Source organism: Mytilus galloprovincialis, chromosome 1 (assembly GCF_965363235.1).
Source record: "Mytilus galloprovincialis chromosome 1, xbMytGall1.hap1.1, whole genome shotgun sequence".
Taxonomy (NCBI): domain Eukaryota; kingdom Metazoa; phylum Mollusca; class Bivalvia; order Mytilida; family Mytilidae; genus Mytilus; species Mytilus galloprovincialis.
In genome coordinates, this window is record NC_134838.1 from 76,538,364 (window position 1) to 76,652,869 (window position 114,506).

Genomic DNA, 114,506 nt, shown 5'->3' on the forward strand with positions numbered 1-114,506 from the left:
AATGAGTACAATTGAACGTCTGTGCGTTTTATCTTCTTATTATCGGATGGTTTTTAGATAAAGCATAAGTCATCGGCGCGCTTACGATTACGTTTAAATATGATTAAAAACCAAGACTTTTAATGATTGTATTTTAAATCCCGGCATGCAAAAATCAGGAGAAAACGTCACGACCTACAGGAAGTAGTTGATATTTTTTCATTAATTATTGAATTTCTCCTTTATTACTGCACATATAGCGATAAAACTTTGTGAATATATTATATTATGTCATAATGAACATATTTAAACCATAAGTAAAAAATCGTGAATTTTCCCTTTAATATTACATGGAAAACAAACCAAACATATTTTTATGAAAAAGTCCATTGGGGGATCCAGGGGGGGGGGGGGGGGTCTGGGAGTTGGAACCCCCCCTTTTTTGCCTTTTTAAGACGGCTGGAAACGTCCCTGAAGTCAATTTATTTACCTACAGAAAAATAGGAAAGAACGTCTTCTCTTTAGCATCTAGAAGTTATGGTATAATATTATTATAAACAACATTAATAATATAATACATGATTGAACATTGGTTATTTAATTATTTAACTGCTGTGACTCATTTTACAAAAAATGTTAAAAGAGAAACTACTCATTTTGAGTATAACTTAAAATCAATTTGCATCATTAGATGTTTTGTATATTACAACAATGTGTAATGATGATAATGATACTACTAGGTAACAATGGCTTATTTCTACATTTACTTAACAATTCTTACAAATATCTTATAACACCTTTAACCACCTTTTTTTTATGAAGATGCTGCAACACAAGATGATAATAGAAAATATCTTATCTCAAGTGATTTCTGAACTACATGTCTTGTGGAAAGTCAAATATTTTTTTTTTTAAATATGAATCCTATAAAACTGTTCATAAGAAATCAGTTGTGTTAAGAAATGATCTTAGATATGGAAGTGAAGTTATATGAACGACTTTCATTTTGGCATAAGTATCACATTACAAGTATGCAACCAGGAGATTTAGAAAACTTAACAAAAATTCCTGTTCATTCATATCTTGTTTCTGAAGCTCTACGTCAAATGACAAAAACTAAATGTAAAATATATCCACATATGTTCATTTCACTATGTAAAAGTTGCCAATTAATTACAACGATTATCACAGACATCTTCACAACATAAAGTTCCTAAAAGTCACATGGATATTGGACAGCTCAGTCCATGAGATTTTCAATATAATTGGTCCTTCTATATATTATCACATTGTCAATTCTATCATACATTTGAATCATTATAAATGAAAACTTGAGCTAGTTCATCATGTTCATAAGTTCTTTTCAGGAAATTGTCTGTTAACCGCAATCCTGAAATTGTCTGAAAATAGAAAATATTGGATACTTTATCATATGAAGTACCAAGAAAGATGACCATTTATGTTATCTTTTGTAAACCTTTGAAAGTAACATGCAAGTCAAATATTGTACTTTTATTTTTTATTGAAAATGTTTTATTTTTTTTCTAACCAGGAAGTGATTTGTCCAACTCCACAATTTAAAAACATTATACTAAAAATTTGTCTCATTAGAAAAGTTGCTTCTACAAAGCCATTTTAAGCAATAAATACAAAGCCATCATTCATAAAAGAAACTTCGAAATAAAAGCTAAACTTATATCTGTGCCAAATAAAATGATAAGTTCCTCTTTTTTTCTGTCACTGAGTTGCTGTTTCATTGATATATATACTTAACACCATATTTTATTTGGATACTTATTTCACCATTTCCCCCTTAAGATTTATCCAATGTACCTGTAGACCTGGAATGGTTGCTATGACATTTAATTTTAGGTCCATATTTTCATTAGGAGGTAACTTTCCCAGCTGTCTACCAGATATACCAACCCACACCACACCAGTACTCTGATTGTTCTGTAGTACTAATGTCAAATCCATTGTTCTCTCACTAAAAATACATAAATTATAATTAAAAATAAATTATGTGAATAACTAGCCCTAGGAACTTGTTTCACTTATCTTGTACATTTGTTATAAGGAAACTTTGCATATTGATTCAAGAAATCATGCAATTTCCAAAATGACTCCCCCCCCCCCCCCCAACACTGAGTTTAAAACAGTAATTTGATGGTCATGGATGTAAAAACACATGACACAGTTAAGAATGCTTATATGAAGTACCTTGCAAGGTATTCGTGTACCAAATCTAATTATCTGATTACACATAATAAGAAAGAAAATAAGAAAACTCAAAATCTTTACTTTTTTTCAAGTAGTCAATAAACTATGAAAATGTGGTCTAGGACAATGGGCATATGACATACAGAAACTTCATTACATAAAGCATCTATATACAAAGTATGAAGGTCTTCTTTCTACATTCTATATAATTTGCTTTAAGGAAGTCTCATAACGCTGCCTCCAACAGAACACTATTCCTATGTCAAGATTTTTACGACAGAAGTTGCAGGCCTGGTAATAAACAGACATGATAGAAGAAACAAAAGGTCAATTCAAGAGTTTTAGTTTAAGTTTGACCCTTACTGTGACACTGAAGATATGTTTGAGCATCATATATATTACCAGCAGTTTGTTATTCGACACACAACTTCAAATGTATTTTCTAACAATACTGTATCAGGAACCTTTTCAACTGTAACTCTTATATCACCGTAGCCTGGAGCCTAAAAAAAAGAAAATATTTCATCATTGATATACAAGTTCAGCCTAATGATTTATGTTGAAGACAAGACTAATATTTAGAGGCAACGATTACATGCATTTGCAGAATTACTGGCCGATGTCATATGATGTGAAATTTCAGGGATCTGGGTGGAAAAGTATGGGAGTTGATTACATAAATTAAGTATCTACCTTTTCCACCTCCTCGACTTTACTATACTGTATAAAGCCAGCACTGAACTTCTTCTAAGCAAGTCCATTTTTAAAGAATGGAAAATAATATTAACATTAAATTTAAAGTTACTTTTTTTAAGGAAGGCAAAATATAAAAGAACAGGTTCCTCTGCAAATCTCTTCCTGATAATCATTAAAACATCTTCCTTGTTAAAATTTAAAAGTTGACAAACGAAACAAAAATCTAGAAATTCAAAACATTCCAAATTGATAGCTTTGTTTATATTTATGCAAATATGTTTCAATATTAATTGCTCAAATAACATTTTTTTCTTATTAATAACCTGTTTCATTAATATAAATTCCACCAGATTACACAATAAGTTGATAAAAGATGGCATTACATAGATCAATCATTAAAAAAACATTTTTATGAGTTCGTTCTTTGTCCTATATTGGTTCCTGTTATAACTATTGGTTTTGTTCAAAAGGCATCCTTATCTCATTAAAGATTTTTTATGATATCTGTTCAATTATTGGAATTTTGCTTGTTATCAATCACAGTTCCTTTCTTCTGGAACAATCTCATAACTTCTCAAGGATAAAACTTGACATTCCCATGGTCTTAACAACAAGTATTGACCATAAATACTCAGAAAACAAATAATATCATTTTTGTATATCTAAATCACATTAGTTATACAGATTAATCAACAAATTTGACATTTTTTCTTTTTTTCAAGGCTTTTCCCAGGAGTTTATTATCTTTCTGAAACTTAATCAATGAGAATGTGTCCATAGTACATGTCTATGTCCAGTGGACTGTGAAAATGGAGTAAAGTCTCTTATTTGGCATTAAAATTAGAAAGATCATATCATAGAGAACATGTGAACTAAGTTTCAAATTAATTGGACTTTAACTTCATCAAAAACTACCTCGACCAAAAAAATTAACATGAAAACTTTAACATGAAGCAGGACAGACAGATGGACGAACAGACGCACAGAACAGAAAACCTAAGATAACATAATGCCCATAAATGGGACATAAAAATACTGCCGAAAGAATTTGGTTAGTCTTTTTCTTGAGGCCCAGACCAAATTTGGCTTCATTGTAAATACATTATTGCTTGCCCTTAATCTTACTCTTAAACATATTCTTATGCTGATCTTTACCAACCAATCCCTAAAATAGCCTAAACCCTAAACCTAAATATTATTGGAAGGTGTCTTTAGTCACATCAGTGCAATCAGGTCATAAACTATTATTTAACTTATATCCTTAACCCTTCATCAAAATATTAGTGTAAGATGCTGAGTCCTCTTCAGTAAAATAAGTAATAAACTGTTTTTAAAACTTATTTTCTAACTCTTAACCTAAATTTTAGCAAAAATTGCAAAGTCCAGTACAGTAAGGTTGTAAACTTTTTTACTTATATCCTAAACTATTACCTACATATTAGTGAAAGGTTGGAGTCCCCTTAACTAAATCAATGGAGAAAATGCCCATAGGACACAGACGATGCCCCTGTTTGCAAAAAAAGTTATAAAGACATAACTAGATAACTGTAAAAGAAACACACTTGATATGTGTTTTATCGTAATAATCATTATGTATAAGTTTCATAACATTTGGTTAAGGCACACTAACATAAGATAATGGATACGAAAAACCAAGCATTTTTTCAATTTATAAAGGGGCATAACTCGAGAACAGTAAAAGTGACGCCACCAAATTTGAACTTGATCTGTGTTTTATGGCATTTGCAATGTGTATAACTTCCATCATATTTGTTTGAAACAAACTAAAGTAATAGAATGGAAACATCAAAATTTCAGCAATTTTTCCATTTATAAAGGGGCATAACTCAGGAAAGATAAAAAAGAAACCACCCAAATTTGAACTTGATGTTTGTTTTGTTGTACGAATGTAATATTAGCTTTGTGTTTAAATTTATAACATTTGGTCAAGGGAAACTGAAGTAAGACATGTTAGAGAACAAAAACCAATTTCAGGACATAATGACAGATGGACAGAAAGGCAAGGGTAAACTAAATGCTTCCTCAGCTTTGACCTGGGCATTAAAGGTGTTGTAAAACCAATTTACCTATATCATTATCCCCTTCAGTACAATAAGGTAATAAACAGTTTTACTTAAATCTTAAACTCTTAACCAAAGTATTAGAGAAAAGTGCCCAGTCTTCTTCAGTACAAAAAGGTTGAAACTATTTTACTAATTTCATAAACTGTTATAACCTATACAGAAGCTGAAAATATCAATTCAGTAAAATAAGGTCAACATTTTTATTATATACTAAAATGCAATTATCTATACTGATATTTTGAGACCTACCACTCTCTGTAACTGACTAGTCTGTAATCTTCCTCTCTCTCCCATATTAGTTTTCCATACAATATCTAATTTACCAATATTTGTCACACCTTTTAGCACTTTCAGTTCTTTGATTACTTCTGGTTTAGGTGTCAGACAATATAAATACTGTCTGGTGTCCATGGCATTCAAATAATTTACTTTACCGAACACCATATCTGGTCTGAAATCATAAACACTAGTATAACACATCAGATAACTTGGGAATAAACTACTGAATGGTTTGCTAGAACAGAAGTGTCGACCACATTCAGTCCTTGTGGATTTAGACAGTACCTAATAACAATGAGATTTCTAAGGACATATCTATTACTGAAAGGAAATTTATCTGCTGGATGACAGTAAAACCCAGAAGCTATTTGTTAAATGAAAATCAGTAATAAAATGTGACAAATGATTCCCTTGCATGCTGGGAAATTTTTTCTTGTACTTTAATTTTACAGGATGATAATCAGACCATGTTCATTTTATCTTTTTTAGTTTTTGCTCAAAACTGCAAAAGGTTCTTATATTTTCACAAAACATATTTTAAAGGACAAAAATAAAACTTTCAGTTACGTTTAAGATTATCATGGGAAATTTAATTTATAATATGGTCCAGTCTTTTTATGAATTTAACAAGCAAACTTTTAGGCATAATGGAGAGACTAGAAGCAGGGGGGAGAGGGGGAGAAGGGGGGGGGGGTGTTTTAGATCATGAGGCTCTGACATTAATTGTCAAATTTTATCTGCATCTCAACTTTGATAATCTTTGCGGTATGTTCTTTGCTCATTGTTAATGGCCATACAGTGACCTTTTATTGTTAATTTCTGTGTTGGTAAAGATCTAGTGCATACAAATGCTAAAGCAGATACAACACAGAATGTATGAATGAACTATATTTTTTAGACCAGTCTGTTTCTCTGGGAACAAAACTAATTTCAAAGAATTTGCTGAAGATCTGTTTTACCATTGCACCATGTGAATGAACCAATTTAACCTAACCCTATCCCAGCAATTACTATTAGTCAATGAAAATAACAACAGCAACACAGAATCTTACAAGAAATATACAAACACATGTTACAGCTTCTAGATAAAGGTATCTAAATATGGCATACTAAATAACAGAACTTTGAAGTGAAGTCAGTGCTATGTCATAAAATTAATTATCATGACATAGTTATTAACACCCAACTAATTTGATAATTAGAAACACCCTACCATGAAAGAATTTTAATGCTTATTATATCAAAACTGCACTTGTTAGAAAATATGGCAAGTTCAAGGCAATAAGACTCTCCATAATTAGCCTTTTAGAAAATAAAACAATTATAAAAGAAATTCCTTTTTGACTGACCAATAAAAGTCTCTTTAATTATAACCAAAATAGTACTTATAGTATGTAAGAGAGACATTTGAGCAATAACCACAAAACAGGTGGTAACACTATGTACCACATTTTCTACTTTGTACTCAAAACCATCTCAAACAATATATCGTGTGATTTCTTTTGCTGATAGATCAACATATGCACTAACATAGAAGAGGGTATGAAAAGAACCTTGAATTAGAAAATAAAATATGTATTATACATTCACCAGGGATAAGTCAGTCAGACATCTGTACCTATATTTTTGAATTTGTCTTACCTATTGGCATAAGGACATCAAACTCAGCAAAATTTGCCCAAATTTGTAATTTTCAAATCTTATCATGAGCTTTACTCAAACATATATCATGCTTAAGTATGTACTCCTAAGAATCAGATATCATTTTAAATGAAACATCATATATTCAGTAAAATATGTGTGAAATAACAATATGCTATTGATAAGTTTTCAGGGGAGATAACCTAAAATATTATTCTTTTGAATAAAGACTTTTTGAAAGAAAAGTTATTATCTCCCCCATGGAAACTTCCTACAAACATGTATTGCAATTTTACACATATTTTACTGAATATGAAATGTTTTAATTCACATAATGTCTGATTCTTATAAATATAGAATACTTTTAGAAAGAAAAACTATATGAAAGCTTAGCTTGGACAATTTAATAGCAATTCAAAATAAACAGTTCCCCTTCAGCATGGAAATGAATATAATATAACTATACAAACTGATAAACTAATTTTGTCACAACATCGTTAAAGTGGAGTTAAAGTCTTATAGGATTGTAAGTATGTTTTATTTTATCACCTTGCACTTTCATGACTTGGCTGTGGTTTTCTACAGCAGTTGGTTCAAATTTCTGACCAGTTGAACAATTTGATTTTATAAAACAAATTGCAATTTAGTCAAAATTTTGAATGAGTTGCAATTGGTGGAGAGCAACACTAACAGTCAAGTCACTGTAACAACAATTTAAAGGACCTATTGTCTCAAGTTTTACTCTGCTGATCAGGTTGAATTGATTTTTATGTCTGAAAAAAAATAAAATTTGGGGAATAAATGACATACACTTCTTTTCCGTCCAATGTGTTGAGTTCCTCAGCATTATACTGTGCAGAAGGATCTAAGGTAACCCGCTCCATGTAGACTGGGTTTGGTGTTATATTCTGAATCTGAGCCTCTAAAAACACCTCATCAGACTGTCAAAATATAAAAAAATAGCAATTAAAATATTAAAATTCCTTATCAATTCTATGAGTTTAATTCTTACTTATATTATTATGTGCATATGTTGGTTTAATAGATAAGGTTTTACAAGAACACTGGTAATTTTTCTATGTTAAGGTACAGAAAATGGCTTGGCAGTGATTCTCTGCAATCTTATGCTTTTTTGATATTTGTTTTAAACTTATGTAAATCCTTCCAAATATTACGAGAGATTCCAATAACACAATTAACTATGTTTACTTGCAGATGTAATTCTATTCAAATTATACCAAAAGTATTTGAAAACATTGTTATTTGTTAAAGAAAACTTATGTGAAACATGTTCTGGTATCTCATCTTAGCTCTACCTACTTTTAATACAACATCCACCATCTTTTGTTAAGAAAGCTGACTACTGGCAAGAAAATAGTTGACCATATATATAGCCTCTGCTGTGAACATACTGACAGACAGCAATAGCTATTGCCCACCTTTTACAAGCTTTTTGTATCAACTTAAACCTTATTTTATCTACTGTATACGATAAAGCTAACATTCATAATGTTGTGCACAATGTTCCTAGTGGTTATTCCAAAGCAAACTTTGCTAAAAGCAATATATATTTTTTAATTTCCTACTGAAAAAACAATCTTTTAATTAACAATGCACTATTGTCTTCATCAAAAGATTGGGTGATGAAAATTGTAATACGATTATTTATTATACAGGAAATAATTTTAACCTTCTTGGAGCAAAGTCAATTATATTAAAACCCATTTAACACTATTTTACATTACAGAGACTAGATTTATAAACCATATCACAATATCCTTCCATAAAAAACTGCACTTGATGAGTATAACATATTTCTGTCAATTTTTTTGTCTATAGCTGTATAATAATCGATGAACAATGTGGGTTTTTTTCTTGCTTGGAAATAATTGGCACTTTTTTATTCCATCATTATGCAACCACAAAAATATTCGGTGTAGTAAAGACAGCGTTTCACATCACCAATTATCTTGCTTTGTTTTCTGGTATGTCGGATAATGAAACTAATTGGTAAATATTGATAAAGTACAAGACTACCTAATGACTTTAGTCTATAGAAAGATACAGAGCACAGTACATAGTGTCAGGTGCATAGAGGAAAACATAATATCAAATTGATCATATTAACCGCAAAGAATTTTAAGAATTCATTTCTAGAATTTAAACGCAAAGCATTATTTTGTATTCAATAGGCACACTGGCTATGTAAAGCACATTTTTCTGGTTATGAAAGCAACAATTAAGCTTTGCTATCAAAAATAGCTCTAAAATTTATAAATGAACCATGTGTTTCATTGGAGTTCCCTTAATCATATTTATTAGGCAAGTACAAAAAAGAAAAAACTGCTAACTGTTAACAATAACAATGGTGGTGATAATTTGATGTTTTTTTCTGTTACACTGCAAAAGATAAGCAGTTAGGGTGTTATAGAGCTTTGCAACCTGTTATTCAAATTACTGAAGGATCAGTCTTCTGTAATCCAGTTGTCAAAGTAATTGTGGAAAAATCATTTTGATAAACAACTATTATAAACAACAAAGACAATTTGCCATGATGAAACATCCATACCATAATGCAAATGCAAAATTGTCATCTCTTGACTTTTATTATATATTTTCTCCCTTCAATCTGTTAATTTTAAAATGAAATTCCAAAGATAGGTGAAAATCTCTGTTGAACTTTTAAAATCTCAGCAAAACGTTAAAAGGCCATGAACAGCAACTATCAGCAATTCTTGAAATCATTGATAAAAGTATACGTTCTTTATGGCAATATGTAAATTTATAAATTGATTTACTTTGTTTTTGTGAGGATATATCATTGCTGAACAACTGTTAAAAATTGTCAATAATACTTAAAACTACAGACATATTATGTAAAATATGACAGTCAAGTATATCACTAAAAGAACAATAATTAAGGAATAAATATTATCTAATAAACAAAATTTTGATAGAACAATCGTTTGGTCTAGACTAAAGCCGAACTTTGTCACCCAGTCACGAATTCAGATAACAACAGTCAAGAATTTATGTCAATTGAGATTATAAATCCCAGATGGTCTATAGTGCTGTAGTCTTAGCTATATACAACATACATAAATATAGATACATACATGCAAAATACCCATCACCCAACATCAGGTCACATATGTGTCAATAAACAATATATAAGTATTCCCATGTAATGACTTAATCATACAAACATGCTACTGGGTATGTTGGTTAGAGCATAATAATATATCACAAAGGACTGAGAGGAGAAATAGGGAAAGTAAATTGTGGAAATGATTTTTTTATTCTATTTTTTTGTTTCTGATCATTATATCATATGTAAGAATATGAGCAAAAATGGTATGAATTTGAACCCTTAAACTATCCTCTAGGAATAACTTTTGTTGTTTTAATATCTAAAAATCGACCTGTTGTTTTCATGTTCAATGCTATTATTGTTTAAAAAAATTGCCAATACTAATGTAAAAATATTTAATACACCAGTTGATTTTATGTTTAAAGAACCTGTTGTTTTAATGTTTAATGAACTTGTTGTAAAAGTTTAATGAATCTGTTTGAAAATGATAAATCAATCTGTAATAATGTGTAATGAAACTGTTGTTTCAATATTTACCAAACCTTATGTTTTAATGTTAGGAACTTGTTGTTTTAATATTATAGGACCCTATTATTTTAATCTATAATGAACCTGCTGTTCAAATGTTTAATAACCATTCTGTTTTACAGGTTTATGGACCCATTGTTTTAATGGACTAATAACTATATTGTTTCAATGTTAAATGGACCTGTTTTTTTTTTAATGTAGTATTAACTTGGAATTCTAAATGTTTTATAGGTTTTGCCTTAGTGTGGAATGGACTTTTTGTTTAAAAACTTTCAAATAAATTGACAAGATAGTAAATAAACTATTGCTATAAATAGTCCCAAAGACAAGAAAATATCTCTATTTTTACAGTTGATTCTATCTTTTGCAGTTGAAACAGGAGATATTTTAAGAAACTTCATCTATAGACTTGAAATTGCTTAACTTGTTTAGACCTCTTTATTTATAAATAAGGAGATGTGGTATGATTGTCAACAAGGCAGCTATCTACCAGATTTCAAAAATGACAAGCTGCATATATCAATTTTAACATGTATGTAAGTTTATTTCTTGGTATCAAATGCCTCTTTCTGCACTATGGTTTTATCATGGTTGCAAGTTTTTATTGATAGAGGAGACAACTTGAAAGCCTTATCCCACCATTAGCAGGGTTAAACTTTTACCTCATGTATGACGAGCGATTGATCAATGTAGATAAGCGACATAGACCACAAGGACCAGTATTACAACATGGTAATGTAAACAGTAATTCTAAATTTCTTTTTATGGATAAACAAGTTGAGATGAGGTCATTTACGGGGTAAAAAGGAGATAGGACATTGTGACTGTAGATTTTTGCATTGTGATGTAAAAAAATTCAATGAAATGTACAAATTGGAATGTTGTGTAAGGGAACAAAGAAATAGCAATAATTAACTAATGCTGGCCTAAAAAAGCCGGGGAAGATAAAAACTTGATAACCTGTGGAATCTTCAGCTGCTTTGGTAATCTAACGTTCTTCAAAATGTTATACAAATACCACACATGCAAGACAGGAGCTGTACCTTATAATGACCACTTATAACAATATATGTAGAATGACATTTATTTTCCATAACTTGTATTGCTGGGTTGATATTTTGTTAACATTTAATGCATGTCTTCTTGAAATATATAATTAGGATGTTTTGCCAATCAAAAGCTATAGGGATCTCAATTTCAGCAACTCATGTAAACTTTTGACTAGTTATAAGAAATACCCAAGGACTTCAGACTCTTTTCCAATATGTATGGCCTTCAACTAATATTTACCTAACAATTCATTATCATTGACCAATTGTGTACTTAGATGAATAAATCTGAAATTGCTTCATGAATAAACAAAAAGAAATGTTTCAATATTTGACATAACCACTCATCAAAAGATATAACCAATATTGTGAAATTTTATGGTAGACTGAACGTATGAAATTACTAGAAGAAATAAGATGATTCAAGGATCTAACATGCAATGAAAATAACCATGCTTTCATAACATCCTCATAGACATAAAAATACAAATATCTAACAAAGAAAATGCAACATTTATGATGATCAATATTTCGATTCAATTTCTGTTCAGCAATACGATTTTTTTATGTGGATGCCAAAAATAATATTACAGATGACTTGATATGTTGACTTTCTAAGAAGCGATCAGTTCTGTCTTATGAGTTTTGTTTAGAAACCAATAATTGGGAAGTTACGAAAACAGCTATATTTCACAGCTTTAGCCTATTAGTTTTTCTCTCTTGAGTAAAACACATCGAAATATTTAGATTTTTTTTTTAGTAATTTCAATTATCTCTGTATAAGAAATTAAAAACAAAGCACAATAAAATAATTTTTATAATTTCATTTCGTAAAATTTCCACCTTTTAGAAATTGATTGAAATTATTGATCATGGAATAATTTTTTGACATATCAACCAAAGCATACTGCACGACAATGACATTGCTTGTTAAAACTTACGACATAATCCTGCATTGGCAAACAAAACACAAAACAATAAACAAACACCTTCATTAGTAAACAAAAATTATTAATTCTATAGCATGCAAACAAACAAACCTGCATTTACATTAAAATTATTGGCTAAGAAAATCATACTAAAAATATCAAAATTCAAGCAAGACCATTCTTTAATCACATCCTTTCTCAGTTTGAACTTTTTAAGAGACAGCTTTTGTATTTAAAACTAACTGTACATTTTGTATGTTGTTTGCTATATTTGCTATAACAGTGTACATAGACATTTTGACATACCTTGAAACCTGTGTAAACCAACCTCAAAGAACACAAATTCATTTGATTTGTTTTGTAGAGAGAGCTCTTACAAATGGTCAAATAAAATCATCTATAGATAATTTCAAAATTGAAATTTAACTGCTGAAGTATTTGTATTGCAAAAAATTGTGATAGGATAGGTTTCAGAAAAATACTTTTTTTTGCATTTGCATTTGCATAGTTTTAAATTTTGGTACCATTAATTGTAGGTAAATAGAATTACCTGATTTTCACAATAATAAATCTCACAATTTTGATCTTGTTCTTGTCCAACAATAAAAATAAATGCATGAGCAAATGTCTGAATTCACAGTACCAGTAATCATTGCAGTGCTATTGTATCTGAACATGGACAGAGTAATTGCTAGAATTCACCAGAAATATAACCTGTCTGGCCCAAATCAATTATCTTGTTCCCATGAGGTTAATTTAAACTGGTCTCAAACATACAGTGCAACTTTAACTAATGTATAATAATAATAACATATGAACCTACTACCTGCATTCATAACCATAGCTACATTGCTACAGTACATGTCTACCACTCTTCTACTATATTACGTGCTAGAATGGGTCTAGGTCATTGGTTTAATATTACTCTCAGTTTAAAACACCACATTAGTGACATTAAGATATCACACGTCTTCAGCCAAATCATTTTGCTATTTATATAACTAGCAGTAAATTCCTGCAAAGCATGTGAAGTGCTCAGTATCTGAACAGTCTGGTAACTCAGACATGGTGACATTATGGTGAAAAATGTATTGCATGAGGTCATTAACTAAGGTACATGTACATTAGGCCAAGGGAAGGAAAATTTTTTAGACAGCCAAATCTAGTTGCTACACCTAACAGTTACTTCCTGCAAAGCATGTGCAGTTACAAGTATCTGTAGTCTAGTCCTAACTGCACAGACCAATCAGGGATAGTGACATTATGGTTAAAGTGTTTTGCATAAGTCCTTAATTGAAGTGGGGATGGAAGGAAAGTTTTAGACAATTAATAAGATTACCTTTTTCGACATGGTTTTATAATCATCTGCTACCTAGATAAATAAAATTTGGAGGGAAGATAAATTTTATAACCCTCTCCTCTTTTATGTGAAGCAGAAGTTGTATTATGATTACATTGTCCAAATATTGATACAGAAATAAAAGAACAGCTTTTCAATGTTCCCCAGAGATGCACATTTATTCTGTCCAAGGGCAAAAACTTTCCATTTAAAAAAAATCTTTTTTATAATAATCCTGCAGGAAATTTAAGCATCAGATTGCTTACAATAGAATTTTCCATTTACCTTTTATTATCAAAATTATATTAAAGTAGCACAAGTTGACCTTGCTCACATAAACATATAATTTCTAGAAATGAAGACCTTTGAATGCCTCTAATACTAATTTGCAATTTTAATTATATTCCAAGGGGACATTAAAATAAAATAATTTATTGGAACATATTTTGAAAGTTGTCATTGCTGATATAAACCTTTGATATACATTAAAAATTTTGCTAGAATTGTATGCGTGAGAACACTACAAGACTGGTAGGACACAGACAGGTGTACCAGGATGTGTATAAGATATAAAGGTGTAAGAGCTAACAGCTCCAACACTTATTCTTTTATCTCATAATTTCTTGAAGTCTCTCATTGCAACACACAGACTTAGTTAACAATACAAGTCGAAGAAGCAAGGAGTATGAAATGAAGTTTATTAACCAGGAAACTATATACAGATTGTTTTTGCAGGCATCAACCATTAATTTGTCCAGTAAATTTATTTGCCAATAAATCTTATACGGACTTGTATAATAGGGAGACTAACTGACACATTTCAATACTCTGTGACAAGTCTTAGTGCTACAACTGACAGCAACACTATATTTGTCCATATATGTTGTCTAAATATGAACGAATACAGGAGTCAAGTTCTAATGTTTATCTTAAGGATTGATCAAACATGAGAAATACTAAGAATTTTTCTAATGATGTATCTGATTTTTGTACAAATGCAAGCATAAAATAGGGGTTGCTTAATATGCTTGAATAAAACAGGACATTGAAAGCTATTAGGAACACATTTTAGCCGTAAAATCAATATTTGTATCAGTTAATATGTCAATTTTTATCTAAGCCTGTTAAAACTAAATGTTAAGTTATAACACATATTACACACACATTACCTCAGCATTATAAAACTTTGTTTTTACGTCTAATGGTTTCAGCACCTTAAAAAGAAAATTGTACAAAGTTTTTATCAAAGGTCATATATACAACTCTTTTACTGCAAACAGGGATGACTGCATTATATAGAATCAAAACATGTTGAATGCAGTTACAAAATAATTGAGAAAATAACTATACTATATCAAATATACATTTTAAAAATAAAAATCTGTTCTGGGAGAGCATGATGCAACTGTCCACAGATCACTAAGCCATTGTTTGTAGATTTGATGAAATTTTAATAAACAAAGTCTGTTTGGCATATATCAATTGGAGACCTTAAGATCCTGAATTGTTCAATTAGCGCACATTTACTTCTTAATTGCCAGATAAAGCCAACTTTTGAAAAGAGAACCTTCAGAATCAAGGACCATATTTTTCATCTGATCAGAACCAGGACCCAATGAAAATTTTTTTGTAGAGGATCTTCCATGCACCATTCCTGAAGGTTGAAATTGGTTAAGGAATATCAAACAAGAAGGCTTAATGCTATTTTCGACAGAGTTCAATGGGAACTATGAGCCATCAATGGTGCCATGTTTGCCACAAATTAAACATGTAAAAATAGTGTTTTGAAGAGGGCCTTTCAATCAATAATTAACTATATTCAAAACATTTCAGCATGTTGTTTTAGTTGAGATTTTATAAATTTGCCAATAGAAATAGAAGATAGTATCTGCATCAATGTTTATCATCTGCTTTGAACCAAATGAGTATAGAAGACCTATCTTGAATCATTCCTGCAAATCTGAGCTTAAATAGGGTGAGAGGTTAGATCATTAATTCTTTTTATAGTCATTAGAGTAAGGAAAGGGACATAATCCTAAATACAAACTAAATGTTTGAAATATCTTTGTATACAATTGTGTTGTTCTTATTGTCTTGTGTTATTGCGAACCCTATCTTAGTTTTCCATAGATTCACCTGCAAGTCACCTGTCCATTTAAACTTTTGTAAGTCCTATTGTCCCATCTAACAAATACAACAGGTATTGTTCTCTGTGTAGTTTATTCACTGGGACCTTTAAATTTCTTCTAGGAGAAATATATCACTCATTGATTAATTTACCTGACCAAAAAATTATCTTCTTTTTTATTGAAATACTTCTAATAACTCACATAAACTGTATGCAATATTGTATTTATTCAATATTATCATTAATGTATTTTCAATCTGTTCAATATAAAATCTGGTTTAATACTAAAAAGTTTATTTCAGACACATTTTTTAGTATTTTCCAATGAATTTACATGTTTTTGTTGTTGTTCATTTATACTTATGTTGATGAAGACCTTAATTTAAAAATAATAATATTCAATTTTTTATTTATCAAACACACAAAAATATTGAATATTTGATCAGAAATCAACTTTTAATTTTTGAATCAGTATTACAAATGTAATATTGAACACATTAAAAACGAGTTACTCCAGGTATCGAATAAATACAACACCACATGCAGTTTTGTGAGTCCTTACTTAGTATTGGTATAAGTATTTTTTCTTCATTGACAGTTCAATTTTTTACTCAGGTAGATTAATCAATGAGTGATATATTTCTCCTAGAAGAAATTTAAAGGTCTGAGTGAATAAACTACACAGAGAACAATACCTGTTGTATTTGTTAGATGGGACAATAGAACTGCCAAAAGTTTAAATGGACAGGTAACTTGCAGGTGAATCTATGGAAAACTAAGATAGGGTTCGCAATAAGAAAGGTTTATAGTTACATTCAAAGAAAACATAGATTTATTGTCTTCAATTGAAGATTACCTGGAATTTGAAGAACTTTCTGAAAGCCATTTTGTCACCAGTGTTAGTTGTGTAACTAACAGCACATACCAATCTGAAACATAAAAAAATCACACTGATCTGAAATTATAGTAATAAATGTAACAGATGAAATAATGTTTTATTCTTTGGGACTTTACTTGCAAAAAAACACCATCTTTTAACCATGACAAACCAGTGCTTAACCATGACAACCCAACTTTTAACTATGACAACCTAACTTTTAACCATGACAATCCATCTTTTAACCATGACAAACCAACTTTTAACCATGACAAACCAATTTTTAACCATGACAAACCAACTTTTAACCATGACGAATGACTAGACTATACAGAAGGCACTTTAATATAGAGAAATTGAACAGTTATAGATTAAAAGCATATCCAGACACAGTATTATGCTTTATATAAAAGGTTGGATTGATACAATAATTATATTCATGTGTAAAAAAAATTTTGTTCCTAATAACTTTAAAATGTAACACAAAATTTGTTTTGATTGCCTATGGATATGATTGATCACTTAATATTTACATATGAGTTCCAAGCTCTTTGACTTCGTGATGTATGACATCGTCTATACTGTGGTCTGGACCCAATTCACCTACTGGGTCTGAATTGGCACCTGATAACATCAATCTTTGTGAACTGGTCTGTAGGTCAACCTGAAAAATAGAATTTTCTTTACTTCTAACCTTTCTAACAATAATGAGTAGATTTAAAATCAAACATACTAGTATAACAGGATAATGGTTATAACATATGATTTAAGGTTAAATTTGTAATGTTGGCAAGATTTTGATATTAAAAGAAGGATAGATAAATATTCCTTTTTTATGATCAATAAAAAATAATGAGACCTATGGTTTAGAGATAAAGGATATTTTCATGAACTTCAGAAAAATGTCATAGCCAGTTATTCCAAATTAATTTCTAGCATAAGCAAAATTTTTATCAAATTTGTTGTTTTCCTAACATTTAGAAATATTGACTTGATGGTAGATCTTTTAGATTTTCTGTTATACTGTGAATTCATCTATTTTCGTTGGTACCAATTTTTCACAAAAACTAACATGTTCATTGCTATTTAATTTGTAATTCCTTAAACCTTATATTTGTTGGTTTACCTATTCCCATGAACGTTTGAAAATCCAAGAAAATTGGTATTCAACAAACAATAAAGAATCCACAGTATTCATTAATAATTTTTGTTGACTCTGGGCTGAGACTCTGGGTGATACATTTATTGTTAAAGATTGTTTGTTGAACTTTAAATGTTTTCATTTTTTGTGTTATTGCCATATATACATATCTCATTTTATTCAATTCAAACGTTGTAAAATAAGTAGGATATTCAAACTCATAAGTCAAAGACAAAAGTTATTAACATCTTCATCATTTTCATAGTTGTTCATCATATCACAATTCCTTATTTCATCTTAACAACCCAATGGCAATAAAATGAAGAAGAAAAAAACACAAAAATACAAACATGTCTACAAAACTGTAACTTCTGTTTTATTATACTTAATATATTGTATAATTTCTTTTGTATTTTATTACAAATATGTTATTTACAAATCGTATGATCTCCGCATGTTCCCTTTATGTTCTATTACTCATTCTGTTGTGACTTTATGTAACAATGATAGTACCTTGTTTGCTTTTAAAAGTGCATATAGTGCACTATGCAGACAAAATGAAATTGATTGCAGAATAATATCTCATCCTTTTTTTTCAGTTATGTCTGCTTAACCGAATTTTCAATAAATAGGTGACTTTATAATGTTCTTTTCTTGATAAGAAATATATATAAACTTCCTGATCAAGTTTTAAGGAGGCTTATTGCAATCATTTATGATGTTGTTTACAAAATAATCCTATACCACCTAATTAGTTTTGATATTCTAATAAAAAATTCTGTTTGACTGAACTTAACACATATAAAATCTTGCACTCACAAGCATCAATACCGCAAAAAAAACAATATTCCAAAAAAATTTTAAAATATTCAAATCCAAACTAAGTGCAATCTCTTCCTTTTTTTTCTCGAATGAAATTTTTTAGATTGTGGTCAAAATGAACTAAGTCTCAATTGAGTAGCTTTGACACACAGCTGATATGGTTCTGACCTCACAAAACAATCTTTTGTTAAACAAGTCTGTTTCTCTAATTTAGTGACTATTCATTGTAAAAAATATACTATTCATCAATCATATTTTGACAAGATCTCCATGTACCATATTTTAGACACACATTGTGAATCAAGTGCTGTTGATGGTTCATAACAAAACGGTACATTTGTAGCACAGGATGACCATGCTAACATCAAGATTTAATACCTTACCATCTTTTTAATGATTGAACATTTCTCTGTACCAATCTTTCAATATAAGCAGTTCATTTATATATTTCAGAGTTAAGTATGACCTCCATTACCACTAAACTAGTACACACATTTTTGTTTAGGGGCCAGCTGAAACAAGTCTCTGTGTGCAGAATTTTGACACTGTGTGGAAGACCCTTTGGTGGCCTTCAGCTGTTTTTTTTTCCGCTATTTGGTTGAGTTGTTGTCTCTTTGAAACATTTCCAATTTCCATTCTCAATTTTATGGTAAATATTTCTGATACCTAACCAATTCAGAGAACTCCAAGGTAAATTCAAAAAGAATAAACCATAAAAACTGACGAAGACTGAAGCCGTCACTGTATCAACTTATGGTATGCTTTGGAAACTATTTTATAATAAGAAATTGTTTCAGTAAGAATGTGGAAAATGTGTCCATGGGATACAGATGATGCCCCCACTTGCATATTAACTTTATAAAAAGACATTACTCTAGAAAAGTAAAGGTGACACTATCCAAAATATTATTTGATCTGAGTTCTATGGTAATAAGCATTGTGTATATGTTTCATCACATTTGGTGAAGTGAAATAATTGGAGATAACAGAAATGAAAATTCAGCAATTTTTCCATTTGTAAAGAGGCATCACTCTAGAATGATTAATTTTACGACAGCAAAATTCAAATTTAATATGCCCTTTGTGGTAATAAGCATAGTGTACAAGATTAATAACATTTGTTTGTGGAAAACTGAAGTTAAGAGAATGAAAAATAACTGGAGGCTCTAAAGAGCCTGTGTCGCTCACCTTGGTCTACGTGCATATTAAACAAAGGACACAGAAGGATTCATGACAAAATTGTGTTTTGGTGATGGTGATGTGTTTGTAGATAATACTTTACTAAACACTCTTACTGTTAACAATATATCTATCTATTATGCACTGTGCCCAGTAGTTAGAGAGAAAAATATTTTGTAAAAAATTACCCAAATTACTAAAATTTATAAAAAAATTGACTATAAAGGGCAATAACTCCTTAAGGGGTCAAATGACCATTTTGCTCATGTTGACTTATTTGTAGATCTTACTTTGCTGAACATTATTGCTGTTTTAAGTTTATCTCTATCTATAATAATATTCGAGATAATAACCAAAAATGGCAAAATTTCTTTAAAATTACCAATTCAGGGACAGCACCCAACAACCAGTTGTTCTGTTCATCTGAAAATTTCAGGACAGATAGATCTTGACTTGATAAACAGTTTTACTACATGTCAGATTTGCTCTAAATTCTTTGGTTTCAGAGTTGTAAGCCAAAATCTACATTTTACCCCTATGTTCTATTTTTAGCCATGGCGGCCATCTCGGTTGGCTCCACAAGTCATCGCACACATTTTTAAAACTAGATACCCCTATGATGATTGTGGCCAAGTTTGGTTAAATTTGGCCCAGTAGTTTCAGAGGAGAAGATTTTTGTAAAAGTTAACAGATGCCGCTGGATGACAGATGACAGACGACGGATGCCAAGTGAGCTAAAAATTCAGTATCTTTTCCATTAGTAAAGGAGCATAACTCCAGAAAGGTAAAATGTGATGCCACCTAAATTCAAACTTGATCTGTGTTTTGTGGTAATAAGCAATGTGTTCAAGTTTCATAAAATTTGGTTGAGGTAAATTTAAGAGAACAGGAACTTGTTGAGGGATGAATCTGAAAATGGATCACAGTATAGCTGACTAATAAAACCCTGAAACCAAATTTCAGAAACCTTATGATGTAGTTCCTGAAAAAGATGTAATGAAAAGTGTTCATGGGACAATTGGACATACTGATGGACGGAAGGACAGATGAATGGATGGAGGAACAGACAGAGTTAAAACAGTATACCACAACTTTTTAAAGCAGGAGGTATAAACAGAGAAGCATCAAAATCCAAATACCAAGTTATTTTCACAAGTGTAAATTTTGTGATTTGTATTGAATAAGGATACAAAATATTTTGGCAGTTATTATTTTTGCGGTTTAAAACTTTTATCATTACCTTTGTGCACTTTTAAATTGGCAGAATTTATTTTGGCTATTTTGTTCCATCCATGAAAATAAGTGAAAATTTACACCACACAAAAATAAAATTATAACCTGCTATACAGTAGTACTAGTACATAAAGACTGGTATGAATAGCTTTTGCTAAGCAGCATGATAGAAAATTAGTGTGGGAGGTAAACATCATTAATTTCGAATAAAGCATAATTTGATGTGCGTTGCCAATACACATTTATTAGACTCCTTCAAGGACACAAAACTTTACCCAAACAAAAGATGTATCACCTAAGAAAAAAAAGATAATTACGCCATAGAAAAAATATTTTAAAAACCCATTTTTCAAGATATCATAAATTGTGTATGTCTGTTAAGTGTCATTCTAACAACATCAAATTCTCATCACAGCAGTAGAAGTCCTTAAAATATAAGTTTTTAGGTTACTGGATAGATTATGAAATAGTTACACTAGTAATGATAGTAAAACAATGGTAGATGTTTTGTAGGGTAATTACTACAAGCGTATAACATTATGTTGAGGTTGTGGGAGTTGATGCAAGGATAATGAAAAGACAATATGGGGGAAGCATCTCTCTTATCATCTAAACACCACGGTTGCAATTCTGACAGATGAATTCATATTCCATCGTTAAAAAAAAATGCCTTGCAGGCGAACCAAAAAAACAGCGCAAAACCCAGTGCATTATCTCTTGATGACAAAAAAATGGTGTAATAATTGTACTCCGACTGTGTACACCTGATAATGTAAACCATCAAATACTTATCTTAGCTATTATCGTGTAATTATTGGGTTCGTAGACAAATAATGTCAGAGGTTATCAATTTGGTTCTTATGACAGAAAGGTACTTTTAATATGTGTATCTTCAGTCAATTCAACATACAGTTGATTGTGGTCAATGTTGGATACCAATTTAGCAGTCATGCACAATTTTTACGGATAACATTTAAAGCCGCTAGGCCCCACCAAATCTCATGTATTATAGTTTCATTTAATTTCCTGGAAACAATTTTTGAATAAGATGGATGGACAAATTAATGTATTAAATGAGGGTAATCTTTCCTGTTTTCAAGTATTTAAAAATTCTTGGCCTTTAAATTTTTGGGTTTGAGTGTTCCTGGTGAAGGTACATAAAGAAAAGCTCTTCTGATGGACAAAATTTGAACCTTTATAACCCCCCCCCCCCCTTCCCAGTGTTATTCTGATTTTCTAGCAGTTGGTTGATACAACTGCTGGGAACTGCTAGTTCCAAGGATATAAATAGCTCAGTAGTCATTGCTGGGAACTGCTAGTTCCAAGGATATCAATAGCTCAGTAGTCACTGCTGGGAACTGCTAGTTCCAAGGATATCAATAGCTCAGTAGTCAGTGCTATTGACTTTAGGAAGATTTGTTTTTTCGTTTTTGGTCCTTTTTTGTCATAGTTCCTTAGTTTTCTGATATTTAAACATCTGTGGCTTTCAAATATTTAGATTTGAGCATTCTTGATGAAGGTAGACCTAGAAAGCCCTACAGCCCTGCAGAATTTATAAACAGTAATTTTCATTTTCAACCAGGAAGGATGGTAAAATTCAATTCTTATAAATCCTTTTCCTTAATTTTTTCTACTCAAGTGGTCAAGGACTCTGAAATCCTGTATGATAAACAGAGAAGCAGAAACTACAAATTTTAAAGTCTAAGGTTTGACACTTAAAAGGATTGAAAGCTCGAGGCAAATGTGCTGTGACTTCTAGACCAACAAGGCCTTTCACTGGTTTTAGAATCATGATAGCACATAAACTTATAAGCATCTGACTTCTTGATCTTGAGGTAGATAATACCATGTTCCTTTGTCAAACTGATGCACAGACAGAGTATCTTTGAAGGATGTACTTAGGTGATCTAAGGTAAAATTAAATAAATCAAGAATTCATAATTGATACTTTAAGCTAGAAGAGTATTAGTTAAGGAGCAAATTAAGCAAATCAAAGCGCTGTAAGCGTTGAAGGCAGTTAACCAAAAACCAAGGTAACCGTAATTATGAAAACTGTGGTGATACGCCTGTTGTCCTCGGTGTTACTTAGGAATTAAGGGTATCAGGGGAACTAGCTGTCTACTGACGTATACTTTTCTCTACTCCATAGTTTGGTTATTGACGACAACGTTGTCGTTATTTTACAGGTATCTCACTTGAAATGTCCCAAGAATAACTGACTCTTGTATAAAGTTACATTTTTAATTCCATCTCAATTATTGAAATATCTTTTATAATTATTAATAGGTGTGTATAGTTTCAGCTTAGATTAACAACTGCCCACTCATAAGTATATCTTTCTCATTCCCACGATCGCAACTTTAACCTTTCAACTCTAACATGTGTTTTCATTCAATTCTCAATCCGATCTAGATCTTACCAACTTTACCCTAAAGTGCACTCGTCACATCACTCCCCTCTTTACAAAATTCGTTTCCACTCGAATTATCTATTTATGTTACGAAATCAATTATAGAACGAAAAATACAAAAATAAAAATAACAAATGAAGGAAGGAATGCACTTGAACTACATGTTCTAAATAATAATGAAATGTCAAAATGAACTTTAATTATTTTACAACTAAATTCTAATGCTATAAAATCTACGTGCGCAGAAAAAAAAATAACCAGTACTTATCAAATTAATCAAAGAACATACATAAATCACAATCTTATGTTTAAATACCATAAACGTATTACATGTGGATTAAAGAAATATGTCTAGATTAATAATTCTGATGTTGTTGTAAAAAAGATTATTTAAAATAAACAAAATGCGCAAATTACTATATACACAAAAATAAGAAAAAATAAGTAAAAAATTACACATTTTCTTTAAAATTTGTTATCAGGCTCTCAATCTGGAAAGGTAATTATCCTCAATCTTATCTTTAACCGCAATGACCAGAGTCAATAAACAGGTTAACAAATTATTAAGCGTCCCTAATATCCTTACAATGAATTTCCCATCAGCCGATTTTCTTGACTAATTAATTCTCAATGAAATTCTTCGCAATTTCTATACAGTATAACATTTTATTATCAACACGTGCGCCCTTCTAAAAATAGTTCAATCATTGAACTCTCGTTTTGACCTCTGTAAACATATGGTCTCTCTATAGGAAAAACAGTAAATTGATATAGGAGCTTTTTTATCAGAAATATGTGTTAAGAAATACATTATGATACAAATAAAAATAAAAAATACATGTTTTATAAAATGAAACAATGAAAAGAATATGTACATTTTACGGAATTTAGCGTCTGACAGATGGAATCTTATTGTGCATGTCTGTAACGTACTTTTGACATTCTAAATTCAAATCTCCAAAGTCTACCCACGAGTTGTCCTTTGAATCAAAACCAACCCATTTCACACGGTATTTCCATTTACCATTGGTTCTTTTCTTTCGTAATATTTTTTCGACGGAAAAAACAGCATTGTCGCTATTGCTATTTTGTGTACCATTGTCCTGGGATTGGGAAAGATTCGGTTGGACTTCCTCAGAAATAAAGTCTGCTGGTGTTTCGTCAACAGAAATTATGGCTGGTTCTACGGCATCTTCGTTTAAAGGTGGTGTTATATCGTAAGGTTCATTCGTCCATACGTAACCACGTTTAAGTCTATTTATATGAACTCTATTCTTCAGTAGTTTCCCGTCAGATTTTCGTCTCAACTTGACGTGTATTTCGGAAAGTTTTTGCGAAATATAATACGGACCAATCCAAGGTCTGTTTAATTTTCGTCCAATGTCACCTACATTGAAATTAGGATTGTCTATGTTTTTATTTGCCTTTTTTTAACATTTCAGCTTTACGGATTTCAATTAATTCTTTAGCGATTTTTCTAGCTATTTCAAGTTCTTCAAGTAAGGTGGTAACGTATTCCTGAGCTGTTTTGTTGACATCTAAGTTCGGTAAATTAGAATCAATTGGATTTTTCGGATGTCGGCCATACACTAAAAAGAATGGTGAATAGTCTGTTGTATCCACCGACGGTGCTGTATTATATGCGAATTGAATAAAAGGCAGAAAGTTATGCCAGTTCTTATTATCATCTAAATATTTTGATAACATGTCTTTTACGGATCGCATCATTCTTTCACTTTGACCATTGCATTGTGGGTGGTAACTTGTAGTATGAGTTTTTGTAATTTCAAACAGTTTGCAAGTTTCTCTAACAATGTTAGATAAATAGTTGGATCCTCTGTCGGAGTGTAAAAAACTTGGCGAACCATGACGACACAGTACATTTTCTATAAACGCTTTCGCTACTGTTGAAGCTCTTATATCAGATAAAGGTATAAATTCAACGTACTTTGTAAAATAGCAAATGAATACAAGCACATATTGATATTTGGACGGTCCACTAACGGGTAACGGTCCCATAATGTCAGTACTGACTCTTTCAAAAGGCATTGATGCTAAAGGCATGCTAGATAGCTGAGCTCGGACAGGATTTGAAGGTTGTTTACGCTCCGAACAAAGTTCACACGACTTTATCCAGTTTTCAATGTCGCTGTTCATTAATGGCCAAAAATAAAGACGTTGAGTCCTACGGATAGTTCTACTTATTCCTAAGTGACCAGAAAATAAACTATTGTGAGTTTCTGCTAAAATTGTTGGAACCATTTTTCGTGGAATTGCTAATTGAATGTTTGCATTTAAGTCTCTTTGTCCACGTTTTGATCGTTTATCAACGTGATATAAAATGTCATCATGTAAGAAATAAAATGGCTGCAGCACTAATACTTTTCGGTGTTTGTCCTTATCTTTAGGTAATCTACCGGTCTCTAAGTAGTCTATGATATCTTTATAGTTGTTATCCGCACGTTGTTCAGATTTTATTTCAGTCGTTGAGAATAAATTATCAGCATTAATATGAATGTCTCTGCACTGTTTCACTGATTGACAGGCAATTTTACGAACAGGTGGTGAAAATATCGGATTTGATGATTCTTTCGTATTTAACTGATGAGTCTCGTGTATTTGATATGAGGGTAATATGTTCAAAAGACTTTCGTTGTTGAGGTCATCATCCGGTGAATCAACATATGTACGTCTGCTTACTCCATCAGCATTGCCATGTGATGATCCAGGTCTATACACGATTTCAAAGTTATATGATTGTATGAGTGCTACCCATCGAGCAAATTTGCCTGTTGGTTCTTTAAGCGAAAGTAGCCATTTCAAAGCGGCATGATCCACGTAAGCCATAAAACTTGTAAATCGGAGATAACAATCAAATTTCTTTATAGCAAACACTAGTGCTAGACATTCCAGTTCGGTAATTCCATAGTTTTGTTCTTGTTTACTCAATGCACAACCAGCATAGCAAATAACTCTTTCTTGACCACTTTGTTCTTGACAGAGAACAGCACCTAACGCAAAAGAGCTAGCATCAGTGTAAACACGAAAAGGTCTATCATAGTCTGGATACGCCAAAATCGGTGGTGACGTCAAGGCGGATTTTAAATGTTCAAATGCACTGTCACATTCCTTTGACCATACAAATTCACAGTTTTTCTTAGTCAGTGCATAAAGCGGTGCAGCAATCTTTGCATAATTTTGAACAAATTTTCTATAATATCCTGATAAACCTAAGAAGGCACGTAGATCTTTAAGTTTACGTGGAACGGGATATTGAGTGATTGCGTCAATTTCTGACTTATCTGGCGCAATACCCTCGTTGCTAACTTTGTGTCCTAAATAATTTATCTCCCTTTGTGCAAATGAACATTTTTGGGGATGCAGTTTAAGTCAAGCATCTCGTAGTTTAACAAAAACGTCTCTCAAGTGTTCTATATGTTCATTAAAAGTTTTTGAAAACACTATTATGTCATCTAAATAGATCAAAAAAAATTTGAATGTCATTCCTCGTAATACGGTTTCCATTAATCTTTGAAACATTTGAGGGCTATTTTTCAGTCCCATTGGAAGACGTTTAAATTGAAAAAGACCTAAATGACATCTCCATGCTGTATATGGGCGAGACTTAGGACTAATCTGAGTCTGATAAAATCCACTACGGAGGTCCAAACAACTAAAGTATGAGGGTTGGGTGGCCCCCAAGCTTTCTAATGCATCGTCAGTAGTTAAAAGAGGATGAGCATCTTGTTCTGTTATGGAATTTATTTTTCTATAATCAACCACGAATCTATATTCGCTATTGTTCTTCTTAGCTACAAGTAGACATGGCGCTGCCCAAGGACTAGTACTTGGTTCTATAATATCTTGTTTTAACATATCCTCTATCATGTTTTCTAATATTTGTTTTTGTTTATTACCAATCTTGTACGGTCATTGTCTAATCGGTTGTTGGTCGCATGGCATGCTGATTTCATGTTGTAAAATATCGCAATTTCCTAACTTTCCACTGTTTACAAAAACATTAGAGTAACTTTCTAATAAATTTACCATCTGATCTCTCTCTTTATCGTTTAGGTCATGACCTATGTGTGAAAGCATCTCATTCATTACAGCGCCCTCATCTTCAATGGGCGTGTTTTGCACAGACGCAGACGTTTTTGATTCATTAACAACAAACACCTTATCTTTGTCCGATAAGCACACAAATTTCCCTACATTAGAATTCTTCTTAATTGTAATAGGCTTATCTGTTAAATTGCATAAACCATGTGCTACTGTCCCGTTTCTAACCTCAGAAAGTGATTTCGCAGCTAATAAGCTATGAGAAGCCAAAACAGGGGACTCTGTAGAAATACCTAAAATTAAATCAGGCAGAGGTGTGCCTTTAATTTTTGCAACAATTAACTTCTCGGACATGGGAGGTACAGTAACATCAGTTTGTGCAACTAACTGACGCCTAGGGTCAAAAGTAACCTTTCTATTTACAAAATCAATCACTGCTCCTTTACTTTTAAGAAAATCAATACCTAAAATAATGTTAGGTTCTAGACCAGGTACTAAATAAAATCTAACATGTGCATTCTCCTTCCCAACTACAATATTTACACTAATTACACCAATAATTTTTACCTTTTCATTATTGGCTATCAAAATAGAGTCTTTATCAGATCTATCAATGTTTACTCTCACACCAATATTTCTCAATTTGCCAATAAAAGAAGGATTTGCGACAGAAATATCTGCACCTGTATCTATCAATGCAAATGTATCATATTTATCAATAGAAATCTTAATATAATTGTTTATCAAAGAAGCAGCGTTTACTGTACACAAACTGTCACTTACTATTGGGCTTGGCGGGTCAATAAGTCCTTCCGGCCTAACAAGTCGCCCCGAATTGTTAGGCTTTCTTAGTTTCCTATATAATATTCTCGACACTCTCTTGCGTAATGTCCACGCTTGTGACAATTATAACACTCGATGTCTCTCTTTTTATCAAAACCAGATTTCTCTTGTATACTGTAACTGCGACAGTCTTTGGCAGAATGTCCTGTTTTTGTACACAGTTGACACTCTACCTTGTATTCACTTTTGTTTATTCTAGGGTTTGAAATCTGCATAGCGGATATAGTGTCTTTCAAATCTTTGATTGCCTTCTCCTGGTCAGAAAGTTTATTCAACACTGAGTTTGAAGCTCCATATTCGAAGGTGCTTGTTAGTCCGGCCATCGATTCTTGTGCCAATCTTGCAGACTGTACGGCATCTTTGAAGTATTTTGGGTCCCTTTGAATCACAAACACACGTAATGATCCAGGTAGTCCTCTGATGAATGCGGTTGTAGTCTCCCTGTCTGTTTTGCAAAAACGGCTACACCGTTTCTCAATGTCACTAATGTAGACTTCGAGTGATTCTGATGGAAGCATACATCGTTCATATAAATGTTGTTCAAGCATCCATGTTGGGTGTAGTCCACTAAAATGTTCTTTGAATTTTGTAAATAATGTATCACTGTTTCGTTTTACACTATTGGGCAGACCATTAAACCACGATAGTGCACCTCCTTCCAATTTTAGACGCATAGCACTTGCAATTTTTTCATTTTCCTTGTTCCATCCATGGAACGCAATCCATGCATCGAATTTATCGAGCCATAGGTTGGCATCTTCGGTTGGTAACCCGGCAAAACTATCTATAGAAAATCCCGGTGTAGATGATTTTGATCCATGTTGGAATGTTTTTGCCATGTGACTGATGTTTCAAAATTTTGAAATGTTCACTGTTTACGGTGGCTTGTGTTGGTGTTGTTTGACTAGCTGATTTTTCGGCTGAATTTTTGTCAGGTTCAGGCTGATTTTGGATAGTAACTTCACTTTCTGAATCGCTCATTTTTGAATGTTCAATGGTTCTGTTTCTCAACTGGTATGACATAACAAGTCCATTTTAACCGACAACCGGGTACCTCCACCATATGATACGCCTGTTGTCCTCGGTGTTACTTAGGAATTAAGGGTATCAGGGGAACTAGCTGTCTACTGACGTATACTTTTCTCTACTCCATAGTTTGGTTATTGACGACAACGTTGTCGTTATTTTACAGGTATCTCACTTGAAATGTCCCAAGAATAACTGACTCTTGTATAAAGTTACATTTTTAATTCCATCTCAATTATTGAAATATCTTTTATAATTATTAATAGGTGTGTATAGTTTCAGCTTAGATTAACAACTGCCCACTCATAAGTATATCTTTCTCATTCCCACGATCGCAACTTTAACCTTTCAACTCTAACATGTGTTTTCATTCAATTCTCACTCCCATCTAGATCTTACCAACTTTACCCTAAATTGCACTCGCCACAGTGGCAATGTTGCATCAAAATTAAACATTCATATATAGTTCATTCATGTTTATCTAATGATTTATTTTTTAAGGCAAATAATTTATATGTTATCCAGGTTTCAAAAGCAATGCATATATCAATGTATATTTTTTTATGGTGAGTCTGCAGTGGTACAAGTTCCCAATGATTGCAGTTGTTCTACTTGGTAGTTAACCTTGGTTTTATTTGACTGCTAGAAGTTCAATTTGACTTGGTATGAACATGTAATAGTATGAATGGACTGGTTTCCCTGGAAAGAAAACTGAGTTTGTGTTCTATAGTACAAAAGTTATGAGACACGAATCAGACAAATGTTCACTACAACAGGGATCAAAGGTGAGGTCTGACTGACCTGCCCATAGTAAATGTAAATGATTTGTTATTTTGTCCCATACATATGAATATATATAATTTAGGGGTGGGGATCTCAACGGTTTTCAAGTTCTCAAACAGGTAGGGGTAGGCAGAGGATTTAGGGGGGCAGGAGCCCTGTCCCCCCTTTTTGGGAAAAAAATTTGGTTGCTCATATAGATGGAATCACTGAAGCGTGACTGGAGCGGGCCCCTCTTAGGTCAGTTAGTGGGCCCCACTTATGAAAATTTCTGGATCCGCCTCTGGGGGTAGGGTGACCCTAGGGACTTCCCCTACATTTCATTTTATTTGTTATATTGTCTCATACATGAATATATATGGTTTAGGGGTGGGGATCTCATTGGTTTCCAAGTTCTCAAACAGGAGGGGTAGGGTGACCCCAGGGACCTCCTATATTTCATTTAATTAGTTATATTGACCCATACATGAATATATATTGTTTTGGTGTGGGAATCTCAACCCTTTCCAAGTTCTCAAACAGGAGGGTTGGGATGACCACAGGGACTTCCCCTATATTTCATTTGATTTGTTATATTGTCCCATACATGAGTATATATGGTTTAGGGATAAGGATCTTGACCATTTCCAAGTTCTCAAAAATGAGGGTGAACAGTGACCTCAGGGACTCCCCTATCTTTCATTTGAATTGTTATATTGTCCCGTACATGGATATATATGGTTAAGGGGTGGCGATCTCAATGGGTTTCAAATTCTCAAACAGGAGGGGGTGGGGTGACCTAAGGGACTCCCCCTATATTTCATCTGATTTGTTATATTGTCCCATACATGAATATATATGGTTTAGGGGTGGGGATCTCGACCATTTTTAAATTCTAAAACAGGAGTGGTGGGGTGACCCCTAGCGACTCTTCCTATATTCCATTTGATTTTTCATATTGTCACAAACATGAATATATATGGTTAAGGGGTGTGGATCTCGACTGTTTCCAAGTTCTCAAACAGGAGGGGGTGGGGTAACTCCCTATATTTCATTTTTTATTTATTATATTGTCCTATACTTGAATATATGCAGCGGCGATTCAGACGGGGGAGGGTTGCGGGCTTGCACCCCCCCCCCTTAAATTTGCAAAGCATGGGTTGTTCTCAGCTTAATAAAGAATATTCCGATAATTTTACCTCAATTTTTTTTAGCCTCGCTCTGCTCGGCGAAAATTTAAGTTTGCACCCCTCCTAACCTAAAATCCTGGATCTGCCCCTCATATGGTTAAGGGGTGGGGAGCTCGAATGTTTCCAAGTTATCAAACAGGAGGGGGTAGAGTGGCCCAAAGAATGCCACCTATATATCATATGATTTACTTACAATAAGGTATATATAATATAGTTGCATTATTTGTGAAAATAAAGAAAGAAACTTTCAGCTACTTTAATTGACCCTTCAAAATTGAGAAAAAACAAATAACCCCTCGAAATTGCAGTAATATGTTTACACTTTAAAAGCATCTCACATGCATTATCATCATTTATCATTTATAAAGAAAATTTAGACTGTGACCATGAACATGTATATTGTTAGATACACTGTTCCCAGCTGTCACGTTGTATTGGATTTTTAAATTAAAATTTGTCAAAAAGTAATTTTGAGTTTCTGAATAAAACATTTTTCTGCTTTTTCTTTCTTTTACATATACAAAAATATATCTTTTGGTTTACAATACTTGTGTTTATATTCATTTACCATGCATAGATGTATTTTTTCACCTGCTTGGATTTATTTTGTAAATGATTGCCAAACCCGGGAATTACCCTTATCCGCTTCCGGAATCGGATCCGATTTTGTAAAATTTTAAAATTGAGAATGGAAATGGGGAATGTGTCAAAGAGAAAACAACCCGACCAAATAAAAAACAACAGCAGAGGGTCACCAACAGGTCTTCAATGTAGCGAGAAATTCTCGCACCCGGAGGCGTCCTTCAGCTGGCCCCTAAACAAATATATACTAGTCCAGTGATAATGAACGCCATACTAATTTTTTTGTCTTCACGGTCGCCATTGTTATGTGTTTACAATGTTGCTTTTGTCAATCAGATACGATTTTACTCGAATTTATACAATATTTGTCGGCGATTTTCTGTATAAAGCTAGCGGTTGAACAAAATGAACATCGCCGTCATGAATAATAATGATAAAAATAAGTTTTTAGCTCGTTTAATTGGAGACTTTGGTGAACATGGTGAAAAGGTTTGCAAAGTAATTTCTTATTTTCTTTCAAATGGAAGGTGACTACGTCGGGCGTAGCTAGAAACCAACTATCCTAGTCGAAATTCCGCTTGCAAAAGGTCTCGGACCACCTCTAATTTGCACACCTGCCTCCATATTGAAAGCTACGAAAATTTCTTTTTCTAATTTGAAATTGCCGCCAACAGCATGAACAGTTGAACTTATTATATAATAGACTACTGACGTAGTTGTACTACGTATTGATGACAAACAATATTCCTACGACTTTTGTCATTTGGGAAATCTAAACTGCTTGTCTTAAGAGATTTTCGGCGATTAAATATTTCATACAATTGTTCTTTGACATCTTAGCTAAAAGCACAAGTCATAATGAACTACACAAGGATTCTTAATAAGCACTACTTCCTATGTGTAACTATAAAACTTGGATAAATCGACGATCATTTAAGGTTTTTCTGGTCATTTTTTTTGTAATCCAGAATAAAAAGTATTAAAAAAGTGTTCAATTAGTTATATATAACATAGTAGCAAGCTAGATAATAACAATGGCAAGTATTTCAGGATTTATTGGGTAGAACACAAATCTAGGGTGCTCGCATAATGCAGCTTAACTGCATAAAAATATTGATAGGTCATGTAGCTCCTTTTCGAGATATTTGATTTATGAGATATGGCGGGAAAAGGCTGACTCAGACTTTTACCTTATATTTGCGTTGGTATTATTTGGGTCTCAAATCAAAAGAAAGAAAATCAAGAATCTGCTTAAATTTTGTCAAATGACCTTTTATGAGCCATTAAGTCTTATGTTAAAAGATAAATAGGTGATATGAGGCAATATATTTTACCTTATATCGTATGGAAAACACCAAGGAGTCGGAACATTTGACACGTCCAAAACCTCACCTAAGTACATTCTTAAAAGAAGAGTAGTAAATTCCTTCAGGAGAGGTGCACTTTGACCTCTCATTCTGAAACTTAAGTGATTCTTGGTGTTAGGTTCTTGTATATCTTTTAAATGTCTTTATGTTAGATGTAATATTTCTTTATCCTGCCTTTCTGCTTAAAGGGGAATCTATTAAGGTTATTTCATTTAAATTAATGGTCATACAGTAAAGTATACCTACTTTTAGTACTATTTCTTTACATGTATGCATACTGTCATTGTGCACACTAATATAACTAGAAAATGTCTCTCCAAGAAAAATGTTCCTAAAATATACAAAAAAAAAAAAAAAATACACTTGAATATTAATATATGCAATAAAAATCAATTTATACCATTTAAATAGACAATATAGGAAGCTGTGACATTGTTTAACTAGCAATAGATTCACAGTGACCTTAGACTAGTAGTTCAAATAACTTTGTACTGATACACAAGCTTATTTTAGATTTCCAATACATTTTTAGAAGGATTTATATGTTCTTGTCCAGCATTTGAAAGTTCTACCCTAAGTTTCTTCTTTCTTTTAGTTATGCTGACAGTCTTCAAATTCTTTATTCAACTAAACACCCTATTCTTATAACCAGTATGCACTTTTTCTTATTTTAAGTCTGTACCAGTTAACTTAACCCTTTCCTCCATAATGATGCCTTTTGACGCCACCCCTTTTGTCCATAATGACACCTTTTGACGCCTGTGTAGTACCTTAGTTGAAACACTTTGACTACAAAATGTCTGCATTAGACTTAAAAAAAATTGTATCCAATATGAAAAGCAGGGGCGGATCCAGCCATTTTAAAAGGGGGGGGTCCTAACCCAGGACAAAGGGGGGGGGGGGGTGGTGGTGTTCAACTACATGTCCCCATTCAAATGCATTGATCGTCCAAAAAAAGGGGGGTTCCAACCCGCGGACCCCTTCCTCCTGAAAAGGATATGCATGAGAATATCTGACTTGAACTTCAATTGATGAAATATTGGTTTTCACAATGCATTAATACTTTAAACCTGATGATTTTTTTTTATTGAAAAAATCCTATGCGAATCAAGTATGTTAAAAAAAAATCCATGGAGGAAATGGTTTTAAGGGAGTTCTTTTACTTATTCATATTAAATTTAATCCACACAATCAGATTACAGCATATTTATTGTAATCCCTGCAACACTTGACAGGTTTCACTTTGAAGTTTAAGATTTCATAAAATGTTGGAAAAATTTGTATACACTTTTTTCTGTTTTAGGGAAAAACATATTTCAACATTGAGCAAATGCATATGAAAGCAAGTTAAGAGTACTTACCCAAAGTTTTGTGGCAAGGTTAGAAGGTCATCAAGACCAAAGTATGGAAGACCAATAGGTTTGGCTATATCTGTATCATTCAGTTTAGAAAACAACTGACCAGGCAAGTCCCTGTTGTCACTGATCAAAGGATGGAAGGCCATCAGGCCAGGCTTAGTCAGCCTCATGACTGAAAAGATAAAAAAAAGTTTCTATCATTACATGTCATTCAATGGTAAAATAATAAAGCTTGGCTTGGTTATGTCATACTTGAATACATATGGTGGATACTGCAATAGAAAACAAAGGATATGAGGTATCTATCTATCCATGACACAAAATCAGCACATAGACAGCAAATAAACACAAAAAGCAAAGGAACATAAGTGCTTTTATTGATATTCTTCATCTCAAAGTCACCAGGAGCAAAAAACTCTCACCTCACTGCAAGTTTCAGACGGTCCCTAGCTACAATTTGAGGTGAATCACTAGTCTTTGCAAACTGACAATTATGCTACAACTGTGAATTGGAGAACATAGCAATGGAGCAATATAAATAAAAGAAATCTGACAAAGAAATCAAATATGTAGTCTCATAATTAATGCTGCCTAAGAGGCCAACAATGTGTCATGAAACATAAAAAATAATCGGAAAATGAATTATACTGTGTGGTATATTGAAAGCAACCACTTCGATATTATAATATTTTCACATAAATTATAGAAAAGGTTCGCCCCCTCTACATGAAAATGTGATTTTATTGAATTTTACGAAATCATTTTTATTTCTAACATAGCTTCTCTCATGCATTTATACTAATGGTGTTCTGATATTTGAAATAGCTCTAATTGTAAAATTGATAAAGTATAGAAATAATTGTCCTTTATAAGATTCTTGATCAGAGAATTTTATTTTCCCTATTGGGATCTGGACACTGATAGGTAAGAAACTTTCTACAACTTTTAGCAGGTATTTTCTGTTTCAAGTAAACTGACAGACAGCAAATCATGTATTCCAGTTAGACCATGCAGATTATCTATTTGAACAAATTCCTCATTAATTATACTTTCCTTCCAAATTCAATTTATAGAGAGTGTCATTCAAATGACATGAAACTTTTCTACCCGGTATATAGTGTTTTAATATCAATATGATAAAGGAAACCACAAAATTGATATTTTTTAGAAGACCTTATCTCTTCATGAAAAAAGGGGGGGGGTCAAATATGCTAAGCACAGAAAAGGGACGAACCATTTCTACAAAATCTTAACAGAACTAGTTTATTAACATTTAGTAGTATTACTCTCTCATCCCACTTGACAATTTATCAACACACAAATGTATACAATATGTTTGTCTACAAGTGTGGTTACACACACTGTAATCAGTAATTGTAATGCAATACACTGATTAACAATAAAATTAACGTTTTACCTTTCAATTTGAGCTGTTTTCCACCAGACATTTTAAAGCCATCTACACATTCATTAGCATTAAAAAGCATGTCACATCTGTGACACAAGGGAAATCATACAATATACATGTATTTATTGTATATAATTTCCTGAATCATAATTACCACATTTACCCTAATCTTCACCAGACATAAGTACATGTTGTATTTATTTTATCCTTCTGTGTATTCCACTTGTTACAATAAAAGTGATTTGATGTTAAAATGTTAAAAAAAAGTTAATATTTATTATGAAGCTATAATTTATTTTAGACATTTTGTGGATTAAATTTCAATAAGCAAAAAACTTTTTAAGTGCTTGCATATGTGGTGATTTTGTCATCAATTGTATCAGCAAAATAAATGAAATAAAACTATTTTGAGTGAAAAACCATGTTGAAAGATTTTAGTATCCCATTGGATATATAATGATTTGAGACAAAAGGCCATGGCATGAATTATCCAGATTAACTATTAATATTAATAACTGTACAGAAATATTATAGAGATTGTTGGATAGTATTTTAATAAACAGTACATTTAGGAAATTAATCTATGCATAAATGTATTTAATAAATTTAGCTTTTAGTAAACTACTGATATTAATTTTAGATTGAATTATGAAACACTAAGGTTCATCACTGAAACAACCTTCTTTAACTACCAAGAGTCATGCATCTTCATATCAGGATTACAGAAATTATAACCAAGCGCTGCTGAGTGCCACAACTGCCAGACTTTCCTCAAATTTGACTTAGACTTATTACCAGGTTTGAATAACCATGAGCAACATAACAGTCCACATGTGGAGCAGGATCTGCCTACTCAGGAGCACATGAGATCACCACCATTTTCATCGGGGGGTTAATGTAACACAGATTTGAGTTTTCTAAGTTGTGTTTTGTATTCTATTGTTTGTCTTTTGGTTGTTTGGTTTTCTTTTTATTCAACGGGTATTGTCAATCCTTTTAATTTGATAAAAGTGTAATTGCCTCTTTTTGACCTTTAATTCACATTCATTCACTAGCAAAGGACTCGTAAATTATACAGGACTATCCTTAAGTTCAGTCGTCTTCACACTGAACCACTGGCCCTGTGGCAGCCCAGGCTTGTAAAATTGCTCTCAGGCCTGAAAATACCATCTCTACAGGACAACAGTGTCTAACTAAAATTTTCCAAAAGATTGAGTTCTAGACCTGTAGATTTCAAAGTTTATTTTGAAGACTGGTTCAGGATATCATTCTAGTGTTGTAAACAACACTTTAAGTATAGAAGTACTTAAAACTTTTAATTTTCCTCATTTCTGATCAGACAAAGATCAATTTCCAAAAAAGGCTACACAAAATTTGAAAGCAGTTTTGCCAAAACTTAAATTTACTAAATTGTAACCCAAGTTTAGGCAAAAATTTCTATGAAAAGTTAATTTCAGCAGCTAAACATCAGACAGTTCAAAATGCTCAAACTGAATTCAAACTATATCTAACCTGTTAAAGAAATGTTATCTCATCCATTTTTCGGTTCTCAAATTAAATAATTTGAAATGAATTAGAATAAGCCATGTGTCATCCTATCTGTTTTTAGCTATCTACCTTTTATTATCGTCTCTAATATCTAAAATGAGGAAAAATCATATTGATTTGAAATGTTATTAAAATAATCTATCTTGTTCAACTGTGTTTATGAATGTGTTACATCTACATTAACAGCGCTAATATCTGCTGAAATATTGTTGCAGTTTCAAACAATTTCACATTCATAAATAAATGATATTATGTTTTCAATCTCAATAATCTGTAAAATCCAAATTTAAGTGCACATCAAACAACAGACCATGTATAAATAATTTGTAGAATAAATTCAATACATAGTAAATTAAATTACATGAACTACCATTTAATTGATTTTTGGAAGTAAATACTGAGTTTTTATTTATGGTACTTATAAAATATATATAAAATAGGTTTGTCATTTATTGAATTTTACAAAAATTTAATTTTTATATAATATATGATTTAAAAAAAAAAGTAAAGCCAACTGCAACTGAAAAACATGTGTGTTATAGACATAATTTATGTAGAATGTGTGTGTTTGTGTGTAAGGAGCAGTGGATGATCCAGTCATTTTCATAAGTGGGGGTCAACTGACTGTCTAAGAGGTGGGACGCTACAGTCAAGAAAAGAGGGGTCTGACCCCCTGAAAAATGCCTCTGAGGAGGGGAGGGAAACACTCTCAAGGAAACACTAATTCTACCACCCTTAAACCTCATTTTCTGTGAAGAGCAAAGGTTGCGACAATCAGAAATTACACAATAAGAAAATCAACACAGTACAACAGGTTGCACATGACTTTTATCTACTGAACACTGTTATATAATATTCTGTCACAACACATCAATAATAAAGAAATATGACCTGCAACAACATGTTACAAGTTATTTAAAACAAAATTTTTTGGAAGGAATTTTAAAGAATTATAAATATAAATTGAAAAAATGCATTTTCTATGGATTTGATACATTTATAGATGTCATAAAGTCTTCAATTAAAGTATAACTGTCACATATTAAATTATACATATATATTTTTTTTATAATCAAAGGTAGTTTAAGCTCTACATACATACAAAATTTCATAAATATCTTGGGGAAAAAACATGTATCAATTTAATCAAACTGTATTTTTAGCAGCATTTATAATCAAGGAAACTCATTTCAAAAATTAATATTTCAATTAATTAAAAAATAGTAGTTATTTTTTGTTTCCTATTTTTCAATTTTATAGAATAATTCCATACTAAAGTATCTTACTAACCAATCAGTCAAAATTCTTGAATATTCTATCACCAAAAAAAATCTTTATTTTTTTCTCTTTTATGCTAGGTTAACATCTCAAAAGAAATAACATGACAGATTGATTTGTTTGTATGTTACCTCCATCAAGCCTGAAAGTCATATTCAAAAACCAATATTTGTTTACAGTAAAAGTCAACAAACTGTTGAACATTTGTTACATTGATGATAGATCTTTTGAAGCATACAATGGAACAATGCCAGTAATGAAAAGTCTTCTCAATAGTGACTTTAAGAAACACAATAAACTCCCACGAAAGTCAAGCTCATCAGTTTACAAAAATCAGACTGATTTCTGCTAGCATTAAAAGGTATAGATTGTATGCAAGGATCTGCAAGTAGTCGGGCAATTATGCTATAAAAAAAAAAAGACATTTGTGCCTACAATTATTCAATATTTTGTCTACCTGAACATACCCTTTCCTTTGTTATATGGGAATCTGTAGTGTCAAAAGGTTTTTTTAAACAAGGCATCAGTTGCCAGGATTTTTATGTCTCTTAGGAGAGGTTAGTTGGCGTCATGAGGCTATGACTTTCAGTGTCAAACCTTAATCTGAATATGGACTTTAATAACCTTAAACATGTTAAAAAAATGCATATGGAAATTTTTGGCTTATAAAAGTGGGAGGCAGGACCCCCTCTTTTGGCTAAAGATATTGTACCTGTTTTTTATGTATGTCATTTTGATTTCATGACTTTATTTGTATCATGGTAAAGACCATTTTCCCTTGAGAGACACCCACTTAAGTCCTGAAGTAGGACATTTCAGAACAAGTTTTCCCTTGAGAGACACCCACTTAAGTCCTGAAGTAGGACAATTCAGAACAAGTTTTGTAGCAGTGAAACTCTTTAGAATATTTCATAAATCCCAAGTCAGCAAAGTGGACATTAGTTTTGAAGTACAAATGCTAATGTATTCAAATATCAAGAAGACCCATTTCCCATTTGGAATGAATGTAAATTGAAGAAATGGACACAAATGGATGAATATGAAAACAGACCACAAGCCTGTATCTCAATCTATATATCATTAATACAATGGCCAATATTTTCATGGTTGTATATGAAGGTACTTATACAATTAATGTATAACAGTTGTTATGTGGTAGCAGTAAGGCACTAATGTACTAACTAATATTACAAAATGGATCATAATGAAAACCATGATGACAATTATGAAGAAAAGACACAACAGTTAATAGAATTATATATGAAAGAAGAGAGCGACATTATCATTAACCTTAATATCCTCATTCTGTGCCAATGTTTTCTTTAATCGAGGTTGCATAAAGTTATGAATGTCCTCCAAGTCTGTGCAAAATATTTGACCCGACTGACATGTGATTAGTTCATCTAAAATAGAGAAAGGAAATGGAGAATGTGTCAAAGAGACAACAACTAGACCAAAGAGCAGAAAACAGCCAAAGTTCACCAATGGGTCTTCAAAACACCGCATCCAGAGGTATGCTTCAGCTGGCCCCTAAACAAAAATGTGTACTAGGTCAGTGATAATGAATGTCAAACTGAACTCCGAAATATGTAAATTAACTAAAATTAAAAATTATACAAGACTAAAAAGGCCAGAGGCTTCTGACTTGGGACAGACACAAAAATGGTGGCGGGGTTAATGATATCTGTATGAATGTTTATCCTTTATTTTGTGGAAACTTCACTACCTAAATTAACTAAGATAGATACAAATTTCATATGATTCTGACATTCTTAGTTGAGAGCCTTATGAATTTAAGTTTTATGCCCAAATAAAACTCACAATTATTCGACACACATACATACATTTACTGGCATTACTTTTTCTGTCAGTTTTTACTTTTGTATTCATTAAAACATGTTTGTTTTACTGTATTGTGTTTAATTTTATCGCTTATCAATTTGTTCTTTCATGATAAAATTCTAATTTGCATCTTTTGCAGTTTTATTGGCATGTGTAAACCTTGCATACACTTTTTTTAATGTGAAGTGCTTGTGCATGTAATCTGTAAAATAAGCTTTCAGTCAAGGCTTTCAATTGACAATAAAGCTACTAAATTTAATAAAATATTATTTCCTATCATCTGATCAAAAGCTACCTCATAAGCTGTTTCAACATGAGAATGTATCATTCATGATACTTATGACCAAAAAAAAAAGAAACTTTAATGATACGAACATAAAGATGATCAATTTGATTTGACAATAGCAAAAGTTAATGAAATCGTAAAAAAAATTGTTTCCAAGTAGTCATGAGTCTTATTTGTTACAAAAATAGGAAAACTATCTGTGATGACTGTTTTTCAGCAAGTATCTCACAAGCTCATATATTGCTATATATATCTATTCCACCTTGCAATTTTCCCTAGTAAGGGCTAACACGAACTGTACAAGTAGATTATGACCAATCATGTACACTACACACGGAAACAAAAGCTTCCAACTGAAAAATCCCACTGACCTTTAAAATCATAAGGTATATGCTTTTTCTTATTGGAATAATTAAAATGGTAATTTTTGTCATAAACCTTCCATGTGAGGAAAAGGAGATATTGAATATATATGTAAATGAGACAAGAATGAAAATGACAACTCAAAAACAAAAAGGTCAGCATACAGTTTTGAACAATAGTCAAAGTGCTTATCCATGTTTAAAGCTCTAAATCATGATGCTGGTGGCTAGGAAAAAAAAATATTCCTAGCTGACAATGTGATCTACTTTTTCAAAATCAATGACAGAATGAACCTATATCAATAAATATGGTTATATAACATGACTGCAACTTTAATTTCATAAATTTTAAATGTCAATTGGTGTGTCTAAATACCACATGTCAAGCTCTAACATTTCCTGTGACTGAAAAAGATGTGAATGAATTCAAACAGAAACTATCAAAGAACTTAACCATTAACAACTTTAATAGTGTTATTTACATGCCAATTGTGTATCTATCTGTTTTCCTATAGTACTTAACCTGTTTCAAGTCAATGAGGTAATTTGTAATAAAAAAATCCATATAATTTTCCTTAGAAAAAAAACTATGTAAATATGTAATTAAAATCTGTGCTTCATAAAACTCTAAAATCAGGATTTTCATTTATGAGCACATTAGTCAATGAAGTTTTTTTTTACAACTAGATTAACATTCGAAAAGACACTACATGCATACAAACGATGCCATAAAAAACGAGGACATTCATGACTGGAAACAAGTGTTGGACAATAAATATAGAAAATTTGAATCTAAACTGCTCAAACATGTTGATAATCATAATAATATCTTAATGATATAAAAAGAAGATGTGGTATGATTGCTAATGAGACAACTCTTTACAAGAAACCAAATGACACAAAAATAAACCACTATAGGTCACTGTCAAGCCTCATCAATGAGCAAAGCACATACCGCATAGTCAGATATAAAAGGCCCCGAGATGACAAATGTAAAACAATTCAAAAGAGAAAACTAATGGCCTAATTAATTTACCCAAAAAATTAACCAAAACAAATATGTAACACAGCAACATATGACAATCATTGTAATTATAACATTTTGGTTTGTACAAAAAGTATGAAAGTGTCATCGATCAGTTAGTCATTATAAATAAAGAGTTTCGTTATCAACCCAAACAATCCCTCCATAAAAGCTCTTCAAAATCAATTTCAAAAATGTATAATGAAAATAGTCAAAAAAGAAATAATGTACATTAGAAAATTTGTTCTTTCTTTTAGAGAATACATTTTTCGGAAAAATTTTGGTATTTTTTTTGTACAAGGCCAATACAGCAAATATTTTGAACTGCAAAATCTGAATCTAAGGCAAAAACCACAAACCAAACCCCAAACAAATATATATCAGACATATGACAATGAAATGTCTTGGATACAGCTTGATAACCTGAAATATATTAGACAATTTTCAAAAGACAAAACCTGGACTTAGATGAACCCTTCGTTTTGGATCCAACAAGTGTAAAATAGTTATCAAGATGATTCATATATGCAAGATTGGTGCAATACTGTTTCACATATATTTGACAGGTTATAAAAATTAATTGTATATTAAAAAGACAGCAACCTGACGAAAAAAATACACTATAAAACTCCTAATATTATTGCTGACTCAGCTGTTTTGATTTGTTTCATATCTCAGTTGACAGCTACTAATAAGTAACAAATGCAATATTCTATGCATAAAAAATACCAAAATTGTTTGCTAGATTATTTAAGGCTATTATAGATCTTATTATGCATGACTTCATTGTTGTGAAGAAAAAATATATTGAATCTATGTGAGAATTTCTATTGTTCCTATCACAAAACCAGGCTAATAAAACAACTTCTTTTCAATATCACACTGACTGAATACAACAAGAAAATCTTGATATAGATTTAACATATATCAACCCTGTTTAACAAATTGATCGCATTTTTCCCTGTATAAGAAAGCTTAATAAACCGCACTATAAAAAACTAAAACAACAATTGATCGATTGTTAAATTTAGAAAGATCAAAGGTAAACGAAACTGGGAATAAAAAAAGATTTTTTTTTTACAAACATGTAAAAGAAAATTGCAAATTTTACAACTTATTATTTTTTTTATTTTTTTTTACCCCATAGTCACTCAATACTAAGTAGTTATTCAATATAATGAATTTGATACCAAAAAAAAAATAGATTGCATTGTTTCAAGCAAATAGCCTATATCAACAAATACAAATGGAAAACCAGAAACGTTTATTCAATTGCCTCAGCCTTCTGGGAAAACTGCTTCCTATTTTCATTTAAAGGTAATCAATTCATATTAAGATAATTCAAAGTTAATTGATTTAAATATAAAAGTCATCAGTTTAAACTATAGAATTTTATTTGATGAAGAATATAAACCTCTACGTGAAAGTTTTATCAATAGAACTTCATGTTTGGAAAATGGTAAAAATTCATTTAAATCGTTGAAAAGGAAACAATATTATTAGTAGTGACACAATCTATTTCAAAGGATAACTTCAGAATCCCTTGCGATTTGTTGACAGTAGTTATCTAAAAATGAGATTATTTGATGGTTAAGAATCGTAGGAAAGGTTCGGGTTAGGCTTCACTTCACATCAACGTAAGCTCTAATCAACATTGATCATGGATATTTACTCAAACATCATCCATTCTGATTTAATTAATTATCAGGGTCCCCCTACCATTTGTATGACTGAATGAAAGTATTTTTTCCGTGCCTGAAAAACTACGCCAGGTAAGAAATTTAGTGTTTGATGTAGATAGGGTTTAATGAGATATTGGACGAAATCAATGTTATAATCAAATGTAGTTTTATATACAAGAAAGATTGGATGTGATTAGCTTGGTGAGTATGATTACTTGCATCGATTTTTCATTTTCAAATATTATTGAATTATAAGAGGTCACTATATATACATCTCTTAATTTGTTTGATGGTAATGACTTTAATTGTTATAGCCACTGAAAACGTTTTAGAAGGTGTTTTGTATATACTTCGTGCACAGGTTGTTTTTACTGTTTATCATTTCTACTACTTGTTAAGTACGGACACTTTAGAGCGTGCTTCTTTGATAAAGTTAGAAAGACTTTACAAACGTCATACTATTACTTTTTTATCATATATATTTATTCATTTTATTTTTCTACAATAACATTTAGGTTTTCTTTAAACAAATACAATTTTGATTAAATAACGTGTAGATTTGTCAATGACATTATTCAAAGGGTAATAGCTTTTGTCGGGTTTCTATGAAATACTGTGAATTCATTAATTTTCATTAAGTTAGCAAATTTTGTGGATTGATGAAAAAATGGTCCAAGATATTTGATTTCTTGCTACAAACTACGAAAAATTTCTATCCTACAAAAAATAATGAATCCACAGTAGGCGAACCACATATGAACTTTTCTCCAAAATATCTTATTTCTTCTTGTTGTTTATTCTTTAGTTTTCTATGTTGTGTCATGTGTACTATTTTTAGTTTTTTTTTTTCATTTTTAGCCATGGCGTTGTCAGTTTATTTTAGATTTATGAGTTTGACTGTCCCTTTGGTATCTTTTGTCACTCTTTTCTTTATGTGCAAAATGTCCCAAGTCAGGAGCCTGAAGTTCAGTGGTCGTCATTGGTTTGTAACTGTTATATTTGTTTTTCCCAAATTGTTTTGATACAAATTAGGCTGTTAGTTTTCTCAATTGAATTGTTTCATATTTTTCATGTCAGGGCCTTTTAAAAATGACTATACAGTATGGGTTTTTCTCATTGTTGAAGGCTGTATGGTGGCCTATAATTGCTTACATCTACATGTACTTCTTTGAATTTTAGCGGATAGTTTTCTCATTTGCAATCATACTAAATCTTATTTCGTATTGTATTATGCAATTTTTTGTCCTGACAAAATAAAAAGTTTATGTACAACAAGTATTTTTTCATATTTAGATTCAGTTTGATGTATCTAAAGAACCTTGTAAATTGAAAAAAAATGCTATTCAAGGAGATTCTAATATAGTATACTCTTTATAGTATAATTCCAACAACAGATTTCAGGATATGAAACACTGCTCACAGTACTGGTACTAATATAGCAAAAATCAAATATCAAGCATTCTTTAGAGCATTAAAAGAACTTAAGATTACGCTTGACTAAAAACTGTCAATATATAAAGTAACATGTTTCCCTAGATTGACATTGTATCTAATTACAAATGTAGCTAATTATATGATATTAAGAGAAAAAAAAGTATCTCTAAGAATCACAATGCCAATATACCCTTCTTATATAATTATATCGCTCCCAAATCGCTCCCAAATCAATCGATCGATTGGATAATCTGCCAAACTTCTCATCCTAGTATATTTATGTTGTTTATCCCTGTAATAATGAGATAATTATGTATGATTTCTGCCAAGTATAAATCAATTAAATAATAATAAAGTAATATAGATAAGGTACTCTAGAGGGGAGGCCATATCTTAGGAGAAGGATACAGTAGATTGAGTGCTGTAATTATTGCAATGAGAGAAAACATCTGTATGTCTATGATGCACCATGCATACAGGTGTAGAGTACATTAGGATTTTTGTACAAGGTTATAGTTGTTTGTATCATACTCAAACCTAGCAACCTCTTTTATAATACAAGAAGTGTTAGAAATGGATTCATTAAAAACATAATTAAATAAGGTAAGGTCAACTTCAGGTTATGGTTGTAAATTTCTTAGTTTTTATTATATTGGAAGTAATTATTGATGCAATGATTCATATTTTTTTTCAACCAGAATTTTATTCCCCATCCGCTTTTGTATATTTCAAGACATTCTAGTTGACTTATTAGAACTGCTTCCATTTAATCTACAACTGTAATTACTTTTCTTATTTTACCATTCTATGCATTTGTAGATGAAAAATGCAAATTACTTTTAAATTGTGTTTTCAAATATTCAAGCCTAACTGCTCTTCTAGTTACTACAAATCTTATGCTTGAGAGCACTGATCTCTTTGAATGTCAAATAACTCTTTTACTCCTCTTTGAGGGGTCAATCAGTGGTCTGTTGCAAGGCAAAATATTTATATACCAATACACCATTTTTTTGTCTCCAGTCGCAGTCCAAATTTCCCCCTTTCTTTCCTTTCTTCCAACTTTAAAGAACCTATATTAATTGTTAATAATATGTCATGCTAAATATGCATGAAATAGTTGCCACTGGACATTAAGCAAGCAAGCAACAATCTATAATTCTTTTACAGAGAAATGTTCATTAAGTTGTAGCCTTTGATTCTAATTCAATTTGTAAGTCAACATATAATGATTTGATCTCTTATTCATGTGACATACTTGTTCTTCTCTCTCTCTACAAGCATAATTGATGAACAATTGAATACCCTAATTTCTTCACACTATTAGTTAACACATTTCACTTTACAACCAAGTTGGTATCAAATAATCTTAAATGTGTTTTATTTTGGAAATCATTATAAAATTCAATCTAATTCATTAAGGTAAGTGCAATTTCTCCAAGTCAAATCCTCAATGAGTGACTTATTTATTCTACTATGGGAACTTAATGATATTACATGTTACAGTGAGTGTCACATGAATTTTTTTCTCTGCAGATTCATGCACTATTCGTGTTTTACTTACCGAAAGCTACATTTTTTGTCCCTTTGCTTTTGGCCTAAAGTCAAGGACCAATATCCCTGAACTAAGAACTAATTTAATCAACCTTTGAATTTTTAGAAGAACAAATTACACACTAAAAAGAATACTTTAGCGCACAACAGTGTTTTAAGTTTTCAACTGTTCTATTTGTCCCCTTGTGGTTCTTCAGAATATTGATAACTTCGATGAAATTGCTATAAATCTTAAATACCACTTGATTTTTTTTTTATCTTGTCTAATTGTTATCTGTGCAGCTGAAGATCAGAATCATTACAGGTTTATTTGTTTATTTTGGTAAATATCTTATTGTAAAGTGTTTTATTTTCTGATTATGTAAACACAAGTATTCTCTTTTTTTCCTCTCTAGATTTGCTATATATGTTTCTAATAAACGTAAAATAAAATCATTAATAATCATTTGTGTTTACATCTAAAGAAACCAAACAATAAACGACTGAAAACAAAACAATTACATAATTAACAAATAAAACTTAAGACAATTTGCGTCTTCAACCCTTGTTCATAAGAATTTGTCCACTTTTAAACCCTTTTAAAATATTTGTATGTGTTATATGAGAAATGAAGAAAAAATTGCAGTTGATGAAAAATATGTGGATGAGTTGTTACATAAGCTACCCTTCATTGATGCTGATATGATTCTTTTAAAGTGGTAATCTGTAACTTGTTGAGAAGTTTGGGAGTTTTCTCAGAAATCTAAGAGTGATTTCCAATGTGCCAGTCTGCATACTATTGCACTGATCCTTTTAGTTCAGTACTTTTATACACATGGGATTATTATATCAGGGCAGGCAGAGGGGAGGGTGATGCAAACATTAACAAGAATGTGTATCAAATTAAGACACCATGTGACAAGGACCCAGTCATATCATTCTTATTTTAAGTGAACAATATAAAACCTGTTTTAAAACCTAATCTGGCATATATTCTTAACACTTCACATCCTACAGACAATTTGTTCTTATTTAAGTTCCAAAAAAATGGACCCACAACTTTAAACTACTGACTCGGATAAAGAACGGACAAATGGACAGACACACAGACAAAGAAAACATAATGGGCCTTTTTAATATAGACTGAATACATGTACATTTAAAGTCATAATCCCACCAAAGTGTTGACAGAAGTTTAAAAAAACAAAGCTCTTTTAAAGTACTTGAAATGTTGTAAAAGTACAAATACTTTTTTCCTGTACTAACATTGGTTCGGTTGAACTTCGCACATAAATTTTCAATACCCATTAATAAGGGGGATTGTGGTATATAATTAAATATTTCTATATTCAGTATCAGTCCAATTTAATCATGTAAATTCTGTAGATCATTCACCGATCGTGAGTCAACGGAGGTATTCCCAGGTTACAATTATCTTACTCCAATCCTTGCGTCAAACCATTAATTACATGACACTAATGTATATGTGTAATGGTTCTAAGTAGTAAAAGACAATCTCCATGTTAATCAACGGTTCAAAAAAGATAGGACTATAACTTTACAGTACACTACTGATATAAATTGGACAAACGGACGGACACACAGACAGAGAAATCATAATGGATCTCTTTCTATATAGATGAGACTGGACATATAAAGTTATTATCCCACCAAAAGTTTTTTCCGGAGCAAAAAACAAGGTTTTTAAGTACTTGAAAATGTTACAAAAGTACAAATACTTTTTTCGTGTACATTGGTTTAGGTTAGAACTTTGTACAAAATTTTCCAACACCCATTAAATGATTAATAAGGTATCAGTATCAGTCCAATTTGATCATGTAAATTCTATAAGATCATTCACCGATTATGAGTCGATTATGAGTCTACGGCTGTATTCCCAGGTTACAATTATCTTACTCCAATCCTTGGGTCATTGCGTTAATTACATGACACTAATGTGTATGTGTAAGGGTTCTAAGTAGTTAAAGACAATCTCCATGTAAATCAACGGAATATCAGATGTGACAGTACTAACTAGACGTTAGAATCATTCTAAATTACTTTTATGAAACAAACATTATCTCATAGCAAAGAAAGACCAATACTTGTCAACTATAATTTGTCACATGGCAAAATGTTTCATCACGAGACACTTCCAGTGTTTAATTATGTATTGATTCGAAAAAATATGAATAATCAATTCAAATAATTAAGTTTGTTGGAAGGGGGAAAATGTTGTCTTTCAAAGTTAGTAATAAAAACAATACTTTTTAATTTTAGTTTCTTGTGTATAATTCGGAGTTTAGTATGACGTCCATTATCACTGAACTAGTATACATATTTTTCAAGGGGCCAGCTGAAGGAAGCCTCCCGCTACATTGAAGACCCATTGGTGGCCTTCGGCTGTTGTCTGCTCTATGGTAGGGTTGTTGTCGCTTTGACACATTCCCCATTTCCTTTCTTAATTTTATTTATTATCAAAACGTAGCAATTCTTGGTGTTACATTTGGTTTGCCTTATGGTTATGAAAATTCTTGATAGCAAATACAAAAAAACAAAATATACAGAGACCAATTACTGTTGATTAATTAATTTCGTCAATACTAATTTTCGTTGATTGAGGAAAACTTACACTTTCGTGGATATTTGAAATTGTAGTTTTACTAAAATCTACTTATATTCTATGGATAATTTGCAATTTTTTGGACATTTGAATTTGTGGTTCCTGGTTAAACCATGAAATCCACGGAAATTGGTATCCAACTAATAATAGTTAATCCACAGTATGTGTGGAGAGAGTCCAAATGATGTAAATAATTAGATCATCATACATCCTTTACAAGAAAAAAAAAACCAACTGTATTCCCTTCCACTTAATGTCTGATTTACAATCCATTCATTTTATTTTTCATCAGTTGTGTTTTCAAAGAGAAATTTGATCAAAATGGTTAATAAATATTTCATAATTGAAACATATAATAAAATCCTAATCAGTCACAAATCTAAACATCAATTTTTTTTTATACTAGTAGTTTCTTTTGAAATGAAGAGGAGTACATGTATTCTGAAATTCTATTTTTGGCCTGTTTGATGTTTAAACAATAACAAAGTAAACAATTGATTTCATTAATGCATTTGATTAGTATAGCAAACATTTTACTTAAAGAGACTTATTTTAGGGATTTATCTGTAAATTAACATGATAGAGGAATTATTTCTTCACAAATTAGTAAATAATATTACTTAAAATGGACTCTATTACTGACAAATAAGATATCAAAAGTTACATTTGGTCTTTGTATACATGTATTATACTTCTGAAAGATTTCTTGATAATAAAATAATAAATAAACTGCTAATACATGTATATCAAAAATTAATGAGTAATCCAGACAGTTTTTTGCTTTCTGTTCAGTAGCAATTACAATTTTTGAGTGAAACATGTTCAGATTAGACTCACAATTTTACCTTTAACCATAAAAAAAAATAATTGTTACTCTGCCACATATATATATATCTTTTTTTTTGGTTTAGTACGGTCCAAATGGTTTTCTCTTTTGAATTGTTTCACATTTTGTCATACTGTACAGTAGCATTGGTTTTGCTCATTGTTGACGGCTGTGTGGTGACCTGTAGTTGTTTCCATCCTTGTTGGATAGTTGCACACAGCATCTCCTCTTCTTTTTATATGAGGGTCATATTTTATCAGCATGCCTTTTCTCTCTCCATCCCGCCAAATGCTAAGGTAGTCACACACAAATATATTCAGAGCAGTAAAATTGAATTTTAGAGAAAATTTCGTCATTTTTAGTCCCCCAAGGACGTTGAATAAGTTCATTTGTGAGTTCTTCCTATAGTAATTCATAGTGGGGACCACCTAGAAAATGTCTAAGCAATGTAAAAGATTAATTCTGAATTCTGAAGTATGTCCAATTTGCTTAATGGATTACAACAATGTAAGTAATTGATAATACCACAGAAAATTCTGTCTAATGGTGTGATGAAAACTGTCATTTTTTGGCAAAATGAAAAGCATATGAAATGTATCAATCCTGGATAAAAAAAATAAGTATATTTCTTTGATTATAACCAGCTGGCTTCTGTTTACACAGCCTTTGACATGCTAGTAGAAAAAAACAAATATTTGGCTTCTTTCTCATGCAGCTAATTACTAGATACATTTATATTTATGTTTGTCCCTAAACATTCAAAACAATATGGTAATAATTACCTCCCTTACCTTCTCATGACATGAAAAGAACTGTGGTAAGAAAAATCTGTTTGACTTTATATTAACCTTTCATTCCATTGTAAAACTATCAGATATATTCCTTCATAAAGTACATGTATTTCATACTGTACTTGAGGCGTGTTCTTTGCTACTGTATATTCTGTGAGATAAGTATATATTTTTTTATTATTCTCTGCCTTACAAAAAAAATCCTTTTCAAATTGTTTTCATACTTCTAGTTATTCTTTTATCTCTTATGGTAGACTTAATGATGGTTGCTAAAAGGTCAATTTCCCAAAATATGAAAACAAACAAAATAGTTTCGTGCATATTAACATGTGTTTCTAGATAATCTTCATGACATTATGCATTTCAGAATGTTGGATAAAAAGAATAGAAAGTAAGCATTAAGGTTAAATATTTTCTTTTGCAACAAGCCACTGACTGAACTCTTATTGTGAGTTGTTGCCAAACTTTTTGAACTTATGATATGACATTTTCTTATAACAAGACTTTTGTATTATGTATGATTCATAAATAGATATTAGTTGACATCATGAGATAGCAACAAAACAACATAACTTAACCAAAATAGATGTACACAATTAGTGCAAATATCAAACAATAACCTCTTATAATACCCCTGAGTCTGCAAAATCTTGAATGAATTGAAGGGAAAGAATGTGACTATCAAAATAAGAAGTGGTTTGATTGCCACTGAGACAACTCTCAACCATAGACCAAATGAAATAGAAGTTAACAAACTCTAGGTCACTGCACAGCCTTCAACAATGACCAAAACTTATACTGCTAAAAAAGCTATTAAAGGCCCCAAAATAACAAATGTAAAACAATTCAAACAATAAAATTACAGCACGATTTAGATACAAAACATGAAAAACATGTATGATGTAAACAGCAACTAACAACAACAACTGAATTACAGGCTTCTGATATTTGTAGAACCTCCAAGCACACTAGCAATATTATGATAAGTTGAGACATTATCAGCCTGGCAGATACAATGTTTTGATTCTGCTCAATACTGGACACAAACAGTGATCTTCAGTGTTTCATTTTCATATCATAATTTTTATTCTGGGTTGACATTTCACTGATAAAACCACTAATAGCCTGTTTTTATTCTTTACTTTATATTCAAAGCAATACTGAAGAAATCATTTAGCTTTTTACAAAAATTAAAAATCTATGAAATTTCAATCTGTTAATGCTAGCTGGCTGCTGTCATAATAGTGATAAAAGTCTTGTCAATGTATCAATATAGTGTGAATTGAGACTGGTATTCAATATTAAATCTGAGATTCTATTCAATATTAATGATGGATCAAAACTACCAATAACTATACTTTAATGAAACAATTTGGTCAACATGGAATTTCAATTAACATGGACTATAGATTTCAACATGATTAATTATACACAAAACTAATAGTGTAGAGGCTTGAAGCAGTAAACAAAGCAAACTTAGCTTAACTTTGTAAAAAAAATAATGCTTCGCTGTTACATGAGGGGTGTAAAAGAGGGTATCTGCACAGTAGAACGTGAAATAAAATTGCCATTTCACGATGAACGAACAATTAAAAATTTCTTGCACGTTGATCTTTTTACCGATTGCTGGAAACATGTGAATAACAAAGCTTTTTCACGGCTGCACATGAAATAAAAATGGCAAAACACTTTGCACGAAAGTAACCCTTTACCACCCTCGTTACATATTCCTCATTATATCAGGTGATGTATTGAGTAACTAGACTGTAGGTTACAGGCATACAATTTCACATGCAAAATGGATTAAAATCATTAAATGAGATGTTATAATAAATCTTTCATGGAAGACATGTGTCACCTGCAACATATATTTATTGAATGGCATATTTTATAAGTCCATGCTTTTAAGTTACCCCTGAAATCAAGGTGCTAAAAAAATCAAATAGAAGAGCCTGTGAATGTTTGGTTTGTTTCTATAGAAGCTGTGGAGGAGCTAAAGGCTATACATGCTTTCCCTTTAAGTTCACATTGCAAATATGCATAGCAATTGGAAACCTGGCAAAGACTAACTTAAGATAGGAGAAATCAAGACAACTGATTGTTGTTGGTGTTCAACATCACTTTTATAAGCACAAATGGTTATATCATGCAGGCCCTTTTTTATTGGTTGGCGAAGTTTGAGTACCTGGAGAGAACCTGTCAATCCTAGTCAATTAAGATTCAAGTCAAACGAACCTTATCACAAGTGGGATTTAAATTCACAACCTCTGCAGTGTTGACATTGCTATTGATTACTGCAGCCGATGCCACGGTGGGAAGTGCACAAATTCACTTTATGTAGAATAGTGAGTTCAAGTTTGGGTGGTTTCTATCAATTGCATTAGAAGAAGTTGCAGATGATTTTATTATACTAAATGACAATGAAGCAAGCAGGCAATACAGAAAATGCAAGACATTGACCTTGATGTGTAGGCGACAAATACTGAACTAATAGATGGTCAGAGTTTTATCACCTAAGAATTATTGACCCATATCTTGTTACAAATACTCAGGTTCTAAATTTACACAGGAATTCTTCTTTCTAGATTCAATTTCAATCAGTCAAGTGTAATATAAAAAAGGTTGGAAATGAAGATAAAAAGAAAAGCCTCTTTTCAACATAATGGCTATACTTAATATACTCATATCAATATATGAAAGGAATAAGAATGATGAAAACTTGTACGATTAAGTTTAAGTCATATTACAGTAAATAGATGACGTCAAAGATTTTTATAAGATTTTGTACAAGATTTCAGGTTGTGAAACCAAATATAGAAAAAAATCATTTATTTCTTTCAAAATTTTTTTTTTTTTTTACATCTCTTTCAAAAATAATAATATTTCAATGAATTGATTTTAGGAAGATGCATACTGTGAATTTATTTAGGATTTATCAGTTGGAAAACCAAAAATTCAAAAGTTCACAATGCTAAATTTTCCATAGGCTTCAATGCAGACTAAGGCAACACTGTGAAATCAAATATCCAGGAAAATACTATTTCAATACACATAAATTGGTAACATATATATAAAGTAAACTAATAAACAGTAATTAAATCATCATGCACAAATGATTAGTGAAAAAAGACCTATTAAAATGATCTTTAAATCATTATTTTACAATATCCAATCGACAGATTATTTTACAAAACATGATAAGTTTTTGTTAATTATAAAATAATCAATGGGTGTTTGATGTTATCAATATACAAATAAGTAGATGTCGTATAATTCTGTAATTGTGTTTGCAGTAAAAAAAACAACCATTGAAAATTACACCTCACAGCTTTAGAATGTTATGCCAAAAATTGGTAAGCAGGATACCATATGGAAATGCATTGAAGATGCATTAAAACCATAAGTATTGTAAATTTAGAAATTCTTGTGATGTTTTTTATTTATTTTGAAAATTCTATGGATCTTTTCAAATTTATATAGCATAAAAAAGACATGAATTGAAGTCACAACAAGTGTAACTGTGAGCTACTGCTCACTGATGATACCCCCGCTGCGAGTGGTTAATGTCAATAGTGTAAAAATATGTAAGTGTTAGGTAAACAGGAAGTTGTCAAGTGATGAATCTGAAAACACATCACACTATATAGCTGACTTATATAAACCCTGAAACCAAATTTCAGAAATCCTGGCATTGTAGTTCCTGAGAAAAATACGACGAAAATTTTCAACTTGGCCATCATGTGTAAAATGATACAAGTGTTCGGTAAACAGGAAGTTGTCGAGTGATGAATCTGAAAACACATCACACGATGTAGCTGACTTATATAAACCCTGAAACTAAATTTCAGAAATCCTGGCATTATAGTTCCTGAGAAAAATGCAACAAAATTTTCAACTTTGCCATCATGTGTAAAATGATACAAGTGTTCGGTAAACAGGAAGTTGTCGAGTGATGAATCTGAAAACGCATCACACGATATAGCTGAATTATATAAACCCTGAAACCAAATTTCAGAAATCCTGACATTATAGTTCCTGAAAAAAATGCAACGAAAATATTCAAGGGACGGACGGATTGACGGTACGACTGACAGACGGATGGACGGACAGACAGAGGTAAAACAGTATACCCCCACTTTTTCAAAGTCGGGGTATTCAAAGCGGTGGTATAATAACTTAAATATAGTAATTTTGTCTATTATGCAAAAATTTCTGAATTTTGGGTAAAAAAAACAAACAAAAAAAACCCCAGATCAGCAAAATGGATATTACCAAGATTTTAACAATCTCATGTATCCATTCCCTAGTATATGAAATCCTGATAACATGAATATCTCTGCTAAAGATGCTGTTCCTTAAGTGCTTCAACCTTGACATACTTGACTCTCAACATTCAATAATGTTTGAAATAAGTTTTACATTGACTCATGCAGGTTTCAATCAGATATCAGTAACCTGTTTCTTAAAATTGAATCAAATGAAAATTATTTAAAATTAACCAGATAACATTCTTTAAATTTTTTAAAAAAGAATTCCATTCATTTTGGGCTTAAATTAAAATATTGTTTGTTTGCAGTTTACCGACCGACCCTTGAAAATCCTCCCGACTGTGAAAATTTTATTGCTTTAAATTTGAAGAATTTTTTTTTAATACTTTTATTGACGCGATCCGGAACTTTGGGTTCTTTCCGGAAATTGATTTAAAGTCTGGGTCAATTACGCATTTCAAGTTCGGGTTTTCTTAGCTTCCCGTCAAGCGTTCATGTGACCATTTAATGATAAAGCACATGGAAATTGTTTACAGGTATCCATGAAGTCACGGAGGAGTACTTTACGCTGTCGTCTCGTGTCAATTTTAAGACAAATAACAAACAAAAAAGTTTATTAGTAAACTGTTTATACACATTCAGGCACATGTAATGTGTGATGATATCATTGACGATGATGCAGCGGATATTCATAACTGACACGATAACCATTCGGTCTCGAACAAATCGGGTACAGAATCTGTGGAGCCTAACTTTATTGAACCAATTTCAGTGGTTAAATAATTCGACAGCAGCTTGAAGTATGGCATATTTTCTACAAATCGTTGTGAAGACGACAAAGATGAAACCACTCCTCCGTGACTTAAATCTTCATGGATATCTGTAAACACGCCTGCACGGAGGAAGGGCTCATTTGAAATGTTAATGGATATAGATCATGCCAAATCAATAAGAAGCAACCCTAACTACACAAAGATGTAGAGAAAATGAATGGCTAGCTTGAAAAATAAATATACTCTCTCTATAGTAAATCTATCTTCGATTGCAATGAGTATGCTCCTTTAGGATAAGGGGGGCTGCCTCACTCATTGCAATTATTCTCTTTCTTACAATATTAAATATACCCAAACTGTGTGGCCTGTGTGAATTCAATTAAAACATGTCCTTAGGAGCTATGCTGCCAATTTTTTTTATGCATTAAAAACATTTCAGTACAGACCATTTACTTTTAATGGGGTGCTATGGATTTCACCCCAAACTTTAGATTTCTTTGGTTTTCATTAAAGCCTGGCAAAAATATAACCTTATCACATATAATTAAATATTGTTAGAAATATGAAAACAGTCGAATGTCTTAATACTTTTTTTTCAAGTTGCCTTTTTTTCAATTGAGGAAGATTCAATGGTTATTTTTTTTTTTTATTAAAAATACGCTCTTTAATACATTGTCTTATAAATCTTTAATATCTACATTTTTCTGATGAAAATACTCTACTCATGAAAACATTCTAGTCAAGAAGCATACATGTCTGAATATATTTCTTTAAAACAGTTCTAGTCATAATGACATTCCTTGTTTATAAGTGTTCCAGTATTTAATAATTATACCATATTTTATGTCATAAATTGGATAATGACACTATGTTAAAGTTTCAGAGTCAGTTTTGGTTAAAACGTTTTTTATCTGAAAATGCCTGTTCATTTGATGTTGGTTTTCAGCATGTCCAGTGTTTGTTGTTTTAAAATGGGTTTTTTTCTTCACAAGAAACTTGGTTTAGTGTAAAGTTTTCTGCTTGTTTAAACTGTATTTTGGCTGATAAAATAAAATATTGTTCCTACCTACCGACCCTTCAGTCTGAATGTACAGTCGGAAAACTGCAAACAAACATATTTTTAAGGTTGGCCTTGGCAAGACTTGCTTTTGAACCCCCTTCCTGAGTATGTCTATGCCTGTACGTTCAACAAAGAGAAAAAATAATTCAAAAGAAAAGTCTTTCTTAATTTTGATATAAAAAATTTCATGAGAAAGCAACATGCAGCTAACTTTCTGTTTGACCCATTTTGTTTTATCAAAACTTTGAGGGGCAACAGATTATGATGGTTATGTTCATTTTAATGCCTTTTAGAAAATCTAAATAATTTAGCAATAACATACTGTAGACACCTCGTGAAAATAGCAAAAGGCATTTTTTGATTTTGCATATTTTGATTTTGCATATGGATTTTGCATATGGATTTTGCATATGGATTTTGCATATTTTAATTATGCATACAGATTTTGCATATTCCAGACAATTCACTGTTTCTGAAGAAGATTTCATGTTTTCCTAATTAGTGATCATAAAACTTGATATTTTTGGGAATGTTCCTTTTACAAATTATTTTGAACTGACCCTCTAAAATGAGAACCACAAATTATTTGCAAAAGGAATTTTGAAGCTTGATGTTTCCTGTTAAAAAAAATTATCACTATCAGGAAACCATGATCTTAGAACTCTGACCTTGACTTTTAAAATGATATACTTTTCAAGTACAATAATTTATTTCTGTACATTTAACAAACAACTCTAAATTCTCAATTCAAGAATATGTTTACAAATATTTAAGGTAAACTAAGATGATTAGCCTTGTGTAATCCGAAATCTTTGGTGTAGTGGTTAGTGCATCGGACTACTAACACAAAGATTCCTGGTTCGATTCCCGTTCCGGGATGAAAATTTCAGGGACTGATTTTCGGCTCTCCCTTGACACCATTTGCGAGTATGGTCTTGAGGAAATGATGATAGTCTTTCGGAAGGGGACGATAAATGTGTTAAGAGAGAGCCATATCTCTTGCACGTTAAAGACACCCTCGTAGATTTCGAAAAAGAGCAGTCTAATGCCACTACAAGGCAGCACTTGAAACCGCAAAGTGGAAAGGGATTAATATAAGTTGCAAAACTTGTTTCCAATCCACTATAAATAAATATGTTTAAACTAATCAGAAATCTAAATCCTGGTTCAAGGGGAGAAAACTGCATTTACATTTTGATTGAAAAATGTAATGGGAGATCACTCTTTGGGGAAAACACTCCACAAGAGTCCTAGATCAATATACAGCAGATCTATTCACATTGGCCATTTGATACCTTTTTCTCTCATTTTATTCCAATATATTACATTTTTATCACGGAAATCCAGAACAACTTAGCCAATATCAATTACAAGCGAGGAAATATGCTTGGGAAAAAATCACTTAACAATCTCAAAAAGTAATTTCTGAGATTGAATCTTTTTATATCAATATATTACAGGTCACAGAAACAAAGATCGCAGCATCAAAGTGTTCCATTGATAGATACTGTTAATTACGAAAACACAGCAGAAATATTTATCCTTCTTCAATAAACCATGCAAAGTTTGATTGGAAAAGGCGAAAAACAAAGAAATATTTGGATATCAACTTTATTCTGGACATAACGAATGAATAACAGAATGGAATTTTAAAATAAATTCTGAAAATGCAGAAGGAATAGAAAATTGGAAAAGTATACGTCAACTACCTGTGATCAGTGAGAGATAAAAAAGATGAAAATTATGTATTATTGTTTAAGTTCTATAAATATCAATGTATATACTATTTTCTACAGAGAATAAACACCAAAGGAATCAAGTTACTATAATAGCCAATATGTAACTCTGGAGAATAGTAAAATAATGATATAGGATCATAAAACTAAAGCCATTTCATCATAAACCTATAATCACAGGAAACACATTGCCTGATTGTCTAATACCAGCAGATAGTCTGTGTGAACTGATTCAGAAAGGTTAATGGAACCGCGTGCAGGAAATATATAGATATATATGGATTAAGCTTGTATTTACGTAATCTACTATCGTCATAACATAACCAATATAAGATCAGCTTCAGAAATGTAACATCTATGAAATGCAAGGTACTACCTGAAAAATCAATGCTATAGTTTATCATCTGCTAGGATATAATTAATTTGTACATAATCAAAGACATTTAAACGTAATCGATTTTTTCGTGATTTTTATGTTCATTCCATTGATGAATTTAATACTGACACAAATTCTATGCAAAAATCAATAGCAGATTAAAGAAACACAGATTTTTATATAAATGGGATGTTTTGATATGCCCAAGATCTCAGGCATGCCTTACTTATTTCTTGCATCACACATTTTACTGGTGCTCGTCAATAAAATGAATGCCATGACCGTTACAGAGACCATTATTTCCATTGTTGATATTAAAACCGACTCGTACACTCCAACACAATCCTCTCTGACCAGAATAATCCACAGAAATTCAATCAATCCAAATACAACATTCCAGCCTTCTCCTTATTCCATTTTTTCCGATTTGAATGGAACGTTCCATTTTGACATCAGCCCACCTTCAATCAATGATTTGCTGGTAAATTCCAATCAGACTGTTAACTTCAGCTGCAATGTCGACCATCAATTTCCTAATGTGCTAAATGACAGTATTGGGAATAGGAATCTAATACTGAATAATGACCATCTAAATACCTCACTGCTTGTCACTGTCACATCGTCGGACCACAATGTGGCCAGTATTGTCTCCTATCGCATGGTACAGGGACGGAAACGACTCGTACGCACACCGATACTACAGGAAACAATATCTATGCAAGTAGAATTGAATAATGACCATAACTTTACAATAGAGGCGATGAAAATTGGCTATGTGACTTTTTTACTGACACTTTTAGAATCTGAGAGTATTGACATGGCTAAGGCAGGCTATTCTAAACAATTGTCCTCAACAGAATATAATGTGCAAGTTGTACGAGCAGAAAAATTAGCGGATTTTGTTTTTGACTGTAGTGCTGCTGCCGTAGCTATTCTGATTAGTTTTGGCATAGGATGTGTGACGGATACAGATAGTATTAAAAAACAGCTAAAATATCCTGTGTCACTTCTAATAGGATTTTGTTGCCAGTTCTTACTTATGCCTGTGGTAAGTTACAATTTTTCATAATTTGTTTACATATAATTTGTTTACATAGTTAAAAAAAATAATGTAAAGGGAAATAGAACTGATTTAGTTAAAGAAATGAATATAAATGCCAAAATTGCCATGTTTTATTTATACTTCTTATCAATTGACATATTTCATATTTATTGATAAAACTTGGTTCATTTAAAAATTATTTGACAACATGTAAACAACAACAAAGGTTAAAAAAAAAACAATACAAAAAATCTGTTTTTTGTTCATTTTTAAAGAAAACTGTGTAAAATATTCAGGTACGTGTATATAAGATTAAAAGATAAAACATACTGAGAAAGGTATATCCATTATTCATGGGATGCCCCACAATGTATTTTGATTTCCGTTGGTAGGGAAATACATATATCAAAAATTTCATAATCATCAAAATACAAACTTTCAGTTTTTTAGTCAAATGATTTAAGAACTACCCTAGGAACCCTCAAAACAGCAGTGACCTGTAATTGTTTACATCTTTGTCCTTTAGTCACCAGAATGAAAAACATAAACTCACAGTATGCTAAAAATTAAAAAAAAACTTATTCTACTATTTTTACAAGAATGAAAAATGTTTTCTTTTTTCAGCTTGCCTTTGGTATTGCTAAAATACTAAATCTGGAGAGAAATGTACAATTTGGTTTGTTATGTGTGGCATGTGTACCAGGCGGAGGGTTTGGCCATGTGGCTGTGATAGTTAGTAAATCTGATCTTCCACTCAGTGTCACAATGAATCTCATAAACATTGTAGCCATGCTTGGTAAGTTATCTTAATACATGTACTGGTACTAATAAATCTCAATAAAATTGAGAATGGAAAAGTCAAAACTATCAAAGTCACACTTGATAGTTAAATTAGTTCCAATTAGGGTCAAAACCATCATAGTCACACTTGGTAATTAAGTTCACTTATGTCGCAATGAATCTCGTTACCATTGTAGCCATGCTTGGTAAGCTTTCCCAGTTTAAAATGAGGTTCATAACCATCATGGCCACACTTGGTAAGTTACATTAGTCCAAAAGAAAATCAAAACCCTTAATAGCCATGCTTGGTCAGTTAACTTAGTCCCAATGAGAGTCATAACCTTCATAGCCATTCTTGGTAAGTTAACTTAGTCCCATTGTGAGAGTCATAACCTTCATAGCCATTCTTGGTAAGTTAACTTAGTCCCATTGTGAGTCATAACCTTCATAGACATGCTTGGTAAGTTAACTTAGTCCCATTGTGAGAGTCATAACCTTCATAGCCATGCTTGGTAAGTTAACTTAGTCCCATTGTGAGAGTCATAACCTTCATAGCCATGCTTGGTAAGTTAACTTACGGTAGTCCCATGTTACAATGGACCTCATGAACCTCATAACCCTCATGACCATACTTTGTAAGATATGAGTGGCTATGAATCTATAAAATTGCATTGTAGAATTAAGCTGAGTACAAGAGACCATCTTATGGTCAAAATCTAACAGATATTGAAAAACAATGTACACAAACATAACACACAAATCTAAAATGGAGCAATATGGTCCACCTAACCACTTAATGGTTTTGCTATAGGCCTTAGTAAGCAAAACTTTCAATGTCAAGTAAGGATAGTAAATAAATCATTAATTATCTCTCTGACCATGATAGACATATTTAATACCCATACTGTACTGTGGGATTCCCAGGGTATTGTTTTAATTACATCTTACAAATGAAATGAAATATTTATAAGTAAGTAAATAGGATTATACCATTTATACTAAGGAGATTTTCTTGTATCTTAAGATTCTTCCATCCAACATTAATAGTTTCAAGGAATTCGGATGTTGGAATGTAGTTTCAGTGGAAAAGAATTATTTCCACTTCAAAATTTACATGTTCAACATATCAGAATCACTGACAACTTTTAAAAAAAAAAAGAAAAAAAAAAACCACTTTAAGAGACGATACGGTACCAGACATCCTAAATCATTTCCTCCTTTTCTTGCAGTTCTTGCTACATATATTTTTGCATATTAATCTTGAAAATATTTAAATTTTATCTTACTGATTAAATTTTTAAAGGAAAATAAAACACTCTTCAGAAATGTAATCATATCACAACTGTCTTTCCTCAGCCTATTGCTACTACTGTATATTTAGAAATGTTTGCCATGTTTTAAAATTATATAATTAAACTTTTCCTGCATTTGCAATATTTGTTTTTATAAAGATTTTTATAGTTCAATAATTGCAATAATAAAAGCACACACAAAATTTTCAAAGAATATGTGCAGTTTTCTAAAAATTGTTTAACTGTTTTTGGTCAAGAAAAATATAAAACCATTAGCGTACTGAAATCAGCAGAGGATGACATTAGGATATCCTTATAACTCAAACCACTAACTACCAGAAGTAATATTGGACATCATTATATATTGACCTACATCATTATTAATTGACCTAAATCATTATTTCTAAAGCATCCTCAGCATGTAATATATTGATTCTTCACAAGGAAATTATGTCTATCTGACAATACCAGTATTTGAAATTTTACCCACTGACTTTTATTTGGTTTAATCATGGAAAAAAAACATTCTTTAAAACATCTTGCAAGCAGTAATTTTTACAATATCTGTATATAGTGTCACAGTCTTCTTGTTTAAACACCGGCCCAGCAGCCCAGGCTAGTAAAACAGCTTTCAGGCCTGTAAAAATCATCTCTACAGGTCAACAGAATCTAGGTAAAAAATTTCAAAAATTAAGCTCAAGGCCAGTACCTTTGAAAGTTTATCTTGAAGACTGTTGTCAATGTATATTTGTTCCTCCTAACAGATGTTTGCCTCTAAGAAAGTGGCTATATTTGGTATATTTTGAAATTTCTGAATGTATATTTAGGAGATAACTGTATTGTATTTTAAGCTCCGACGGCATCAATAGGGGATTTGATGGTCGCAAATTAAGTTTACTGGCGACGCGTTAGCGGAGATAGTAAACGGGTATTTGCAACCATCAAATCCCCAATTGATGCCATCGGAGCTTAAAATACAATACTGTTATCTCCATTCTAATGAAACTGACAGAAAACAACTTTAAAACATGTATTTAAAATTTGTCATATGCCGTCTGCGCTTGCGCATAGTACGTCCCATAGCATCAATTGTCAATTGATGCCATGTAAATAAATGACGTTACCCAATCAAAATGAACGTTACAAACGTTGTTGCATTAGAATTGTTCCTCCTAACAGATGTTTGCATGTAAGAAAGTGGCTATATTTGGTATATTTTGAAATAGATTTTCTGAATAGATTACTGGGAACTAAGATAACCATGTAAAGGCTGCAAAAGGAAATTCTATTGAATTCAATTTCAATTGTGTCTATCGCAAAGATGTCTTGTCTTGAATCAAAATACAATCAACAGCTATTCAACAGCTACTTTTTTTTTAACAATTTTAGGAGTGTATTAAATAACATCCTTTCAGGAAACTGACGCCAATCCTTACATAGAATAAATATCCAATTATAAATTTAACTTATTATCATAACAGCAATTAATCATGATTTCACAAGGGACTCTTTATAACCGACGTCACTGCAACGACTCTCTGTTTCACTGCCGTGGTGGCCATCACAAACAGTAAATAAGTATGGATTTTCTATTACTTTCCTAAACAAAGAACTACTAAGCAAATATGTTTTCTAAAAACAGATGTGTTATCAGACCAAATTGAGAAATGTTTACAAAATACAATTTTAAATCAAATAAAATCTTTGTTGAGCAAAGTAAAACAATCAAATAGATGAGAACACTGACACTATAATTACACAGACTTGCCAGATAATATTTCACTTTCATGCTAAAAACAGTAAAAGATTTCTACAGTACAAACATTGTGTTTCAGTTAAAAATAACTTTTTCTCCTGTTGAGTGCATCATGGTGGAAATCCTGGTGATTCCTATAGGTGGAGTATTTTTATAACACTCTAATCACTCTCATTTAAAACTGATTGAATACAGAGATATTTCAAAGTGAATCATCCACATTATCCACAGTGGAAATTACCCAACATCACTGACAACAGCCATTTTATCTTGTTCCTCTTGGGGACCATAAAAGAGAAGGGAGGAGAGGGTTCTGTGTGTGCACAGACAAACAGGAAATTAAATGAGTTTCATGATTGGTGAATGAAAAATTGAGATAAATAGCTTTACAAGTTGCTAGTTTACCAATATGCAACAACAGAGCAACATAACAAGAAAATCACCATCAAAAAAAAATTTTTGCCCAAAAATAATTGTGAATTTCCCATTTTTAAGTAGCAAAGTTTCATCAGAACCTCCATATTAAATACATATCTACTAAATCTCCCTATTTTAAGTGGAGAAAGGTCACCATAAGTTTCAGAGGAAAAATCTATGATTCTTTGCAGAAAACTACTTCATTACTTTGTATTTCAGTAATGGCCCTGAGACAAGTTGTTTTGCTACAAGAGACCAATTATGGACAAAAACTGCCAACCAATTTTTCTCCATTGATGTGAAAACTGCAATTACTGCTAATCAATAGAGACAGAAGCTTAAAACCAGCCTAGCTAACAGATACAAATTGTTTACTAGAGCTCCATCCATCTATGTATTCATATATCATCAGAATTTTGACATCAACAAGGCCATACATTGAATCTTACATTAAGACAAACAAAATCAAAGCTAAACATTATCAAATATCAAGATCAATAAATTTGTTAAATTTTTCAACATTGCTGATGATTGGTATCAGACAATCCAAACTTTAAATATTGAAAATTGAAACCAATTATTTATTAAATCAATTGATAGTACAGTAAAATCAATCAGAACTAAAATTAGGATTGAATGGGAACCTTTATTATCAAAACTCTTTTCAAATATTCAAATGTACTTTATTGCATTGACAAGTACACATGCTTGTAGCACTGAGAACAATAGTACTGTATGTCCTACAATATAAAAAAGAAGATGTGGTATGATTGCCAATGAGACAACTATCCACAAAAGACCAAAATGACACAGACATTAACAACTATAGGTCACCGTATGGCCTTCAACAATGATCAAAGCCCATACCGCATAGTCAGTTATAAAAGGCCCCGATAAGACAATGTAAAACAATTCAAACGAGAAAACTAACGGCCTTATTTATGTAAAAAAAAAAAAAAAAAATGGACAAAAAACAAACATGTAACACATAAACAAACGACAACCACTGAATTAAGAACTATGTTACTTAAAGAACTCTAGAACATACCTCCACAAAGATCGAAAAATTTCAAAAGAGTTACTGATAATAAACTAAAATCCTTTTATATTTGAAAATAGTAGTCACTTTTCATTCACAAAGTGCTATAACTCTAAATTGTCTCTAAACTGACAAAAAATCTAAATTACTGGATCAAAAGAACTGGTATCATTTTTTCTCAGACTGTCTTTTCAGCAATGGAAGAGGTATTTTATATTTTTGTGTGAACAAAGTCCCATAACTCTGATCCATTAGTCAAAAGGGGAGACAACTTTAAAAGACCTTCGACTGAATTAATTTCTGAGAAAGTTTACAAACCCCATACCTTAACACATTCTTATAAACATAAATACATATTTTCTGTGTTACAATAGCTGAATAAAAAAGACCGATGACAGGGCCCAAGATGTATTAACTGTTAAATATCCCATTAGATCCATTAGATCCATTATTCACTAATAGTACATAAGCCTGAAAAGACCTGCTAGACAAATCATCTCTTTATTTCATTACATGTAACTTTACAATATATATTTTAGCAACTCATCAAGAAGAAATTAACAATTGTGATCACCAGTCTGAAAGATTCTACTGGAATTCTTTTAAAAACTGTCAGTTTTATCCCTTTTTCCATTTGTATATGTCAGAAAGCAATGAGTTTCCACACCTTTTTTTATCCAACCTCAACACATTTTAATTAATTATTTATACTTTAACAGATACAAAATGGTAATATGTTATTAGATACTTTGCCTTTACAACGAAAAAGTCAAAGAGAGACATAATTTGTATTTTTTTTTTAAATTTTCCAGAGCGAGGCAACAATTGTATTACAGCCACAGACTCATAAAGTCTGATTAAAATTTATCAATACAAACAAAGAACTAATGTAATAAATGTAAAATAACATTTTACTGGCATGAACCACAAATTAAATTAAATTTATTTATGGTCTATACAACAGAGTCTGACATATTGATAAAGTAAAATACTCCTGCGGCAAGCACAACTTAGATTTGACGCAAGTAAAGAAACATTTGACGGCCAGAGATATATTGATAAAGTAAAATACTTAAGCCTCTAGCACATGAAAGGTTTGACATTTCAGAGATATCTATATTTGTATTTTTTCCAAAGATTAAAAAGCCACATCCATACGACTTAATTTCCCAGTAGTTTGGATGGATCTTTTTATGTATGGAGTTGATTTATTGAAAGTAATGACAAAAGCTAGAAATTATCTTTTAGTGATTACTTTTTGCCATTTTGGTATGACTTTTTGTTGCTTGTACTTGAGCAAAAAATTGCAATCCCATGGGAGCTTCATTAATAAGTTATAAAATAGTAACAGGAAAAAGACCCCATAGCAAGCTACAGAATAAAGCTTGATCCTTTAGAACTTGTTTCAATTCAATTTAAAAATCCTGAAAAACAAAGATATCCTTATTTACTGACATCCTTCACGAATGACATTACAAACACTAAATGCAGATCTTGTAAAAAATTATCTTAGCTTTAAGGTTAGCATCATATCAGCTTTTGTTTACAATTAATGACTTCGAAGTTTGAACCACTTAAAAAGCTACACAAAACATCCTCAGAATTTGATAATACATGTATATAGATATATAGGAAGATGTGGTGTGAGTGCCAATGAGACAACTTTCCATCCAAATAACAATTAAAAAAAATTAACTATTATAGGTCAATGTACGGCCTTCAACACGGAGCCTTGGCTCATACCGAACAACAAGCTATAAAGGGCCCCAACATTACTAGTGTAAAACCATTCAAACGAGAAAACCAACGGTCTAATCTATATAAAATAAAAAAACAAGAAACGAGAAACATGTATAAATTACATAAACAAACGACAACTACTGTACATCAAATTCCTGACTTAGGACAGGTGCAAACATTTGCAGCGGGATTAAACGTTTTAATGGATCCAAACCTTCTCCTTATGTACATATTTCATAAGCATTTATACCAGACTTTTTCTAATTACATGTTTACAATCAGCTTTATTCTTTCTGCTTTCAGGTACAGCTCCACTGTGGATTTTTGTGCTGGGACAGTATTTTCAGAGTAATCAGGGAATCAGAATTATTCCAATATATAATTTTGAAATATGGCTGGCATCTATATTTTTTGCGTACACCGCTGGATTGGTTATAAACCGGTTTAAACCAGTTGTAGCAGATGCATTAATGACATGGATAATAAAACCATTCTTACTGCTTGCAACTATTCTATATATTACACTAGGAGTTTATATCAATATGTATGTCTTCGATCCCGTGGACGGATGGGCCTTTTTCGCAGCACTTCTGCTTCCACTATGTGGATTTATCATGGCATATGTTCTAGGCATTATATTCAGACAAAAAACATCATTTTGTCAATCACTTGCATTGGAAACATCTAGTTTAAACTGCCTTATCGTACTGGCAGCTATAAGATTTACGCTACAGAAACCAGCGGCAGACTTAGCATCAACTATTCCAATATGGACAATGTTTACTATACCAGGACTGTACGTAGTTTTGTCAATTCTAAATTATATCAAATGTAGTTTATGTAGTTTTTGTAAGAGCCGAAAAGAAGAGAAATTTAGACATTTTAGCATTGCATCTGGAATAGTGAATCAGGCAAATATGGCGGCTCTTTCAGCGCCATTGTTTGTGACAGAAGTTACCGATGATGAACAAGCATCTATGAGTGAAAAAATAACTGTTTTGTAGCATTTAGAACTCATGTGATAGAGAGTTCATTCCCGTGGTGTGTTGCCACTAATGCCATAAAAAACTGACCATGTTTTTATTCCTTCCTATCATGTTTTCTGTGATTTTTACCAAATAAAACATTGTTTCTTACTTGATTTGTTCCAAGTACTATAGTGATAGTTGTTATCTGGTACTAATTGTATAGTTTTACTCAACATAGTAAAGAAAAACTCAAATTGATATTTTTTTGTTTTATATCTGCAATTATTAGAAGATCAACACACTACATTGGTTTCCATCAATCCACAATGTAATATTTATATAAAACAAGTATCTGAATGATTGAACCTCAAAGGCAACTATATATTTCATGCTTTATTGTATCTGTATTTATAGTACAAGCAGCTGGTACAGGGAAAGCTACTGGCATGATGAATTCTTCTTTTATAGGAATATAACAAATCATATGTATTTATAGTACAAGCTGCTGGTACAGGGAAAGCTACTGGCATGATGAATTCTTCTTTTATAGGAATATAACCAATCATATGTATTTATGGTACAAGCAGCTGGTACAGGGAAAGCTACTGGCATGATGAATTCTTCTTTTATAGGAATATATTACTAATCATCTGTAACAACTTGGGAACAATTCCATGTATTTCTGTACAGTTCTATATTAAAAAAGAAGATGTGGTATGATTGCTTTGTATATTATTCTGGTATTGATGAAAGTCTTTCAGATGAAGGTTTTAAGTCCAGATATCACATAGACCCCGTTCACACTAGGACATTTTTATCGATTTAAACTAGAATGGTTCACTTTAGATCGATTTAAGGGCCAATGTGAACGCTTTGAATCGATCTTCAATCGGTCTAAACTAAAACACCAAAAGAGGTAGTTTAGTTTGAATCGATCTAAAGTAAACCGATCATTCTTAAAATGTGAACGCAGAGATCGGTTTAAACTAGTACGATTGAATCTAAAATAACGTATGTGCATGTACAGCGCCAAAACTATCTCAGAGGTTCGTTGTTTAAATCATATTTCTCTGTTTACAGACATTTAAAACAAACTGAAAACACTTTGTCCGCCATCGCATAGATTTGTGAAATCTGTGTCTTCTTTTCTTATGATGATTTTTTTCTTTTCAGGAACCGCAATATTTCGTCATGTTGTAACTTCGTTACTACATATATTTTTTTTTCAAAATTAAAGAAAACGGCAATAACACCTGTACGAAAATGTTAACTTCTGATTCAGGAGAAACAATAACTTTATATATATAGAGTTGATCTTTTGCTTATGGTATCTGAGGATCTGGTCTAGCCACAAAAACTTAGGATAGGCCAATGAACATGATGAACCATTAAAATGAGGTAAAGGTCAGATAATTATATAAACCCTTCAAGATGTACACACAATAATTATATACATCAAATAAACTTGATCTACTAATTATAGTAACAAAGGAACATTTAAGGATTAATTAAGGTCCATTTTAAAATGTTGTCAAGGTCAGATAAACGTTTTCAAAAAGGCATACATGTATAAACCATACAATCATGCATACATCAAATATAGTTGACTTACAATGTACATGTATTGGCTACTGCTCAAAGTATCAGAGAATCAAACCTTCTAATCCATGAATGAGGATAACTTAACATTGACAAAAGAATCATTAAGATGAGGTCAAGGTCAGATAACCCCTTCAAAACAGACATACATATGTACATCTTACAATCATTTCTTCAACCAAATATAGTTTACCTGCTGCTTATAGTACCTGAGAAACAGACATGAACACTGAACATGGAACAACAAATCATTTAATTGAAGTCAAGGTAAGATGAACCCTTACAGACTGATACAATCATTCCAAAAACCAACTTTAGCTGACCAACTGCTTATAATAGTACCTCAAAACTAACCTAGTAATCTCAAAACTAAACATTATTTACCAATAAACCATTATATTTGTGGTCAAGGTAAGGTGAACCCTGCAAGACAGACATGCAATTCTGGCAGTTATTCCATATTTCAAATGTAGTTGACCTACTCAGGTAACTGCTTATACTATAGTACATGTATCTGAGAAATGAACCTATTCATATGAACTTAACATAAACCAAAACCAGGTGCTCCACAGGGCGCAGCTTTATATGACCCCAGTGGTTAAATCCTGAACAGTTGGGGCAAATTTGGTCACAATATTCTAGCTTGATTCTGTCTGAATTTGGATTGTGATCAGATTTTTGACATAATAAAGGGTTTTGTCACAAAATTAATGTGTCAAAGATCTAACAAATCTATTGCACAATACATGCAATACTGTGCAATTGCAGATTTCTTGAAACTTTTCAAAATTCGAAATTTGAAAAATTTTGAAAAAAAAGAAGCCCTTCAAAAAATGGTAAACAAAAAATCCCCCCACCCAACTTTTTAAAACCCCTTGGAGCAATAACCCTTAAACTCAATCTCATGCTTTCCTTTGTAGTATTGAACCCTGTAGTACAATTTCAGAGAGATCCATACACTTTACACAAGTTATTGTCATGATTGTTTGGAAACTAGAAACATGCTTATTTTTGGCCCCTAATTCCTACATATTTTGGGCCATTAACCCAAAACTTAATCCCAGCCTCCCCTTTGTTACATGGTACATTGTGGTACAATTACACACAAGTTATTGTCTTGAAACTAGAAAAATGCTTGTTTTGACCCCTTTTTGGACCTTAATTCCTAAACTTTGGCCCTATAACCCCTAAAATGAATCCAAACCTTCTACTTGTAGTTTTAAACATTGCGGTATAATTTCAGAGCAATTGAAATACTTCTACACAAGTTAATATCCTGAAACTAGAAAAATGCTTGTTTTGGGCCCCTAATTCCTAATCGGTTGGGACCTTCGTCCCCAAAATTCATCCCAACCTTCCTTTTGTGGTATTGAACCTTCTGAAAATTTTTTAACTAAACTAAAGTTATTATCCGGAAACCAATGTGTCTTCGGATGATGACGACGCAGACGACGACATCATACCATTATACAATCCTAAAAATTTTTTGGGGTCGTATAAAAAATGAAATTAGGCAAGTCAGGTAAACCCTGTCAAGACAGACTTGTTTTCCATACCATAGTTCATATACACAGAATAGAGTTGTCCTTAATACACAAGTGTGCTCATATTAACTCAATTGACTTACCAAAAACCTAGTGACTAGTTAGGTATTTAATTTGTTGCTGAACTATGAAAATAATGTCAAGGACTTTGATATATTGACTAGACAAATCCAAACTGAAGTTTCAGAACATAATGCATCAGATATGTATGCAAGATTAAAAGTATAAAGGTATTTCACCTTTTAAACTGTAGAAGCTAAAGCCCCAGAATAATAGCCCTATGTCTTTTAAGGCAAGAAAATAACATACTTCTGCTAACTTGCTCTTAATAAACTGTTCTGCTGTAAGAACACTGTAAGCAAATGACATTTGACTGCAATACTTGTTCTCTTGTAAATGTCTTCTTTACACAACATAAATACTTCATATGAAATAGTGAAAGAAAACAAATCATTATACAAAATCTGAAATGTCCATGTTTTCATGTTCTATAACTCTAGGACATATATAGGAGCAGAAAAGCAAGAAAAGCTTATATACACTCAAAAGGATGATAAATATATATTTACCAATCTTCACTCTTACATAATGCCACCGTAAACACAAATTTTTAAGAACAAATTTTTGTAAACATATAATTTGTGGAAAGATCTCAGTGTAAATTTTATAAGACCCATTTGTGTCAAGTTCTTCCTAGTTACTTTCCAAACTGAAATATCTATTTTAAATGTTACATCGGTTATTTTATGACAATTTTGACAGAGTTTGCAAAATCTTTTTTTCCTTGGTGGTCCTTGAAGAAAATCTGCTAGTCATCACTATTACTTCTATTGAAAAATACTGAAATTGTGTCAGTCCTATGTAAAATTTTGTTGGTAAAATCCTGAGGACCGCCACTTTTCGCGAACTCTGTTTTGAGGTTATTGATATCTGCAGAAAGAAAAATCCTATTCTATTATGGCATAATATACCCCTGTAGAGAATTTTTATGATTTACCAGTACATGATTATGCAATATTGATTTTCTCTAGGCATTATTTGTCCCAGAAGGGTATCTATCATTAGCTCAGTAGTCAGTGATTTGATACTGACATGATTAGTAACAAACCTTTTTTAAATTCGCCTTTCCAGGATCTAAAGGATTATTGTTAATCTCATTGTTCTTACACCAAAATGAAAATAACGTAAGTCAATGGTTGAATTTCTATTGTTTATCGTGTTTTAAACCAATCACAATAATTTTGGTGTACGCTTTTTGAAATTTTAACCCAATATGCATTAGATTCTGAAACGGCGAATTCTCTATTTCTACCTCCAAAAAAAAAAAGTAACAAGAGTGCACACACTGAAATGTCTTGCCTGTTTTATTTATCATTGATTGAATTTCTGTTGAAATTCTTTATCTGTTTTACTACAAGTATAATACTATTTAATTATCAATGTTCTATCAAAATGAGGTCAGTCAGATGAACCATGCCTGAAAGACATGTATACCGTACAATCATTCCATAAAACAGTGTTAAACATACTATAGTACATGTACCTGATCAAACAGATCAAACCACAAATTTTAACATTGACCAATGCACCATGACGTTGAGGTCAAGGTCTTACGAGCACTGCCCAACAGACAGGTACAACTTATAATCATCAAGAATATGAGAAATAGACTCAAGCATAAAAACTAATATTTGACTAATGAACCATGAAATTGAGGTCACCGTCAAGGTCAGATGAAACCTATCAGACAGACATGTACACCTTACAGTTATTCCATACACCAAATATAAAAATAGTTGACTTTATACTGCTTATGGTAATTGATGGTCTTGTGGTTAAGCATGAAGTCTGGCACAATGGGATTCTATTGTGAAGATTCTGAGACAGATTCATTAAATTCTAATTAGTAGACACATCATGCACATATGCAACTTAGTGTACAGATAATATCTGTCAGATATGATTAAATCAATGTCATGGCCAAAACTATTAAACCCAAAAAATCTACCTAGAGAGGAAACGAAATAGGAGATGCAAAAGCACATCCTGTGAGCACATGTAATATCATGAGAATATTTGACAAATCATTTGTCAAGCAGTTCAGGAGGAGTAATAGATAACCAAATTAGATGAATGGACAGACATACAGAGGGCTGAACACCACAATTACCAAAAAAAGTTTAGGCTGAAATTTTTTTACAAGTAAAGAATTCCTCCGTTATCATGCAACACATGAAAATTTGGACTGACAATTGTCCACCTTTGACAGTAGAATAACAATATGATTGATAGGTATGCAAAACTTTTGACTTTTTAAACATTCTGACTAATTATGGCAGAAATTTATATTCTTGCCAAAGTGAGTCTTATTAAAACAAAATAAATTGTCTTATTACTGAAAAACATGATTCATTTGTATTAAAACATGTACAAGGTTGTTTCAACATGTCCATTATGATTTAAAATTATCTCTACTAAAAAATCTTTATGTAAAGCAAATAAGCATTGCAGATAATATAAAGATTTTTTCATATATTCTGAAAAACCACAGAACAATTTAAATATTGTCATTGACACAAAACACACTACAAATAAAACTCAGTGAAATATATTTACTGTTTTTTCATAAACATCAATATTTGACAAGACAGATTTATTAACCGAAGCAAACAAAGAAATCTAAAAGATCCATCATGAAAAGAAAAACCAAAATCAATATTTTGTTAGTATCTGAGCACACTAATCTGAGAATAGACCTGACATTTCTCTACATGATATACAACAATCTATAATTATAAGCTTCCATTAGCTTACTACCAAGCTTGTCCATTATCTAATGTTCTGTGACAATTACTATCCTGACACCAAATCTATCTTATAGTCATGCTGTTTAGAACAACTGGTACATTAACATTGTTTAACATCAACAGGAACTAGCCTTGAGATAACAAGAGGTCCCCTGAAGTCTGTATTATTTAACTAAGAAAACTGCAAAATGCAATTTATGACGAAAGAAAATCTGAGATACAAACCCTCATAGGATATGGAAACAGAAGTTTAACATTCAATGAGAAATTTCCTTTAAACCTGGCTAAATTCAGTATCAATTCTATGTAAAATTGAAGAGAATCAAAAATCCTCTCTGCGTGTACATATTAAAGTCAGATTTATATACATGCACAACTCAAGTAATTAAGAAAATAAAAAAGATTTTTTCCTTGTAAGGTCATGCAAGATTTCACAGTCTTTACGATGAAGTATTAAATCTACAGGCCCGGAGCTTAATTTCTATTTTTTTTTTAGTTAGATTCTGTTGGCCTGTAGATATGATTTTTACAGACCCGAGAGCAATTCTACTAGCTTGGGCTGCCAGGGCTGCCACTCAGTGTGAAGACTGGTTTCAATTTGCCCATCAGTTTCAGAAGAGATTGATTGATCGGTGATTAACACCACCTTTAGTAATAATTTCATGTGGTCAGTTATTATTGGTGGCGGAAGCCTGAGTGCCCCATGAAAACCACCAATCTTTTGAAAGAAAACTGACAATCTAGGTCATTTAAGATTGGTGTTAAAGGCACCTCACATGTGCAAATTCGAAACTAACAACCTCAGGGATGTCCATCTAGTGAAACAGCAGTTTTACTACTTCACACCACTCTGCCACTGAGGTCCAATTTCAGAAGAAAAGATCTTTGAGAATTTAAAGGGGATGACAGAAAAGAAGTAAATAAGAGATGAGAACAGCTGAAGACTAAAACATTTAAGCTGGAATAATTTTACAGGTCCCACTCACAGGTAAATGTGGACAGGATACTTTTTTTGTCCAAAGTTTGGAGAACCCCTAATAACCCATTTCAGTTTTCAGCTTTCTGATTTAATTTTTTATTGAATATTTATTCATACATATGGTTTTTACTTGGAATATAAGTTGAAATAAATGGATGAGAATTCAGGTATACTGTATATATAATATATACAGCTTATACAGGAATACCGGTAATATCAAATATGACTTATAAAGTTCAATTCAAGAATGACAAACTAAAAATGTTTCAAAATCCAAAGCAAATTCTACATTCACCAATCCTTACAGAAGCATTCTGGAGCTAGGTAATCAAAAATAGGGAACGTTCCATTGGACACATATGATGCCCCCGCTAGCATTAATGTTATAAAGGGTCACAACTCAAGAACTGTAAATGTGAGGCTACCAAAATGTGTACTTGATCTGAGTTATGGGGTAATAAGCATTGTGTATACATTCTAATTACTCAGTTTTGCGCAATAGATTTGTAAGATCTTGACATTTGTTTTGTGTCAGAAACCTATATATTATGTCAAAAATGATCAGTGTTTGTGGTAATGAGCAGTATGTATAAGATTCATAGCATTTGGTTAAGACAAACTAAAGTTAGAGTTCAGAAACTAAAATTTCCAGAAACTTTCCTATTTGTAAAGTAGCATAAAACGCTAGAATGGTAAAAGTGACGCAACTTAAATTCAAACTTGACTGGTGAATTGTGGTTATAAGCATTGCGTATAAGTTTCATACAATTTGGTTCAGGCAAACTAAAGTAAGAGAACAGAAACGAATTTTGGGATGTACGGAGGTACATGTACGTACAAGTAAGGGAAGGACGTACATACTTACAGCAGAACAAGGAGTAAAACTCAATACGGTGGGAGCATAACAACAGCAGTATGACCACAGGAATAAAAAATTTATATACACTAGATTCATAGAGGTACTTATAACCTGTAACACATTTTAGTTGCTGTTGTGAAATTTAAGCATTGTCTTATGAGTAAATAACATTTGAGAATTTTGTTTTAAGCCATTTGATTTGATATATTACGGTAATCATTGCCTCTGTGTTTGGATGAAAACGCATTTGAAATCTATTTATATAGGGCATGGTATGCCTTAAAACTTTTCCAGATGCACAGGTTTGTATGTAATCTATCTAAAGTTTGAGGTGAAAATGCAGCCATTTGAGCCAAAGGGCACACATCATTAATCATTTCTACAGAACTTGTCTTGATACCCTGAGCTAAAATATTCGAAGAAGTAGATGCTGACTCGGTTGCTTTTAATACGGATGCTAAATGATACGAATTTACAATAATACACCAGTGGTACGATGTAAATTATTGGAAGAAGACTGAAGAAGAACTGACGTTGGGTCAATGTTTTTCTGCTGTCAGTTTGATCCACTTGAGCATGCTGAACGAGTAAAGTTCCTTATATCCACATTGGAATGTGAAACAATTAGTATTTAAATAACGGAACTAAGTTTTCAAATGATTTTTGGCATCAAAATCCTCCGATCGATGTTTAGATAAAAACAATGCATTTTTTAATTGGTTTTTTTTTTATCAAATCCGGTATTTACCTTTACTCGTCCTTGGCGTGAGACGTTAGACATATAATTTAATTTTAATTATCGAGTATTTTATATTCTTTCACCTAAGTTTTGTTTATATCACTTATCACTTTTCAATTATCCGACAGCTTGGTCAAAATGTCAACTTGTTCCCGCATTTTAATCAGTCATTCCCGATTCTTTCGATACTCTCGGGATTTTACCACGTTTACGTACGTACATATAGTAAACAGGTAAAAGTAGAGCAGGAAAATGTTCATGAATGAATGAAAACGCAATCTCGCGTAGATTTCTTGTGATTTTCTCTTCAGCGCATGGCAGATCCGCGAAGTAGTGTTTGTGATACTCATTTTTAAAATGAAGTTAAATTCATCTGAATCGTCGTTGAACATTCATTTCTTTTTTATTCAAGCTGTAATCTTTTCAGTCAAAACAGTAGTAACTTAAAATTTTAATAGAATCTTCCAAGTATCAAAACTCAGACACTAGTACTACACTATCTCGGAGCAGAATATATTGCGATAATCTGTCAACCGGAAGTTTGAGACCGACGCCTAAGGAAAGTAGCAATAGCAAGCTATAGCAAACTTTCCAAAAACTGCAAGATTATATTTTCTTCATTTGATGGTCAAAGTGCCATAACTCTGGAATGACATAGTAATCAATTGGTTTTCCACCTCAATTATCAATAATCAAACTGTGAGTTATGTTCACTGATTCCAACAATTATATGAAACTTCAAGTAAATCTATCCTAGCAAACTCAAGTTGTGGCATACAGTATTATTTGAAAATTACCTTGCAATAACAATGCCAATGGCATAACTCTTGAACAGGTATCAATCCAACAATAATGTTAAGTTTTCAAGAATCAACCCAGGAATACTGGAGTTCAGTGGGTGTGTTATATGTGAAGGATTGCCTTAAGAACCTTACCACCTACTCACCCTACCCATTTCAGATTTTTCTTAATAAGTTGGTATCCAAATTATTTAAAGAGGGTAAACACAGTTAGCTACAATAAAATAATCTACCCTAAGAATCTTACATACAAATTACAATACATGCACAATCCAAAATAGATATTTACACAGCCAAGTAGTTCAATGTCTTATTACTAACATGATAAGATATTCAAGAGGTACATGTTGTGAAAAATCATAATCAAAATCAAGATAAAAAAAAAGATTTTTTGTTTAAATACATAGAACTAGGTACACTGGTGCTTCCATACGCTTACATTTATAACTAGAAAGATCATATCATAGGGAACATGTGTACTAAGTTTCAAGTAGATCGGACTTAAACTTCTTCAACCATTACCTTGACCAAAAACTTAAACTTGAAGCGGGACAGACGGACGAGCGCATCATTTCCTATGTTCAGTGGACTGTAAAATGACGGTCAAATCTCTCATTTGGCATTGAAATAAGAAAAATCATATCATAGGGAACAATCAACATGTGTACTAAGTTTCAAGTTGATTTGACTTCATCTTCATCAAAAACTACCCTGACCAAAAACTTAAACCTTATGCAGGATGAACGGACACAAACAAAAAATGTAATGCCCTCAAGTGGGAACAAAACCTTTTCAAATGGGAGGGAACATGTGGGGTGCAAATAAAAATGGGAGCAAACACAATCAGAAATTTATTCATCATTTTAAAAATCGATTCATAAATTGTCAATGAGAAGCAATGGCAAAATTGCTGATGATTGTAGCGTTGGGGACATAGGTACATGAAAATGTTCATATGTAACGGTTTATTTCTTCCTCTGTGATATAACATCAAGCAGAGAATTTGTCACAGTAAATATTTTCCAGACATGGTATATCACGAGTAGATTTTTTCTAGTGGAGTGAAGTTCTATCCCTTATAATCAGAAATTTATTCATCCTTTTAAAAATCGATTCCTAAATTGTGACTTTTGTCAATGAGAAGCAATGGCAAAATAACTGATGATTGTAGCGTTGGGGACATAGGCACATGTACATGTTCATATGTAATGGTTTATTTCTTCCTCTGTGATATTACATCCGGCAGAGAATTTGTCACAGTAAATGTTTTCCAGACATGGTATATCACGAGAAGATTTTTCCAGTGAAGTAAAGTTCTATCCCTCATATACGGATAGTATTAAACAGTATATCTTTTCCGTTCAACATTTTACAGGAGCTTGTGAGATACAATCCAATTGTACTATGTAAAGTACTCACATTCAATACATACCTAACCACAATGATAAATGTGTCACCAAGCAGTGTCTTAGCCAGGATTTGAAAAGGGCAGGGTGCTAGTCAGAAAAAGGGCAATTTAACATGTAAATGTCATAGAAAAAAAGGGCAATTACTTAATTAAAGCCTCAGGCTCATACTTTATTACAATGTAGCTTAAATAACTCCAGCACTATGGTATAATCAAGTTTCTGTTATAATTGAGGTATATAATTCAATACTTTTGGCACAATTTTCTTTGTTTAATCATTCAAAAATATCAATTTGTGTTGGCCCCAGATGACTTTTAAAATGTATATACATGTATCATTGAAAAAGCTCCAAATTATCTCCCTTTGATGCAAAAATGCAATTTTTTGGCATTAAAATTGAAATATCTTTTTTAACTCATCAGTGACCTATATTTTTTATTATCATTTTCAAATAAGCTGTACTTAAATTAAAAAAAAAATGAGCGATTTCTGTAATTTAGTTCTTTTTTTATTTCGATATTACCTTTTTTTCTCCTATTAGTTCAACAGAAAAAATGTAAAGGCAGATTGTGAACGTAAATAAACGGTGACCCCATATTTTTATTTTTAAGTTCATTTGTAGAAAAATATAGCGAAATCCTAAATTAAAATAAAATTTTGATTTAGACCCACGAGCCCCCTTGACTTAAATTTTTTAAAATTTTTACATATATATGCATTCTCTTTTCTTACTAATTTGAGTGAAAGAGAATTGTTAAAGGTAATCAACTGTTAAATCAGTGTCCACTGCAAATAATGTAAATTTATTACCTAAATGCACTTGATAAATTTTATCAATTAATGGAAGTAAAGATGTAAAAAAAATAGCTATAAAATAATTAAAAGTAATACATGTATTCTGATATGCACTTGAATTCAATTTGTTAATTATTAAATCTTTTTTTCAAATAAGAACATAAACTTTAAAAGAATATTGTAAAATGTAAAAAATAAGGGGAAGTAACTCATTATTTTTTTTGTCAATCGCATTTTGTTCTTTTTAAAATACACAAATAATTTATGACCTAAAACTGAGGTAATTGGTGTTAATTAATGGGTCACTTAATTGAACAGTTTATGAACTTCCTGTTCATCAAAGAATTACAAATTTACTGGTATTTGAAAGGCAGAAATGCGAGATTTCCGCAATAAAAACAGCAGGGTGCCCGAGAAAGGAAGGAACAAGAGGCTGTCACAACGACAGCAAACCAGATTTATTAACATTTATTTGTGTCCTGGCAATATCACAAGAACCATAACTGATGAATGATGAAAGTGAAAATCGTCAATATCAAATTTGACCTCCATTTTGTCATCAGTATCAACATATTAAAATTTGAAAAGCTTAGATTGAATGGTTCATGAGTAAATGCAACAACCTGAATAGAAACGCCATTTTACGATCTTTCAAGAACCATAACTCCTGAACGGTAAAAGTCAAAATCGTCATTATTGAACTTGACCTCTATTTTGTCATCAGTAACAACATATAAAAATTTCAAAAGCTTAGGTTGAATGGTTCATGAGAAAATGCACGGACATGACTGGAAACACCATTTTTCAATCTTTCAAGAACCATAACTCCTGAACTGTAAAAGTCAAAATCGTCATTATTGAAATTGACCTCCATTTTGTCATTAGTTACAACATATTAAAATTTGGGAAGCTTTGGTAGAACAGTTCATGTGTAAATGCACGGACACGACTGGAAACTCCATTTTTCAATCTTTCAAGAACCATAACTCCTGAACGGTAAAAGTCAAAATCGCCATTATTGAACTTGACCTTCATTTAGTTGTCAGTAACAACATATTAAAATTTTAAAAACGGTTCATGAGTTAATGCACAGACAACATGATTGTTTGCCGCCCTACCGCCCGACCGGCCGCCCGACCGCCGTACATCTCCAAATCAATAACCGACATTTTGTCACAAAAATCTGGTTAAAAAGGCAAGGGCATCAATTAAAAAGGGCGGGCACTGCGTCCTGTTCAAACTTTGTAGCTAGAACAATGCCAAGGTAGAAAAAATATTTACATAATTTATCAATCAAAGGGAGGTAATTTTGAACTGTTTTCATTTTGTAAACATTATATTTCAGAATCAATTTCATAGTGAAATTTCCCTTAATTTAACATTTTTATATAAATTAATATAAAAGGATGACTTTAATAAAAAATCAATCTGACTGAAAATATTTCACGAGTAAATGTAACTATCCAGCTGTTGAAATTGTTTTTGTTCCTATGTATATTGTTGTTATGAATAATGATTCGTCACATAATCAACAATTCCAAAGCATTATACTTTTGGTTTTGTTTCATATGTTTCAAGACAATTGTCTTATAAAAGAATGATATTGACTTTATTATTTCAGGATATTATTTTTTAATTATAATCTGTGAAACTATTTCCCATTAATACATTTATTTGGTTTATATTAAGCTATGAATATCTAAATATAGTAATATTAGTCCATAGTATTTGCAAACTATTTAAGATTAAGTTTTTTATTTATGAACATTTCAATATTTTAACTTCCTAGAAACAATATCACAATGGATAATATTTCACAGTGAAATATGTTCCTCATAAAAAACTTATAACACCATCTGGATAGAATTTTGCTTTACACATACATGTATCATTAACCTTGTTGTACATGTATCAAACAGAAAGGATTTGTATCAATACACAAATCCTTGCTATCAGCTAATCTTCCAGTCAGTAGCATCTGTTACTAAGTGAAATTTTTCAGGGACAGTCTATACTATTACATTTTTGTACTAATTCTAGTATAGACCGGGACTATTATATTAATGGGACTGGAAACCGTTACACCAATCAGTGTGATAATATCTACATCACAGTCGTTAGAATGAGACTTTACATTTTACCTGCTTTATTTATCGATACACCATTTTGTTTTGACAGTGACAGTGTGCCTTGATCTTATAATTTCAGTAATTTGTTTTTTTTATTTTATACATTTTTAGTTATTAGAAATGATAATCTTTAATATAAACATGATAACAATATATTTGACAGTTGTTATTAATCACCAAATACCGCCTTTAATGTAAAAAATAACATATAAAGATTGTAATTTTCAAGTTTAAAAATAGCGTAGGGACGATGTGGAAAAAAGTATATGATTCATTAAATTTCTTATAAGTTTTCATTGAAAAGAGATTTGCAAGTTTGGTTTTTGGTAAAATCATATTTATAGGTTATAGTTTGGATTTGCCTATTATTATTGTCACTTTTTAAAGTGAAAAGTGGGGAAAAATCTCTTTCTCCTTACAACTGGAACCCACAAGCACGTCTCAAATAAATTTAACTGCTCCTTTAAAATCGTCTACTCCTTTTCATGTGTGCAATATTTTATTATAATCAGGGTTAATTTTGCTTAGTAATGGTCTTCAGGTGGCATTAGCATATGACTTCGTGAAAATATGTACACTAGGTTCCACAATTACAACTAAAAAAGTAGGCCCAACAATGCACAGCCATATTGAAATGTTGGTGTAAACACGGAAGTTCACAAAAGTTTAAAACAATGTGGCTATATTTTCATGAAACCAGGATAACTTGTTATATGAATTAATTAGGAATTGAAATTGTCAACCTTGATTTTATTGCACACCTATTGTTTTTATCTGAATTATTTATGATCTGTTAACCTTTGACGCGTTGTTTTCTTAGCGGTCAAGTATTTTAGACTATATCTGGTTTATTTTCAACACTAATGTATTGACTACTTATTAGTATTTTTTTGTAAACAATATCTATTTTGCCTTTAAACTAATTAATTTAATAATTATTCTTAATTTCAAAGCCACCAATTTTAACAGTTTTTCTAAATATGCTGGCTTGTTTGTCGAAATCTATTGTTTACATGTACACGATCTAACAGCTGTGAATCAATAATTTGCTATCGGGCAATGAAATCTCAACAGATCGATCAGTTTCCAGTCCTGTTTGTATAATACACCTTATTGCTAGCCCCGGCTGACCCCAGAAACTGTCCCGCTCGAACTATTGACGTCATACAACAATCACTTTTTCATTGTGGCGTCAGATATTTTGCATGATGACATCAAAATTTTACAGGAACCTGTGTGATGTCCAGTAATGGCGGACAAATAGTGATAAGGTGTATAGTCCCAGGTATAGACTGTCCGTGGTGAATTTATTAATAACCTTGATCAGTTGATTGTCAATTAGTTTATCATCTTTACATCTACATCTATCGTCAGAGTTTGCTCCCAATAAAGTTATTCTACATTTGGCTACATTTGGCTGAATTTTGGTAACTGTTTTTTTACACCCTAGTCTCTATAATTTGTCGTATTGAGTAAAAATCATTAGCAGAGGAAAATTATTCAACTCAAGCAGACGATACACTGACAGTGACACTGTCACATATCCAATTACTAGGAATATCACTGGCTAGAAACACTACTGTCTACTAATTTAATTAAATGTTTGTATTTTATTTCAATATTTAAACACTTAAGTAATAAAATAATCAGTAAAAATTACCTTTTAACGCCAATAGGTGTTCTTTCTCTCTTGCCCCTTCCATCTTCTTCAGCTACTTCCGGTATAGAGAAAGCTAAGTTAGGGAAGCTGTGAAATGTATATGCAGGAGCTTCTCCATTTATCACATTCAAGTCGTTTTTTAAAATACAAATAAAAGTCCTTATTTAAATGACAAACAGCTCAACTAGATTGGTTTGTAAAGATATTTTCAAAATGATCGAAAAAAAAATAATAGTACCCGGAAAATGCAGCATTTAATTTAGTTTCTATCCTGGGACAAATGGTTGGGGAATAAAAACAAGAGACCACAGACTGGAATAATTGGAAATGAACAACCAGGAAACAACAGACAGGGTACGTTTTAAGCATCAAAGATTCATTGACCTTCATTTGTTCATAATTCAGATATCAATACCAGCAGATCCAGTTGATTATTTGAATGCATAGATTTTAGACTGACCAAAATGAGGACAATAAAGTTTGTTATTGTTTCACATACATGTACTTTCCATCCCAAATATTAAGATTAAGGCACTATATAAGATTAGACACTGGTAAAATCTTAACAAAGAAAAAGTACTGACTGCTGGTATAATTCAGCAATGCTTTTGGTTATTAGATATACCATGTACAAATAAAATTTACGGGAAGTCTCTTCAGACAGTGTCATGTACATGTACATGTATCTACCAATTATATGGATCTGCATAGCTACAATTCACAATATGAAGCTTTTTGTCAATCGAGCGAAGCCAAAAAGTTCAAAAGGACAATATATTGTGTCCAGCAACTGGGGTTTTACAATATTTATAAATACATGATAAAAAAAATCTAATAATCGATTTCTGTGATTGTGTTTGTCAATTTTAAATGATAGAAACAAGGTTTTCTTTGTTTCACCAACAAGCAGGAGAATGACATTGTGAGTTGGGGTCTAATTTATCATTTTTTGTATATTCCAGGGCTTCCAAAAAATATTTTAGCCAGATCAGAGACATATAAATGTATACGCATGTGCATGCATGTGTATACATGTATATGTCTCTGGCCAGATGAACATTTTTGTCTTATCTCAATTTTAATCCCTGAAGACTTATAAAAAAAAAGCAAGCATTTTAATCAGTTGGTCATCATACATGTATAAACAATGATTTACACAAAAACGTTTTTTATTTTAAACTTGACTTTTGACAGTTCAAACATTTTATTTCTTCATGGTGTTCTTCAGAAAACTGCTTCTGTAGCTCATGTAGACATTAACTTTGCTGTTCTCAGAGCTGGAATCTTCTGGCCCTGTGTTCTGTTTATTGTTTGCTTTTATTTTTATTTTTATTCATTTGCTAAGCTTATGTCATTGTGCCAGTTAAAGCAAAATTTGCTTTTCCTTTCTTTTAGCTTGCTTGCATTGATTTATGCATGTTTGCTTTGCTATTATATTATGCATGTGTTTTATTTGTATGTGTAACCTGTCAAATGTGCTGATAATTTGTAATTTGCTATTTGTTTTAAATATCAAGTCGGTTAAGAGCTCTACAGAGCTCATGTTTACCATGTTGAATTGTACAATGTACATATCATGCCCGACTATAAATTTACTTACTTACTACATGTATATATAAATTTGATATTCTGACATGAAACTGTTCCATGGACAGTGCATCATTCGAAGTGTGCCACATAGGTGTATTGATATCTGCATTAGACTAATTATTTGTAGAAAATTATGCTGTCAACTATTTCGCTTTCGATTTAAAAAAAACACAGTTTTCTAATACATTATCTACCTGATGTTTACTTGACAATGATAAAATATGGACCAGAGACAGCTACAATGTATGTAAAATCAGTATAAATTTACAAAGCACAATTGACACATGATTGAGTTGAAGAAGCTCTTTTGACATACATGTATTTTCTTCAGGAAAACACTCGAAATTAATGTTTTACTAGTTCAAACAGCGCAGTTCTAACATTTTTTGCTTACAACTCTTATTTACACTACCTTTTTAAATTTTCATCAAATTATGTTCATGTACGTGCATTTAAATTTAAGATAATCTATTTTTTTTTTTTTTTACTTAATTGATTAAATGCAAATTGCTGAAATTTAAAAGAATAGATAGTAAAAAAATTGACCTTTCAACATCCAGTACGAAACAGTTTACCTATTGCTTGTAAGTTATGATCTAATTGTTTTAAATATGCTTTTCAGAAAGTCGTAATCTGTTTTGCCATTAAGTTGTTAGATTTGAACCAGGATTATTTTCAATTTTATTAAAAAAATAACTTGTGACTTTCCTTATAATGAAAGATATGAATGTGTAGGGATTAGCCCTTTAACATGAGTCAATATACATGTATGTATAGGGTTGTTTTCCAAACCCCAGCCTGCATCTGTACCATTGTACTGAAATACAATGTATATATGTTGAGATACAAGTCTTGTGGGCAACACAGGCAAAGAAGTCACATCCATTCCCATCTGTCTTATTGCTTTCCCTGACTTCAAAAAAAAGATATCTAGGCCCCCAGGTGTTTAAACAGTCACTTGCTAAAATTCTTTAATTTTCCAATTTGATCAAAGAAATTCAAAGACATGAACAAGTTAATTATTAAGAAATAAAGTGTGTGCATTGATAATGGAGACTCTGGTCATAGATTTTGTCAAAGAAACTTCAGAAAAATCAAAGTATTTATTAAAATACTTTGACTGTTTTGGAAATAATTGTAACTTCAATAAGACTTGATTAAAATTGCATTTAACATGTTTAAGAAAAATAAAAAAGTTAATGTCAATATTAAACAGCATGCACATGATATCAGTATTTTTTTTTAAGTTCCTCTTAAATTTGACAATAAAACACAATGCAAAAGCTTTCAAATGAAAAAGGTGTGTAACCTTTTCCTTTTCTTATTGAAGTAAACTATCTTATACCTGATATATATTTTCTTGAAATGAATTTTAAATGTAGCAGATGTCAGTTAACCCTTAAAGTTTTAAAAGGTAAAGACTTAAACAGAAGTACAAAACATTGCAATTGGTTAAATAAAACCGTTTTAATTTAGAATTATACATTAACGTATACATGTATTCAGATTATGAAATCTTTAGTGGAATTCTGTCTGATCCATGCAACTGCCAAAAGCATAGAAGACCTTATCACTACTTGACTATCTACATGTATGTAACATTTCCTAGAAAGCCAAAGGTTTATTTGCACTTTGAGTCTCAAATGTGCATTTAAAATGTTTTTTAATGATATTTAGACATCATGTGGTGAAACATACATGTACATGTATTTTTTTTTTCTGGTTATATCAATATTTAACAGAAACATCTGTTATGTTGTATAATTAGAGAAAAACAACGATAAGCTGCATTCTCTTGCGGCAACCATTGTGAATATAAATTTACACTCTAAAATTATAGGAGGACAAATATTTCTGCAATACCGAAACTAATCCAAGAACATTAATGTTGAAAAATATTCAACAAGTTACCCAAGAACACAATTCTGCACAACGCATGAGTTATTTAGGAGGATTGTTTGGACATGTATGCTACAAACTTTTACTTATTACAGATTTTACACATTATGAAGTGATAATTATTTCATCCAACCAAGAATATGCATAGTGATACGTACTTGGTCTAGAAATTCAATGTTAGGTCTTCATACATGTTATTTGTCTGACTGTCAGGGTTCACATCATAAATATTGAAATGCATGAAAACAGTTGATGCACCATTCCAACAAGATTTGTGAAAATCTAATTTTTATAATGATGGATCTACCCAAAATGTTCATGTTAAGAAATTACTGGAAAGGGACTGTTCAGTCTGCAGCTATAAAAAAATAATGAGGTGTGGTATGACTGCAAATGAGACAACTATCCAACGAAGTATAAACAAAGTGGATGTACATTTCTGTAAGCAATTATCAGTATGATTTTAATTAACTTAAAACAAAATCAATAGTTATTCAAATAAAAGACAATATTCTTAGATCTATTTAAAGTGTTTAATTGGTAACCTTCTAGAATAAATATTGAAAAGAAGGTGTGGTATGATTGGAGTGAGTTTATTTATGGGGATTGATATGTTTACCCTGATCATATATAAATTTCTGGGCTCGATAAACACCATTCATGTAAAAATTAGGATGTGCTATTCTGTTTGAAATAAGTTTTCTACAGGAACAAACAAACTTGCAAACCAAACCAATCAGTCAACTTACCACTGTATAGATTTGATCTTCGAAATATTAATTTGAATCATACTTATAAAGTTTATAGATTTGATAGTATACATTTTGATATAGTTTTAATGTTACATGCATATGATTTTATTTTCAGACAATACTTGAATGTCGAGTTTGTGATGATGTATTCCGTTTCCAAGGAGACAAGGTTCCACGGTTGTTGATGTGTGGCCATACTGTTTGTCATCAGTGTCTGACCAGATTACAAGTTCATGGCACTTCTATCCTGTGTCCATTTGACAGACAGCCCACAGAAATTGGTGATTCTGGAGTATGGGGATTGAAGAAAAATTTTGCATTGCTTGAACTGCTAGAGAAATTACAGTTTACAACTCAAAATGCATCAAATATTAATCTATTTGCACAACAAAATTTAGATAAGGAAAAGGAGGTAGTATACAAAACTGATATGTTTGAGTTTATAATGATAATTATGCAGAAAATCAAGCATACTTCTATACAACCAGTATTTATAAGTAAAATGATTCATTAATGCTAAGTAAACATGATGTAATTAATATATTGTTCATTAGATTTATCATATTTTAAAAAAAATCTTAGGAGATAGTTATATTAATAATAAAAGAAATACATATAGATATTTTGCAAGAACACATGCTTTTGCTTTTAATCATTTATACCTGTTTAATGGATTCTGTATTCTATTAAGTTCCTTCAACACACTCATTGATAGCTCAACTTGTGAATAGTATTTCTGAATTATCTCCCTTTGTACATGTACATAAAAATAATGTTTATGCTTTTATTTATATATTTTAATTAAAAAGATGCTTGTATGAAAAAAGCACAAGTTAACTTTTTGTTGCAAAACAAAACATAAAAAAACCAAATGTTGTAGATTTTAAGTTTTTATATGAAAATGATTTCTTATTACAGTTGGATATTCCATGTGACGAGAATGAACTTCACACAGCTGTGTTATACTGTATGACTTGTAGTACACACTTATGTGTAGAGTGTGCAGAACTAACACATTCCACAAGAACATTGGCGAGACACAAAAGAGTTCCATTATCTGAAAAACCAAAAGAGAATCCGAAATGTCCATACCATCCGATGCATCTAGTAGAATTTGCTTGTTTAGAAGAAGATTGCAAAAATAATCCTTTGATGTGCTATATATGTAAAGATTATGGTAGACATGTTAAACATAGGGTAATAATTAAATTTTGAATGTAACACGTCTTCTGATTGGCTGACGTTATTTTGTTATCAGCCCATAGACATAATTTAGTCATATGACCATGACGTCATCAACGTTTTTTCATGGTTTTTAACGGTCTAAAATGGAATTTAGAATTAAATTATAAGAAATGACTGTAATATTTTTTCTGTCTATTCGAAATAACATAAAAAATGTGCACACTGTAAAATAACCCGCTACGCGCGTTATTCAGTATGCACCAAATTTTTTATGTTATTTCTTCATAGACAGAAAAATATTACAGTCATTCCTTAAATAAAACTTATACTGTATTTTAAATATTAAGCAAACTAACCATACATTGTCTTTTATAATGATAATTTATTGTTAAATGTAAAACCAGGCTGAACTGTGAGGCTCACCAAACACTCATCAAGAGAGGAGAGGGAATTCTAGTTGATATTCATTATGCATCAGATCTTGAAGTCCTTTCTACTTTGTACTAACCATATTAAAAAAAGGAACAGCTTTTTTGTTCTTCATTTGGGCAGTTATTAGAAATAATATTTTTTCATCTTATCGGGAAAATCAATTTTGTTTTTCTTTATATTCAAACAAAATTCATTTGTTAATTGACTGTAACATATTTCTTTATCACTTGCAAAACTTCTATAATTCTACAGACAAAAACATACCAGATGAGATACTGTTTGCAACTTCAAGTCTCATTAAACTTTTAATTTGTAGCATTCTCTATTGGACTCTGAAGCAGAGAATGTAAGAACATCTATAACAAATGCTGTACAGCAAATCAAATCCTTTGGTGAAGAAGTTGCTGATTCTGCAAGAAAATTGGGTGTGACTATACAACAGATAGAGGGTGGTGTACAATTATTACAGAGTCCTGATGGGGTTTCTTCTACACAAAGGGTAGGTATATAGATTATAAAGACAGATCTATTCAGTGCATTGTGTATTTACTACCATCTTCATAATGCTTTATAACAGTAGGTAGTATTTTCAAAGTTAAATAGCTAGCTGTTTGTCCTACTGACTCACAGAACGAATGAATTATTTACACTATTTTACAAGTGCTCAATCCTCCCCAATTGCCTATCTAGACCATATCTCGTAAAAGTAAAGCACACTATGAAAACCTGTGGTCAATGTACCAACAACTTGAACGAAATTCAAGATGTCACATGAATGGAAAGCAGGGATCACTATTATAGAAAGCTAACTTGTGAATGAATGTGCATAGAAATCGCTATACTTGTTCATATAATTGTATTTAATGTCAAATGTTTAAAATAACTTTCTAAAAAGATAACATTTTAAATTTTCTCACCTTTAATTTTAGGTTCCAGGTACTGCAGAACAGTCAAGGGCGAAAATCAAACAGTATTTTTATGATTTACGAGAGACTTTAAACAGACAGGAAGTTGCTGCCTTGACAACTGTTGACACACACATTCGGGAGAAACTTTGTATGCTACGACAACAACAGGAGGATATGGCTATCTTACTGTCCCAAATATCTGCTGTGTGCCACCAGTGTGAAATCACGTTACAACAAGTAATATATATTATATATGTTCAAATTAGTAAAAAAAATTTCATTATAAATATATGAAAAGTAGAACTTGTGTTTTAATCTTCAAACATATACAGTAGGTCTCATGTTTTAACATTTTTGACAAAATAAATGTGGAAATAAATGTTATAAGTTCTTACTTCAAAATTTATCATTCAAATTTTAATATCCCTTATATTTATTCTCATTACCCTTATAAACAGACATTCATCTGATTTGTATTTTTACCTCTGAAGGATGGTTTTTACAGAAAAATATTTTTAATTCTGTAATTTTTACATATATTGATTTATTGGCAATATTTTAATTTATTACTTCATCTAAATATAGGTAAAACGTATTAAAGCCTATTTCATTGGAAAAGAAATGAAAAAAAATCTTGTAAAATGTAATTTACTGAAACAGACATAAAAAAAGGATAAAGAGAGTTACTTCCCATCTTTTACAAATAATCTGATATCATAAATGATATTAAACTCAACACTTGTTTTTAAAATTTTTAAATCACTTTTGAAAAGTATAATTTGAAATGAAAAATTTTAATTGTTTCAGGATGCAGCTAAGATTCTGTTAGCTAAACAAGATGTGAAGACTTTATTGGAGACAATACAGAAACAACAACAACAGTTTTCTGATGTTCCAGAACAATTACCATTAGATCCTGCTATACCAATAACATTTACAAAGGTCAGTGTTTTATATGTTCTATTAATTGAACCAGCTTTGTCCATTCCATGTTTTGCTTTATGCTGAAAGTGTTTGCTTTATAGTTTAAATGGTGTACAAATAGAAAATCTTATCCCCCCCAAAAAAATAGAAATATATAAATTGATTGGCAGTATTTAACAAACAAAAACAGCAAAATAAGCAGGACACATGTATTTGAAATTTTTTGTCGCATTCCTGATTTGACATCCTGATCCTTGGTTATACATGAAAATGGGAAAGAAATACATATAATAGAAATTTAACATTGTGCATGCATATTGAAATTACCATCTATGAATTCTTGAAATTCTTCTCTATGGACAGCTTAAGGTCAATTTGAAGATTGTTTTGGCAGAAGCAGGATCAGCAGAGCTTAAATATTGCTCAATTTATTTTCAGAAAAAATAAGAAAATGTGGTATAACTGGCAATGAGACAATTTTCCACATTAATTATAGGTCGCTGTACCGCCTTCGACAATGTACACATATATAGTTTGTGCCAAACTTGATATAAAATATATGCAATTTTGTAACAGAAATGCTGAAATGAAATCATTTTGTACAATATTTTAAAGGTAAATGACATAAATTGAGTAATTTAAAAAAAAAAAAGATGTTCATACATGTAACAATATGAATTACTTATAGACAAATTTATTACATTTTTGTATGCAAAACAAAAGGGGCATTTCATAGAACAAATATTTTTTACATTTATTCTTATTCTTTTTCAGGATAATCGTGTTCATATTGGTCCAAAGATAGAGATGAGGGTTGTAACCCTTGGTTTAGATCATGCTGGAAAAACTAGTATCTTATTTAAATTAAAACAGAATGAATTTATACAAACTATTCCAACAATAGGTAAGGAATATTTTTTGACAGTTCCCATTGAAAGATTCTATATCAAGTACATTTATAAGCAATATGCAGTGTCAATTATTATGAGCACTGCATACAGATTTTTGTCTTCAAATTTGATGTTTAAGAATATGCAGAATAAGGAAATAATGAATGATTGTTTGTAGGAACAAGTGCATGGCAAGCCTAGTAAGTGTGAATGACTTTAAAAAGATGTTTGAAGTACCGGTAGTAAAGCATGAGAAATTATATCTTAAACATGAATTGAAAATGCTTGAAATATGCTGTGCGAATGCCTGATAAATGATGAAATTTTAGTCTATACTTCATAAGAGAGATTGCCACTGGACATTAAGCTACCAACAATCAATCAATCATAAGAGAGATAGCAACACACAATGTAATAAATTGTGTTTAGATATGATTTGTCATGCATATTACATCACAATAATTTAAAGGAAAACATTTTTAGCTTATCTGAATTGATAGAATGTTTTACTGGTATCCATATCATTATTTACACAGAATTGCATACATATTGTGTTCGAAGATGTTAAGACAAGCTTCAGTTTTTCTTGCAGTTGTTTATAACAGATTGTAATTAATTTTGAGTTTCAGTATATTCTATCGCACTTACAAAATACTTATTTTTGTTACACACTTTTATAGAACTTTCAGCTCTATTGAAGACATATTTTTTGCTTCTAGGTTTTAATGTAGAAACAATAGAATATAAGAATTTGAAGTTTACGATTTGGGATGTAGGAGGACAGCATAAGATAAGGCCATTGTGGAAGCACTATTACTTCAATACTCAAGGTAATAAAACCAACATATATCATTGATTCTTTTATAAAAACTCTATTTATAGTGCTTATGAAAACTATTATCAGGAAGGAATAAAAAAACTGATGAATAAATAGTTTGAAAATCTGAAACTTTTGTCAACTAACACATAGTGAAGTGGATGTTTATAACAATCATTATGTCTGTTAATCCAGTTTAAAGTTGGTTCCTCTATCTGCATATATAAGATACTCATTTCTTCCAATACCCATCATTAGATTTCAGTGAAGCTTTTAGAATCATTTAAAATAATCCATGGCATAATACACCTTTTACTTTATCCTAAATGTTGGGTGATTCTCATCAAAACAAGTACATAGCCATATCTTTATAGATTTTTAGAGATAGATAAGAATTTGATGGCTCTTTTCACAGTTTTTCTAGTCAAATTTGAAATGCATAAAAACCACTTTTAATTTTCTATTTAAATGCTAATAATAACAGATCTTTTATGTAAAATATCCAACAAATAAAATATATTAAATGGGAGATAACTCAGACAAGAAAGCTTTAAAATCTGAACTGTTGATACTTATTTTGATCTAGTAACCATTTCCTTTAAATGAATTAACTGCCCAATTTAACTTGGGGTCTTTTGGGGGAAAATGTGTCATTGGACATTGTTACATGAAAGTATATACTTTGTGACATTAAATATTTCCATGAAAAAGCACTGATTGGAAGATCATGTAATTTCTTTTATTACTGTCTGACAACTATCGTAAGTTTCAGTTCCTGAATTTTTTTATGGGAAATTTGATTTGTAAATATTCTTTATAATATTCAACATCACATCTCCATTTAGGACCACTTTAGTTTAACTTTCCTTCAATCTACTGGGAAATAATTTTATATCACAAGAATGGCTTTTTGATTGTATTTCTTCATCAAGACATTGCTGCAAAGTCTTCAGAAGTATGCTTCAGATCTTGCTATTTACAACATGATAAGTTCTCCTCTGAATATTGATCTCAGCAGTCCTCTTTTATACTCACAAATCTTCTTTATTAAAGAAATTATATAGAGTTATCAAATAATTTTAGAAACAATCGATAAGGCTTTCCTTCAAATAGTGTAGTGCATTACCTGACTACAAACTGAACTGTGAATTTATTATAGTAGAATTAATCAGTAATAAAATAATCTTGCTTTCAAATTTTGCATGTTTGTATAAATTATACATAAATTAGTGATATAAGATATACTAAGCAAGTTTAAAGTGAAGATAATATTGTATTACAATTGTTTAATTTCAGCTGTAATATATGTGATAGACAGTAATAATAAAGACAGATTAGCAGAAGCCCAAAATGAACTTGCCAAATTAGTACAGGAAAAAGAATTGAGAGAAGCATCATTGCTTATTTTTGTCAATAAACAGGTAATAAATAATTTATACAATTATATGTACGCTATATAGGATATATAGTAGACTGTTCAAAATGAAAAGATGTTATTTAGATGGGCTGAAAACAATATACCAAGTATAAAGAAAAAAAAAAGAAACAACTGAAATTTAAGGTCTCCTAAATTAAGTGTAAACTGATACCAAATGGAGACTTAAGAAGTATGCTACAGAGATTTAAAGTATCAAAGATCATTTAACAAAGAAAACCTAGTACTTTTGCCTGTTACAAATACATCTTTATATTACATAACAATGTATGATTATTCCATGTATATGTACCTAAATGTTTGTTGTTTTAACCATTTTAACCTCAATTGTGATTTTCAAAAATAATTTGTCCAGAACCTGCATGAAATAGTTGCCACTGTATGAGAGGCAAATCACAATCAAACTATCAATTCAACAAATAAAAATAAAAAAACTTTTTTTTTTTAACTTTTGATTTTTTTATTTCCAACAATTACAGCATATACATGACATACATAGAATATAATACATATAAGATAAATACAAAGTCATTTTTATAAATAAATCTTAATTGGAAATATTTTACATTTTCTATTGAAAAGATAAAGAAATAAAAAAAAAATAATTGAAAAATTAAAAATAAAGAAATAAAGAAGGAAAAAAAAAAACAAAAAAAAACAAAAACAAAACACAAAAGGATTATCGAGTTACATCCCTATCTATATTTTAAATATCAAATACCGTAATTTTGTTGAAAATTTACGAGACATATTTCTTTCGTAACAGCCATCAACACCGATCAAGTACATAACATGACAATAATATTTTCTTTAAAAAAAAATAATATTTTCTTTAAAAAAAGATTATAATTAAGTAGTCATAAGTAATTGTAACAACAACAAAAAGACATTAATTAGCTGGTATATTCCATACATTGTCAAATTCAGTTATCTTTTTATTTTTTAAGCTATCATATTCTCTATAAAATAAAAAAACTTAACAGAAATATTAACTGGTTTTGCTAGGAAATCTATATATTTGTTGTTTGGCCTAGACCCTTAACACGATTATTTTTTTTTCCTGTAGGATATACAGCCATGTGTTTCAATAGAAGAAGTAACAGAATCTTTTGGACTGTTTAAGTTATGTTGTAATCGTAGCTGGCATATACAGGCGTGTGATGCTAATAGTGGTAATGGACTAAAGGATGGATTAGAGTGGTTATCTAGACAGATGGTGGCTGCTGGGGCACCAGATCTGGCTTAAAACAGGATCCAGTATTTTGTGTGGGATGAAAACATTTTGAGAGTTTTTACATTGCCATTTTGTTTATTATGCTTTTATTCATAGTTAAATTCTCCTGCTTCTTGAATCCTTTCAAGATTTTGACATGTTGATTGACAATCCAAATAAGTTCATCAACTAAAGCAAATACAAAAACAAATTTACAAAAGATTACTTCCAAACTGAGTCTGATTGAATCTTTATACATATAATGCAATAAGACAAAAATAGTAACCATATTGTGAAAGATAGTCAAAGAGTACTACTGGTATACTCACATTTTCATAAAGCAAAGTGAATTGCAAAAGGATGGTGTGTCCCACATCATCATGACCTCCCTCAAGGTAAAAATAATATTTTAAACTTTTGATTTATCTTGAGAAATTGTTTTGCAGTGGAAATATATGTCCATTACAGGATTTATGGAATGAGGGTTATTTATTGTCATCTTCATTTACAAGAAAGACTATGTCAGCCTTCTAATTTCTACCGTCTAAACAGCTTCAGTAATGTTAGAAAAGGATTAATTGATTGATTGACTGATTGTTTAAGAAATAATTCTTTCATGCCATGCTCTATGCTCATTTTAACATGGGTAGGCATTATATTTGTTAATATCTTAATACCGAGCGTTAGCGAGGTATTAAATGTTACAAATATAATGCCTACCCATGTTAAAATGAGCATAGAGCATGGCATGATAGAATTATTTCGATTCTAATAGGAATATTTTGAACTTTTGTACTTCGAAGCGGACCTATAGTAGACGCTCGAAATGTCGCCATTTTGATTTGATGAACAAAAACGTTATAGAAAAATCAACAGTTTGTCAATAAAAAAGATCAGAAACATTTAAACTTACTTTTAGAATTATTTTTTTTTAATTTCCTAGCGAACAACACCAACAAAAATGTCCATTTTGATCTCTGGTGTTGTTCAAAATTCATCTGACGTTGCAATTTCAATTGTGACGTCAATCACGTGCAGCCCATGTTCTATTCGAATTAGAACATGGCTTTGTACCCAAAGCTAAAGAAGAACGTCATATTAGAATGGTGTTTTAAGGACACTGATCAGGGGCGTAGCTAGAATGAAACGATGTGCAAGCAACTATTTTTGGGACCCTTTAATGCAGAAATTGTTTTTTTGGCGGGGGGGGGGGGGGGGGGGGGTTTGGTCATAGGACGGTTAAAAGAGGAGCTATATGTAGATAGGACTTATAAAAAAATTATGGATGTAAAACTATTAATAAATCTTCTGAATTGAGTAATACATAAACAACACATATTTGTGATACAGAATTTACTCAAAATTGTACAAAATCTGCTCTTCGGGTATAGGCAGAAACAAACTTTTCTATTACTTTGTCAATATTCACACTGAAATCCCGATGAATATGCAATAATGCTAGTAACTGTCGTTGTTCATTGTTGGTTGTACATTTGTTTTCAAAATACGTAGTACACTGGTAGATCTCCATGGCAGCATTCACGAGATGTTATAAACCAGCGTACGTGTTTGGCATCGAGCGACCTCCAAATTGAATTCGTCAAAATTACATGCCAGGTCAGTTTCCTATGTCTCAGACAATGTTGAGATTTGTTCGTTTGTTATATTTCCTACAACACGATAAAGCAGGTACAGCGCAAAGAAGTGATTTTTTGATAATACTAAACGCGACTCCATTCTCCAGTTCCCTTATCATATGGTCTATGAACGCAAAAAAGAATGAGACTTTCCAAATTCCAATACTGTTTTGGTGAGTTTGCAGGGTGATTGGCTCCAGTAGTCTGTCGACCACATCGCCTCTGCATATTTTCAACGATATCGAAGGGTTCTGATAATTCTAATGCCGATTGGTACATCTCATTCCAAACTGATGAACTGTAAACTGTAAAATATGCTCCAAAACTACATGGGGGGCTACATGTCTTAGACTGAGTTTTACAAATTCAAATTTTGTAAAAGATACAAGTTACTGTCCTATTTTGTCATAATCTCCAATAAAACTTTTATTTTGAAACCAAATGCCGTTATTTAATGATATTTCATCAATTAAAAAAGTGATAACATAGGTGTTTCCTTTAACATTCAATTTATAAATTTTTATTTTGCCCATTTTTTTTGCGTGTTAGTGTATAGGGAGCTCCGCGCCTGCTGCTAAGAAAAGGAAGATTCAACTTTAGTCCCAATTCACTTACAATCTCCCAATAAGTTCATCATCGTAATCATTCTATACAGGAAAGTCAGAGTTTTTGTCTGAAACTTGGGTATCTATCATAAAAATGTTTATTTGAACAGGTTCAATTGCTGTATTGGGTTTATCTGAGCTTGTAGATCGACCCATATCAATTTAAATGGCTCTTTATGTACGATGTTGACATAAAGGATTCAAAAAGCACATATGGAATCATAATTGAGAAGGACCACAATGAAAAAGGTTTTGATTAAGTTACATCTTATGACCATTGTAAATATGAAATTAAGTTATAATATTTGTGTACTATTAGCTGGATGATTTTATTGAATTGAGTACACTTGACTTCATATTGCTGTAAATTTCTTTAAAAAAATCATTTCTTGTTTTATTCACAATATTTAAATGTAAGTTTCATTATATTTTTGTTTTTAATCCATTTTGATATTTATAAGAATTAATGAGCCTTTTGTTGGTCAATAGGTATAACATGAGCGATGGGCCAATAAAGACAATTCAAGAAAAATCATTTGATGAACCAGACAATATGTCAAAAAATAGCCTTTGTGACAATACACCTTATCGCTAATCCCCGCTTGAACTTTTGACGTCATACACAATCACTTTTCCATTGTGGCGTCAGATATTTTGTTTTATGACGTCAATATTTTATGGGAACCTGTGTGATATCCAGTAATGGTGGACAAATAGTAATAAGGTGTATGCTAGCTGAGGTGCTTGTGTGGGAAAATTTAGAGATTAGAAATTTTTGTGGGTTTTTTTGTTTGTTGAATTTTTTTTAAAGGTGACGTGAACATGAAAATACCTTGTGTTGTTATTTTTATTTGTTAAGTATTTTGTTAATAGCATTTTCAATTTGTACCTCTATGAATGTGCTGTTGTTATATGATACTGGTAATAAAATTATAAAATAGTTATTGCTTTGTTCTTATTGCTTTGTCGGAAAAAAAATTAGATCTTACATTTGTCTCCATTAAATTAGTTTTGTCATTCACTTGTAATCTTTCAAATAATAATGTATACTTTTTTTATTAATTATATCAAATCTTTGTATATTTTAACAGTATTTTATGTATTTAACATGTACCTGCTTAGTTTTAAAAAAAAAACACAGTTGTCTTTCCTGCACCTTCAAACTTTCAAGAATGTCTATATTTAAATTAAAGTCTCGTTCAATTTACACATTTTGAGAGTTTTTGCAGCTTTCCTGAAAGATTAAACTTATTAAATTTTCTGGAGCATTTGATAGACTGAATGCTATTTGGTCTCTTTTAGGTTGTGTTTTCAAGGTAAACAGTAGTTTCCTTTGTTTCATAAGTATATAAATAATTATTGTCTTCCTCAGTAGCTCTCAAATGTTTGTTACAATTATCAAATGGTTATTCAAGTACTAGTGATCCACCTTTGTGGTCTCTGGTAGCATGCTTGCCTCAAATGTGAGATGTATTGAGGTGATCCCTGGCCTGGTCAAACCAAAGACTTTGAAAAAGTATTTGTTGCTTTTCTGCTTAGCAATAATAAGAATAAAGAATGGTCAGTTGATATGATGTACCTATCCCAAAAGTCTTTAATTTAGTGGTTGTTTGTTTTTGGTGTATACCATCTGTTTGAAATTTGAATTGTTCAACACTTTTGTCATATCAAGGTCTGTTATAGCTTGCTATGTGGAACGGGTTTTCCTCATTGTTGAAAGCTGAGCATTGACCTCTTGTTGCTAACTTTAGTGTCTTTTGGTCTCTGCTAAAAAAGTTCTTCTTGGCAATCATACCTCAACTTTTTTTACCATTATGTTTTTTACCTGTCCTCAATCACTCTATCAGTCCTTCTTGTCATCTGAACTTCTCTGAAACCAAAGATGATTATAAAACTTTGCGGTCTTAAATTGGTATCACATCGTCTTCAGCGTCGTTCGAAGACGAATGGTTTCTGGATAATAACTTTAGTAATAGTGAATAGAAATCAATAAAATTTTAACACAATGTTTATAAACACAAAAGGAGGGTTGGGATCGATTTTGGGGGTTATGGTCCCATCTGTTTAGGAATTAGGGGCCCTAAGGGGCCCAAAACATACATTTTATCTAGTTTCATGATAATAAGCTGTGTATAAGTATTTCAATTACTCTGAAATTGTTCCACAATGTTCATACCATTAAGTAAAAGGTTGGGATTTATTTTAAGGGTTATGGGGCAAACAGTCTAGGAATTAAGGGCAAAAAAGGGGCTAAAAACAAGCATTTTTGAAGTTTCGGAACAATAAATTATGTTTAACTTTATGGATCTCTATGACATTGTACCACAATGTTCCATATAATGAAGGGAAAGGCTTGGTGTCAGTTTTGGGTTAATATCCCTGAACATTTAGGAATAAGTGGCCAAAAAGAAGCATTTTTGTCGAGCCTTCGACTTTAGTCGAAAAAGCGAGACTAAGCGATCCTAAATTCCGTCGTCGGCGGCGGCGGCGGCGGCGTCCACAAATATTCACTCTGTGGTTAAAGTTTTAAAAATTTTAATAACTTTCATAAACTATCCTTGATTTGTACCAAACTTGGACAGAAGCTTGTTTATGATCATAAGATAGTATCAAGAAGAATATTTTGTAAAAATAAATTTCCACTTTTCCGTATTTTACTTATAAATGGACTTAGTTTTTCTGCGAGGAAACATTACATTCACTCTCACGGTGGTTAAAGTTTTTGAAATTTTAATAACTTTCTTAAACTATACTGAATTTCTACCAAACTTGGACAGAAGCTTGTTTATGATCATAAGAAAGTATCCAGAAGTAAATTTTGTAAAAATAAAATTCCATTTTTTCCGTATTTTACCTATAAATGGACTTAGTTTTTCTGCGAGGAAACATTACATTCACTCTGTGGTTAAAGTTTTTAAAATTTTTATAATGTTCTTAAACTATCCTGGATTTCTACCAAACTTAGACAGAAGCTTGTTTCTGATCATAAGATATTATTCAGAAGTAAATTTTGTAAAAAAAAAAATTCACTTTTTCCGTATTTTACTTATCAATGGACTTAGTTTTTCTTCCAGTTAACATTAAATACAGTCTGCAGTTAAAGTTTATAAAACATTTATTAGATTCATAAACTATCCTGGATTTTTTACCAAACTTGGAAGCTTCTTTCAATCAAAAGACAGTATCGAGAGGGAAATTTTTATTGATGTTTTTCCTCATTTTGTTGAGTCTGCGATTAACAGCAAAAGTAGGCGAGACACTGGGTTCCGCGGAACCCTTACGAATTTTTCTAGTTTACAGACAATAACTTGTGTTTAAGTGTATGGACTATCTGAAATTATACTACAAGGTTCCTTACTACAAAGGAAAGGCTGGAATTGAGTTTTGGGGTTCTTGCTCAGAAAAGGGGCCTAAATAAGCATTTTTGTAGTTTTTAGTCAATAACTTGTGTTTACGTGTATGAATCTCTCTGAAATTACACCACAAGTTTCCATACTTCAAAGGGATGGTTATAGGTGATAATGGATCAAATCATTAAACAATTAGGGGCAAAAAAAGGGGGGAACAAAGGTTTTCTTGGCAAAGGACAATTTAGACAATTTAAAAGCAGTGTAAGGGAGGTAATCCAATTCCTATTAAAATTTAAAGAATACTGCTATATATATATATATATATGTTTGATTACTTGATTACCTCCCTTACACTGCTTGAAAATTATGTTAAAAAATTGATAATTGTCTTTAGATGTGTAGCTGTAAATTTATTTTTAGAAGTTATTGTTAATTAATATTAATTTTAACCATGAATGTAAGTTATTTTATATTTTAATACTTAATGATGTATTTAAATGAGTAATTATTGTTGCCAACTTAATTAGAAATTTGAATGAGATTATTTTTTTAATAAGGGATTGGGGGAGGTGAAAAACAACGGGGAGGGTGGGGGGTAAAATTTTTCTCATTTCAGATTTCAGAAATTATAAAAAGAATTTTTCTTCAAATATTTTATTTAGGGGATTTATATTCAACAGCATAGTGTATTGCTGAAAAGAAAAAAAAAATTAAGTTCATTAGACCACAATCCAAATTCAGAGCTGTATCAAGCTTAACTGTTGTGTCCATACTTGCCCCAACTGTTCAGGGTTCGACCTCTGCGGTCCTTTAAAGCTGCACCCTGAGGAGCATCTGGTTTTCTAGGAGTTGAGCCATTCTGAACTTAGAACTTTGGCCTGAATATTCTACTGCAGCAGTTTGTCATTGCAGTTCCTCTGAAACTTAACAACAGAATTATATGAAACTTTGTAGATAATAGGGACAAAATATTTAGAGGTGCATATCTAGGGAAAAAATATCATTTGACCCGAGTAGGAATTTCGAGTCTCCTAACTTACAAGTCTAGTGAGATTTGGTTTACTCAGTGACAATGTGGGAGCATGGGTTATGTGAGCATGCTAACAAAGGTTCTTTAAACATTTATATATTGGTAAAGTGACATATCTTCTTTTGAACTGTTACCGTTGTAAACTACAGGTTCAAAATCTGAATCAGCATGTTGATCTAAAACATAGCCATGTTCATGTTAATTAATATAACATTAACACAGGCATAGATCCAGCCATTTTGAAAAGGGGGAGCAGGTCCAACATCCATAAAACCATGAAACATTCATATAATTAAACCAAAAATTTGAAAAAGTGAGGGTCAACTCATGGGTCCACCAGTCCATCAATAGTAAGTGTTTGTCCTGATATGCATGTAATATTTGCCACTGCATCTTAAACAACAAATCATCCATCAATCAAATGCTAGTTTTGGTAGTATTTATAACAAATTCAATTCTTGTCCACTGATTTGGCTCAAAATTTTTAAATTGACTTATACCATACTAAAACACATATTCAAATTATAAAAAAGTCTAAAATAAACAAAATTACCATGCATGAACTTGATAGTATTATCAACATTTTGTGTGTATATTAGTATAGATGCCATGTATGTAATCATCGAGGTGTTATTCAAAGACTGTCAACGATCATATTACCCGATATAAACAATAGCATAGATATAAATAGATTGCTAACTCGTGCAATTGGATTTTTGTCGAGCCTGCAACTTTTGTTGCAGAAAGCTCGACATAGGGATAGTGATCCGGCTGCGGCGGCAGCGTTAGCTAACTTCTTAAAAGCTTTATATTTTAGAAGGTAAAAGACCTGGATGCTTCATACTTTGTATTTAGATGCCTCATGTTACGAAGTTCTGTCAGTCACATGTCCAATGTCCTTGACCTCATTTTCATGGTTCAGTGACCACTTGAAAAAAAAGTTCAGAATTTTTGTAATGTTGAATTCTCTCTTATTATAAGTAATAGGATAACTATATTTGGTATGTGCGTACCTTGCAATGTCCTTATGCCCGTCAGACAGTTTTCACTTGACCTCGACCTCATTTCATGGATAAGTGAACAAGGTAAGTTTTGGTGGTCAAGTCCATATCTCAGATACTATAAGCAATTGGGCTAGTATATTCGGTGTATGGAAGGACTGTTAGGTGTACATGTCTAACTGGCAGGTGTCATCTGACCTTGACCTCATTTTCATGGTTCAGTGGTTATAGTTAAATTTTTATACGACCGCAAAAATTTTAATTTTTTGGTCGTATATTGCTATCACGTTGGCGTCGTCGTCCTGCGTCGTCGTCGTCGTCGTCCGAATACTTTTAGTTTTCGCACTCTAACTTTAGTAAAAGTGAATAGAAATCTATGAAATTTTAACACAAGGTTAATGACCACAAAAGGAAGGTTGGGATTGATTTTGGGAGTTTTGGTCCCAACATTTTAGGAATTAGGGGCCAAAAAGGGCCCAAATAAGCATTTTCTTGGTTTTCGCACTATAACTTTAGTTTAAGTGAATAGAAATCTATGAAATTTTGACACAAGGTTTATGACCACAAAAGGACGGTTGGGATTGATTTTGGGAGTTTTGGTTCCAACAGTTTAGGAATTAAGGGCCAAAAAAGGGCCCAAATAAGCATTATTCTTGGTTTTCGCACAATAACTTTAGTATAAGTAAATAGAAATCAATGAAATTTAAACACAAGGTTTATGACCACAAAAGGAAGGTTGGGATTGATTTTTGGAGTTGAGGTCACAACAGTTTATGAATAAGGGGCCAAAAAGGGGCCCAAATAAGCATTATTTTTGGTTTTTGCACCATAACTTTAGTGTAAGTAAATAGAAATCTATGAAATTTAAACACAAGGTTTATGACCATAAAAGGAAGGTTGGGTTTGATTTTGGGAGTTTTGGTCCCAACAGTTTAGGAATAAGGGGCCCAAAGGGTCCAAAATTGAACTTTGTGTGATTTCATCAAAAATTGAATAATTGGGGTTCTTTGATATGCCGAATCTAACTATGTATGTAGATTCTTAATTTTTGGTCCCGTTTTCAAATTGGTCTACATTAAGGTCCAAAGGGTCCAAAATTAAACTTAGTTTGATTTTAACAAAAATTGAATTTTTGGGGTTCTTTGATATGCTGAATTTAAAAATGTACTTAGATTTTTAATTATTGGCCTAGTTTTCAAGTTGGTCCAAATGGGGGTCCAAAATTAAACTTTGTTTGATTTCATCAAAAATTGAATAAATGGGTTCTTTGATAGGCCAAATCTAACTGTGTATGTAGATTCTTAATTTTTGGTCCAGTTTTCAAATTGGTCTACATTAAGGTCCAAAGGGTCCAAAATTAAACTAAGTTTGATTTTAACAAAAATTAAATTCTTGGGCTTATTTGATATGCTTTATCTAAACATATACTTTGATTTTTGATTATGGGCCCAGTTTTCAAATTGGTCCAAATCAGGATTCCATATCAAGTATTGTGCAATAGCAAGAAATTTTCAATTGCACAGTATTGCACAATAGCAAGAAATATCTAATTGCACAATATTGTGCAATAGCAATTAATTTTCAATTGGAGTTATCTTTCTTTGTATAGAATAGTAGTTGATAATATATGTTGGAAATTTGCCAGACATGACTATGATGTCATTTTCTATTTTTATTTGCCAATAACTTTATGTAAATAACTTCAGTGGAAATTTGCCGATATAAAATGTTGCTGATGAAGCTTTTTTTCCTTATCTTATCTAAAATGTTTTTAGATAATGTATGTTGGACATTTGCCAGACATGACTATGATGTCATTTTCTATTTTTATTTGCCAATAACTTTATGTAAATAACTTCAATGGAAATTTGCCAATATAAAATGTTGCTGATGAAGTTTTTTTTTATTGTTTTATACAATAAACAATGTATATTCACTTTTACTACCAACCAATCTTTACCATTCAGTGATAACAAGCACTTTATTTTACATTTTAATATTTTATGATGTATTTAAAAGAGTAGTTAGTGTTGCAAACTCCATTAGAAATTTGAATTGATATCAGTTTTGGAAAAAGGGAAATGGGGATGTGAAAAAAAAAAGGGGGGGGGAATTTTTCTCATTTCAGATTTCATAAATAAAAAGAAAATTTCTTCAAACATTTTTTTGAGAGGATTAATATTCAACAGCATAGTGAATTGCTCAAAGGCAAAAAAAATATTTTAAGTTCATTAGACCACATTCATTCTGTCAGAAACCTATGCTGTGTCAACTACTAGTATTTAATTTTAGATTTAAATAAGTTTGAAGAAGAAATCTTTAATTGATTTGTAAAATCTTGACATTTGTTTTGTGTAAAAAAAACCATGTAATGTCAAAAATTTGATCACAATCCAAATTCAGAGCTGTATCACGCTTGAATGTTTTGTCCATACTTGCCCCAACTGTTCAGGGTTCGACCTCTGTGGTCGTATAAAGCTGCGCCCTGCGGAGCACCTGGTTGTGTTTTGGTCTGTTTTTCCCATACTTTATGCAATAAGTCTACTATATTTGTTGTATGGAATGATTGTAAGGTGTACATGTCTAGCGGGCAGATGTCATCTGACCTTGAACTCATTTTCATGGTTCAGTGGTCAAAGTTTTTGAGTTTTGGTCTTTTTATCTAATATTATATGCCAAAGGTCAACTATATTTGGTGTATGGAAATATTTTATGATCTCTATGTAAGTCCCGCAGGTTTTATTTGACCATGACCTCAATTTCACGGTTCATTGCACAGTGTTAAGTTTTTGTGTTTTGGTTTGTTTTTCTTAAACTATAAGTAATAGGTCAACTATATTTATTGTATGGAAGCATTGTGAGCTGTACATGTCTGCCTGGCATGGTTCATCTGACCTTGACCTCATTTTCATGGTTCATTGATCTTTGTTTAGCTATCTTGGTTTATGTTAAGTTTATGTGGCAGTTGTTAAAGCTTTATACTTAGGACTATCAACATAATATCAATAATTAGTAAAGAAGGCGAGACATTTCAGTGTGTGCACTCTTGTTCTAGGTCTGTTTGATTTTATATTATAGGTTGTAAAAATATGTTAATCACCGTTTTTTTTATTTTTAGCTAACAAAATGGTGAACCCTTATTTCACTTCCAATGTTTAATTAATTTTCCGTTTAATAACTGAACACACGTTTAGTAAATGAGTTACCCGTCTCTTAGCCTAGCTATAGGGGTCAATTAACGTTTTCATGAATACGGATTCAATGAGGACATGTTATTCACCTGCATATGAATAATTCAATCATAAAGGACATTTCTTTGCTAGATTTGACAAGACTGAGACAAACTTGCTTTTATGATTGAATTATTCATATGCAGGTTAAAATTGAATAACAGCCCCACCCCCTCAATCCGCCTCTGACTTACCTATTTAGACTTACCACCGTGGTTGTATATATGAGCAACATGTTTGGTGCTATACAAAATTCGTGTGTAGCAGAATATGCGTACAATTCCAGAGCACCTGAGTTCACCCCAGGTTTTAGGGCGGTTTATGAACCAAGTGTTACTCACTAATTAGTTTTCTACGTTGTGTTCTGTATAATGTTGTTTGTGTTTACGTCAGTTTTTGACTTGGTATTGTCGGTTCATTTTCGTCTTTTGTTAATTTGAGTATCCTTTTGGTATCTTTCACCTGTCAGTTTTCGCTGAGAATAACTAAGACATTTTTTTAGGCCGTGTGACTTGCAAACAATAAATATATTTAGTACATGAAAATATTCAAAAATTTGTTTTTCTCTGGCGGCGTTCTCGAGTTTTTGTTTGGACATTAGTACATTACTGTCTTCTTTCCAATTACGATCTTTCATTTCTCCGTGCTAATAAATAAATTCTGATTTGTAAAGACTTACTAGGGTGATTAGTAGTCAAACACCGAAAGGGTGCATGACTAGGTGACAACGGAATGGAAATTTGGTCTTTTTTTAGTCTTTTTCCGACCGACAATAAATAACCTTGTTAAAGTGGGGCGGCCGTTTGGTTGTCATGATTGTATATGATAAGCAGTCACGTCCGTCTAGAATTGGGACGTTATATAATCGGTCTCTCGTTTACAGAGACCAACATGCCCTCTACACGTTAAGAATCATTGCAACATATGTTTGTGTGACCGTGTTGCAAGGCATAATTTCATTCCCTATCCATTATAAATACCCCCATTTTTAAGAGGCAGTCCAAATTTCCAAGCCTTCATTTCGGGTTGGGAGTTGTCTCATTGGCAATCGTATACCACATCTTCTTTTTTGTTATACTTAATAATGTTATATAAAATATTATGATGACGTGGTAAATTTTACCATAGATAATATCGAAACGCTCAAGGACAGGCAAAGACATGTATCTCTCTGTCATAGGTACGATAAAACAATTCATACATGTATCGATTAGCTTCGAGATTTCATAACTGATTATTATAAAACGTGAAAACATGTACCCGACGCAAGTCTCGTGTAGGTGTTATGGTATATTAGGCTCGAATTTAATACCCTGGTTTATTTGTTTATTTGGGTTATGGCCTATATATGAGTTGTATTCCTAATTTGTTGACAAATTCTTGTGAGTCTTGTGATCTAAAATGATTTGTGGATGCAGCATTCTTGATAATAAATGCAAATACCTTGTCAGCAGATTGGCTCCTTAGGAAAAATTCTACATTTTCATTCATTTATTTCAATTCCGATTTCTTTCGAATAAGAAAAAATATCTTCAAAACTCTGTAACGTGTTCACTGCTTTTGTATGGTGCTAAATAGGTTCAATAGACGTTTTTTTAAGGGGGTTCAGACTCTGAGGGTTCAGATTTTAAACAGGTACGGTTACTGGTAGTATTATATTGAAAGAATTAAGAGACTGCAAAATAAATTTCGTTTTCATTTTTTTTTTTTAATTTGTCGCAATCCTATCATGTGAGCCTTTTACTATGATGTGGGGGAGGAGAGGAGGAGGGGTGAACAACCGATTGATATTTAAAGAGCAGCAAATTAATATATTTCAGTTGTATGTCAATGTTCTCATAAAACTTTAATTATAAGACGTTGTTGTGTATTTTTCTTATAATATATGTCTCGGATTTTTTCAAATAAATTATTTACAAATTAAACCGACATACCTGTATATTTTGGTATGTTATTAACATATACACAGGTGAAAGTCACGGCCCACATTCACCTGTGAATTTTGATGTAATATACCAAATCTCAAAGAATATGATTGTCGGAGTGTATAAGTATAACAACATATTTGTGTACTGACAGTTCGCAGTTCAATGACTATAGCTGACACACACGTACTATACTTAGGGTGTGTTTACAAACTTAACAAAAAGTAGGATTACTATTTAATAGGTTGACTTCTCACATGGCAGAAGTGCAACAATCAGAAAAGCCTGTCACCCCAGACAATCCGCCTTCCAAGCCAGCAAGGATGAACTGGATAGAAATGATGAACTATTTCATTGGAAAGGGGAAAATTAAAAGGGCTGCCATCTTCGACTTAAAAGGGAAATGTTTGGCGAGTAGTGAAAAGGAAAGGAGCATTCCAGCCGACGAAGCTACAACTATTTTTAAATATTTGGGGACAGAATTCAAAGGACTAACTCAGTCCCATTTCGGATTATTTTTTGGAGAACATCGTTATATATGCTTTCGTGTCACAAAGAACACTATTGTTGGGTGGACAAAAACAGACTTTTTCGTCGGCCACATTTGCCAGGATGTTTTGATTATAGCATTCGCTTCTATCGAAGTAGAACCTAACTTTTCATGCATCGGAGAAGTGTGGACTTTTGCCAATGAACTAAGATCTAGAATGGAAATATCTGCATTCATAGGGTAACCATACATTAAATTATGTGATGGAGGAAGAATCTATTACCATAGTAACTCATATTTTTATAAGTGCAATATTCTGTAAAATATTTAATAACGTACATGTGCATAATTTAAGATTGTGTAGAGAAAATAATGCAATACATTGCTAGCTGAAAGTTTGCCGAAATCTGGAAATGGAGTTCATTTTGACATTCAACTTATATTTATCAGAGACATATATCTCTGATTTTATTTATATTTTATGTAGGTATCCACGTAATACTTGTACCATGTTGCAATAGTTATAACACAATTATAATTATTTTTTCAGTTTCTTATTCTTTATATATATAGTCTGCATAATTGCCTGTCACACAAAGTAGTTGAATACATACACTTATTGTTCGTGGGTTTGACAATTGATGTTTGTGTATCAAACTTTAAAGATATTTACCCTATGATGTTATAATCAGTTTATATGTATATGTTAATACCCCTCAAGCATTTAGTTGTCAGTATGATTTAAAATTCAATTTCAAATCATATGATCAACGCTCGATCAACGTTTGATTACTCTCAACCGATAACATTTAGTTCGAGCCTCCGAGTAAAATTCTGGCCCCATTTGCACGAAAATGGACGAATTTTTTTTTATGAAAACAAGCCCTGATGCTGATGGAACATAGAATCATGCAGACGTAGACTTTCATGGAATCCAGTTAAACTGCAAGAATTTGAATGGTTTACCCTAGTCATTTTTGGGGCGTTGTCAATGATAGCCTGCTGTTCGGTGTGAATGGCCTAGGCTCCGTGTTGAAGACCGTACTTTGACCTATAATGCTTATAACTTTTACAAATTGTGAGTTGGATTGAGAGTTGTCTCATTGGCACTTATACCACATCTTCTTTAATCTAAGAACACTTGATAATAAATAACTGCAACATAAATTATATTTACCGTGACTTAAATCGAAGCCAGTGATATCCATGATGTATATTTAAGTCCACGTAACGAAAGTCTCTAAACATAGACAAGATAGACTTAAGATACAGAAAATATATGTTATTTCAAAGATTTATGTATTACTATACGTTTCCATCACTATATTCAAAATAAGCTAGGTTTGCTTCAAATTCACTAGAGCCATAAGTTATGGCCCATAACTTAAGACCGTTTTGTACTGAATTAGAACAGTGTCGAGTATTTATAAACATATTACAAAAATTTATTTAGACCGGCAATTTGTGGTGAAAACATCCAAGATACATTTTTTAATTAGCATGATGCAAGGCTTTTGACATTTAAGATCTCTTCGTTGAATCTGAAGTCAAAACATTTGAGCTACAAAAAATATAATACTAACATACGGAGCAAAAGAAAAACCAGATGGCAAGGAACCAGAGTTAAGCAACGCAATCCTGAATTCAAAATGCTTTCCAAAACTTTTTAACAGCAAATTCCGGCAAACAAAGCAACATTTGAATGATCATTCCAGAACTGGCAAATCATGTTTCCTTGAATGTTTATGAGTTGTAGCATGGAAAGACAATTTTAGGTCTCTAAATGCCATTGCATATAATTTGAATCTCGCTGAAAACATGGAAGATTTTATCTAAGACTAGATAAGCCTATAACCTGAAACTATAATACATGGAGTTAAGTTTCAGAAAAACAAACTTAGTTACGACTAGGATAATAAGTCGTAAACAATTGAGTATACTTTATGATCAATCTTAGTCGTAAGCTTTTGAAACTGACTCATGAATCTATCTATTGGTCCAACCTGTAACACTACATATAACCAAAGAGTGAAAAATGACATGCTTCAAGTATTTTGATTTTAAGAACTTTTATGCAACTTTACATTTTGTTTGTAAAACTCGTTTCTAATCTTAGTGAATATCAAATAGGACAGATGTTATCTTATGAAAAAATCATTTGTGGGACATCTCTAGATATAACTAAAGAAGATGTGGTATAATTGCCAATGAGACAACTCTCCACAAGAGACCAAAATGACACATAAATTATTAACTATAGGTCACCATACGGCCTTCGACAATCAGCAAAGCCCATACCGCATAGTCAGCTATAAAAGGCCCCGAAATGACAATGTAAAACAATTCAAACGAAAAAACTAACGGCTTTATTTATGTACAAAGAATGAACGAAAAACAAATATGTAGTTTGAGAGGACAGCAGGCGCATAGCTACGTTTACGTCAAAACGCCCGGGCGTACACTTGAAGTTTGCTTTAAAAAATTAATATCAATAAATCAAAAATATCTTGTTTAAAAGCTGGTAAAAAATGTTTTCAATAGCTTGTAATTTCGAATAAAAGTGATGAAATATACTTTCGATCAAATAGTACGGTATTATATATATTTGTTAATTTTCTGTCAGTCAAAATCTGAATCTACTGATAAATCTTCTTACTTTCTTCTTATTTAAAGCGATTTATAATCAAATTCTATATGTGCTTTGAATTTTAGCCGAGCCTATCTGCGACATTTATGTCTTAAACGCAAAAAAAAAGCGATCCTAGATTTCGTTGGGGGTGTCAACATTTAAGTTCCGTACGGTTAAAAAAAAAATAATATAAATTATTTTGTCAAACCTCTAGAAATTTTACAAAGGTGGGACAGAAGCTTTTATTCTCAATAGAGTATCCAGAGCATAATGATGGATTTATATAATATTAAAATATTTCCGTATTTTACTGATAAAAGAAATTTCTGGGGTTAAAGTTTGTTACACTAGTTTTTATGAAACTTTGGCAGAAGTTTTTTTTTTTGTGATTTATGTATAGAGCAAATGTTTAAAAGTATATATATATATTTTTTTCAATTGACATACGGACTTACAAATCTACAAATTAACAGACGATCTGTGATTATTATTTTTTACATGACAAATTTGAAATAATATTGCCATATTTCATCTTATGAAAAGAAAAATCTACAGAAAATGTTTGAAGATTTTAACGCCTCTAATGGACTGATAAATAGATTCAATTTCGCGGAAAGCGGTAATCCCAGACGAGAACTACGGGACCCTTTACGAATTTTCATAATGCACCTAAACATCTATGCAAATCATTTCACATCCATTAACGACATTTGCACAAAAAGTGGTTTTGTTCGAGTTATTTCTTTGCCCCAGGGTTCCTTTTAAACATATTTTAAAGTAAGTGGTTTTGGATATTTTCTCTAACACCAAAATTAAAAACGATAGTCGTTTAGTCGTTAGTTTTTAATGTCAGAAAAGGGCCTCCTCCTCGTACCCACCTCTAGTAGATGTTATAACCTGGTTTCGATTGGGGTCCTCAAACCCCTCGTCGAGGTTGGGGAGTACACTTAAAAATAGCCTAGCTACGCCACTGGACAGATAGTAAAAAGTTCGATATGATCATTCTACGTTTACTTCACTCAAATTAAACTTTTATTTGTGAATATATGTGTTTTTGTACTAGTAGATTCTTGTACAGGCGGCTGACCAACATAAACCGATACCAAGAAACCCCAGCGTAACAACTGAATGGTATTCTCATAACTAGATCCAGAGACATATGATACATTTTGTCCCAGCATTAAAAGGTCAACATAACATAATTGGGAATGTTTACACTTGTACATTATTGTTCTTAAAATAGAGGAATTCACAGTAATTGCAAATAAATGTGACTATATTTATATTAGCAAAACAACAAATACAATTGAATAAAATGTCATACAAATAAAATAACAATCACAAAGGACAAGGACATGTAACTAATCGATATATCCTTCCAAAGGCTAACCTATAATGTCTGCTTATGTAGTAATACCAAATTAACAATTACTAAATAAATTTCCATAGACATATGCAAGTATAAAGAGCGACCAATTGAAAATTACAAAACAAGACAAAAATCACACGAGCCTACATAGTAAGTCAGTGTAGATGAATGACATGCTATTTTAGAAGAATGTAGTGATTGGATGTTGTTCACATATTAAACGTTTTTGAGATTAATCTAGCTGCATATTAAAGTCTCTCATGTGTGAAATTTAGGTTACAATGCCACAAATATCACTGGTCTACGTTGTCCTTTTGCAACAGTGCAGTAGTAAAATATCATTGATTAGAAATGGAAATAGAAACAGAAACAGAACTTAACAAAACATCCAAAGTGTGATATATATGATATAGGTATCCAAACAATGGTAAGCATTGCTGTGTAATGCAAGAAAAATGCAGTTGTAAATGTCATCAATAAAGTGCTGGAGGTTTTTGAAAAATGACTCAAAACTTTTGTTTAATAGCACAGGCACTTGTCTCATCCCCCCCTTTATATACCATAATATTAGAGAATGTTTTTTTTCTGAGACTAGTGCATGTGGTTAATAGTCACTTAAGTATAATAACAACAGTATGTTGTTGTGACCCAAGTACTTCAGAACATTGGATTGTAAAATTGTTGCAAAATATCATTGATATTATATTAGCTTTAATGAATCTGAATGCAAATTACGCAAAACTCGGATGTATTGAACGGTGTATTGTATACAAGATCATGTGTCCTGTGTTGATGTATCACATATTACCTATGGGTTTCCAAGTGCTAGAATGCAAAACTTAACCCAAATCATAGGAGAATTCAGGAGAGGGGTGGGGGGGCTTTAGTGAGGAAAATTTGGTTGACTATATAGGGAATCACTGAAGCATTACTGGAGCGGGCCTTACTAAAAGTTCTGGATCCGCCACTGCAAATTGTCATAATTTCAAAAAAACATGCATATCTGTCTCAGCCTCATTCCTGACTTTACACAGAAACGAAAGCTGTTGGCCTTTGAATGCCTATAAGCTTGGTAAATAATGTTTAAAAAATATATAGGTGTTTTATGTTTTTTTTCAAAATGTATCTCAAAGTTCTACATCTTCATGTCATTGTCACTTTAAGTCTTAAAGATTACAGTTA

At 31.6% G+C, this 114,506-nt stretch overlaps 3 protein-coding genes across 7 annotated transcripts; 2 read left to right on the plus strand and 1 right to left on the minus strand.

Moving 5' to 3' along the window:
- Positions 1-813: 813 nt before the first annotated feature.
- On the minus strand, positions 814-84,112 carry LOC143084479 (trafficking protein particle complex subunit 13-like). 3 transcript variants are annotated; one of them, XM_076260820.1, is made up of 12 exons: positions 84,014-84,112; positions 34,816-34,984; positions 33,701-33,785; positions 17,374-17,504; positions 16,820-16,892; positions 15,005-15,049; positions 13,836-13,868; positions 7,710-7,840; positions 5,229-5,430; positions 2,602-2,702; positions 1,813-1,966; positions 814-1,379 (listed from the first exon to the last, which is right to left on the minus strand). In XM_076260820.1, exons 1-12 carry the CDS (start codon positions 84,054-84,056, stop codon positions 1,281-1,283), a joined length of 1,266 nt encoding a protein of 421 aa, XP_076116935.1. In that variant the 5' UTR covers positions 84,057-84,112; the 3' UTR covers positions 814-1,280. The 3 variants fall into 3 exon arrangements, with proteins under 3 accessions (XP_076116935.1, XP_076116934.1, XP_076116936.1); XM_076260819.1 differs by lacking the exon at positions 84,014-84,112 and adding an exon at positions 36,230-36,375; XM_076260821.1 differs by lacking the exons at positions 13,836-13,868; positions 84,014-84,112 and adding an exon at positions 36,230-36,374.
- Positions 44,196-68,951, plus strand: LOC143084421 (uncharacterized). Of its 3 annotated transcripts, none has more exons than XM_076260805.1 (4): positions 44,196-44,332; positions 59,008-60,707; positions 61,326-61,497; positions 68,029-68,951. In XM_076260805.1, the coding sequence occupies exons 2-4, from the start codon at positions 59,844-59,846 to the stop codon at positions 68,727-68,729; spliced, it is 1,737 nt and encodes a 578-aa protein (XP_076116920.1). In that variant the 5' UTR covers positions 44,196-44,332; positions 59,008-59,843; the 3' UTR covers positions 68,730-68,951. The 3 variants fall into 3 exon arrangements, with proteins under 3 accessions (XP_076116920.1, XP_076116910.1, XP_076116915.1); XM_076260795.1 differs by lacking the exon at positions 44,196-44,332 and adding an exon at positions 46,092-46,279; XM_076260800.1 differs by lacking the exon at positions 44,196-44,332 and adding an exon at positions 47,009-47,095.
- A 140-nt stretch (positions 84,113-84,252) lies between the features above and the next one.
- Positions 84,253-97,267, plus strand: LOC143084464 (E3 ubiquitin-protein ligase TRIM23-like). Its single transcript, XM_076260818.1, has 10 exons — positions 84,253-84,367; positions 88,370-88,666; positions 89,173-89,451; positions 90,188-90,370; positions 90,801-91,016; positions 91,587-91,721; positions 92,478-92,607; positions 93,313-93,423; positions 94,707-94,831; positions 95,912-97,267. Exons 1-10 carry the CDS (start codon positions 84,341-84,343, stop codon positions 96,089-96,091), a joined length of 1,683 nt encoding a protein of 560 aa, XP_076116933.1. The 5' UTR covers positions 84,253-84,340; the 3' UTR covers positions 96,092-97,267.
- Positions 97,268-114,506: the final 17,239 nt, after the last annotated feature.

Excerpts from the sequence above, each read along its gene's own strand:
- LOC143084479 (XM_076260819.1), bottom strand. The coding sequence starts at position 36,299 with ATGCTTTTTAATGCTAATGAATGTGTAGATGGCTTTAAAATGTCTGGT. Across the intron at positions 17,505-33,700 it reads GTAAAGAAATAGTACTAAAA|GTTGACCTACAGACCAGTTC; the intron begins GTAGGTATACTT and ends TCTATTTTTCAG. Across the intron at positions 1,380-1,812 it reads CAACCATTCCAGGTCTACAG|ACAATTTCAGGATTGCGGTT; the intron begins GTACATTGGATA and ends TTCTATTTTCAG.
- LOC143084421 (XM_076260805.1), top strand. The coding sequence starts at position 59,844 with ATGGGATGTTTTGATATGCCCAAGATCTCAGGCATGCCTTACTTATTT. Across the intron at positions 60,708-61,325 it reads AGTTCTTACTTATGCCTGTG|CTTGCCTTTGGTATTGCTAA; the intron begins GTAAGTTACAAT and ends TTCTTTTTTCAG. Across the intron at positions 61,498-68,028 it reads AAACATTGTAGCCATGCTTG|GTACAGCTCCACTGTGGATT; the intron begins GTAAGTTATCTT and ends TTCTGCTTTCAG.
- LOC143084464 (XM_076260818.1), top strand. The coding sequence starts at position 84,341 with ATGAACAACCAGGAAACAACAGACAGG. Across the intron at positions 90,371-90,800 it reads GGGTTTCTTCTACACAAAGG|GTTCCAGGTACTGCAGAACA; the intron begins GTAGGTATATAG and ends CTTTAATTTTAG. Across the intron at positions 92,608-93,312 it reads ACAAACTATTCCAACAATAG|GTTTTAATGTAGAAACAATA; the intron begins GTAAGGAATATT and ends TTTTGCTTCTAG.